The sequence below is a fragment of the Pleurodeles waltl genome, chromosome 5 (genome assembly GCF_031143425.1).
Source record: "Pleurodeles waltl isolate 20211129_DDA chromosome 5, aPleWal1.hap1.20221129, whole genome shotgun sequence".
Taxonomy (NCBI): Eukaryota; Metazoa; Chordata; class Amphibia; order Caudata; family Salamandridae; genus Pleurodeles; species Pleurodeles waltl.
Genome location: NC_090444.1, coordinates 760,103,060 through 760,247,238, shown reverse-complemented (window position 1 = coordinate 760,247,238; position 144,179 = coordinate 760,103,060).

Sequence of the window (144,179 nt, the reverse complement as noted above, 5' to 3'; positions counted from 1 at the left end):
TTTCGCTGACCATGGGGTACGAGGCCTAAGACCAATTGCTGGACACCTGGAAGTCACAGGAGCCTGACTAGGTGTAGATGGCCCTTACCACTGGTGGGGTTCGGGTGCCACATAGCCTGCCTCACAAGGGACCTTGCCTACCAACTTCGCCCTGGCCTAGGGGAACCCACTGCCCACCTCCCCCAACCAGACAATTCGTTATGCGTGCAGAGTCAGCTGAATGAGAGTGTACTCATCCCCTTGTGGCTGCTGTGATGCCGTCAAGCGCCCATCCAACCCTGGATAGGCCACCGCCAAGATCTGGGACATCAGGGGGGTCATGGTGCGATGGGCACCCCTCCCACGTTGGGAGGCCATCCCCAGCTGGGCATCCGCCGTCTTCTTGCTCCAGCGGCACAGGTACTCCCATCTTTTATGGCAGTCGGTGCTCCGTCTGTGGTAGACCCCTAGGGTCCGGATGTCCTTGGCGATGGCACGCCAAATACCCTTCTCCTGGTGGGCGCTGACCTAGAGGAATGGTACAGGGGGAAAGGAAATTACTTATCTGTCCGCACCATCATACTCATTGCCCCCCAGTTCCCACCCTTGCCCTGACTCACCTACACTCACCATCCGCACATGCAGGCCTCAGCCCCCCATGTATCTTCCATCCACACCACTCAAAATAGGCATTGCCCATGCAGCATGCTCACAGTGTACTCACCTGTTTGTCTGGAGGACCCCATCCACTAGTTTCTCCAACTCCACCGAAGTGAAGGCAGGGGCCCTTTCCCCAGACACATGAGCCATCGTCGCTTCCAGACTGAGGTCACAGCAGCACTTGCAGTGTCGGTCCTCTCCTGTTGAAGGTCAGGTATCAAGTGAGTGAACAGACAGAAAATGGCGGTCACGTCCGTGGCGGTGCGTACCATCACCGCTGGTGTACATCGTCATTGGCTCCTGGCATCCATAGGGCCCAATGTTAACCAATGCAGAATTGCGCCGCGGTCTACGACCGCCCACTGCAACAGTGTAGAATGCCAGCGCAGTTACTTCATATCCCCTTGTCCCACCTTACAGGTCAGGCAGCCGCCATTTCAGGAGGTCACATCTATCTAGGCCGGGAATATAGACAGATACCGGCACATTGCGGATTAATAACGTTTCTGAAAATAAGACATTGTGATACCTCAGTGTTGGATGACTCTCTGCTCGCTGTTCTCCTCCATGGGGCACGTCTACTGCGGCAGGTGATGAAATGGCGGCATCCTCCGGTGTACAGACGCCTGATGGACCTGTTGACAATGGAAGAGAGACACATCCTAGTCACATACAGACTTGATCGTGCAACAATCCAGGAACTGTGTGCCCAGTTGGAGCCGGACCTGAAGTCAGCTACCCGCCATCCCACAGGAATTTCCCCTCTAGTGCAGGTCCTGTCTGTACTCCATTTCCTGGCCAGCGGGTCTTTTTAAACAACAGTGGCCATGGCATCAGGGATGTCCCAGTCAATGTTCTCTAACGTGTTGTCCAGAGTGTTGTCTGCCCTGCTGAAACACATGCGCAGCTACATCGTTTTCCCTCAGGTGGAGGATTTGCCCACAGTGAAAGGTGACTTCTGTGCCCTGGGACATATCCCCAACATCATTTGTGCCATTGATGGTACACATGTAGCATTTGTAACCCCCCGCAGAAATGAACAGGTGAACAGAAACCGGAAGAGCTACCATTCTATGAATGTGCAGATGGTATGTTAGGCAGACCAGTACATCTCCCATGTGAATGCCAAGTATCCTGGCTCTGTGCATGACGCTTACATTTTGAGGAATAGCAGCATCCCTTATGTGATGGGCCAACTCAAGAGGCACTGTGTGTGTCTGATAGGTGAGGCCAAGGTCCCAATACAGTTGACATAGGTGTCTGGGTATGGGTCTATCCCTAAAGGTTAGTGTGTGTCTAACAGTTGTCCCTCGACATTTGCAGGTGACTCTGGTTGCCCCAACCTGTCAAGGCTACTGACCCCAGTGAGAAATCCCAAGACAAGGGAAGAGGAACGCTACAATGAGGCACATGGGTGAACTAGGAGGGTGATCGAACGCACCTTCAGCCTCCTGAAGGCCAGATTCCGTTGCCTCCATCTGACAGGTGATTCCCTATCCTACTCACTGAAGAAGGTGTGCCAGATAATCATGGCCTGCTGTATGCTGCACAACCTGGTTTTGCGACGCCGGGTGCCTTTTCTGCAGGAGGCTGGGCCAGATGGCGGTCTTGTGGCACCTGTGGAGCCTGTGGACAGTGAAGAAGAGGAGGCAGAAGAAGAGGATATCGACAACCAAAACAACATCATCATGCAATACTTCCAATACTTCCAGTGAGACACAGGAAAGAAGATGCCACTGCTTTCCACATCTCATTCTATTGTTGGAACTAGCATAAGTGTGTCATTTTCATTTAGTGTATGGACCCTGACTTGTCACTTTGACTTTCCATTTCACAGATGTGGGTCCCACTTTGTGCCATCTGCTATGTTTACTGCTGGCCTACAGCTGTGTCACATGGTATGTGAACAAGTAAATTGACACTGCTATATTCCAGAGTTATTGCAATTACACATTTGTGAAAGCACAGACTGACTCCAGATTGTTTTGTGATTGAAGTGTGTTTATTCCTGTGCTAATAAGTGGAGGGGGTTGTAAAATGGGCTGGGGTGATGGTGTAGGAATGTCCATGGCAGAGTCCAGTCTATTTGTTTCATAGGTGCATTGTCCAAAGGGGCATAGGAAGTGGAGCAATGGCAGTTTAAGGATGGACAGGGTGACATAGTGGGACAGAAGGGTGACATTTAGGGGGGTCTCATTTCCTGGCGGGGGTCTTGGCAATGTTCTCTGTCTTGTTCCTGGATCTCAGGTACTGTTTGCAGGGTGGTTCTCCATCTGTAGGGGGTGGGGTGCTGGTGTCCTGTTGTTCCTGTGGAGGTGCCTCCTGTCCACTAGCGCCGGCGGAGGTGGAGGGCTGTTCATCGTCCAGGCTAGTGTCAGGGGTCCCTTGTTGTGCCACTGTGTCCCTCCTGGTGTTGACAAGGTATGCCAACACCCCTGCAATGGTGACCAAGGTGCTGTTAATGGACGTCAAGTCCTCCCTGATCCCAAGGTAGTGTTCCTCCTGCAGCTGCTGGGTCTCCTGAAACTTGGCCAGTACTGTTGCCATCGTCTCCTGGAAATGATGGTAAGCTCCCATGATGTTTGAGAGTGCCTCATGGAGAGTGGGTTCCCTGGGCCTGTCCTCCCCCTGTCGCACAGCAGTCCTCCCAGTTTCCCTGTTATCCTGTGCCTCTGTCCCCTGAACCATGTACCCACTGCCACTGCCGCCAGGTCCCTGAATTTTTTGGGTTGGTGGGTTTGCCTGGGTTCCCTGTAGTGGTGGACACACTGCTGATTGACGTGTCCTCGGGAAAGAGGGATGAGCCCGCTGGGTGGGTGCTGTGCTGGTGTTTCCTGTGGGGGGAGGCTCTGTGGTGGCTTGTGAAAGTGTCAGCGGAATCAACTGTCCTGAGGTCCCAGATGGGCCGGGCTGGTTATCTTGACCCAGTTGTGCAGAGCTGCTGTCATCACTGTGGGCCTCTTCTGTGGGGGGACTGGATATGTCTGGCACCTCCTGTCCGGTGACGTTGGGTAGGGGTCCTGTTGGGGTGTATATTCATAATTATTGTATCTGTGTGAGCCATTGTGTGCAATGGGTGGTTGTCCCTCTACTCCAGTGCTTGCATTATTGGCTTGATCCTTGTGTGATTGGTGATTTTGGGGCATGAGTGAGTCTCTGTAGTGGACATGCTTGGGTAATGGGTGTCCATGCATTGGTGTTACATGCAGGGCTTGGTTTTGGGATGTGTGATTTGTGTTAGAGGGGTATCTGTGGGTTGTTGGGGTGATGGGTGTGAGGGTAAGGGTGGGAGTATGTGATGGCATGCAGGTGGGGTGGGAGGATAAGGTAGTAAAGATTTGCCTTACCAGAGTCCAGTCCTCCTGCTACTTCTGCGAAGCCCTCAGGATGCAGTATTGCCAAGACTTACTCCTCCCATGTTGTTAGTTGTGGGGGAGGAGGTGGGGGTCCACCGCCAGTCCTCTGTACAGCAATCTGGTGTCTTGCGACCATGGAACGCACCTTCCCCCTCAGGTCGTTCCACCTCTTCCTGATGTCATCCCATGTTCTTGGATGCTGCCCCACAGCGTTGAGCCTGTCGACAAATCTGCACCATAGCTCCATCTTCCTTGCAATGGATGTCTGCTGCACCTGTGATCCAAATAGCTGTGGCTCTACCCAGACAATTTCATCCACCATGACCCTGAGCTCCTCCTCAGAAAACCTGGGGTGTTGTTGAGGTGCCATGATGTGGTGTGTGGGTGATGTGTGAGGTGGTGTCTGTTGTGATGTGTGAGGGGGTGTGTTGGTGTATGTTGTTTGAGGTGCGTGGATGTTGTGTGAGTGATGGAGTTGTGTGTCTGTGGATGCTTGTGTTGTTTTAGGTGGTGTCTCACTCTGGTGTGCTTTCAAAATTATGATATTAAGGGTTTGTGGGTGATGTGGGTGTGTTCTTTATATTGGTTTGGGTGTGTGGGTGTGGTGTGTGAATGTATATCAGATGTGTGTATTTCGAATTGTCCAGTGTGGTTGTGTTTTATAAGTGTGGGTATTTTGAGCACGGCGGTGTGTACCGCAAATGGATTACCGCGGTTGAAAGACCGCCGCATTGATTTGTGGCTCGTGATACTGTGGGCGTATTCCTGTTGGTGTGACGGTTTTGGTTTTGTTATCGCCAGTTATCACTGACCTTTGGTGTGGCGGACTTGTGTTTGTGTCTGTATTGTGGCGGATTCTGGGCTGTGAGTCGTAATACCTGTAGCAGAATTATGCGGCAGCAGCGGTATGTTGGCAGTCTTCTGCACGGCGGTAAGAGGGATTTACCGCCAGGGTTGTAATGAGGGCCTTAGTAGACCTTAGCAACACAGAATGCCTATGCAAAGCATCATGTATTCACAGAGTGTGTTCCCCCATTGGGCTAAAGCTAAAATGATGCAGAGGTATAGAAGAGGTTCCAGTGAATATATTTTATCTGATACTTTTGACATCTGCACAGAGCAAGCATAAAAATGGGGCACACTGTTGCTGTACATGTGGGTCTATGTACTGTGCAGGATGTGCACCATATATTTGGCATTTATCCTACACAGTCCATTAACGATATCCATCATGCTGACACTATTGCACCTACTATGTGCCATAGTGTGCCATTTATTGACTAGGGCACACATATGTTGGGTGTGGGGGTGGGGGCACTAAGTTGCTCAAGTGAGGTAGTACTGCTTTAAATGCTGTCCAACTGTTCTGAGATGTGGCTCTCAGTGCCTTCACTTTAGACCAGCAGAAGAGTGATGTAGTAGATATGTGTTCCTATTTTTGTGTTGTGTGCAATGTAACAGTTCTAGGGCCCTGTGTGTTGCATTTGAATCCCACCCTTTTGCCCTAGGAATACTTCCCTTGCACAAAGTGTTGTTGTTGGGAATTTCTGGCTGGCATATTATGTGCATGAAGTTCATATGCCCAGTGTGGACAGTTATATGGGATGTATGGTGATGTATGAATGATTTATCAGACAGCTGTGGGACAGGACAGAGCATGCTGTCCATTTCAGACATGCCCTGCAGCAGGAGTCCAGACCTGCTGAGTTCCATGTATCCTCATTTATGTGCATTTCTGGCCTCTCCCTGTATCTTGTCAGTAGTACATCTGGGACACTCCATTGTTGGTACCCTTGTATCATGGTATCGAGATGTGTTTGTTGGTGTGCTATTAGGTGTCCATTCCTGCACATGATCTTTCATTGATGGTGATGTTGTATTTCAATTTGTGCTGCACTGTACACCACACATGGGAAAGTTGTGCACAATGAGTATACCTATCACATTTAGGTGATATGTGGATGGTGATGGGACCACTCGGGTAGCAATAGATATCAATGCTGCCTGAGACTTCTACAGCATAGTTAATGTGAAGCTGCGCCAATATATGTGTTGTTTGACATTTAAATGTCCAATGAAAATCACATAGCAGAGTGATTCCTAGGTAAGTGTTTTATGTGTGTAGGATCTGTGTTTTGTCGTATATCTGTGGACATGTGTATTTGTTTGAGATTCATAGGGGACATTGCCCCAGCTGTCCGTCCAGTGATGTGTCAGTCAGGTGGTGCCAGGGACTTGTGGATATGGGCGTATATGAGGGTGTTGTGCATTGCATGCAGTGTTGTGTGTCATGTGGCTTGTGTGTTTATATCTCTGTTTTCGTGTCCATGTATGTTTGATGTTATGTTTGTATTGTTTGTACAACAAGTTTGCCATGTTGTGTGTGTTACAAGTAGGCCATTGCCATATTGTCCATCCTGGAATTGTTGGTTTATAGTGGAGTACCTGAAGATGACATGGACGCTACCGGGATATTTGGCAAGGATGTTTGTGATAATTCCAAAGTGGTCCACGATGGCCTGCACAGTGATGGAGTGAGTATGTTTGCGGTTCATGTAGAGGTGTTCGGTTGCTGCAGCAGGGACAATTTGGACATGTGTGCAGAGCAGGCTTTAAAAGGGGGTTTCCATTATTTATAATGGGCCTCTATGTACTCTGCAGGAGTAGCACCAATATTTTGGCACTGCTCCTGCAGAGTACATCAATAGCGCCATGAAAAATGACGCTATTGCCCCCTACCCTGCGCCAAATTTTAAATACGGTGCACACATGGTGGCATTAGGGGGATGGTAAAAGTGCAAGAAAAGTGGCGCTGCACACACTGCAGTGTCACTTTTCTTAAATATGCCCCTAAGTGTATGGAGTGTTACCCAAGTGATGAAGCATGCCACTAGCAGACACGTGTGGGTGAGGGTTTCTTAAAATATTTGGACACTTCTAATTTACAGTGGCCGTCCTGGGTCCCACTCTCAATTATGTTTAGCAAGTATTAGAAAGGCATTTGACACACATTTTTGTGGCCACATGACAATTAAAACAAATAGAAAACTTGATAAGAATTAAGAAGTATTTTCAACATAAATTCAAAGTGTTTTGAAAAGTCTACCCAAAATTGAATACCTTGCACATTTTGATCTCACAAAGTCATTTTGAAAAAAATATAATTTGGGCATATACTACGCAAAGAGAAGTCCACTGTTAGAAATATTGTGAAGTTGCTCAGTTCTACACACATAGAAACAATGTGACAGAAGATATCAGCAAATGTAAATTTCAAGTAGAAGGTATCAATAGTTATTTATTATGTAAAAGTAAACCTACTCCTATCAATCATTGTAAACTAAGTTCTGACACAGGAGAAAATAAATATTTTACTATTTAAAACTTCTGCAACTGTTTAAACTATGGTGCAAAAAAGAATAACTTTTAGGTCCCTTTAAATGCTATGAAGATGTACTTAGGGCCTGATTACGACTTTGGCGGGGGGGTTAATCCATCCCAAATGTGACGGATATCCTGCCCGCCGTATTACGAGTTCCATAGGATATAATGGCCTCGTAATTCGGTGGGCGGGATATCCATAACATTTAGGACACATTAACCCCCTCCTCCAAGTTGTAATCAGGCCCTTAATGTTTGTAAAAATAAAAATGAATTTGCATTACCTGAATTTCAGACATACTTACAGATTTTCAATCAAGATATAGAAGAAGAATAAATAATAATGTAGAAATTCTACACAATACTCCATTTAACATTAATACTCCCACTTCCACTTTTCCAGGGATGAGGTTCTGAATTCAGTGGACTAAGTCAAAAACGACATACATAATTTAGATAACTTGTATGCCAAATGAATAAGGAACAGCTTGAAATTTAAAAACACATAGAAGAATCTTTACATTATGTACTTCAACACGAAAATAGAAAATGTGAATGTACTACTTATGAACCTACATTACACTATGTGAGTGGACAACCAGGCACAGGGAAAATCTTAGTTATTAAAGTAATTACTGCTTATTTGCATAGAAGTACTAGCTCTGATTTATCTTGTATAATTACTGTTCCTACTGGCTTAGAAGCACATAACATCAATGTAATTACCTTACATCATCTACTATTACTACCTGTAGATCGTAACAAACTGGAATAATTAAAGGTTAATACTGATACATGCCAAAAAGTTGATAGAGTCCTAAAAAATCTAAAAGTTCATGATGACTATCAAGCAATTATCTTGAAATGTAAATGTCCTAAATTATGACATAGTAGTGTAACGGAAATGGTAGTTGTCTGAAAACATACTGAAAGTAAAAGAATGGTGGATTGAGTTGGTGTTATGTTTATTAAGTACAATCAGATATCACTGTAGTAGTCTATTATTAACATACCATTTACTATGAAGCAACCAAAGGCACATGTTTAACTTATCTTACAATTACCATTTGTCTTTACATTAATTACAATTTAGTATTTCTAATACCTGAAAAATGGTTAATATTTTAGGAGGATTTTATCTTTTGAAATATTTGCTCAGTTTTGAAAATAACTTATTTTTCATGTTTTAAAAAAAAAGAAGTTCCGGAATTTCTAGTTTCAAGTTCAACATGTCAAACTAAAACAAAAGTCTCAACAGGAAAAAGGAGGACAACAAAAGCAAAAAAGAAAAATCTAAGACTGGTGATCCACGATGAGTTCATAATGGATGGTCATATTTCCCTCTACCACTACAATGAAAGTATGGCAGAGGAGACATTATGTCACTGTACTACCATATTGTTCTATAATTTCCCAATTTGATCTCAAAAGATGCATTGGAGCCACTGTACCAGGAGCAGGTACAGGTGGAGGAACAGATGCACTTGCTCTTGGTAGAGGTACTGATGGAGCAGAAGAATTAAAAGGTGCAGCAGGAGGGACGGATGCAGCATGTGGTGGTGAAGGTGCGGATAAAGCAGAAGAAATCAAAGGTGTTGCAGTAACCAAAGAAGTGGCTGCTATTGATGTTCCTCTTGTATCTCCTTTTGACACCTTCTTTCTGCATGCACCATATTGGTGGAATAAATTGCCTGGAGGTGTTTGCTCATTCCTTTGGCTCCGAACAAATATTGTTTCATGTTTCCACAGGTAAAAAGTTTATTGCATACATTGCAGGTAACAACTTTTGAATTCACCTTTTTCCCGCCAGGTGGCAATGAAAATAAATTCCATATAATGGATTCCTTTAATTTCTTCCTCCACTCTTTCTCTTCTTCCTCCTCTTGCAACAGGACAGGATCATCTTCTTCTGCCACTGTAGTTCTCCAAAAGTTAAAAGGTGGCTTCAGAACAAAGGATAGTCCCTCCCTCAGCCAAAGATTACACCCTTCTTCTTTGAAGATATCAGATTAAATGGGGTTAACAGTTGCCATGTCTTGCTCTGCCTGTGCTGTTTATGCTGCCTAGTTACATCCCCTTTCACCCAAGATCCAGTCCACCCTCTTCCTCTCGTTATCTTGACCCTCTCACCTGCGCATCCTCCTGTTCCTCATGTACAGTGCTACGTGGCCCCACACTGCCATTGCCTTTTTAATTGTAGACTCATTCCTTCATTCATTGCTCTTTTCATTTTTGCCTCCTTCCTACAGACCCTAGGAACCCTACCTACTCATATGGCCTTGGGGAGTGGGTAACATCAAGGGTGGGGTCTTGTATAACTGCCACACCCTTTCATTTGCCAACTGCTTGGTTTCAGACTTCGCAAGAAGACAGACTGTTTGTCCCAAAGTTCTGTTTGTTTTTTCAAGGCTTGGCACCACTCATCTGATACTGCAGACCGGACTCTGTTGTGGCATCTACCTACCTTCCTAAGTCTGGAGTTGACTTTTTCTGCTCAATGTGTCACCTGCAAGGAAAACAAAAGAGACAGTCACTACTTGCACTGTAAGGCGAATTACCATTCTCTTGTGCTAGCCAGAGAAAGGATCTCAGCAACTGAAAAAAAGCTTGTTGGATGATGGTATGGTTATTTTGAGGTATTTAGGTTTGAACATACTCAAAACAATACATAACACTACACTCACAGTTGTGTTCACCCATGCACAACAGGTGTTGATGGCAGGAACTTGAATGTGGAGAAGTATTTGTTCAAACTCTACACCCACAGCAAAGTGCTGCTTGTGGCAGTTTGCCTAGCACAGCCATAGTGTATTGAATACTTTCTATGCACTTTGCTTTCAGGATTCATGAATCCCACACTGGATTCATGAACCCTGATATCACAGAGAGTCTGTGGGACCACACATGGTCCAGGATACATAAATCCAGCTCAGGATGTGTGAATCCTATGATAAAAGGAGTTCATTTATATTTATATTCATTCCAATACCATGGGTTGTCCATATGAGTTTGGGAGTCAAGGTAGGCTCATCCTACCCTGTTATGACTTTTTTGTTTTTACTTTTCCTGGTATGGAGCTCAATGCGCAGTGCTGGGAAATGGTGGCAGCAACAGAATTGTTTTTGTGAGCCTAGCCAATCTGAGTGCTTCAGATTCAAGAATCTACAGAAGAACTCATGAATCAACACTGACTGAAGAGAGAAAAAGCTCCCTTGTTTGGTGGTGTGCCTTTCTGTTTTTATTTGGATTTGTGAATCCTTCATTAATTAATGGCTCAAATAGCTCTAAAATTTAACTTTGTGCCCAGACAAGAACACATTTAAATGCCTATTTCTCAAACTTACTGAATTGGTTTACATCAAACCAAGCAAAGTAACTTTCTCTGTGACGTTCTATTTACATGTTCAGTTTTTAAGGTTGAGCGCGCAAGTGCTCTGGCCTGTTGTAATCTCTCTGTGGGCTTTACCCACTTGAACTCTTGCTATTCATTCTTCGTTGTGCTTGTCTTAACTGCTTCATTTGAATTGGTGCATTTTGTGAAATATCCCTCTGTTGTGTGCTGACTTCCCTCCCTGGCAATTCCACTAATAGAACATTTTTGTTGCCCATCACACTATGTCACGCTTCCTTCTGTAATAGCATTTGATAGCCACTCCCCCTGTTTCGGTTTGTCTTTCATCCCAGCTACGATCTTTTTCAGACATTCACGCAGGGAGCCAATAATACTCGCACTCACAGCAGCCTTGGCGCTTTGAATCAGTTTACTTCTGTCAAATGTTTTACTTTTCACTTTCAACTTATGTGGCAAGAAAAGTCCATTTAGGAATTGATAATGCTAATAGCTCTAACTCAAGCAAACGCGAGACCCATTACATTACAAATGCTTGTTGTAATTCGATTCAGCTGCCTGCTCCGTATAAAGGAGAAGAGAGCCCTTTTGGAAGTTAAAATGGGAAATTACACTCTTTGGGACACCTGTTTTTTAGGCCTCTACGTGTGTGATCAGTATAAAACCTTGTGAACTCCTCAAAGTATATATACTTTTTTTTTTTTAAATGTATTGACAGTTCATCAATGACTAGGCCTTTGATGTATTTGATTGATATTAACTGTAAAATAATTCTAATAAGGAAATCTGTGAGGTATTAATCATCGTTTTCTCAAGTCAATTATGAGCTACACTGGTAAGAAAATCCACTTTCGCCATTTAATTTTGATAATAAATGTTTGATTATATATTAATTAGCACCTACCTTGCGAATAACATGTTTATTTTGGCTACATTATATATGGGAGACTAAAGACAACTAAGAATACTATCTTTATAACATACAACAGCAGGTATTTTATTCCTTATCAAACATGGAACCACTGCTACCATTCCATCCTAAAACCTTAAATTCTGGGTATCTTGTAATTTTATATGAAAATCTATGGTTGCAAAATGTGAAGCATGGATGTAGAGAATGTAGAGCGATATTAAATAAGCCAGCAAACAGATGGTGATTTATCATTTAATACTCTTTCAAAACTAGTGTTTGCTCATAATCTGTGATAACACTTAGATTCCTGATTTACAGTAATGACCTATAGTTTTCCAAAAAGTAACTAAACTGTAATAAATGTCTTATTTTCTCTTATGCCTGTATACATCGCACAATCTGAAAATATGGTCCTTGTTTCATTATTTAAACAGCACTTAAAACTAATCTGCATGACCAGCCTTACACAGTTTGCGAGCTCTGTCAGGAGAATTTGTGATGTCACAACTCAACTATAATAACTTCTTATATTTGAGCATTTACATCGTTTTCTAATTACAATGGTTTAGCAATAGCACATCTAGACTTCAGTAAGATTGGTTTATAGAGAGATGGCAGGCTCACATCTACTATATATGTCCTTTTTTGAGCAGAAGCTGTTTTGTTCAATGTTTTAATTATTAGTTATCTATAATTTACATTATATTTAAATTTTACAATGACCGCTCTTCTTATGAAATCATCAATATGCCGTCATCGTGATATCTTTAACCAATCAATGTTTATGTGCTGATACAGTGAAGACGCAGCTCTGTGTGCCGGTAAAAAGGCCCTACTTCTGTCCCTGTACAATATGCAGTACTTGTTGAGACTATTTATTGCTGCAAAGCTTGGGGCACTTTTTAAAGTTTTTAGATATCTCTAGATTACACCTTCCGATTTTCTTTACAAACTTTAATGTTTTATCAACATTTGCGTTAAATGAACCATCTGGCTCTGCAAAATTTTCTTGATGGGAGAATACTTCAGAACCGCCTTTTATGTAAATTGGATTTATTCACGTTACTCATTTGTTAAGTCAAAAGTTAGGCCATCATTTACGCCATGCCGCTTTCAAAAGTCACCAGGGTGAATATCCCTTTGAAGAAACTCACTGAAAAGTGTGTTTCTTATGCTTTCTTTCATAGTTACTAACCGTATGTAAATAAAACCTGTCAAAAGTATCACTGTAGTTCGTACTTCAAATTTCACACCAAACGTTAACATGTCAGTGGATTTACTACCCAGCACATTGCCCTTTGAATGCACCTTATCTGTTTATAAAATGATTTATGAACAGTAAAATGTTACAAACCTCTCTAAAAAATATTTGCCATTGCAAGTAGCTGTTTCACGCCTACAGCTGTCTCCTTCAGAATGAACTTTTCTCAGTGTTGAAATCAATAATGTATTTGCCCATATTACACAAAATCTCTGATGCGCCAACAACCTTGTCAAATATGAAAGCTATAAGAATGAACCCAAACATCCTGGGTATTTTTCTGTCAAACTATGGACTTGTTAAAATATTTTTTCTCCTCCTGTACGTTTGAGAGAAAAAAACGTCACAGCAAAAAACATTATCAAAACCCTTAAATGTAGAAATGCCAAGGGACATTTTCTAAAAGGGTAATTGTGTTGGAAAGTTGTATGTTGAGAAATAAACCTTTGAAAAAGAATGCTAGTGTTTTAAAGGGCACAATTGATGCTTTCAACAGACATGAATAATTCATAATCCTAAAAAATACCTTATCTTATTGTATCTGGGCTAAATTACTCAGTACTGTTTGAGATCTTTCTGAGGTACCAGTGGCCTATGCAGGCCCCAGTCGATTTTTATCTTTGTATAAGCGTAAATATGGGTAAATCCCGAATATTAGGTTTTCCACTTCTGCCTAATTATTTGTTTTTGTTTTCACTCGTCCGTGGAAGAGTTGTTGAAGCCGAAAATGTTTTGCTGGAACTGTGAAACTTAAAGTGCATTTGGCCACATGGTGTAAACTGACACTGAATGGTAAATATATTGAGCGAGTATGAGTGCATAGATCAAGTCAGTTTTCATGCAGGCGACCGGAGAAGTCTCATTTGCATAACATGCATAATTTTATGAAAATCACATTTATTACACATATTAAATATACAGCTTCACACACTCCTGTAAACAGGTCTTGGGCGCAACACCTACTAAGAGGTTTGGACTGGGACAGATATAATACCCGAGCCAAAATAAAAGTGGCCTCCATTAGTGCATTTGTGGCCTATATTTGCAAACTGGGGCAGTTTTGAACTTGTAAAGGCATTCCAGATGAATATTTTGCAAGGTAAGGAATAATGCATGCATTTGAGTTTGGTGCCAGCAATATTTCTGGTTGGATCAGGGAAATCAGCAATACAACCAGGCAAGCAGACAATAAAACAGGCCTACAGCCAGAAAACCGGACCCACACTGCCATATTGGGCCATCCTAATTGATTTGTAGGCCTATCTCCTCTTGTGGCTAGTACTGTCACATATTTTGCCCCTCTTTCTGAGTCCATCGGTAAATCCAAATTTAGCGCAATCACAGTCCGAATCCAGATTCCTAACTACAAAATCTTGGTGCCTGATCATGAACATTTTCCATGTTTAAAACTGAATAGAACTAAAGAAGCATTTGTAAAACCAATCCAACTTATTATTCCTCAATCTGAGCTGTAAAAACGCAGACTGAGGTGCTGCAATGAGCTGTAAAATGCAGACTGAGGTCCTGCAATTTCTGCAGGAAAAAATACAAATTGTAGCATCATTCTCAGCCTCTGTACATGTAAATGATCATGCCACACATTGAGCTTGGTATGACATGTCTTTATTCCACAGCTCCCCCTTGTTGAATAAAAAGTACAAATATTACATATATACATCAATACTCTTTGATGAGTCTCCATGGCAAGGCAATTGCCAAGAACATGTCCTATAAGGCTGTGAAGAGATAGGAAAGGTGTCCATGACTGGCTCTGCTGATACAGAAACAGGTGCAGTCAGTGGGCTCTCGGAAGGCTCAAATGAAAGAGCCACATCTGGAATTGGCAAAAGATGAGGCAGATGCTTGAAATGTGAAGAATCTCACCTAATGGATTTTCTAGAATGGTGAGAAGTCACCATGTGTCCTTTACTTACCACAACTTTAAAGGGTTTAGCATCAAAAGGAGCATCAGACTTGTGTTTTCTCCTTTATTTTACTAGGACTCGATCTCCTGTAAACCCTGTTCTTAGCATTTGTCTACATACATTTTCATCTTGTGCTTGTTACACAAATCTGTGTGACAAGGTTTACCATCATTTGTGGATCTTTCATTGGTCCATCATGGCAACTTGGTCATCATGGCTCTCCCAAACATCACAATGCAAGACTTTCACCTGTCATTGAATGAGGAATCAACTGATAGGCACGAAGAGTAGAATGAAGAGCTGATTTGAAATCAAGCTTCTCTAGTGTAGCATGCTGAACTGTCTTCTTGTTTGTGCTCATAAAAAGCTCAACAACGTCATTTGCTTGTGGCCAAACAGGTGTACTTTTCTGATGCTTCATATTGATATGATTAAGAAAGTCTCTGAATTATCGACTTTTGAAAGGGGGGCCATTGTCAGACCTTAGAATTGAAGGAATTGAAGGAATAGCCCATGTTGCAAAAATGCCATCTAACCTTTCAGTAACTTTTTCCTGGGTGATCAATGAGAAGTCTTCTACCAAAGGAAAATAAGAATACTCATCAATGACCACCATCAGGTGATGTCCATTGTTAAGGGGTCCAAAGAAGTCAACATCGATTCTCTTCCACACATGCTTCGGAAGATCGGACATGCTCGACGGATGCTGGGTTGTTTTGGGAGATAAGCAGTTGCACAAATGACTGTCCTTTAATTCCCTTTCAACTCTTTCATCAAGATGAGGAAACCAGACTCGGTCTCGGAGAGCTCATTTAGTGGTGACAATTACAATTCTCACACCTTGTAAGATAATAACTTCCTGAGTAACAGTGAGTCATCTCTCACGTTTTTGAATTTCTGATATTCACTGTAATTTTTAAGAGGTTGAGTGTTCCCCTTTGCCAAATTGATGTGCAATAATGTCTTTAAGTAGCAATATGTCAGTATCTGTGCTCGTGGCATTAATGATTTGTCCCAATGAAGTAGCGGCAGGTGGACTTTACAATGAAGGTAATGTATGCTTCAACCTCTTTGGAAGTGGTACCAGTACACTGTAGTGTCTCTCATAAAAATTAGTCAACAGGGTTTTGATTTTTTCCTGGTCGGTGCACAATAGTGTAGTCATATCTCTGTAGTTCCAAACCCCAATGTTCAGTATGAGGAGGCATCTTGGCTTTAGGATTGCCAAAGATGGTAAGCAATGCTTGATGATCTGTGACAAGAGCGAAATGCTTTCCATATAAAAATACTCGGAAGTGTTCACAAGCCCACACCACTGCTAAGCTTACTTTTTCAGGCTGTGAATAGGCATGTTCAGTTTGTGACCAGTATCTGCTAGCATATGACACTACCTTTGAGCATCTGGGTGTCCACCCAAATTGGCTTCCATCACCAACAACTTCTGTATGAAACTTCAGATCAAAGTAGGCTATTTCTGTGGCATTCTCAATTGCATGGCTGATTTTTTTGAAGGTTTGTTCACACTCATGTGACCATTGAAATGAAGCTTTTCATTTCACTATATCTATTAAGGAAGTACCTACTGTGGCAAAGTTGTGTATGTACCTAGAACAGTGACTGGCCATGCCAAGAAAAGAATGTAACATGGCAACTTATTGTGGGGAGGGGGATCGTTGACAACACCTGTTGAGTTTTGTTTTGTGGAATCCATACTTCTCTGCATTCTAAGTTAGATCTGCATCAGCAAGTAACTGACAGACTTATGTAAGAGCTTTATCATGTTCTTTTCATGTGGCCCCAAAGACCAAAATATCATCACTGTAATTGAAAGCATTTGTTACAGGCTGTATTATACATCAACTGACATGTTGAAACATTTCTATAGCTGATAACACACTAGAACTCAATATTTTATATCTGAACAAAACAATGTGAGTAGAAAAGGTAGTAATTTCCTTCAATTTCCAAATGATGATACTGTTTGTTCAGATCAAGATGGGAGAAGACATTGGCACCAATTAGCTGTGCGATAATGTTGGCAGTGAGTGGACCTGGATGTCATTCTCCTTCAATTGCCTTGTTAGCTTGACAGATATCAACACAGACGCATACAGCTCCTTGGCGGTCCTTTTTGGGCTTAAGCACTCTAGGTGAAACCCAGGGTGTCAGACCAACAGATGGCTGAATGATATGCTTTAGTTCTTTTTTAACAGCTTCCTTTAAATTAAATGGAATTCAATGATGTACTTGAGCAACAGGATGAACGTCCGCATTGATATGCAGTTGCACCTTAATGGTCTTAAGTTTTCCTAATCTAAGAATCAATGATGGAAACTGACTCATTGTTTCATGATGAGCATTTATGTTATACTTTACAGATTCCAGTCCCATTTCAGCAGAAATTCTGAAACTGATCACACAGGCACTTGGCACAGTACCTTGAAGCATGTGAACGGATGCAGGTACTTTTGTCTTTTTATGTTTCATGGTTGCTACAAATGAACCTTGACTTTTTAATGGCATTGATACAGCCCGTTTATACACTTTAGTGGTCGACGGTGTGAGACGGGGCATTGGAGACAGTTCGTGGGACTTCTCCTCAGTCATAATGTTTATTGACGCACCACTATAATAAAATATATGGAGCAACCGTTCACCTTTAGTGTAGTTTTAGGACAATGTGTGAATGACTTTTGTAATTTAACTTGTCAACTTTTCTTTGATTTGTCTTATTCCTTGCATACGGCCTGTCCTACATGCTTACATTTCTCTGAGGTAAGCATCGATATTGCACATCCATCTTCTTCACTGTTGGTCAACAATGACACCGAAAAACTCTTGGATGAAAATTTTGACAACAATTGCCTTCGTATAGTGTTGATTTGCCTTACCTTGGGGGTATAAGTAGAACATCGCTTCTGGAACGTTCAGGTGTCCAGTTTGCTTTCTCAGCCTGACAAAACTTAATTTTTCCTTTTTCTTGCAAACTATAACAAAATGGTTCTCATTCCAGCAGCCCTTGCATAATTGGCCAATGGTGGGACATTTGCCTTCATTTGGAAATGAAAGTCTGCATCCAAAGCAGTTTCTTTTTCTTTGGGACAACACTTTGGCCCTCATTACAACCCTGGCACTAAATCCCGCTTAACGCCGTGCAGAAGATCGCCAACATGCCGCTTTGGCCGCGGAATTCCGCTACAGGTATTACGACCCACAGCCCGGAATCCGCCACAATACAGACACCCACACAAGTCCGCCACACCAAAGTTCAGTGATAAACTGGAGATAACAAAACCGACACCATCACTCCAACAAGAATACGCCCACACTATCACGACCCACAAATCAACGCAGCAGTCTTTCAACAGCAGTAAACCATTGGCGGTACACACCGCCATACTCAAAATACACACACACGAACAAAACACAACCACATTGGACAATTCAAAATACACACACCTGATACACATGCACACATCACACCCACACACCCAATCCAATATAAAACACACACCCATATTACCCACAAACCCTTACTACCAGAAATTTGAAAGTAGGCCAGAGAGAGACACTACCTAAAACAACACCAGCATCCACAGACACACAACACCATCACTTACACAACATCCACGCACCTCAAACAACACATACCAACACATCCCCTCACACATCACAACAGACACCACATCATGGCACCTCAAAGACACCCCAGGTTCTGTGAGGAGGAGATCAGGGTCATGGTGGAGGAAATCGTCCAGGTAGAGCCACAGCTATTCGGATCACAGGTGCAGCAGACATCCATTGCAAGGAAGATGGAGCTATGGCACAGAATTGTCGACAGGGTAAACGCAGTGGGACAGCATCCAAGAACACGGGATGACATCAGGAAGAGGTGGAATGACCTACGGGGGAAGGTGCGTTCCGTGGTCTCCAGACACCAGATTGCTGTTCAGAGGACTGGCGGTGGACCCCCATCTCCTCCCCCACAACTAACAACATGGGAGGAGCAGGTCTTGGCAATTATGCATTCTGAGGGCCTCGCAGGAGTAGCAGGAGGACTGGACTCTGGTAAGACAAATCTTTACTACCTTATCCCCCCACCCCACCTGAATGCCATCACATAATCCCACCCTTACCCTCACACCCATCACCCCAACAACCCACAGATACCCCACCAACACAACCCACACATCCCAAAACCAAGCCCTGCATGTAACACCAATGCATCGACAGCCATCACCCAAGCATGACTAGTACAGAGACTCACTCATGCCCCAAAATCACCAATAACACAAGGACCAAGCCAATAATGCAGGCACAGGAGTAGAGGGTCACTCACCCATTGCACTTGATGGCACACACAGATACAATAACTATGCATTTACACCCCAACAGGACCCCTACCCAACATCACCGGACAGGGGGTGCCAGACATATCCAGTCCCCCCACAGAAGAGGCCCACAGTGATGACAGCAGCTCTGCACGCCAGGATCAAGATGACCAGCCCGGCCCATCTGGGACCTCGGGACAGTCGGTTCCCCTGCCACTGTCACAAGCCACCACAGAGCCTCCCCCCTAAGGAAACACCAGCACAGCACCCACCCAGCGGGCCCATCCCTCTGCCTCCAGGACACGTCAATCAGCAGTGTGTCCACTACTACAGGGAACCCAAGCAACCCCACTAACACAGGACGATCAGGGACTTGGGGGAGTAGGCACAAGGTTCAGGGGACAGAGGCACAGGATAACAGGGAAAATGGGAGGACTGCTGTGTGACAGGGGGGGGACAGGCCCAGGGAACCGACACTCGACGAGGCACTCTCCAAGATCATGGGAGCTTACCATCATTCCCAGGAGACCATGGCAACAGTACTGGCCAAGTTTCAGGAGACCCAGCGGCTGCAGGAGGAACACTACCTTGGTATCAGGGAGGACTTGAAGTCCATTAACACCACCCTGGTCCCAATGCAGGGTTGCTGGCAGACCTTCTCAACACCAGGAGGGACACAGTGGCACACCAAGGGGCCCCTGACACTAGCCTTGACGATGAACAGCCCTCCACTTCCGCTGGCGCCAGTGGACAGGAGGCACCGCCACAGGAACAACAGGACACCAGCACCCCAACCCCTGCAGATGGAGAACCACCCCGCAAACGTTCCCTGAGATCCAGGAACAAGAAAGAGAACATTGCCAAGACCCCCGCCAGGAAATGAGACCCCCCTGGATGTCACCCTTCTGTCCCACTATGTCACCCTGTCCATCCTTAAACTGCCATTGCTCCACTTCCTATGCCCTTTTAGACAATGCACCTGTGAAACAAATAGACTGGACTCTGCCATGGACATTCCTCCACCATCACCCCAGCCCATTTTACAACCCCCTCCACTTATTTGCACAGGAATAAACACACTTCAATCACAAAACAACCTGGAGTCAGTCTCTGCTTTCACAAATGTGTAATTGCAATAACTATGGAATATAGCAATGTCAATTTACTTGTTCACATACCAATGTAACACAGCTGTAGGCAAGAAGTAAACATAGCAGAGGGCACAAAGTGGGACCCAGATCTGTGAAATGGAAAGTCAAAGTGACAAGTCAGGGTCCATACACTGAAAGTAAATGACAGACTTATGCTAGCTCAAACAATAGTATGAGATGTGGGAAGCAGTGACATCTTCTTACCTGTGTCTCACTGGAAGTATTGCATGATGATGTTGTTTCGGTTGTCAATATCCTCTTCTTCTGCCTCCTCTTCTTCACTGTCCACAGGCTCCACAGCTGCCACAAGACCACCATCTGGCCCATCCTCCTGCAGAAAAGGTACCTGCCGTCGCAAAGCCAGTTTGTGCAGCATACAGCAGGCCACGATTATCTGGCATACCTTCTTCGGTGAGTAGTATAGGGAGCCACCTGTCAGATGGAGGCACCGGTTCGATCACCCTCCTCGTTTGCCCATGTGCCTCATTGTAGCATTCCTCTGCCCTTGTCCTGGGATTCCTCACTGGGGACAGTAGCCATGACAGGTTGGGGTAACCAGAGTCACCTGCAAATGTCGAGGGACAACTGTTAGACACACACTAACCCTTAGGGACAGCCCCATACCCAGACACCTATGGCAACTGTATTGGGACCTTGGCCTCACCTATTAGCCACACAAGGTGCCTCTGGAGTTGCCCCATCACATAATGGATGCTGCTATTCCTCAAAATGTAAGCGTCATGCACTGAGCCAGGATACTTGGCATTCACATGGGAGATGTACTGGTCTGCCAAACACACCATCTACACATTCATCGAATGGTAGCTCTTCCAGTTTCCATACACCTGTTCATTCCTGAGGTGGGGTACAAATGCCACATGTGTCCCATCAATGGCACCAATCATGTTGGGGATATGTCCCAGGGCATAGAAATCACCTTTCACTGTGGGCAAATCCTCCACCTGAGGGAAAACGATGTAGCTGCGCATGTGTTTCAGCAGGGCAGACAAAACTCTGGACAACACGTTAGAGAACATTGGCTGGGACATCCCTGATGCCATGGCCACTGTTGTTTGAAAAGATCCACTGGCCAGGAAATGGAGTACAGACAGGACCTGCACTAGAGGTGGGATTCTTGTGGGATGGCGGATAGATGAAATCAGGTCTGGCTCTAAATGGGCACACAGTTCCTATATTGTTGCACGATCAAGTCTGTATGCGACTAGGATGTGTCTCTCTTCCATTTTCGACAGGTCCATCAGCGGTCTGTACAACGGAGGATGCTGCCATCTCATCACCTGCCCCAGCGGATGTGCCCTATGGAGGAGAACAGCGAGCAGAGAGTCATCCAACACTGAGGTATCACAATGTGTTAATTGCAGAAACATTATTAATCCGCAATGTGATGGTATCTGTCTATATTCCCGGCCTAGATAGGTGTGATGCAGTTAACATCCATCCCTTGTGGCCTCCTGAAATGGCGGCTGCCTGACCTGTAAGGTGGGACAAGGGGATATGAGTTAACTGCGCTGGCGTTGTACACCGTCGCGGTCGAAGACCGCGGCGCAATTCTGCATTGGTTAACATTGGGCGTATGGGTCCCAGGAGCCAATGACGATGTTCGCCGGCGGTGACGGTACGCACCGCCGCGGATGTGACTGCCATTTTCTGTCTGTTCACTCACTTGATACCTGACCTTCAACAGGAGAGGACCTACACTGCAAGTGCTGCTGTGACCTGTGTCTGGAAGTGACGATGGCTCATGTGTCTGGGGAAAGGGCCCCTGCCTTCAATTCAGAGGAGTTGGAGAAAATAGTGGATGGGGTCCTCCCCTACTACATGCATCTGTATGGTCCTCCAGACAAACAGGTGAGTACACTGTGAGCATGCTGCATGGGCAATGCCTGTTTTGAGTGGTGTGGATGGAAGATACATGGGGTGCTGAGGCCTGCATGTGCGGACGGCGAATGTATGTGCGTTAGGGCATGGGTGGGAACTGGTGGGCAATGAGTATGATGGTCCGGACAGGTAAGTAATTTCCTTTCCCCCTGTACCATTCCTCTAGGTCAGCGCCCACCAGAAGAAGGGTATTTGGCGTGCAATCGCCAAGGACGTCCGTACCCTGGGGGTCTACCACAGACGGAGCACCCACTGCTGTAAAAGATGGGAGGACCTGTGCCGCTGGAGCAAGAAGACGGTGGAGGCCCAGCTGGGGATGGCCTCCCAACGTGGGAGAGGTGCCCGTCGCACCATGACCCCCCTTGATGTTCCGGTTCCTGGCGGTGGTGTATCCGAAGTTGGATGGGCGCTTGAGGGCATCACAGCAGCCACAAGGGGGTGAGTACACTCTCATTCAGCTGACTCTGCGCGCATTACGAGGTGTCTGGGTTGGGGAGGTGGGCAGTGGGTTCCACTAGGCCAGGGCGAACTTGGTAGGCAAGGTCCCTTGTGAGGCAGGCTATGTGGCACCCCAACCCCACCAGTGGTAACAGCCATCTACACCTAGTCAGGCTCCTGTGACTTCCAGGTGTGCAGTAATTGGTCTTAGGCCTTGTACCCCATTGTCAGGTGAAATTTCTAGGAACTGTCAGTGCATGGCGTAGTGCAGAGGGCTGCTCCCTCTGTGTTGTGTCCGCCAACTGTAGTGGTGTTGCATGCACTGAACATGTCTTTCTTCTGTCTTTTCCCCTCCTTTTTGTGGTCTCCCTGTTCTTGTGTGCAATAGCGTCATCAGGCGGAGGAGCATTGGCACCGGAGCAGGAGGGAGCTGCAACCCACTTGGCCCTGGAGGGTGAAGCAACGGATTCTGAAGCCACCAGTTGGATGGAAGGCCACGGGAGCTCCACGGCGGGGACAGGAGCAGACAGCAGTGACAGCAATTCCTCCTCTGATGGGAGCTCCCTTGCGGTGGCGAGCACCTCTGTGCCCACTGCATCAACAGGTACATCCGCCACCTCCCCTACCAGCCCCGCCCTCCCAGCAGCCCCTCAGCGTGTGTCCCGTGCCCGCTCACCCAAAAGGGTGGGCATCTCCTTCGCCCCAGGCACCTCAGGCCCTGCCCTAGTCAGCCCTGCTGCCCTCAGTGAGGAGGCGATTGACCTCCTGAGATCCCTCACTGTTGGGCAATTTACCATTGTGAATGCCATCCAAGGTGTAGAGAGGCATTTCCAACAAACAAATGCATACCCGGAGGGCATTCATTCTGGGCAGGCAGCCCAACAGAGAGCATTTCAGGCTCTGGCCTCAGCACTGATGGCAGCCATTGTCCCTGTGTCCATCCTCCCCCCTCCAACTTCCTCCACCCAGACCCAATCCCCTGTACCTCAGCCTATCCCAAGCACACTATCAGACCAGCATGCACACTCATCAACGCACAAGAGTGGACATGGCAAACATAATCACCACACATCCCACAGGCACTCAAACAAGCACCATCCCCATGCAGACACAGCAACATCCACTGCCTCCACTGTGTCCCCCTCCTCCATGTCCTCCTCCTCCCTTCCTGTCTCGTCTCCACTTACACCTGCATGCACTACATCCTCAGCCACTACCTCCAGCACCAGCACGCCCATCACCATACACCGCTCACATGCACTCACCACCCCCACTACCATTCACACAACCCCAGTGTCCTCTCCCAGTGTGTCAGTGAGCCCTCCTCCCAAAGTACACAAACGCAGACACACACCCACCCACCCAAAAGCCATCCACCTCACAACAGCCTCCGGCCCATGCACCTTCACCCAAATTCAGCAGACGCACACCTCCTACAACCACTACCTCTACCTCTTCTCCCAAACCCCCTCCATCTTCCCGCCCCAGTGTGTCTAAAAAACTCTTCCTGGCTAACATTGACCTCTTCCCTACACCCCCCGTCCTTCCCCTAGGGCCAGGCTTTCCAGGTCCCAGCCCAGCACCTCAGCCACCACATCCCCAGGCACAGTGGTGCCAGCAACTGCGGGGTCATCGAGTGTGCCACCCATCAGGGCTGCCAGTGTGCCACGTAGCGAAGGCAAGAACATTCCGTCACCTGCCAAGGTGAAAAAGGTGCCCACATTTCGGAGGGAGAAGTCGAAACTACCAGCCACCAAGGGCTCAAAAAAACAAACGGGGATAGTGGCAAGACAACTGTGGCACCATCAAAGCTGGGGAAGGGCCAAAAGCAGAAGCGCAGGTCAGGAGAGGGCATGGTGGCACCGACTGATGGACCAGTGTCACACTTTCTGTCCACGACCACGTCAACTTGTATGGCGGCAAACACCGCTAGCTGCCCCGCCACCACAACCTCCACCTGCACCGCCACCTGCACGGCCCCCGGCACATCTACAGCCTCAACGACAGTCCCCAGCCTCTTCCCCCCGTGGGCAGCCATCCGAGGCTGGAGGAGACGTCCATGCTGACCCAGCACCGCCGGCAGCACCGCTGCCACAGACACCGCCGCAAGCACCGCCGCCACAGACACCGCCGCAAGCACCGCCACCGGTCCCGCGGCGTCCTCGGACACTGGCACCACTGCTGACCTGGGTACCATCCCCAGTGGTCAGTCGTCTGATGCTGGAGGAGAGTTCCTGAACCCTGGGCAGCTTCCATGAGGCATGACTTCCATCACTGTTTGCACCTGCCGGTGGAAGGCGAAGCCGCAGCAGTGTGGGGTATTTCGCTGCCTCCATGATGTATCATGCTACCTGAACCTCGCCAATCTTGTGGCACTCACACCTAGGTGAGGGAATTGTACCGGCCACACTGCACGTGGGCCACTCTGGGCACCATGCCCCCTCCAGAACCAGTGGAGAGATACATCCACTACCTCAGTCCTTGGCAGGATGAAGCACTCTGGGCACCAGGCCCCCTCCAGAGCCAGTGGAGCGATACATCCACTACCTCAGTCCTTGTCAGGATTTAGCACTCTGGGCACCAGGCCCCCTCCAGAACCAGTGGAGAGATACATCCACTACCTCAGTCCTTGGCAGGATGAAGCTCTCTGGGCACCAGGACCCCTCCATAACCAGTGGAGACTGTTATCCACTTGAGAGACTGTGGCTATTCACTCCCCAGGATAAAGCAGTGGGCAAACCACCCACTGGAGAGACTTGAGAGACTGTGGCTTTGCACTTTGCACTCCCCAGGATACAGCAGTGGGCAAACCACCCACTGGAAAGACTTGAGAGACTGTGGCTTTGCACTCCCCTGGATAAAGCAGTGGGCAAACCACCCACTGGAGAGACTTGAGAGACTGTGGCTTTGCACTCCCCAGGATAAAGCAGTGGGCAAACCACCCACTGGAGAGACTTGAGAGACTGTGGCTTTGCACTCCCCAGGATACAGCAGTGGGCAAATGACCCACTGGAAAGACTTGAGAGACTGTGGCTTTGCACTCCCCAGGATACAGCAATGGGCATGGAGCCCCCTTGTGCAGCAGTGGCGTCGTGCGTTCATCAGGCTGAGGTGCCCCCCTCCCCCTCTCCCTGAGGTGCCTGTTTTTTTTTATCTGATGCCCCAGCAGTGTTCTCTCCATTTCATGTCAGGTATAATGTGTGGGCTTCGTCCATGCATTTTGGGCCCAGTGGTCCACGGACAATGATTGGTACACTATCCGGACTTGTGTAGTTGGTGTACATATTTGTATATACTGAATTTTGAGTTTTGACTAATGGATTTTCATGATTACAATTGTTACAATCATTTCCTTTTGTCCTTGCGTTCTTCCAGGGGGTGGGGGGGTGTATATGTAATGTTGATGCATGTATTTGTGTGTATGTTGTATGAGGGTGTGGGTTGGGGTGTTGCGTGTGTGTGTCACTCTCTTCCCACCCTCCCCTGTGTTGTAGGTGCAGTTCTCACCATAGTCGCCCCCGTCGCCGTTCGTACCCCTCGTAGAAGAGGAGGTAAACCAACATAACACCTGAAGTTCGGCTCCATGGCGTCCTGGTTCCTCGTTGGGTGTTGAGAGGTGAGTGGTTTCACTTCTGTGTACTGTTTCCGTCGTGCTTTTGATAGCGTTGGTTCCACCCCGGAAAAGGTGGCGGATAGGCCTCTTGTAATACAGTGGGCAGTACTTTGTCTTCTGCCTGTCTGTTGGCAGTTACCGCCGCGGTGTTTGTTTCTACCGCCGTGGCAGTCGGAGTGTTAAAGTGGCTGTCTATGTTGGCGGTTTCCGCCACGGTCGTAATCCCATTTTTTTTTGCGCCGGGCTGTTTGCGGTATTACCGCCGCTTTAACACCGATCGCCAGGGTTGTAATGAGGGCCTTTGTGTCATCCAGCCTTATGTTTCTGCTTATGTTTCATGTTTATGACTGACCCACTTGGGGCACCTCTGGGCTCAATGTCAGCAGCTTGTCAATGTGCACATTCCTCAGCTCCGACAGCTCCGACAGCCATGAGTACTTGCTCAGCACTAATGGCCTCATTACGTGGCTGGTGGTCCAAGGACCACCAGCCTTGTGGTGACGGTCAGACCACCTAAACTGTGGTGGTATGACCGCCAAATTACAACCCTGGTGGGCGGACACACCAGGGGGCCGCTGCCCCTCCCGGGAACATGGTTTCTGATAGGTCGACGGTAGCCTAAGTTGTAACCAGCCAGGGCGGGGCTGAATTCAGAGCTGCCTGGCTGATTACAACCCCACTTTCCGCCAGCCTTTCTATGCCAGTCACCTCACCATGGAAAGGCTGGTGGAAAGTCAATGCTGCCCTCCCCAAGCACAATTGGAATGCGTACTTTCTGCGTTTGAATGAATCTAACAAACAACCTTATGTAACTCTGAGACGTATGGCTTCTTCATCATTGAATTCATCTAACTTACAATGTTTGATGAGCATATTAAGACTTTCACCAAACTCCTCTATCGGTTCCCCAGCTATCGGTCTTTCTTGGTTGAATATAAACCTTTCATAATCAACATTCAGCATTGGATTGAGTTTGATATTTAGCGCTTCTTTGATTTGACAGTATGAGACTTCATCAGCATGTGGTATTTTCTATATTACTTCCTTTACTCTTTCACCTGCAAGATTCTTAAGATATTCAATCATCTTTTTGCTTTGTGCTTCTTCTAGTGCATCAACAAAATCATCAAAACTTTCTCTCCAGACAGTCCATCTGGCGCCATTGAATGGAAGTGGTGGTTTCAGGAAGGAAGAGCATTATAACCATTTGTGGAACTCACTTACGTTGAATGTGGGGTACTCTCCAGCACTGTCTGCAGGACCTAGTTTATTTATGACATCTCTGAGGCCCTGCAATGTGTTAGCATTAGGGTCATTGCGAGCAATTTGAGGTTGTGTGGCCTCTTTCTTCATGGCCAGTGGAACCCTTCAACTTCTCAAAGACTTGTCTTTTGAGTTGTTCTAATCCCCACTCAACAGCTTTAGTGGTGTGCCACTTCAAGGATTGACCATTCTGAAAGCACAGCCCAAGTGCTTTCACTTGTGTCACTTTGCCCAATTCTGTGATCTGATGACTCACTTTACTCAGGTTTCAGAAAGTACAATGATATATTTTATGTTTGAATATACTTTCTGTTAGTATTTCTTTGTAGTTGGTTATTGCTGCCTTTTGCTTCTTTGCACTCAGCTGTCACTGCCTCTAGTGCTTCTCTGTTCTCAGCTATTGCTGCCTCCAGCACTTTTCTGTACCTGTTTGTCACTGCCTTTTGCACTTTCATTCTGTATATCTTATAGCTCTGTGTTGTGATGTGGTGCAGTACCTCTTTCATGGCCTAACCTGCAGGTTCCCAGCGGCTAATATATACATTTCTCTGTAAGGCCTTCATCTTCTCCAACACTTGGCACTGACTGAAGTGGCTCCTTCACTCCACATACCCCAAACATTGATCTTAACTTCCACTGAGGTGCATGTGACATGCACAAGCAGTTTGATGGATCACGGCAAACTATCTGGGAGAGCACAGTCAGTTCTTCGGGTTACATGTCCTAGTCTCATTGCCAGTTGTATCATCCTCCCCATCCTCGGTACATGTAAATGATTACGCCACACACGGAGCTTGGGATTACAAGTCTTCAATACTCAGCGTGTAACCTCTAAATCCCACAGTCTAAATCATTAATTCTATTAAGCATACCCAAACACTTACATCACAGTTCTACAGAGTCCATTAGGAACCAAAAGGGACCTGTCATCTCTAACTCGCAGGGCACTATAAAAGTTACACTAAACTTTTTTCTACATGCAGTTATTTTGCTGCCCGATAATTCTGAAATGTTCAGAACAAGGCTCATTGTGTGTCTTGTGAAAGGGAAATATGAGCCCTGGGACAAATACTCAAACCAGTCCAACTTCCTTCATCTCCTCGCGCTATTGCTCTCTTTCAATTCTCTCTCACTCTCCTTCTCTTCTCTCTTTATTCTCCCTCTGTGATTGCCTTCTGTCTACTGTTCCCTCTACCAGCCTCCCAAGGCTCCAGCTACTCAGGAAATTCCAGGTGGAATAAAGGGCCTGTCTGGTCCTGTCAAAAGCCCAGGGCAAAAAAAACAAATGCTTTACATCCTCCCAATGTGATGACTTGATAAATAAAAATGTATTGTGTGAACATGAGGGGAGAAGTTATTGACTGATAAATGCCTGGACCACTGTTGTTTAATACTGAGAAAGCTATCTGAACCCATACAGTACTTCCACTCAAGGGTGGATGCTGCTTCTATGATTACAGTTGGTAAAATGTGTGGAATATTGATTTAGGCACTAGCAAATGTTGTGTGAGCACTGTTACTCCACATGATATAATGTGTGAGTTTGGGTCAACAATCCAAATAAATACAAGAGCTACTGTGATTGGAAGTTTATGACTAGCCTTGTTTCAGATCCATTTTTTGGTCTGAAAAATATTTTTCAATCAGTATTTATGGTTTTTGTTTTTTCTTTGTTCTTATCTTTTATTCCCCACTTTACTATGTTCATCAGTGATGTTTAAGATATTCTTGTTAGTTTGAAAACACATAGCTTGTGCTGTCTCAATCAATCAATTTGCAATATAAACATGTGCATGTGCAAGTATGATACTTTGGACTTAAGGACTTTCTGTCAAATGTAGTTGTGATTAGAACACATTCATGTCTCGCTATCTAAATTTTGTGGTACTACATCATACTGTGTATCATTTTACAGGTGTACGTATAGTGACTTTTTTTTATTTATGTTTGTACTTGGTCCACAGCCTCACAAAAATCCTATTAATACAAGGCATGAAACACTTTGTTTGACCAAAAACTTTAAACTTTGTGCATGTGATGGATTAGCTTGAATAAATATGAAGTGAAAAGAAGAAATCAAGGAACAACTTTGATTTCATTGACCCTCAAGCTCCACCTTTGAAGATGCAAATTGATCCCTTGCCAAACAACTGCCACCCTACAGCTTCAGATGAATGAGGTGCCGCTCCCGAAGAAAAAATATGAGGATTTGTGGATTCTAGGAGCATGTGGAGGGATCGGATTAGCAACAGTTCATGATAGATTTGATTGTAATGCTACTGAAAAAGATATCATAGGCGATTCACGTGTAAAGAGTTCATATGGTAGGTCAGAGCCCAAGAGAAGGGTTCAAAAGACCTCAAGATATCCAAATTAAATTTCGTGAATTCTAACAGAAAAAAAGAGTTCTCATGGTTGCCCGGACCTGAACCCGATCAAACATAGAGACTATAAATTTGAACTCTTTCAGAATATAGCACCGGTAACATTAACACACCACCAACAACTCTGGCCCATCATGGATAGGCTGAGAATTGACAAAATAAAATACACATGGCTTTGTGTGTTTGACCTGGCATTCGATCTCTGCAACAAGTCCCATCACATCACAAAACTGGAGGAAGTGGTGACAATCTTGAGCCTTCATTTGGATGAGAATACGGGGCTGCCTCTCTCAGCTCTGTGTAGCAAGTACAGCCCTCAAGTGGGAGACCTCTGTAATTGGGCAACACCAAGACCTCAGCTGTGGAGAGGAGCTAAAACAGCAACCAAAGATTGATTGACCATCTCAGAGGTAGATTGATTGAACATCTCACTATGAAATTCCTTGATGCCTCCTCAGATCACAGAGGACTGCAAGGTAGTGTTTGGTCTTATGCATGTCTTGTGGGCCTGGGATTGTTCTATTGTTAACTCAAGGCCTCCTGCCTCTGGCCACTGTGCAGCAATGTGTTCATCGCCATCCCTGGCATGAATCAGCAACAGGGGAATGAAATGGGGGAAAAGTGATACCTAGTTGCAAAGCCTAGAAGGCACCACTAGGTAAGGAATGCCAACTCCAGTTGGTGCACTTGATCATCCGCTTGTGAGGTGGGGGCAACCTTTGTGGTGAGAGCCCAAATGGGAGATTTTAACCTAACTTGAGATTCTGGCCTAGCTAGATTGACTGCATCTGTGGCACATGTAGACTCCTTTTCCATAAAATAAAAAATAAGTTTGAAAGAACTGGTGCTCCAAGATATATTGAGTGAGCCGTAGGGAAGAACGTTCCTATACTTTTTTTCCCATGTACACCATTCTTATTCACGGATTGACTCTACCTGAGTCAAAAATGTGCTGGTCCCTATTAGCTTGAGGGTAGACATAGGCCAGATTACCCTCTCAGATTGTGCCTGTATCCAGATCTATTTAGATTGGCACTAGCAACTCAAACAACAAGGGAGGTGACCATACATTACCAAGCTCTCCACTCATATCACATACTACTTTAATGATAATGATAACAGTGAAGTGGCAACAGCAATCCTATGGGATGTATTTAAGGCAGTTACCAGGGAAAGCTGCACTGGGGTGCTGACGGAGGTGAAATATGTCCGGAGACGAAGGGGGACTCAACTTGAGTCTGAGCTTCAAATAGCAGAGCGTAACTATTGGCAATCACCTTCCCTACAACTTCTTTGGCTAGTTACAATTATTAGGGGTCAAAATGAGGACCCTAGACATCATAGGACAAAGCACTCCCGTCTTCTGTTGCAAAAAATGGATTGTTCCCAGAGAAATAAAATAGGTACACTTTTAGTGAGACAATCAAGGCCGAAGCAGGAGAGAGGGCATTTTTAAGAAATTAAATCTGAATGGACAAATATTTTCTTTAAAACATTCCATACATTTTAATCTACTTTATATGTCCCTGACCCACTCCTGGCAGACAAACAGACAACCTAACTTGAATTAGCCATTATGCCCAAAGTAACTCCCAAGCAAAGGAACTTCCTAAAATCCCAATCACTAAAGACGAGGTGAAGCTAGTGATTCAACTTTTGAAACAGGAAAGTCTGCAGGCTCTGATGGCTCCATGGCCAACTACTACATAACCTTTGCCTCCTGCTGGTCCCAATTCATACTAAATAGTTTATTTCCTTTGTACAGGAGGACTGGGTCACACAAACCATGGCAGAGGCCACCATAACTTTGATCGACAAACAAGGCAAAGACACAAAACTCTATACTTCGCATAGGCTGATTGCACTACTTACCTCAGACATGAAGTTATTCTCAAAGATTCTGGCCCTAAAATAAGATGCTATTCTCGTAAATCTGGGATTAATGCATCATAGGCAAACCCATGACCGTCTGAGAAGGCTAGTCTACTTGGTTGAAAAGGTGCAAAATAAAAATATACCAGCTATACTAGTCACTTTAGACGCAGAGAAAGCTTTGGACCAAGTTGACTTGCTACTGGATTTGAGCTTCAGTCCATCAAAATGTTATTAGCTATTTATCATTTCCCCAGAGCAAGATATTGTACTCAATGGGATACTCTTGGCCCACGTGCAACTCAACCAAGGCACTTGGTAGTGGTGCCCCTTATTTTCCCTTCTATTCCTACTCACTGCTAAGCCACTAGGGAGACTAGTGAGGAGAGATTTAGAGGACCTTACGTCTGGCCAAGACTTGCACATAGTTCTACTCTTTGCAGATGATATCCTACGTTTTCTTACTAAACCAGTCACAGTCTTGTCCCACTTATACAAACTCTTCAAGGAGTATGAAACAGCATCAGGATTTAAAATTAACATGATGAAATTGTAAATCTTAAACCTGACATTACCAGAACTCGAGGTAGAAAGTCTCCAGAAGTACACCCAGTTTAGTTGGGCAACGAATTCTATTAGATATTTAGGTATTAATAGCACTCCAAAATTCAAAATCTAAATTAAGTCAATTTGCTAGCTATGGTAGCCATGATCAAGGAATAGGTCTGCTGCTGGTATTCACCTATATCTAGGCTAGGCAGTTTAAATGCTATAAAACTGATGTTCCTACCGAAACTACAATTTCGGGCCTTGCCCATAGCCCTTGTAGATTTTGTTCTGACTATCAGATTAATTCTTAAGTTTATATAGGCTGCTCTCAACCTCACATAGCTTATTAAGCACTGTACTGACAAATGGAGGCATGGGTTGGATCTACATTATCTTTAAAAATACTGCAGGGTGGCCCTGCTGCGAGTGATTACAGAGTGGAGCACACAAGAGTGCAAGAGACTATGGGGGTCATTCTGACCTCTGCGGTAAATGGCCCTTACCGCCGGTCAGAAGTCCGCCATTCTACCGCCGCGGCCGCGGTAAACCGCCACGGTCATTCTGACCACCAACTGTGAATCCGCCAAAAATCCGACATCCAAGGAAGGCCGCCTCATCAGCGGGCCGCAGAAAACTGGAGATGACCAAACCTCCACCGTCACGCCAACACAAACACGCCCATACCATTCTGACCCACGAATCCACGCGGCGGTCTTTCAACCGCGGTATTCCATTGGCGGTACACACCGCCGCGCTCAAAATACACACACAGCTCCAAAACACAGCCACATTGGACAATTTGAAATACGCACACCTGAGACACATACAAACAACACTCCCACACATCCAATCAACTATAAAACACACACCCACATCACCCACAAACCCCCACTAGTTGGAAATCGGAGCGAAGGCGAGAGCGAGAGAGATAGAGATAGAGAGAGCGAGCACAGCAATAGAAAACCCCAACACACACAGGAACCCAACTTCATCACCCACACCACATCTACGCACACATCACCACATATCACCACGCACATCACCACAAACACCACCCCACACCTCATCCACACCACCCCATGGCACCCCAAAGACACCCAAGGTTTTCGGACCAAGAACTCCGGGTCATGGTGGAGGAAATCATGAGGGTTGAGCCCCAGCTCTTCGGCACACAGGTGCAGCACACCACCATAGTAAGGAAGGCTGAGCTATGGCAAAGGATCGTAGACAGGGTCAACGCTGTGGGACAGCATCCCAGAAATCGGGAAGATATCAGAAAGCGATGGAACGACCTACGGGGGAAGGTGCGCTCGATGATCTCCAGGCACAACATCGCTGTACAGAAGACTGGGGGCGGACCCCCACCCACTCCACCCCAATTCACAGCATGGGAGCAAGAGGTGGTAAACATCCTGCATCCTGATGGCCTCGCTGGAGTACACGGAGCAATGGACTCTGGTAAGTCGAATCTCAACTACTTCACCCCCCCCAACCACCAGCATGCCAACCCCTCCCCTCACCCCCAATCTCAACCCCCCAGCGCACAACCTCCCTGCCAATGTCTCACCAGCACAACCCACCCTAAACAACACCAACCCCTGAATGCCAACACAAACCATAGACAGCCACCACCAAAGCATGACCATTGCACATACCCATACACCCCCCCCCCAAACCCTCACAACACCTCCCACAAGGGAATGCCAGCACTGGGGGACAAGGGCACTCAAAATGCACGCCATGGCACACACGGAAACAATAACCATACTCCTTTACCCCTGCAGCGCCCGAAAGCCAACACACCGCCACGGAGGGTCCAGATTTGTCCATCCCACCCCCAGAACAGGCCCCCAGCGAGGACAGCAGCTCTGTCGACCTAGAACTTGACGACCAGCCCGGACCATCGGGGACCTCTGGACAGTCGGTTCCCCACACACAGACACAGGCCACAGCAGACCCAAACCCCTCTGGGAACACCAGCACAGCTTCCACCCAGCGGGCCCATGCCTCTGTCTCGCGGACGCATCAATCAGCGGTGTGTCCGCCACTACAGGGCACCCAGGCTGACCCAACACCCCAACAACAACAGGGACCTGGGGGCAGTGGTAGTGGGCACACCGTCCAGGGGACAGAGGCCCGGGGAAACAGGGCAACTGGGAGGGCTGCTGTGCGACAGGGGGGGGAGGACAGGCCCAGGGAACCGACTCTCCAAGAGGCCCTCACCACCATCATGGGAGCATATCATCACTCCCAGGAGACGATGGCGACGGTACTGGCCAGGTTCACCGAGATCCAGGCACAGCAGGAGGAACGGTACATGGGGTTCAGCAATGAACTCAGGAACATCGCTACCGCTATGGGGACCATGGTCCAGGCCCTCAACCGGATAGAAACCACATTGCGGGACCATGTGGCACCGCAAAGGGCCCCTGTCACTAGCCAGGAACAGCCTACCACCTCCGCCGGCGCTAGTGGTCAGGAGGCCCCCACAGAGCGACGGCCCACCAGAACCCCACCTCCTGCTGAAGAACAACCACCCCGCAAGAGGAACCTGAGATCTCAAAGGAAGACAGAGTAGGATGCCAAGACCCCCGCCAGCCTAATATCCCCCCGGATGTCATTCCACTGTCCCACAGTGTCACCCTGTCCAACCTTGAACTGCCCCTGCTCCATCCTTCCACAGGCATATGGACAATGCACCTGTGCGACCGAGAACTGGACTCTGCCATGGACATAACTCCACCCTCACCCATCACCATTTTAATATCATGTACCAATATCTAGCACTAAAAATAAATCACTCATTGCACTGAAATCATTCTGGAGTCAGCCTGTATTATTTACAAATGTATAACACATTACTTATCAATAATGTTCTGTTATTTATGTGATGACAACATACCGATGTCAATAAGCATTAGTCCATGGGCTAACCAAGCAGAAGTCACGCAGTGGGTCATATAGCACTGAAAAGGGAAGGGAAAATCAAACATCAGTTTAAAAGAACTGGGGGGAAATACACAAAGTAAAGATGCAGGGGGCTTTCAGTAAATGTTAAATGGCGTGGGTGATTCCTACCTGTGTGCTACTGAAAATACTGTTGGATAACTCTGTCCCTGTTGTCTGGGTCGTCCTCTTCGTCTTCCTCCTCTTCACTCTCCGCAGGCTCCACAGCTGCTTCAACACCACCATCTGGACCATCCTCCTGCAGGAAAGGCACCTGACGTCGCAATGCCAGATTGTGAAGCATACAGCAGGCCACGATGATCTGGCACACCTTCTTTGGTGAGTACATCAGGGATCCCCCTGTCATATGCAGGCACCTAAACCTGGCCTTCAGGAGGCCAAAGGTTCTTTCAATGATCCTCCTAGTTCGCCCATGGGCCTCATTGTACCGTTCCTCTGCCCTGGTCCGGGGATTCCTCACTGGGGTCAATAGCCAAGGCAGGTTGGGGTAACCAGAGTCACCAATTAGCCACACACGTTGTCTCTGTAGCTGTTCCATCACATAAGGGATGCTGCTATTTCGCATCACATAAGCGTCATGCACTGACCCAGGGAACATGGCATTCACATGGGAGATGTACTGGTCAGCCAAACAGACCACCTTGACGTTCATCGAATGGTAACTTTTCCTGTTTCTGTACACCTGCTCATTGTCTTTTGGGGGTACTAAAGCCACATGGGTCCCATCAATGGCACCAATTATGTTGGGGATATGTCCAAGGGCATAAAAATCACCCTTCACAGTGGCCAAATCAACCTCCTCAGGGAATACAATGCAGCGCCGCATGTGTTTTGTCAGGGCAGACAACACTCTAGACAAGATTTTTGAAAACATAGGCTGAGACATTCCAGATGACATGGCCACTGTTGTCTGGAATGAGCCACTTGCCAAAAAATGGAGGACTGACAGAACATGCACTAGAGGGGGAATTCCTGTGGGTTGGCGGATGGGGGACATCAGGGCTGGCTCCAGCTGGGCACACAGTTCATGTATAGTGGCTCGGTCAAGTCGGTATCGTAGTATGATATGGCGTTCTTCCATTGTCGACAGGTCCACCAGCGGTCGGTACACGCGAGGATTCATCCTTCTCCTCGCAAGTCCCAGCGGACGGTGCCTAGGAAGGACAACATGGCGCACAGAGTCAAGCAAATCACAGGTACGTTCACCACTGCATGCATAGCACACGATTATCTATGTATTGAAAGGCGTGTATGTGTGTCAATGCAAGGCCTAGGCCTGTGTGACGCAGTACAAATTATGCCATGTGGGCCCTTGAAATGGCGGCTGCCTGACCTGTGAAGTGGGACAATGGGATGTGAGGTCAATGCGCTGGCGTGTCACAACGTGGCGGTAGGCGGTCGAAGACCGCTATACGAAGCCGCATTGGCTAACATTGAGGCCTATGGGTTTCAGAAGCCAATGACGAGGTGCGCCGGCGGTCGCGGTACGCACCGCCGCGGGCGTGACCGCCATTTTCTATCTGCTTAATCACTCGAGACCTGATCATCCACAGGAGAGGACCTATACTGCAAGTGCTGCTGTGACCTCGGTCTGGAAGTGACAATGGCTGCTGCGACTGGGGAAAGGGCCCCTGCCTTCACGTCTGAGGAGTTGGAGAAACTTGTGGATGGGGTCCTCCCCCAGTATGCGTTACTCTACGGTCCTCCAGACCAACAGGTAAGTACACTGGGTGCACATTGAATGGGCTATGCCTGTGTGGAGTGGGGTGGATGTAAGTTGGTGGGGTGGGGTGCGAATGAGGAGTGCAACGCACGACAGATGAGAGCATGTGCCATATGGCAAGGTTGGGGAGGGGGGCCAATCGCATCTAACATGCAGAAAATGGATGATTTTTCCTTCCCACCCTGTACATGTCAAATAGGTCAGCGCCCATCAGAAAGTGGACATTTGGCGTGCCATCGCCAAGGAAGACCGGGCCCTGGGGGTCCACATCAGACGGGGCACCCACTGCCGCAAGAGGTGGGAGGACATCCGCCGCGGGACCAGGAAGACCGCCGAGTCACTGCTGGGGATGGCCTCCCAACCTAGGAGGGGTGCCAGTCGTATCCTGACTCCCCTGATGTCCCGGATCCTGGCGGTGGCCTACCCTGATTTGGATGGGCGCTTGAGGACATCACAGCAGACACAAGGGGGTGAGTATCAGCACATTCTGCTATCTCTCTGCGCAGTGGAGGTGTCTGGGTGGGGGAGGAGGGTTGTGGGTGACATTAGGTCAGGGCGCTTTCTGTAGTGTAGTCCTCTCCTTTAGGCATGGCCCTGTGCTCCTGGCCCCCACCTCTGTAGGGTGACAAGTACAGCTATCGATGGTCCAGCATCACACATGTGCGCCTTTGTCGTCGCTAGACCTGTTGTCCTAGTCAGAAGTACTGAGTAGTGTACCCCGAATGCGCGGCTTAGTGCATGAGGCTCCTGTGTCTGTCCTCTCCACCAACGGTGTTGACATTGCATGCACTCAACCTGGTCTTCGTTTTTCTCCCCCCACCCTTCTTCTTCATCTTCTTGTGCATGTGTGCATTAGCATCATCAGGCGGAGGAGAATTGGCATCGGAGCACGAGGGAGCTGCAAGTCACAAGGCCCCGGTGGGACCAGGAACAGACACCGAGGGCACCAGTGATCCGGAGGGCGAGGGGAGCACCACAACGGGGACCGGTGGTGACACCAGCGACAGCGACACGTCCTCGGATGGGAGCTCCCTAGCGGTGGCGGCAACATCCGGCCCCCCGCCTCTACAGGTACAGCCGCCACCTAGCGCACCAGCCCCGCCCTCCCAGCAGCCCCTCAGCCTACGCTCCGTGCCCGCTCGCCCAGGAAGGCGGGCGTCTCCTTCGCCCCAGGCACCTCAGCCCCTGCCCCTGTTACCCCTGCTGCCCTCAGTGAGGAGGTCATTGACCTCCTGAGGACCATCATTGTTGGGCAGACTACCCTTTTGAATGCCATCCAGGGGGTAGAAAGGGAGGTGCATCGGAGCAATGCCTACCTGGAGGGCATTCATTCGGGTCAGGCTACCCATCAACGATCGTTCAATGCTCTGGCCTCAGTACTGACGGCAGCCATTGTCCCTGTTTCCAGCCTCCCTCTTCTGACTGCCTCCAGCCTGTCTCTGTCTCCTGTTCCTCAGCCTATCCCATCCACACCATCAGACCAGCCTGCACATACCTCAACACCCAAGGGCAGCTCATCCAGACACAAGCACCACAGAACCCACAAGCATTCACGCAAGCAACACCCAGATGCAGACATTCCAACAGTCACTACCACCTCTGTGTCCCCCTCCTCCTCGTCTCCCTCCTCCATCCCTGTGACGTCTCCACTCACACCTGCATGCACACCACCATCAGCCAGTGCTTCCATCACCAGCACACCCTCCAGTCCAGTCCGCACACGTGCAGTCACCACCCCCACTACCATTTACACGTCCCCTGTGTCCTCTCCCACTGTGTCTGTCACCCCGTCTTCCAAGACACACAAACGCAGGCAGACACCCACCCAACAGCCATCCACCTCACGACAGCCTCCAGCACAAGCACCTGCACCCAAAGACAGCACACCTGACTCTCCTACAACCACATCCTTTTCCTCCACTCCCATCACCACTTCTTCTACCTTTTACCTTGGTCCTAAGAAAGTTTTCCTTGCTAATCTTGACCTCTTTCCCTCCACTGACCCACCCTCTCCATCTGCAAAGAGTCCCAAGAGCACCTCAGCCACCACCAGCCCAGCTTCGAGTGTCACTGTGGTGCATGGGTTCTGGAGCCCACCCTTTGCCAGCAGTGACACTTCAATCAGCAGCAAGGGGACAGCCAGCCTCACACCAGGCAAGAGGACCAGGAAGCTAAAGGGCCGCCGTGAGAGAACTGACACGGCTGCCCCCAAGGAGCAAAGTTCACCCACTTCACCAGCCACAACATCTAGGGGAGGCAAGGGCCCGAGAGCCCCATCTAAGGAGCGAAAGGGCAGCAGGGCGGAAAAGTCAGCCAGCAGGAGCGCGGAGCAGGAGGGGCCCACAAGCCCCATCCCGGGTGTTAGGAAGAACACCAAAGGGCCCAGGACTCCGTCACCGAAGGGTCCAGCAACAGCACGGTCGGAGGGCGACTGAGCAGGGAGTCCAGGACAGGTCTGGCTCCCTTGACCTACTGGACGAGCACCGCTGAACAGGGCCCCGCCGTGCAGAAGAGCACCGCTGAACAGGGCCCCGTCGTGCAGAAGAGCACCGCTGAACAGGGCCCCGCCGTGCAGAAGAGCACCGCTGAACAGGGCCCGCCGTGCAGAAGAGCACCGCTGAACAGGGCCCCGCCGTGCAGAAGAGCACCGCTGAACAGGGCCCGCCGTGCAGAAGAGCACCGCTGAACAGGGCCCCGCCGTGCAGAAGAGCACCGCTGAACAGGGCCCCGCCGTGCAGAAGAGCACCGCTGAACAGGGCCCCGCCGTGCAGAAGAGCACCGCTGAACAGGGCCCCGCCGTGCAGAAGAGCACCGCTGAAGAGGGCCCCGCCGTGCAGAGGAGCACCGCTCCGCTGGGCCCCGCCGTCTCAAGCACCGCTCCGCTGTGCCCTTCCTGTCAAGCACTGTTCCGCTGGGCCCTGCCGTCTCAAGCACCGCTCCGCTGGGCCCCGCCGTCTCAAGCACCGCTCCGCTGGGCCCGCCGTCTCAAGCACCGCTCCGCTGGACCCTTCCTGTCAAGCACCGCTCCGCTGGGCCCTTCCTGTCAAGCACCGCTCTGCTGGGCCCCGCCGTCTCAAGCACCGCTCCGCAGGGCCCTTCCTGTCAAGCACCGCTCCGCTGGGCCCCGCTGTCTCAAGCACCGCTCCGCTGGGCCCCGCCATCTCAAGCACCGCTCCGCTGGGCCCCGCCGTCTCAAGCACCGCTCCGCTGGGCCCCGCCGTCTCAAGCATTGCTCTGCTGGGCCCTTCCTGTCAAGCACCGCTCCGCTGGGCCCCGCCGTCTCAAGCACCGCTCCGCTGGGCCCTTCCTGTCAAGCACCGCTCTGCTGGGCCCCGCCGTCTCAAGCACCGCTCTGCTGGGCCCTTCCTGTCAAGCACCGCTCCGCTGGGCCCTTCCTGTCAAGCACCGCTCCGCTGGGCCCCGCCGTCTCAAGCACCGCTCCGCTGGGCCCCGCCATCTCAAGCACCGCTCCGCTGGGCCCCGCCGTCTCAAGCACCGCTCCGCTGGGCCCTTCCTGTCAAGCACCGCTCCGCTGGGCCCCGCCGTCTCAAGCACCGCTCCGCTGGGCCCCGCCATCTCAAGCACCGCTCCGCTGGGCCCCGGCGTCTCAAGCACCGCTCCGCTGGGCCCCGCCGTCTCAAGCACCGCTCCGCTGGGCCCTTCCTGTCAAGCACCGCTCCGCTGGGCCCCGCCGTCTCAAGCACCGCTCCGCTGGGCCCCGCCGTCTCAAGCACCGCTCCGCTGGGCCCGCCGTCTCAAGCACCACTGGCACAATGACAGTGCCGGATCTGTCTCGAGCTACTGTTCACGGTTCACTGTGCCCACCATGCCTCCTCCTTGACCGGTGGAGACTGTTATCCACCTGATGGACTGTGGCTTTGCACTCCCCAGGATGGCAGAGTGGGCAAGCCACCCACTGTAGAGACTTGAGAGACTGTGGCTTTGCACTCCCCAGGATGGCAGAGTGGGCAAGCCACCCACTGTAGAGACTTGAGAGACTGTGGCTTTGCACTCCCCAGGATGGCCGAGTGGGCAAGCCACCCACTGTAGAGACTTGAGAGACTGTGGCTTTGCACTCCCCAGGATGGCACAGTGGGCATGGTGGCCCCTTCGTGGATCTGGCGTCGTGGACTCATGTGGCTGTGGTGCCCCCCCCTTCCCTTCCCCCTGAGGTGCCTGTAGTTTTTTCATCAGATGCCCCTGCAGTGTTCTCTCCAAAGGACTCAGGTCTCCTGTGTGGGCTTTGCCCTTGTGTTGATACACTTTGGCCCACGGACACTTGGAATATCGTTAGATGTGCAGGACTTATTGCCTCGGTTGATCGTATGCACTGGATATTGAATTGTTTTTTTTTAATTGTTATTGCTATTTGACCGTGACTTATCAGTGGTTTTTATTTCCCATAAATTTCGAGTCACAATTTAATTATGTCCTTGCTTTTTTTACGGGGGTTTGGGTGGTGTCACTGTGACTTGTTGCTCTGCATTGGTGTGTACATGGTTTGGGGGGGTGGGTGTATCGCGTATGTGTGTGCACGTAACCTTTCGTCCTCCCCCCTCCCCTGTGTCGTAGGTGCAGTACTCACCGTTGTCGTCTGCGCCGGCGTTCGTACTCGTGGTAGATGAGCAGGTAGACAAGAGCAGGTAGGATGTTTAATTCGGGTTCCATGCTGTCCTCCTTCCTCGTGGAGTGCGTAGAGGTGCGCGTTTTCCCGTTCGTAGTCTGTTTCCGCCGTGTTTTTATCGGCGGTGCTCCCGCTCCGGAAAAGGTGGCGGATTGGCCGGTCATAATAGTGTGGGCGGTACATTGTTTGCCGCCTGTCTGTTGGCGGTGACCGCCACGCTGTTTGTCAGTCCCGCCGTGGCGGTCGGAGTGTTAATGTGGCGGGCTGTGTTGGCGGTTCCCGCCAGGATCAGAATTCCATTTTTTGGACCGCCGGCCTGTTGGCGGGTTGGCCGCCGCTTTATCACCGACCGCCAGGGTTAGAATCACCCCCTATAACTTCATGAATAGGTCTATTATGAAGCTCTCATTATTGAACCTACTGTGCATCCTAACTTAAGAGAGGTCACCCGCCCAACGTTTATGAGATCACTCACACTTCCATTACCCTATTGGCCTGGGATGCAGCTACCAAGCACCTGCCTTTGACAAACTTTCCCTTACAACACATTCCCATACACTTCAATCCCTTGTTCACCCCAGCCTTGACTCCAGGCCCTTTTTCTGCTTGGTTTCAGGGAGACTGCTTGATGATAGCAGGCTTATTTGCTCAAGGCAAGATCAAAACATTTGGAGGAGGCAAAAGTGTATTCAAGGGAGGGGAATAGAGAGATTTTGTTACTCTCAGCTTCGAAAGTGGGTATTTCACCCCCACCTACAAGAGGCTGCAAATAGAGATCTCATGCTACTTGTTCAATTTAGAAGACATGGAGGTTCCGAGGACATAAGGCTCTAAGGGAGATCCTTTCACAGATACATGCTCTTTTGACAGAGTCATACCTAGCTGACACACACCCTCACCATGATCAGTGGGAAAGCTGACTTCGAACTCTGCTTATGCAACATCAGAAAATATGGGCAGATCTATACAAATGTGTATTCAGTATCTCAGGCAGGGAAGCTCATTATAAACTATTACTGGGATGTGTGGATATTCTGCAAACTTACATATATACTGTCCTCAGGGGAGCCCTAACTGCTGGAGGTGTTGTGATGTGCTGTGGGATACAAACCATATATGGTAGAATTGCCCCAAGATTGCTCTGTTTAGGGTCACCATCATAGAGGAATTACAAACGATATAGGATTTTAGGCAATCTGATGCCTGTGGCAGTCAAAACAACAGTAGTTTTCCATTAGAGTAAGACATGTCTCCCGCCACTCACAAATTGTAATATGAGACTGTGGAAACTTCTTGTGACTGTGGGGGGGGGAATTTACATCTCTACATGCTTCGTCCTATTGATTCATGATGATGTCAAATCTGTAAGCTGGGCATTTGATTAAAAAATATTTATAATCAATCAAATTTCTTAAGCGCACTACTCACCCGGTATGGTCTCAAGGCGCTGGGGGTGGTTGGGGATTACTGCTCGAAAAGCCATGTTTTGATGTGCTTTCTGAAGGTTAGGAGGTCCTGGGTCTTGCGTAGGTTGGTGGGGAGGGAGTTCCAGGTTTTGGCGGCGAGGTGGGAGAAGGATCTGCTGCCAGAGGTGGTGTGTTGGATGTGGGGGACTGTTGCGAGGGCGAGGTCAGCGGAGCAGAGCTGTCGAGTTGGTTTGTCGAAGTTGATTTGTTCATTGAGGTAGACCGGTGTTGTGGAGGGCTTTGTGAGCGTGGACAAGGATTTTGAAAATAATCCTTTTGTTGATGGGCAGCCAGTGTAGGGATCTGATGTGGGCAGAGATGTGTTCGTGGCGAGGGAGGTTGAGGATGAGACATGCGGCTGCATTCTGGATATGCTGGAGTTTTCTCTGAAGCTTGGCTGTGTTCCCTGCGTAGAGGGCATTGCTGTAGTTCAGTCTGCTGCTTATGAAGGCCTGGGTGACTGTTCTTCTTGTTTCTAAAGGAATACATTTGAAAGTCTTGCGTAGCATGCGGAGGGTGTTGAAGCAGGAGGATGATATGGCATTGATTTGCTGAGCCATGGAGAGAGATGCAGAGATTGTGTGCGTGGGTGGTGGGTGTTGGGGGTGGTCCTAGGGTGGTGGGTCACCAAGTGTCTATCCATGCTGTCTTGTTGGGACCGAAGATGATGATCTCGTTTTTTTCTGAGTTCAATTTGAGGTGGCTTGCTGTCATCCAGTTAGCGATGGTGAGGAGTCCGGCGTGTAGGTTATTCTTGGCGGTAGATGGGTTACTCGTGAGCGAGATGATGAGCTAGGTATCGTCAACGTTTGAAATGATGGTGAGGTCGTGGGGGTGGATGATGCTGGCGAGTGGAGCCATGTAGATATTGACAATTACTGACTCATTTGTCATAAGGTGTGGCGGCAACCACTCTGCCTTCTAGAATGAAAAACATGATTTTACTTCTCTAAAACTGTGCGCCCACAACACTGAGAGATGATAGTAGGCCCTTTGATTTATGGACTGATGGAACAAACGTAAGAGGTAAACAATACATATTCCTTTGATAAAACAATGCCCTCAATTAAGGGACATAAGGCCAAAAAAGAAATCAGTTTGCGATTTCCTAATTATGAATTTTTGCAATTCACAATGAGGAAATCACAAACACCCATGTACCAATGTGTGTTTGACACATTCTGCGAGTTTCATTGGGTTGCAAATAGACCTACTTCATTATTATTCATGAGGAAGGTCTTGCTTTGCGACCAATTGCGAATTGCAAGAACCACAGGGATGGTGGCCTGCTAGGGTCAGCACACCGCCCTGTCTGTGATTGCTTTTTCAATAAATAATTTTTTTTTAAATGCAGCCGGTTTTCCATAAAGCAAAACGGGATGTGTTTCAAGAAGAAAGATGAAAAGTTTTCTTTTCATTTTTTAATAAGAGACAGTGGTCCGTGTGACCACTGTCTGCTCTTAAAAAATGTTTTCGCCCACAGTCACAAAGGGAATACAAATGGGTTACCAACTTCTCCAAAGAGTCGGTAAAATGTGATTCTTTTGTGAGCGCATTTCGGTAACAAAACCTTCACACATACCAGTGCAATTCAGTATGAGGAAGGGATGCCCTGAACATGCTCTTCCTAATACTGAGTTGCACACCCTCTTTGAGATTCAATAATAGGTTAATGAATCGCAAATAGGACCTCGTACATGCCAGAGATCTATTTGGCGGTCACAAATGGCCTGATTCTGCTAATCGGACAGTTTTGGACTGCTAAACATTTTTGTACATCTGGCCCATAGTACTCACAGCATATGAAATTAAACCCAATATGTAGTTGACATGTAGAAATGTTTTTCTGAACATAGTTGATGAAGTTTGGCTGGGGAGCAGGGAGTTATACGTTTTTATACCTTTCAATTATTGCTCATAAATTGTACTGGCCGCACATTAGATGGTGTTGAGAGAACTTTGAATAATGGGCAGAGTATTAGTTGTTTTATACGTATTCTCACATAACAATATATGCTAACAATATACTTTCAAAATGATACAGCAGTTGTGATCAAACTTTACAGCAGAAACTTTTTTTCTGGATTTCGACAACATTAGTGCTTTACCTCCCCGAAGTTCCGCTGCCACTAACACCCCAAACAACTTTTAAATTTGCATAACTCAGAGTATCACTCATTTTAATGAGCCTGAGAACATTGACCAAGAATTTTGCAGTATGGAATTCCCATTGAAAAAATTGACTCAGTATACTACCACATTGGATTTGATCATAACATTGAAAATACAGTATCAGTGCTTATCTCTGGTTTATGCAAATTTAAATGTGATTGATATAATGTGTTGCCTTTCAGGCCTTATTTCTGATTTTCCTTTAAAAATCAATAAAACTGGTTAGAAACAATAGGTAAGTGTGTGGTATAATAACTTTAAAATGTATATTATTTTAACCTTTGAAAATAAAATATTATTACATTTTTAAATAAAATACTTATCAAGCAGAAAAATACACTTATAATGTGTAAAAAGTACAACTTACAAAGTAAAAATATACACTTTAAAGTATATTTAAAAGTAAACGGAATATTTAAAAAATTAAATTAATTTATACATCAATAATAAGAAACATACTATTCAAATTTAATTATAGCTACAAAGACTAGACATTATTTTTTTAATGTATACATTAAGAACATTATACTAAAACTAGAATAAAAAATTAACTGGAAAAATAAATATTAAAAACATTATTTACATTAAACCAACTTTTAAAATTAAAACAAAAATGTATTAGAATAAGTTTTAAAAATCAGATAAAAATAGACTTGTAAGAGTCAAATTGACTACTCCTACTCAAAGCAAACAGCAGTAGGGAAAGTATTTAACTAATTGTTGGACTCTGAATGGGTTTAAATTACTATTCCCACTTACACCTGAGCAACAGTAGGAAAAGTGTTTGGACTTTGAAGCAGTCAAATTTGCAATCCTCACTACAAGGAAAGCAATAGCATGGAAAATGTTAGATTTCGGAGGGGTTAGGTTTACTTTTCTCGTTCCAACGTAAGCAACAGAAGGTAAAGTGGTGGACTTTGGAGGAGTCAGATGTACTATTTCCCACTCTAAAATGAGAACAGTAAGGAAAGTGTTGAACGGTGTTGGGGTCAAATTTACTATTTCTACTCTGGGGTAAGCAAGAGTAGGGACAACTTTCAACTTCAGAAAGCTCTGGTTTAATTTTTCCTACGCTAAATTAATACAGAATAAATACTTTAAATATTTAAATATAAATATATTTCCATAAACATGTACAACATTTTTAAATTGCATATTTTATATATATTAATAACAATTAAAAACATGAAGTTAACTTATAAGGTTGTATTTATATTGCTATGAATTAAAGCATTTTAAAAATACATTTAAAACGCTTCCACTCCATTACCCTGAAATGTCACCATACACTGACAAAAAATTAAATCACTAACTAAAAATAACAATATATATTATTTTAAAAGTTATACTATAAAATTAATTCTCATATTAGATATAAAGTATCCTCTGCTGACATTAGAGGAATATTGCAAGACACTGAGGAGTTCCATAACCACATAGAGGAAGGCATCCAAAACACCAAATTCCTTCATAAGGCCATGGAACTCTGAAGTCCCGGGTTCAAAACAAGCCACTACAATCTTTCTTTTTCAGACAGCAGGGCTTTTCTTCTTCTGAATATTCTACAGGTCCGGGATTGTTCTGATGTGAGGTTCTGAAGGTGTTTCATTTATACCTGTTGCCAGCCTTTCTGAGGGGGAAATCCCTAGCTTTCTCCCAAACTGGTTGTGGTCAGTTCTTTCCCCTCCCTGGGGTCTGGCTCCAAACTGCTTAGGCTGAAAAAGGCAGCGCTGGTGTCATGTTACTTTGTGGGTGCTGCATGCAGGCTCCTATGAAGTATAATCAGGGCAGGGCACGACCCCTCGCTAGCCATCCTATCAGGAAGATCCACTCCCTCTACACTAAAACATGCCACAGGAGAGCCATTCACAGTCATGTGACGCAGGGCACTGGCAGAAGGCACATTTGGCTTAGGCAGAAAAATTAAAACTTTCCAAAAGTGGCATTTTTAGCATAGTAACTGAACATCCGACTGTGCCATTATAGAGCCTTTCCACAGTGAAAAACACATTTTTCACTGTCAGGATCTGTACATTTTAAGTACTCATGTCCTACTTTTTAACTATTATGCACCCTGCCCTATAAACCTTTAGGGCCTGCTTTAGGGGTGTCTTATATGTATTAAACATGAAGGTTTAGGTCCAGCTAAAGCTTTATGCTGCCAGGTCCGATTGGCAGTTTAAACCTGCAGTACAGGCTGCAGTATCAGGCCTGAGACATGTTTTACAGTACTACTTTAGTGGGTTGCCCATTGAGTACTGCAGCTAACTTGTAGCATTTAATTCTCTTGTCCTGGGTACATGTAGCACAGTTTACTTGGGACTTATAAGTAAATTAAATATGCCATTTGTGAATATGCTAATTTTACCATGTGTAAGGGAGTGAGCACGAGCAATTTACTATGGATTATAAGGAGTAAAGTGTACAAAGTCCTAAACGCCTACACAAACAGGTTCAGCAAAGTAAAGTAAAACTCTGGGGTGACTTTGCAGAAAGGACCCGGTCCAACAGTAGAGTTGTAAAAAATGAATTGTGTATGGGCTTAATTAAAGTATCACATATACAGTCTGATCACAACTTGCAGTGGGCACAAATGCAGTACTGGATGATCTGAGACTGTGGCAGGAGGCAAATATTGCTCATACTGACTCTGTTGCCATCTGTGTGAATGCAGATCATTGGATGATCTGCAGAACAGATGAGGGATCACCAGTTTACAACATAACAGAGCTGAATGTAGATGGATTTATCAATGAGCATTAAAATATGTAGCCCATCAGCTCACTTTTCTTTCCCTGTGCATGCAGTAAGTCAGCTCATCAGATCTTCAAAACTGGCTCCTGTCATACTCCTCACTATCCTCACCACTTCCCATCCTGGGCCATTACATTGTGGCCAATATAGAAGGCATCAACATTGTTCTCTTTCACATTGAGCCAGATATCCTTATCCTTCTGTGGCCCTCAATCCTGTCTAACCTTCAACATGTATATCACATGATGTTCATTATTACACTATTGAGGAACCAAACTTTATTTATTCCATGTGTTGCTGTGACCCTGCATTTGGCACCTATTCATCATCGCATCACAGACTTTGTCTCAGTCAAAACTACCCATCATGAATATACCATTTTTGAGCGGCGAAAACCCATCTATTAAGTCTGAAGGAATTGGGTGTCCCAAAATATATTACAAGAGATTGTGAGACCATGCAATAAAATTGAAGCCAAGAAGGCACTGCTGACAGAATGGGTGAGGCAAGTGTGACGATGATGAATATACTGGAGGACATCCTCATGCTTTTTTGAATGTCGCAATGGAGGAGATGCTTATTTCATGTCATCAGATGGCACAGTCAAGGTGCAGGATGCAAACCACAGTAGATATCTATTAAGAGTTTTTACTAAGGGCATCATAACCTGAAATAAGTGTCAGTAGAGGCAGGACATAAAAGAGATCTCAGACTCTGATTTGCAAAGAAAGCTCTATTTGAATATTTATTGGTTACCTGCTTGTGTGTCATTATACTATTCCAAGGGAACTTGTCAGCATTTTTTTATAACGAATTGTATTGATTTTGCATGTGTTACAATCTCAGTGGCCGATTACTCACTATAAAGCTTAATCATTTCTATCTTGTCAAATCAAACAACACTACAACTTAAGAACCTCCCACCCGCTTTCCCTCTCTGACCCAGGTTGCCATAGTATCTCTTCAGTCCCTTCTGGTACAGTCGTGGGCAGTGTGCTGCCTCTCTTGGTAGCTTGACGACTACCAGTAGTTCCTCTCTGGCTTTGGTGCAGTCCTTCATCCCATCTAGCCCACCATTGGTGTTCTACCTCCTTGGTGGGCTGGGCTGGGCTAGTCATCCTCCACTTCCCAGCTATCCCACATTTTCCCAAACCATTTGAGACATCCTCTGCCTTTGTATTCCAGTTTTTCTATCGCTTGGCACCTATTCATTTCTGTCACCCAGTCTTGGACTCATGACTGGCCTGCCCTCCCCCACTTTCACACAGCTTCCCTTTTGGCCAAGAGAAGCCCCATCTTGACCAGTAATTTCTAGTATGATATAATATCTTAGTCCCTCCACACTCCCAGTAGTACTAGGGGTGCCTGCCCATCTATTTGTGTGCCTACTGCAACCTCCAATTCAGTCTACAACCCATCCAGAACTGCACCGCCACTGGGCAGCCCAATAGCATTTGAAGGAAGGACCACTGCTGGCCACAGCCATGCAGACACTTAGCATGCTTCACTCATCCTGCTAGCACTCCCTTTGTTTGCTCAAGTCTCCCTGTGTGTTCTCCATTACTGTGCGGTAAGGTTAAAGGGATTGTCTTGGAGGTGTTGTGGGTGTCCAGCAGCTATCTTTCCAGGGACAACTGTTTCATAGTCTCTTCAACGGGGAAGGGGGATCTGGAAGTGTAGTGAGTAGTTGAGCCTCAGGTATAGATCATGTCATATTTCTGTCTCAGGTGTTCAAAGGTGTTATACTACTCACATCCCATATGTCTTAGAGGGGGATAGACTGATCAAGTCCCATTTCCTGAATCCCGATAGGGTATTGACTGGTACCAGTTTGGTCTCCCACCATAGAGGGGTCTTTGGTATTAGTTGCTTTCCCACCCTATTTCTTCTATTAATTTATGTCAAGTGGCAACTACCATGATTATCACAGGCAGTGCATTATTCACCAATTTACCACATAGAGGGTGTGGAAATAACCCTTCTAGCTAATAGACGCATGGTCTAATCGGTCTGCTAGGTCATCTAGGGGTGCATTTGCCCAATCAATTACAATGCTGAACTTGTGCTGCCTTGTAGTATTTCCGGTCATTTGGGAGTGGTATGCCACCTTGGTATGTCCAGCGTTGGAGCGTAGCAAGTGCTACGTGTGGCAACCTGTCCTGCCACAGCAGGGCCCTCAGTAGTCTGTTAAATAGCTCGAAGAACATGTGTAGTATTTTGTATGAGCTGTAGTATATATGAAAATCTGGGCAATGCAATCTTTTTTTAAAGAGGGCCATCTGACCCATTTGGGAGAGTGGCAAGATCTTCTAGTGTTTTATGTCTGTGTCCAATTTATGGAGTAGGGGGTTAAGGTTGTCTATATAATGTGTTTTATCCCCCATGGATGTATTTTAGGTGGTCTGTCACCATCTTCAGGGGTATGGGCAGAGAGCTTGGTGGTCTCTAGCTGTCCACCGGGAAAAGTAAGGATTTTTTCCAGTTTATGATTAAGCCTGAGTATTCCATGTATATTTGGAAAATCTTGCCCACCTGCACCCTGGGAGTGTTCCAGTTCTGCCAGGTTAAATAGGATCTCACCCCCATACAGTGATATCCACTCCTCCCATGTGGATTCCCATCTCCATCCCCAGATCTGGGCATCACACTTATCAGTTCTGTTAGTCCCTCCTTCACTACTGTGGATAGCATTGACAATAGGGGTGAGCCCTGTCTTGTACCCCTGTAAGAAATTGGGTCTCAAGATGGCAGAGAGAAGCACCCTGTCCAAGTAGGGACCTCAATCCTAGTAAGGGTATGTCTGATACACACCCTAAATTAACCTGTTCTCACCCTCTGGCACATTGGAACAGAGCAGTCAGGCTTAACTTAAGAGGCAAGGTGTAAATTATTTGTGCAACACACACACACCGTAACACAATGAAAACACCACAAAAAATTAGAATTTTTATATCAGTAAAACAAGACCAAAAAAACAAAAATCCAATCAGTAAAAGTCGTGATATGAATGTTTGAAGATTAATCTTAAAATAGTGCTTAGCAGTCACTAGTGGCCAAAAGGTTATTTGAGGTCGTGAGTGACCGTTCCAAATCCAAAGTGCAGGCCTATCATGATGGAGGGTAGGCCGACTCCAGAACCCATGCAGTGTCCGCTGTTAGGCAGATGCATCGTCGTCGAGCCTCGCAGTAAGGCCCTGCATCAACATTCAATTGATTGCAATGCGTCGTCATTAAGCTGCACAGAGTGACATCATTGGGCCGCCAGGCTGTGAATGAGCTTTTCACTGGCATTGAAGGGGCGATGTACTGGTTCCGAATAGTGGAGTCATGATGATCCATCGATTCATCCGAAAGCAGCTTCAGAACCCACTTCTGAGGCACAGGACTGGAGGGGCCACCTCAGGCAAGGGTAGGACTCACAGATGGCAGAATCCAGAGCCCCCGGAGACTTACAGGTAGTCTTTGATTTCCTTGAGACTGCAGAAGAACAGGGGCCAAGCCAGCAAGCCCTTGGAGTCACTCTGGGTTCAAACAAGATGAGTTCAGTCCTTGTCCTCTGCAGGGCAGAGCTCAGCATGCCGTAGGGCAGCTCAGCAAAGCAGATCCTTAGAAGAGTCAATCCAGCCAGAGTCCTTACAGCACAGCAGTCTTTTCCCCAGCAGAGTTCTTCCCAGGTCCAGTAGTGATCTGATTTTAGAGGGTCAGAGACGCAGTACTTATAACCAACTGTGCCTTTGATATAGGGGGTGACTTTAAAGGAACTCTCTAACCTGCACAAGGATCCATTTCAATCCAGCCATGTCTGCCAGGCTATCTGTGGGGGTCAATCAGTCCTTTGTGTGGACAGGGTCAGGCCACTACCCTTTGAAGTGTAAGTGTGAGCCCCTTCCATCCTTCCTGTCCAGGAAGACCCATCAGTATGCAGATGCATGCAGATGAAGTTGAGTGTCCTGTACTGTGGCTGTCTAGAGGGAATGTACAAATATAGCTGTCACCTAGCCCAGACATGTATTGGAGACAGGTTGTTAGGCACACAGAGCAGTAAGAGCAGAGTAATGCCCAGTTTCTAAAATAGGCATTTCTAAAATAGCAATGTTAAATTCGACTTTAGCAGTAAAGAGGATTCATCATTATTGGTATGAAACATGATGTAGCTTCTCCTTCTGATCAGGCATTACAGCTTCAATATATATTAAGGAATTCCCAGTGTTGGCCTAGGAGAGGAGTAGGCCTCACAGTAGTGAAAATGACTTTGGGAGTTTTTCACTACCAGGACACGTTCAACTTAGTAGTACATGTCCTGCCTTTTACTTACAGAGCACCCAACCCTATGAGCTACCTAGGACCTACCTTAGGGGTGAATTATATGTAATAAAAGGGGAGTTAAAGGCATGCCATGTTGGGGTGGCAGTGGAACTGCACACACAGGCTCTGTAATTGCAGACCTGAGACATGTTTAAGGGCTACAGATGTGGGTGGCACGATCAGTGCTGCAGGCCCACGGGTATCATTTAATTTGCAGGACCTGCTTCTATGGTAGGTCACTTTACAAGGGACTTACAAGTAAATTAAATATGCCAATTGTGTATACACCAATGTTACCATGTTTAGGGGAGAAGCATGTGCACTTTAGCACTGGTTAGCAGCAGTAAAGTACTCTTAGTCCAAAAGCCAACAAAAACAAGGTCAGAAAAAGAAGAGAAGGAATGCAAAACGATTAGGGTAACCCTTCCAGAAGGGCCAATCCCAACAAGTACATTATATCTGGAACCCTGTGAGAGGATGCCATTCACCTTAATGTGGCCCCTGGGGTTTGTGAACATTTGATGGAGTGGCACCACTACATTACTGGCTATTCTTTTGAGACTTTCCACTCAGGGTCCTGAGAGCCTGTTGGATTTCCTCTTGTATTATGTCCTCCTCTAATATCCTGCTGTTGTGGCATACTAGTTTCCTGCCAGGGCATCTGCTCATGAATTCCCCTCTAGCCTCCTCTCTCTGAGTGGATTCCGTGCAGTAAACGTCTGCAAGTAATCTGCCATACCATCAGCAATTGCTGCGCTGCCTCACTGCCGAGGTATTAGTAGCAGTGTATGGTTCATTTCTCTCTCACTCTGGGACCAAGCCAGGCTAAGATCATTCCTGCCTTGGCTTCTGCCTCATTGATGTGATCTTGTTGTGTTGTGTGGGTTTGTGCATTTGACCACCTCTGTGGCCAGCATGCAGAGTTCCTCCTGTTTCACTACTAGGCGAGTCGTCAATGGCTGCAGGAAGTGTCAAATGTCAAGCTCTGTCTTCAGGGGGAGCTTGGTGTTTTTACCTTTCTTTCTCTGACTTCAAAGTGAGAGGATTTATTTGACAATCTGGGAGTGGAAAAGGAAAGGTTTATTTCTATCACACAACAAAATTTTAATTTCTGTCAATGAACTGTACAAATAATTCGGAATATATCAGAATCAGAAACGCATAAACAAAGCTAATTTTTTGTAATTCTGAAGTGTGGTGAAAACAAATATTTTAATATGATCAAAATAAATCAATGCACTAGGAGATGCAGTTTCCACACATTATTGTTTGTGCGCTGTATAGGTTTATCAGTAAAACTGTATGTGGAAATGCACTTGTCATTTTAACTGCAAATGTATTTTCTGCAATGGCAGTGCACTACCACATCATGTATACACCATTTGATGACACGCCACTCAATGCACTCCACTCTATGCCACTTCACTCCACTCTATGACACTCTACCCAACAACACTTTACTCTATGAAACTCCATGACTCTCTACTCTACACCACTAACTTTTAACCATGATATGCTGGTGAAAAATATGGCTGTGATAATTGCCACAATTAATAGTTACTGCATAGGCGAGACCTATCGGCTTTGCTAATGCTTCTTGTTTTTTAGGCAGAGATGGAAGTTGTGATTTACCTACAATCACTGGATGTCATGCTAATGCCTGAATCAAACCTGGCTCTCCATTTTCAAAGTCGGCATCTCTGGCCATTAAGCCACATCGTCTCCCCATATAATCGTTGCTTCCAACACACTGATATTGTGAAAGTTGCCTGGCATACCCTTGCCTTAGTAGTTGTAATAATGTGGCTGAAGGGCAGTCCATGGTTTTGTTATCTGTTGTTGGGCATTTAACAAGGAATGACAAAGAAATATACTCTGCCTTCTCTGGGTGAACATAGTCCTGTAGATCTCTTGATATAGAAACATTAAGGGGGTCATTCTGACCCTGGCGGTGGGTGATAAAGCGGCGGCCAACCCGCCAACAGGCAGGCGGTCAAAAAAATGGAATTCTGACCCTGGCGGGAACCGCCAACACAGGCCGCCACTTTAACACTCCGACCGCCACAGTGGGACATACAAACAGCGCGGCGGTCACCGCCAACAGGCAGGCGGCAGACAATGTACCGCCCACAGTATCACAACTCACCAATCCGCCACCTTTTCCGGGGCGGGAGCCCCGCCGATAAAAACACGGCGGAAACAGACTACGAACGAGAAAACGCTCACCTCTATACACTCCACGAGGACGGAGGACAGCATGGAACCCGAATTAAACATCCTACCAGCTCTTGTCTACCTGCTCATCTACCATGAGTACGAACTCCGGCGCAGAAGACAACGGTGAGTACTGCACCTACGACACAGGGGAGGGGGGAGGACGAAAGGTTACGGGCACACACATACGCCCCCCCCCAACTATCAACATACCAATGCAGAGCAACAACTGAGTGACACCCCCAAGCCCCCCAGAAAAATGCAAAGACACAATAAAATTGTAACGTAAATTTATGTATAAATTAGGTTCATTGAAGTCATGGAAAATTATCGTCATGAAATATCAAATCAAAAATCATGAACAGTGCGAAAGCTATGTACATAGTCAATAAGTCCTGCTCAGTGTGTCAAATATCCACAGTCCGTGGGCCAATGTCTACCAAACACATGGGCAAAGCCCACACAGGAGACCTGAGTCCGTTGGAGAGAACACTGCTGGGGCATCAGATGACAAAACTACAGGCACCTCAGGGGGAAGGGAAGGGGGGGCACCTCAGCCACAGGAGTCCACGACGGGGCCACCATGCCCACTGTGCCATCCTGGGGAGTGCAAAGCCACAGTCCATCAGGTGGATTACAGACTCCACTGGTCATGGAGGAGGCAGGGTGCCCAGAGTGCAGCGTGAACAGTAGCTCGACACAGAACCAGCACTGTCAATGGGCCAGCGGAGCGGTGCTTGAGATGAAGGGCCCAGCGGAGCGGTGCTTGAGATGAAGGGCCCAGCGGAGCGGTGCTTGAGATGAAGGGCCCAGCGGTGCGGTGCTTGAGAGGAAGGGCCCAGTGGAGCGGTGCTTGAGATGAAGGGCCCAGCGGAGCGGTGCCTGAGAGGAAGGGCCCAGCGGAGCGGTGCTTGAGATGAAGGGCCCAGCGGAGTGGTGCTTGACAGGAAGGGCCCAGCGGAGCGGTGCTTGAGACGGCGGGGCCCAGCGGAGCGGTGCTTGAGACGGCGGGGCCCAGCGGAGCGGTGCTTGAGACGGCGGGGCCCAGCGGAGCGGTGCTTGAGAGGAAGGGCCCAGCGGAGCGGTGCTTGAGATGAAGGGCCCAGCGGAGCGGTGCTTGACAGGAAGGGCCCAGCGGAGTGGTGCTTGACAGGAAGGGCCCAGCGGAGCGGTGCCTGAGATGAAGGGCCCATCGGAGCGGTGGTTGAGAGGAAGGGCCCAGCGGAGCGGTGCTTGAGAGGAAGGGCCCAGCGGAGCGGTGCTTGAGATGAAGGGCCCAGCGGAGCGGTGCTTGAGATGAAGGGCCCAGCGGAGCGGTGCTTGACAGGAAGGGCCCAGCAGAGCGGTGCCTGAGATGAAGGGCCCAGCGGAGCGGTGCTTGAGAGGAAGGGCCCAGCGGAGCGGTGCTTGAGATGAAGGGCCCAGCGGAGCGGTGCTTGACAGGAAGGGCCCAGAGGAGCGGGGCTTGAGATGAAGGGCCCAGCGGAGCAGTGCTTGAGACGGCGGGGCCCAGCGGAGCGGTGCTTGAGACGGCGGGGCCCAGCGGAGCGGTGCTTGAGACGGCGGGGCCTTGTTCAGCGGTGCCTGTCTTCACGGCGGGGCCCTGTTCAGCTGTGCCTTTCTTCACGGCGGGGCCCTGTTCAGCGGTGCCTTTCTTCTCGGCGGGGCCCTGTTCAGCGGTGCCTGTCTTCACGGCGGGGCCCTGTTCAGCGGTGCCTTTCTTCACGGCGGGGCCCTGTTCAGCGGTGCCTTTCTTCACGGCGGGGCCCTGTTCAGCGGTGCCTTTCTTCACGGCGGGGCCCTGTTCAGCGGTGCCTTTCTTCACGGCGGGGCCCTGTTCAGCGGTGCCTTTCTTCTCGGCGGGGCCCTGTTCAGCAGTGCCTGTCTTGACGGCGGGGCCCTGTTCAGCGGTGCCGTTCTTCACGGCGGGGCCCTGTTCAGCGGTGCCTTTCTTCACGGCGGGGCCCTGTTCAGCGGTGCCTTTCTTCACGGCAGGGCCCTGTTCAGCGGTGCCTTTCTTCACGACGGGGCCCTGTTCAGCGGTGCCTTTCTTCTCGGCGGGGCCCTGTTCAGCGGTGCCTTTCTTCTCGGCGGGTCCCTGTTCAGCGGTGCCTGTCTTCACGGCGGGGCCCTGTTCAGTGGTGCCTTTCTTCACGGCGGGGCCCTGTTCAGCGGTGCCTTTCTTCTCGGCGGGGCCCTGTTCAGCGGTGCCTTTCTTCTCGGCGGGGCCCTGTTCAGCGGTGCCTGTCTTCACGGCGGGGCCCTGTTCAGCGGTGCCTTTCTTGTCTATCAAGGGAGCCAGACCTGGCCAGGACTCCCTGCTTAGTCGCCCTCCGACCGTGCAGTTGCTGGACCCTCCTGTGACGGAGTCCTGGGCCCGTGGGTGTCCTCGTCACACCCGGGATGGGGCTTGTGGGGCCCTCCTGGTCTGCGCCCCTGCTGGCTGACTTCTCCGCCCTGCTGCCCTTGCCCTCCTTCGATGAGGCTCTCTGGCCCTTGCCTGCCCTTGATGTTGTGGCAGGTGACGGGCCACGACTTTGCTCCTTAGGGGCAGCCTTCTCACGGCGGGCCCTGGTTTTACGGGTTCTCTTTCCAGGGGGGGGCTGGCTGTTCCCTTGCTGCTGGCCGATGTATCTGTGCTGGGAAAGGGTGGACTCCAAAACCCATGCACAATGGTCAGACTTGATGCAGGGCTGGTGGTGGCTGAGGTGCTCTTCGGACTCTTACCAGATGGAGGGGGTGGGTCAGGTGGTGCAAAGAGGTCAAGTTTGGAGAGGAAAAGTTTTTTAGGAGCAATGGGAAGGGTAGGTGCAGTGGGTATGGGAGTGGAGGGAGAGGATGTGGTTGTAGGAGAGACAGGTGTGCTGTCTATGGGTGCAGGTGCTTGTGAGGTAGGCTGTCGTGTGGTGGATGGCTGTTGTGTGGGTGGCTGCCTGCGTTTGTGTGTTTTGGAAGAGGGGGTGACAGACACAGTGGGAGAGGACACAGGGGACGTGTAAATGGCAGTGGGGGTGGTGACTGCACGTGTGCGGACTGTACTGGAGGGTGTGGTGGTGATGGAAGTACTGGCTGATGGTGGTGTGCATGCAGGTATGAGTGGAGACGTCACAGGGAGGGGGGAGGGAGACGAGGAGGAGGGGGACACAGAGGTGGTAGTGACTGTTGCCATGGCTGCATCTGGATGTTGCTTGGGTGAATGCTTGTGGGATCTGTGGTGCTTATGTCTGGATGAGCTGCCCTTGGGTGTTGAGGTGTGTGCAGGCTGGTCTGATGGTGTGGATGGGATAGGCTGAGGAACAGGAGACTGGGAGACGGTGGAGGCAGTTAGAAGAGGGAGGCTGGAAACAGGGACAATGGCTGCCGTCAGTGCTGAGGCCAGAGCATTGAACGATTGTTGATGGGCAGCCTGACCCGAATGAATGCCCTCCAGGTATGCATTGCTCCGATGCACGTCCCTCTCTACCCCCTGGATGGCATTCAAAAGGGTAGACTGCCCAACAATGATGGTCTGTAGGAGGTCAATGACCTCCTCACTGAGGGCAGCAGGGGTAACTGGGGCAGGGCCTGAGGTGCCTGGGGCGAAGGAGATGCCCGCCTTCTTGGGCGAGCGGGCACGGAGCGAAGGCTGAGGGGCTGCTGGGAGGGCCGAGCTGGTGCGCTGGGTGGCGGCTGTACCTGTTGAGGCGGGGGTCACGGATGTTGCCGCCACCGCTAGGGAGCTCCCTTCCGAGGACGTGTCAGTGTCGCTGGTGTCACCACGGGTCCCCGTTGTGGAGCTCCCCTCGCCCTCCGTATCACTGGTGACCTCGGTGTCTGTAGCATGGCCCACCGGGGCCTTGTGAGTTGCAGCTCCCTCGTGCTCCGATGCCAATTCTCCTCCGCCTGATGATGCTAATGCACACATGCACAAGAAGATAAAGAAAAAGGGTGGGGGGAGAAATAAAGACAGGTTGAGTGCATGCATTGTCAACACCGTTGTCGGAGAGGACAGACACAGGAGCCTCCAGCACTACGCCGCGCAATCTGGGTACACTACTCAGTACTTGTGACTAGGCCTACAGGTCTATGGACAACAAATGCACACATGGGTGATTGTGGACCATGGATTGCTGTACTTGGCACCCTACAGAGGTGGGGGGCGGGGGCACAGGGCCATGCCTAAAGGAGGGGACTACACTACAGAAAGCGCCCTGGCCTAATATCACCCACAGCCCTCCTCCCCCACCCAGGCACCTCCACTGCGCGTAAAGATAGCAGAATGTGCTGGTACTCACCCCCTTGTGTCTGCTGTGATGTCCTCACGCGCCCATCCAAATCGGGGTAGGCCACCGCCAGGATCCGGGACATCAGGGGGGTCAAGGTACGACTGGCACCCCTCCTAGGTTGGGAGGCCATCCCCAGCAGTGACTCGGCGGTGTTCCTGGTCCCGCGGCGGATGTCCTCCCACCTCTTTCGGCAGTGGGTGCCCCGTCTGTTGTGGACCCCCAGGTTCCGGACTTCTTTGGCGATGGCACACCAAATGTCGACTTTCTGATGGGCGCTGACCTATTTGACATGTACAGGGTGGGAAAGGAAATTTCAACATTTTTCTGCATGTTAGATGTGATTGCCCCCCCTCCCCAACCCTGCCATGTGGCACATGCTCTCATCTGTCGTGCCTTGCACTCCTCATTCACTCCCCACCCCACCATCTTACATCCACCATACACAACCCAGGCATAGCCCATTCAACGTGCACCCAGTGTACTTACCTGTTGGTCTGGAGGACCGTAGAGTAGCGCATACTGGGGCAGGACCCCATCCACAAGTTTCTCCAACTCTTCTGAAGTGAAGGCAGGGGCCCTTTCCCCAGTCGCAGCAGCCATTGTCTCTTCCAGACCGAGGTCACAGCAGCACTTGTAGTATAGGTCCTCTCCTGTGGATGATCAGGTCTCGAGTGATTAAGCAGATAGAAAATGGCAGTCACGCCCGCGGCGGTGCGTACCGGCGCAGTGCGTACCGCGACCGCCGGCGCACATCGTCATTGGCTCCTGAGACCCATAGGGTGCAATGTTAACCAATGCGCCTTCGCGCTGCGGTCTTCGACCGCCTACCGCCACGGTGTGCCACGCCAGCGCGTTGACCTCACATCCCACTGTCACACTTCTCAGGTCAGGCAGCTGCCATTACAAGGGCCCACATGGCTTAATTGCTACTGCGTCACACAGGCCCAGGCCTTGCATTGCCACTCATACAAGCCTTTCAATGCATAGCGATTCGTGTACTGTGCAAGCTGGGTGAACGTACCTGTGGGTTGCTTGACTCTGTGCTCCATGTTGTCCTTCCTAGGCACCGTCCGCTGGGACTTGCGAGGAGAAGGATGAATCCTCCAGTGTACCGACCGCTGGTGGACCTGTCGACAATGGAAGAACGACATATTATACTTCGATACCGACTTGACCGAGCCACTATACATGAACTGTGTGCCCAGCTGGAGCCAGACCTGATGTCCCCCATCCGCCAACCCACAGGGATTCCCCCTCTGGTGCAGGTTCTGTCAGTACTCCATTTTTTGGCAAGTGGGTCTTTTCAGACAACAGTGGCCATGTCATCACGGATGTCTCAGCCTATGTTTTCTAAGGTTTTGTCCAGAGTGTTGTCTGCCCTGATGAAATACATGCGGAGATACATTGTTTTCCCTGAGGAGGGTGATTTGGCCACTGTGAAGGGTGATTTCTATGCCCTTGGACATATCGCCAACATCATTGGTGCCATTGATGGGACCCATGTGGCTTTAGTACCCCCAAAAGACAATGAGCAGGTGTACAGAAATAGAAAAAATGACCATTCGATGAATGTCCAGGCGGTCTGTTTGGCTGACCAGTACATCTCCCATGTAAATGCCAAGTTCCCTGGGTCAGTGCATGACGCGTATGTCATGCGAAATAGCAGCATCCCTTATGTGATGGAACAGCTACAGAGACACCGTGTGTGGCTAATAGGTGACTCTGGTTACCCCAACCTGCCTTGGCTACTGACCCCAGTTCGGAATCCCCGGACCAGGGCAGAGGAACGGTACAATGAGGCACATGGGCGAACTAGGAGGATTATAGAACGGACCTTCGGGGTCCTGAAGGCCAGGTTTAGGTGCCTGCATATGACAGGTGGATCCCTAATGTACTCACCAAAGAAGGTGTGTCATATCATCGTGGCCTGCTGTATGCTTCACAATCTTGCATTGCGACGCCAGGTGCCTTTCCTGCAGGAGGATGGTCCAGATGGTGGTGTTGTAGCAGCTGTGGAGCCTGTGGAGAGTGAAGAGGAGGAAGACGACGGGGACGACACGGACAAGAGGGACACAGTTATACAACAGTATTTTCAGTAGCACACAGGTAAGAATCACCCACGCCATTTTGCATTTACTTCAGGCCTCCTGCATCTCTACTTTCTGTGTTTCCCCCCAGTTCCTTTTAACTGATTTTTGACTTTCCCTTCCCTTTTCAGAGCTGTATGACCCACAGCGTGACTTCTGCTATGTTTGCCCATGGACTAATGCTTATTGACATTGGTGTGTCGTCATCACAATGTAACTGAACATTATTGCACCGTTATGTGTAATACATTTGTAAAGAATACAAGCAGACTCCTGAAATTGGAAGTGCAATTGGTGATTTATTTTAAGTGCTGCATATAGGTCCATGATAGTAAAACGGTGATGGGTGGGGGTGGAGTAATGTCCATGGCAGAGTCCAGTTATCAGTAGCACAGGTGCATTGTCCATATGCCTGTGGAAGGATGGAGCAGGGGCTGTTTGAGGTTTGACAGGGTGACACTGTGGGACAGTGGGATGACATCATGGGGTATCTTATGCTGGAGGGGGTCTTGGCATCCTACTCTGTCTTCTTGTGTGATCTCAGGTTCCGCTTGCGGGGTGGTTGATCTTCAGCAGGAGGTGGGGTTCTGGTGGCCTGTCGTTGTCTGGGGGCCTCCTGTCCACTAGCGCCGGCGGAGGTGGTAGGCTGTTCGTCGTCCGGGCTAGTGGAAGGGGCCCTTTGGGGTGCCACATGGTCCCGCAATGTGGTGACTATCTGGTTGAGGGCCAGGACGATGGTCCCCATTGCGGTACCAATGTTCCTGAGTTCGTCTCTGAACCCCATGTACCGTTCCTCCTGCTGTGCCTGGATCTCCTGGAACCTGGCCAGTACCGTCGCCATCGTCTCCTGGGAGTGGTGGTATGCTCCCATGATGGTGGTGAGAGCCTCTTGGAGAGTGGGTTCCCTGGGCCGGTCAACCCCCTCTCGCACAGCAGCCCTCCCAGTTCCCCTGTTTCCCCGGGCCTCTGTCCCCTGGACGGTGTGCCCACTACCACTGCCCCCAGGTCCCTGTTGTTGTTGGGGTGGTGGATCAGCCTGGGTGCCCTGTAGTGGCGGACACACCGCTGATTGACGCGTCCTGGAGACAGAGGCATGGGCCCGCTGGGTGGGAGCTGTGCTGGTATTCCCAGAGGGGGTTGGGTCTGCTGTGGCCTGTGTCTGTGTGTGGGGAACCGACTGTCCAAAGGTCCCCGATGGTCCGGGCTGGTCATCAGGTTCTAGGTCGACAGAGCTGCTGTCATCACTGGGGGCCTGTTCTGGGGGCGGGATGGACAAATCTGGACCCTCCTGGCCGGTGTGTTGGCGTTCGGGCCCTGCAGGGGTAAAAGAGTATGGTTATTGCTTCTGTGTGTGCCATGGCGTGCGATTTGTGGGTGCCCTTGTCCCCCAGTGCTGGCATTCCCTTGTGGGAGGAGTTGTGAGGGTGGTTTGTTGGGGGGGATGGGTATGTGCAGTGGTCATGCTTAGGTGATGGGTGTCCATGGTTTGTGTTGGCGTTGTGTTGGGTGGGTTGTGCTGGTGAGACATTGGCAGGGAGGATGTGTGCTGGGGGGTTGGGGGTGAGGGTGGGGGTGTGGGTTGGCATGCTGGTGGTTGGGGGGGGTGAAGTAGTTGAGATTAGACTTACCAGAGTCCATTCCTCCGCCTATTCCAGCGAGGCCCTCAGGATGCAGGATGTTCAAGACCTCTTGCTCCCATGCTGTGAATTCGGGTGGAGTGGGTGGGGGTCCGCCGCCAGTCTTCTGCACAGCGATGTTGTATCTTGACACCATCGACCGCACCTTCTCCCGTAGGTCGTTCCAGCGCTTTCGGATGTCCTCCCGGTTTCTGGGATGCTGTCCCACAGCGTTGACCCTGTCGACGATCCTTTGCCATAGCTCCGCCTTCCTGGCTATTGTGGTGTGCTGCACCTGTGTGCCGAAGAGCTGGGGCTCTACCTTAATTATTTCCTCCACCATGACCCTGAGTTCTTGGTCCGAGAACCTGGGGTGTCTTTAGGGTGCCTTGGGGTGGTGTGGGGTGGTGTTTGTGGTGATGAGTGTGGTGTGTGTGGTGGTGTGTGGTGTTTTGTGCGTGGATGTAGTGTGGGTGATGATGTTGTGTTCCTCTGTATGTTGGGGTTTTCGATAGCTGTGCTCTCTCTCTCTCTCTCGCCTTCTCTCCGAATTTCTAGTAGTGGGGGTTTGTGGGTGATGTGGGTGTGTGTTTTATAGTTGATTGGATGTGTGGGAGTGGTGTTTGTATGTGTATCAGGTGTGTGTATTTCAAATTGTCCAATGTGGCTGTGTTTTGGAGCTGGGTGTGTATTTTGACCGCGGCGGTGTGTAACGCCAATGGAATACCGCGGTTAAATGACCGCCGCGTGGATTCGTTGGTCGTAATGGCATGGGCGTGTTTGTGTTGGCGTGACGGTGGAGGTTTGGTCATCTCCAGTTTATCGCTGACCGCTGATGAGGCGGCCTTCCGTGGATGTCGGGTTTTTGGCGGTTTGGCAGTTGTGGGTCAGAATGACCGTGGCGGTTTACCGCGGCCGCGGCGGTAGAATGGCGGTCTTCTGACCGGCGGTAAGAGCCTTTTACCGCCGAGGTCAGAATGACCCCCTAAGTGTTTTTGAGGACTACAATGTATTTGTGAGTGTTACATCATGTCTTGATGTAAGTTCAGCTGAACTTCCTCTGTTTCCTATCAGTTGTTTAGTAGTAGGGTGTCATCAACCATATATTTTGTAGATATTCACTTCTTTTCTGGGATAAATAGGGACCAATGTGTGTGTAAAGTATGTCTATATGGTGCAGTGTGTGCACAGAACTAGCGTCACCTAGCACGGTCACAAATTTTTGAATTCACTAAATGGGCATTACTTAATTTAACTCAAGCAGTGTTTAGTGTCATTATAAATTCCCCCTCCCTGGAGGTAATAGTGTTTATACTGCAGAGAAACAGTGTCAGCTGTTTTTTTTCACTTGAAGAAATAACATACACTCATTTTAATGTTTAAACAACAAACTAAAGTTGTTCTGCACTAATGACACCAAACTCATCCTCTCCCTGACGAATAAGAAAATCACTACCAGGACCAACTTCATCAACTGCATGACCATGGTATCAGACTGGATGCAAACCAACTGCCTGCAGCTCATCTCCAACACAAAGGAAGTACTGGTCTTTGGCAACAAGATCTCCCCATGGGATTCTACTTGGTGGGCCACCTGAGATAGGACCAACACCCACAGGCCATGCAAGAATGCTGGGGACCATCCTAGACAACAAGCTCAACATGACGGCTCAAGTAAATGCAGTGTACTTCTCCTGCTAACACATCCTACGCATGCTACAAAAGATCTTCAAATGGTTGCTTCAGAACACCAGATACACTGCCACACAAGCACTCATTACAGGCAGTCTGTACCATGGCAACACTCTATGCTGGAATCGCTAAACATCTCCTACACAGACTCCAGACCATCCAGCATGCTTCTGCAAGACTCATACTCGACCTCCCTCACTTCAGCCACATCACACCACACCTAAATGAGCTTCACTGACTCCCCGATCACAAATGCCGCTAATTCAAATTTCTCACACATACAAAGCCATGTCAAAACACAGTACCAGAATATCTGAACATCCGCTTTAACTTTCACCAACCTATCAGATACCCATGTTTTGCCTCACTTAAACACATTCCCCACATCAACAAAAACAAAACTAGAAGTTGCTCATACTCCTACTTTGCTGCCAAGACATGGAACAACCTCCCTCAATGCATCAGAGCCTCCTCCTCACTTCTTGAGTTATGCAAGAAGCTGAAGACCAGACTCTTCATATAAGCACCTTGGAGGACCACACACCTACACTCTTGCAACAAGCGCTTGTACAACCTTTGGGGTGATTAGTGTGCTATACAAATCAATATAGCATAACACAACATAACATAATATAACATAGGATGACAAGTATCATGCGTTATAGGGTTTGAATACATCTGTTGCCTGCCACAATGCCTTGTAGATGATCAAGTGTTGAATTTCAAGTGCGTCTCTGGTGACTTTCTGTGTGCAATCCATGAAAAAGTATTGTAGTGCACATAGGGCTATTGCATAAAACTTATTTTTGAGTTTGATGAGGGTTTCACTACATATAACATGTTGCTGATATGTCACACTCTTTGTAACGTTTCTTAGTACAGTAACAACAGATTGTTCCTTTTCTGGAATCTACACTGCCAATGGTTCCCGTTATCTATTAGATGCCGTACATAAAATTGTCTCTCAGTGGTGTGCATATCTATGGGCTGCAGCTCTTCTGCTGTCATTTTCTTATTAACACATAGAGTATGACTTCCTCGCTATTTGTTTTGCGGGCTAAGATTGTTCCAGTAAACCTCACTAAAGGTCTGCAGGTGTGGTGTGGTTGTTCACTGGTGTGCAATATGATGTTGTTATTGAGAACTCTCAGGTCTTTTTTAATTATGCAATTTAATGGTACTAATTCATTAAGTTGTAATTAGTGTCATTTTACCATCCAAATATAGAAATGAACAAATGAAAGATTGCCAGGTATCCCTTGTGGAGGCCCTTCCACTGCACTCAAATGTTTTTGGTAACTTTAGATCCATTTGAGCTAGAAACATTTTTTTGTTAAAATCTGCAGATTATCGATTATGTGGCAAATGTGCCAAATCCATAATTATGCAAAAAAACACCAGCCACAGAATCTCATTGTTCTGGTAGCCCTGATGAAGGCTGCACTGTTCCTTCTGCTTGTTTATTTCTGTTAACATATATTTCTAGGGATGTTTGCCTTATACTTTGCACAAAACAAACAGTGTTCTTTGTCCATGTTTGAGTATTTGAGTTTTCCCTTTGGAAGTGTCAAAGGATAGTTGGGTATTCATCCTCGTGGTGTTATTTAATGCTAACATGCATTCATAATGGTGTTCCATCCATCCTAATCTCCCTACATATGCCCATCATTACTCTTAGATGGTAGCCTTTTTTCCATCTCACTTACTCTGGTGTGACGCAGTGTTTCCTGCAGTTGTTTGCTGCTCTGTGGTTCCACTCCCTCCAAGCCACCCTGTTATCTATTGCTCCACCTCATTCTCCACTCCAGCCCTCAGCACTCCCCATTTTCTTGGTGCTCTCTGCTTCTCCCAGCATCCACCCTATCCCTGGCCTACCCTGTGTTTCTCCATCCTCTGTGACCATCTGCTGTCCATCTTACAGTCTTTCAGTGCTGCTTTTGCTTGCCTGCAGCCTCACCACAGCACTCTTTTGTTCCTTTTCCCTCCTCAGCTGTTCTGCACAAAATTTAAGATGTTTCTTGTGTACTGTGTGGCATTATAATGCACTTTTTAGTCGTGTTTGACGTCGTAGACGAGAATGGTAGACTACACATACAGACACTACCTATGAAGAAGATTGATTACTGCTCCTCAGACACACTGTCTGGAGTAACCTTTTGTGTTTCATCAAGAATGGATCAGTATTTTTCAATACTCTGATATAGATATGTTTTCAATGGCATCAATGCATACTGCATATACAAGTAGCAATTTAGCACACTCCAATTCTTGCTGTTTGTGAATGCTTCTGTGATGCCACACCAATTAGCAAACACAGCACATAATGACAGAGATATCGGGAGCAAGCCAGAAACGGTTCTTTAGTTCAGGACCATTACCAGGGTACCGGTGGGTGGTATACTTGTACTTGTCTTTTGTGTCAACTGTCCCATGAACTCCCCATATTTGGATTGCCCTTGAGGACAACCTGGGGGTAGACAAAGATGTTGAACATTGAAGTGCACACAATATAGAATTGCACACGGTACAGTATTAACAAGGAGAAGTTTCCTACCTTGGTTTTCTGAGCGACAGAACATCTATTCCTTCCACTTAGTGTCACAGTGTTGGATAAAGAATATGCTGCTAATAAGTCTATACTTTGGCCGATGTTTTGCTGCAAGTTTCATAACTCAGTTAATAGCCATGACCCTTTCATCATACATTAACTATTTAGCCAATGCATTATCCTTTCATTATATTCACAACATTTACAATAGATAATTCATACCTCTCCTCAAATTGCATGATGTGCATGTTTTTGTGTTAGTTTTAAAGCCCTCATCTGTGCTGGTGTGGGTGCAGCTTCATTGGCTGTTTGCCTGTTACTTTAAACCACCACATTTACAGGTCCTCCAGAAAGATGAACTCCCAAGGCTGAAAACAACTTGGGCTCATGGACAACATCTGCAACTAGGCAACTCTCCTCTAAGAACTCCTCCCTAGATAAAATTAGTAAAACTACATTAAAGAAGCACTCAGAATATCCCTTCAAAAGTGCAACTACTCACCCGTTAGGGTCTCAAGGCGCTGGCGGTTTGGAGGAGTAGCGTATACCTTCTTTGCCTACTGGCCTGTTTGGTGGCAGGATTAGCAAAGTGTCGATGTCTACTCTTTTAGGTGCTCAGTTATATACAATAGATAAAGTATCAATCTGAATTTATGTTACTTTTAATTTTTAATTAGTGAAATATGCCCATCGTCATGCCATGTGCACTTACTTAGATATTTTATCTCTGGCAAGATCAGCCCATCCACAACTTTGAGGCCCCTTACAGTTTCAAAATATTCCTGGTAAAATATGCAAAGTATTTATTGTTTATAAATTTGTTTAACTGTGAGTTTTGGTTCCACATAGTCCTGCCTTAGTCGGATGAACTAGCATCAGAAAATGTAAAATATTTAAATAACACTGGTAATTAAACCTTCAGTGATGTGTATTACTGCTGGGAACAACATCTATTCCTGACATCACTATTGAGTGCTATCTAGATCTCCCTCAGTCTCAATTCAATGGGAAAATGTGGTAACAATTAGATGTGTTTGCTCCCCCAGTGCTATGTTGAGGATGAGTCATCCCAATACCCGCAGTTCAGAAAGGATAATTAAACTAATGACCCCAGCCATTTTGATGATAATGGTTGTTCCTGTGAAGTTAAAGGTGACATATAGTAAAAGATCCAGAGGCTTGCGGCTCATGGCCAGATACTAGAATATGTAATGTGTGTGTGATTCATTTCAGTGTGCCATGCAGCCTCTGCAAAAGGGCCCCATTCGCACACATCAAAACAAATTGGCGATGAGGGTGGTGTTCGAGCCTCATGTCACCTACATGCAGCATATTGTCCTGGCCTGCCGTCGAAACCAGACTCCTACTCCAATGGCTGGCTGACATCTTCTGCAGCTCCCAGCTGTTTCCTGCCTGCTTCACTGAGTCGCTGATGCAGGACAACCATGTGTGCTGCCTTGTTCCTCCCTGTTCCTCAGTGAGTGTGTGTCTGACGTCTACCCCACCACTACAGAAGGCAGAGTCGTTGGGTTTGGCTGCAGTGTTCTGTGCCCAGGAGTGCCAGCCCTTCTTTTGACTGTTTTCCTGCCTGCATTCAGTTATGGGTGTGGCACACACCAACTACCTCACAGAAAGTCTACATGGCCACATGGCACACCGTGCAGATCAGACATGTGGTTACATGCAGTGTGCGGGCCGCGCTTATGGTGTTAAGGCCTGCGTATTCCTGCTCAGAAGGGTTTCTACTATTTCTGATCTGAGAAAGTGGCTCATGCAACATACTCTATATGTCCTGCCCTCCGGTTGGTGAACACCTTTCAGCACATCTGTGTTGTCCACGGGGTCCTGTGCTGTTGGTGAATCCTGTTCTAAGTCATTTTGACACTCTGGTGCAATATAGACTACACCCACAATGGCGTTCATGCCCCGGCTTACCCCGTTTGTGTTTGATCGACCCCCGTCTGCTCAAGCTGCACGTTGGAAAGAGTGGGTTGAGCTTTTGGAGATATATTTTGCTGCTGTGGCTCTGGAGAATGACAGACAGCATCTCATCCTGTTACATTTTGGAGGTAATTCATAACCTGGGTACATCTGTCATAGAAGCTGGCCTGACGTTAACATACACTACGTTGATACAGGCACTCACTGCACATTTTGAGCCTTTGGCCAATCACGATGATGAGTGTTTTTTTCTACGACAAGCCAGACAACTCCCAGAAAACTCGGTGGACACTTTTATTGTTTGTTTGAAAGATTTAGACAGTACCTGCACGTTGCTAGATGCTGATGATGAGATTAGAGTACAGTTCATTCAAGGCTGATTTTCTGTTAAGCTAAGGCAGAGCATCCTACAAGTCCCATGGATGTCTATGGCTGACCTGCTAACAATCAGACTTTTCAAGTGCACACTGCACCATGGAAGCATCAGATAAAAACTGAGCCTGTCAATATGGTGGCAGCAGGGGCGGCAGAAAAGAAAAAGAATCGTGCCAAGATTGCCGCAGCTACAAAAGTGTGCTATGGGTGTGGAGGACCATATCCACATCAAGGACCCTGCACTTCACAAGGGAAGAGATGTTCGGACATGCAGTAAATGTGATTACTTTGACAAGGTGTATCGCTCTTCTGCACCTCCAACAGTGCAGAATCCCAGGTCAGTGAACATTATGCAGACACCTAGGTTCCCCGAGGATGAAGGGGACATGGACGATGATAATGTGGAGAGCGCTGTCCATGTTATACATGCCATACAGCCTGGTGATTATCCCAAGAGACGCATCCCAAAGTGCACGATTCTCCTTAAAGGTCATGCGCTCCCAGCACTCATTAACACTGGAGCATCAATTAATATCTTGACTCAATCCGCCCTATTGACTCTTCCTATACATCTTGCTTTGACACATCACAGGGTGGCTTTCCATCTGTGCCCTAAATTTGAAGAAGAACCGAAGAAAATTTGAACAGGTGGATTTCATCGAACAGGTGGATGGCCTGACACCTGGGCATCTCCTATTGTGGTGGTTCGTAATCCCAAGCAGCCAGGAGAAGTCAGAATTTGTGTTGACATGCACTTACCCAATCTGTCACTTTGGCGTGAATTACATATAACGTCCATTGTCAATGATATTGTAGCAGAACTCAGTGACTCAAGCCAAGATGGTTTTCAAAGATTAACCTATGGTCAGGGTATCATCAGCTCATGTTGGATCCAGAATCACTAGTGATCACTATATTCTTCATACATGTGGGTTTAAGAAGGTTCAACCGCCTCAATTTTAGGGTGTCAAGCGCGGCTGAAGTTTGTCAGGACACAATCAGAGAAGTGTTAGCTGTCCTTGCAGGGGCCATCAGCATCAGTGATGCCAGTCTTGTATACACTGCCACTCTCGCAGGACACCTTGACAGACTGAGGGTGACCTTTCAAAGATTGAAAAAGAGTGGTCTCACTCTCCACAGAGAAAAGTGTGCATTCCTCCAGACGGAAATGGCTTTCTTTGGATACTGATTCTCTGCGGATGGTGTCATGCCTGATCCTGCAAAAGTCTGGGACACTCAATCTGCACCAGCCCCCTCCACCATCACAGGTGTCGGCTGTTTCTTGGGAATGGTCACTTATTGTGGCCGTTTCATTCAAAACTTGACCACCCTCACTGCTCCACTTTGAGAACTGACAAAATCCAATGTAGTGTGGATTTGGGAAACCCACACAGAAAGAAGCATTTCAGGCAGCAAAGCAAGCGCTGCCAGGCAACACTACTTTAGTGTTTTTTGACCCCGCCATGAATCTGAACTTTCAGTGTATGCGAGCCCCACTGGCCTTTGGTCTGTCCTATCACAGAAACAAGGAAATAGTGACTGGGACCCATGGCATATGCCAGTCTTGCTTTAACAGAAATGGAGCAGCAGCACTCTCATATTGAGAAAGAGACCATTTCTGTATTCTGGGTATGTCGCCATTTTCACATATATCTCTATGAACAACCATTTGTTGTCCACACTGACCACAAACCTTTGGTTCCATTATTCACCGGTTCATCTTCAAAACGTCCCCCGCAGAATGAAAAATTGATCCTCCAGCTGCAGGAATGCCATTTGTTGGAGGTGTATCGATCAGGCACTCAAAATCCTACCAATTATCTTTCTAGACATGCCAGGCCTGCCACAGCAGGTAAAGAATCAGATGCTGACAAAGTAGAGGAATATGTGCGGCTGGTTGTTGAACAATCTAGACCACTTCCCATCTCCCTGGCTGAGATCATCACGGCCACCCAATCGGGCAAGTGTTTGCAGCTGGCAATCTTAGGAGTGGCACGAGGGAACTAGTCCACCCTCACTCAGAACGCATTCTACTGCACTTAAAAGCAAGGCAGACATTGACATCGCTGCATAATGTCCATTTTGAGCTGGCTGTCTCACAGGACGGGTGTTTGATGAGAAGTCCCCATTTGGTAATTCTGAGAGCACTGCAACAATAGTTGGTTCAATAATTTTTTTGTTTAAAATGTCCGTTAACCTTTGTTTTGAAGCATCTGTGGGTGAGAGCAGCCTTGCAAATTACAGACCAGATTTAATAAAAAGTAACAAAGTTGCTGCACTGCCTAATGTGAAAGGAAGAGAGGAGAACAGAGCTATATCTACTAAGTTCTGCCACTGTTTTCCTCTTTCCCTGTGCTTGTGCATTTTAGGCTGCCATGCACCAATGCACACACCCTTTTGCTTAGTGCAAGGGTGTGTGCATCCTGTAAGGAATAGTCTTGTGAAGGGTAACCTTCCAGTACAAAAATTGCTTTATATGTTTGCTGTTCAAAGCAGTACACAAGCAAAGTAGGAAAAACGAGTAGAAATGAAAACATTTATCCTCCATGCACCTGTCTCAAGGAGACGTAGGTTTTTGGTGCAAATCCCTGTCTATAATTGTGTGTAGATAGGAGTTTGTCCCAAAACTCATAGGTGGCTGCAAGATAACGCCCATTCACCACCCATGAAATGCCACCCATTGATGCATTGTAATGCAAAACGGTACACTGCATGATTTTAGTTTACTTTGGGAAACTATTCAATGCAAATCCTGATTTGCGTTATATAGTAAATTCAAACAAAACACTCTGGGGCATATTTATACTCCGTTTGCGCTGGAATTGCATCGTTTTTTTTGACGCAATTTCGACGCAAAACTAACTCCATATTTATACTTTGGCGTTAGACGCGTCTAGCGCCAAAGTCCATGGAGTTTGCGTAATTTTTTAGCGTGGACACCTACTTTGCGTTAATGAGATGCAAGGTAGGCGTTCACGTCTAAAAAATCGACTTCGAGGCATGTGCGTCGGATTTATACTCCCGGGCAAAATTCACGCCCGGGAGTGGGCGGGTCAAAAAAAATGACGTACGGCCGCTTTTGCGCCGTTTTTTAGCGCCTGCAAAAGGCAGGCGTTAAGGGACCTGTGGGCTCTGAAGGAGCCCAGAGGTGCCCTCCCATGCCCCCAGGGACACCCCCTGTCACCCTTGCCCACCCCAGGAGGACACCCAAGGCTGGAGGGACCCATCCCAGGGACATTAAGGTAAGTTCAGGTAAGTGTTTTTTTTTTTTTTTGTGGCATAGGGGGGCCTGATTTGTGCCCCCCTACATGCCACTATGCCCAATGACCATGCCCAGGGGACAGAAGTCCCCTGGGCATGGCCATTGGGCAAGGGGGCATGACTCCTGTCTTTGCTAAGACAGGAGTCATTTCTATGGGGGTTGGGAGTGAAAAAAAATGGCGCAAATCGGGTTGAGGCGAAAAAATTGCCTCAACCTGACTTGCCCCATTTCATGATGCCCAAACTCCATTTTCCCCTATGCCGGCGCTGCCTGGTGTACGTCGTTTTTTTTAACGCACACCAGACGGCGCCGGCGGCTAACGCCGGCTAACGTCATTTAATAAATACGGCGCCCGCATGGCACTTCAGAATGGCGTTAGCCGGCACTGATTTTTTTGACCGAACACCTTTGCGGCCAGATTTAAGGAAAAGTGGTGCAGCGCCAAAATTGGCAGCCTGCGCGACGTCACTTTAGAAACGCAGGGATGTGCTGTATTTAAGTGAATATGGCGCACCCCTGTGTTTCCCCCTGCGCTGATGCTAATTTTAGCAGCCAGCGCCAACGCAGGCATCACTGCACCACCGTGCAAGGATGTCTGCCTTGAGGGGTGTGATTGTGCCAAAGCGTCATTTTCAAATGATTGTATATGTGCAAGAAGGGACACCTTCTCGCACATAAACAATAATTTCTGGCATTGTGCTCCTTATATGCCTGCTGCCGAATGCAGCACGCATAGAAAAAGCAAAAAACAAGGAGGAATAGAAGTATTCCTCCTCGTTGCACCCTGCTAACGCCACCCCTGGCGCTGCCTCAGGTTTACAAAATTTCATAAATCTGAGGCAGCGTCAAAATGCAATGGGTGTTGCTGTGGCATGCCCACAGCACCATCCATTGCACGCCCCTTCCACACACAGTGCTGCATGGGAAGGGGCCATATTTACAAGGTGACATTAAGCCACAAAAAGTGGCTTAACGCCACTTTGTAAATACAATACAGTTCTTAGCGCCACAGGAGCGTCACAAAAAGTGACGCTCCTCTGGCATGAGGGGCCTATAGATACGGACCTTGGTTTCTCAGAACCTTGTCGAGGTGGGCGAACTCAAGCCAGTATATGACAATGTTTGGCATGTAAATCGCCCTACAAACATCATGTCAACAGATGTTAAACATATGATAAAGCCTCTTCAACATTTAAAAAAGAGTATTTATTCAACATGAGGAAGTGTTTCACCATAGCACACCTTATTATATCACTAAGTTTTGAGCCATTTGAGTAGTGATAGTTTCATTTTTAATCATGAACTTAGGAACGTGCATGCTACCCCGAGGGGGAAAATGTGATTAATGAACTAAGGGGCCTATTTACAAGAAAGTGGCATATTGGTCCAGATGCCCCACTTTTCTTGCGTCACCCATGCCCCATGTAATGACACCATGGTTGCACCATATTTACAATACGGTGCACCATGACGGTCATTAGGACAGTAGCGTCAACATTTTTTATGCTATTCTGGCACTTTGCTGCACTAGCATCAACAATTTTGACGCTAGTGCAGCAAAGCACAGGGAGGCGCATTGATTCAAATTGGTGTGTTATTGTAATGCCTGCTCTGAGCAGGCGTTAAAAATGACGAAAATAGTGGCACAGTGGAATGGAGTAAATTTCACTGCTCCATTTCGCAAGGAAGCGCAAGGAAGTCATAATGGTCAAACATTCATTGTACACAGTGACTCCTGTCATGCCATGGTAGAATGAAGGTCTAGGCCTCGGCAGCTGATCAAGCCATTCCAAGAAGTTGGGGCAGTAGCATTTCGAATGGCCCCTGCTCGATTGAAAACTAGTTTCAAAGGAAGAATTAGAACTTGTACTTCCAAAATCTTGGCTAAGGAATATTTGGGTGGCCTGAGATTTGTCCTCATCACGTGCACCCGCTTTAACAGACTGGGATTCCTGGATTGCTAATGAAGGAAATGATAATGAATAGGTTTCTTACTGTATTGGAATAATTGAATGCTTGATTCCACACAAAGGGGCACAGGGTGAGCCGGTGGTCAGTGCTACACAGGTGTCATCATCCAGGCCATACTAGGCCTGATTGCTCATTGTGGTGGAGGGAAACGTTAAGGGCAGGGGTCACGTTTGGGGTGGATGACAGGGCTCTGTCCTGGGCATGGGTAGGGGTTTAGTGGGAACTGGGTAGGGGGGGTGGGCACTGGTGGGGCTTGGGCGATATGGAGGATGAAGGAGGGCCACAGTGGAGATTGTTATGAGGACTGGAAGCTGATAAAAATGGTCAGTTTAAGGCTGGCCTGGCTGGGTAGGCCTTGGGAAGGGAAGAATAAGGCATCTGAGTAACCAGAGAAAGCAGTTGGGGGTCTGAGGAGAGAGGAGTGATTTCCTGGGTCAACGACAGGAGATGTTTGCTGGTGTGAAAAATAGCATGTTAGCACTATGGCAAAACATGTATAGCTACAGTAAAAATTGTTGGCCTGAACGACAGAGCAAAGATAAGAAGGATGGCAGAAGGCCTGAGAGCATTAAAAGCAGATCTTTACTGTCTTAAAAAAACCAAACACAGATCGCGCCAATAAGAATTTGTTAGAAACACGTGATCAAGCATTGATTACATGTACTACCCAGGACACCAAAATCAAGAGGTGTCTATATTAGCCTGGGGTATGGTACGCAACTTCAGATGCTGCTCTGCCAACAAGTTTGGGAGATGGGCCATAACAGAATGTTTTTATGGTGGGGTCTTTTCTTTATGTACACTGTATGGCTCAGGTTTTGATGATCCGGAAGTATTTGGCTCTCTTTCTATAGAGCTAACAGGCTGACCTGCACCATTCGTGGGATGTGGGGATGTCAACTTTAATTGGTCTAGGTTGGGGCTGAGGGATAAAAATGACTCTATTGCTAGCCGGAAGCGGCAAGTGCAGAAAGATCTTTGTAACTTCCAAAAAGGGATCAGCCTGGTTGGTGCCTGGCTTGAGCCGAAAGAGTCTGGCCCCAGCTTTACGTGCTTCTCCACCCCACACTGATCACTGGCTCCTGCTGGATTATTGTTTCTTGACGCTGGAGTTTATAACCCGAGCTCATGTAGAGCTATTCGCCTGTGTTATGACTGATCATAATCCACTTGTGATAGAGTTGTTTTTAGATGGGTTAAGTAAGAAGGGGTGGTACTGGTCGTTTCAGAGAGGGTTTCTATACAAATGTTGAGTGTATCCAAAGAATGAATACATAGATTTCTGAAATTAAACATCAGGAGTACCTCTCTGCAAGTATTCTGGGATGCTTTCAAAGAGGGAGTGGGGGGAACCTTGAGGTATTATCTAACTGTCAGAGGCAGAATCATTGAAGGAACTCTATTTAAAGCTGAGCAAGGCCGAAGTTCTTTAGGTCAATGCTATTAGGGATGGAGCACACCCTGTCGCAGCGCAGCAACAAATTACTTTGGCTAGGACTGTAATAAATACAAAAACGGCAAAAAAAATAGTGGAGAAGTTTCTAGCTAGGCAACAAGAATGTTATGAGTATAGTGAACTGGTCGGTCACTTGCTTACAGTTCACACGCAGCAGAAGGTTGCAGCAGTATATGTTTGGGAAGTTAAAGGTATGAAAGGCAATCTCCTTTTGGCCCTGAAGCTATAAGGGACGTTTTTAAGGGCTATTATGAGAGTCTCTATCAGGCTCAGGCTCCAGGGGGAGAACAGGCCATGGAGGGATTTTTGGGTAGCATGGCTCTGGCCAGAACCATGCATGAGAAGCAGGACTTTTTCAGGGCTGGGTTTACAGCAGAAGAGCTACAGGTAGCTCTTCATGAATTGCCCTCAGGGAAGGCTGAAGGGACTGACCAAATCCTGTTGGAACTCTACAAGACTTTTAGGACACTGCTACTACTGGTTATGCTTGAACTTTTCATGCAGGTGCAGAAGGGCCGTGGACCCCCAAAGTCCTGATCAAATGCCAACGTTGTGTTTTTTCTTAAAAATGGAAGGTTCCATCTGATCTGGGATCATATCTTCCTATAACACTAATTAGCAGTGATTTAAAGATCTACTCAAAAATGTTGGCTGTCAGATTAAGTTGTATAGTTACCAAATTGGTGTCAATTTACCAACATGGCTTTGTCCCAGACGGAATACTACGGCCCTGGACCTGTTGGATGCAGAAAAAGCATTCAGGAGGGTCACTTGGCAATATCTCTGGCGTGGACTTTTTTGGCTTAGGGTCGTGCTTCATCAAGGCAGTTCAAGCTATATATTATAAAGTGGTTATCGATGATGGGTGGGCAGTCTGAGAATATTCAGATAGGAAGAGGAACTCGGCAGGAACAAACCAAGGAGGTTGCCGGGGGAACAGGACGCTTTCCCCAGCCCTCCCACCTGCCTCGGCCAGCATATAAGAGGCGAGCCCCTCGCGGGACGCGGAACAAACCAAGGAAGTTGCCGGGGGAACAGGACGCTTTCCCCAGCCCGCCCACCTGCCTCTGCCAGCATATAATAGGCGCGCCCCTCACGGGACGCGGGACGTGCCCAGGCGTGCACCAGGGCGAAGACCGGGCCGAGCTGGGCCTGTCTACACCCGCCTTCGCCCGACTAAGGCCGGGCCGGGCCGGGCCCCATCTCTTCATTGCTGCATCCTGTAATTAAGAAGCCCTTGAACACGCTACAACAAGGCCGGGGATTACGCCGTCAACACCTGGAGGAGGCCGGGCAGGGCTTACCATCTCAGCTGTGCTGAAACCTAAGTAAGGCCTTTTTACTTATATTCTAGCCCCGCTATTACTGAGACTTCATGGGGAAGAGGAAGGCCGTAGATTTGCCAGCTCCACCCAAGGGAACCAAGAAAGCCAAGAAACGTCCTGGCAAACATGTTAATCAAGCTCCCCTGAGTGGCCAAAATGCGTTAGACGCTATCGACCTCCTTTTTGAGGAGGTCGAGTCCATATTAGGCTCCCATTCGACAGGTCAAAGGCTTCTTAAGGGGGGCAAACAAGGGCTAGGAAAATCCCAGATATATTCAATATGAAGGGCAAAAGTCATTCTCTAGACATTATCCCTGAGACTGATGGTGGCAAAAGTAGCGATATCTATAGATCTCCCCCAGTGACCCCTTTGCGGACTTCCATTGACAATGTACTTAGTTCTATGGAGCTACAGAAGGAGTCTCTCTTTGAGGCTGGCAAGCATATTCCGCCTCCTTTGAGTCCTGTGATCAAGGTGGTTACCCAATATATTGTGTTCCAATTGCTTTGAACTATTGCAGGGGAACAATGAAACGCCGTGTTTGTCTGGATCTAATATTTCAGCTGTGAGGTCACATAGCCCCCATTTTGACTCAGAAATTCGAGAACCCCATAATAACAGAACTGATCTGGCCTCAATTTTTCAGAGAGTTAATGAACTCAAGGATCTGGTTCTGGCCTTAACAAATTTAGTTAAAGGGAAATTAACTTGTCACTGTAGTTGTCTATGTCCAGGAGACAGTAGGAAGATCCAAGGGAATGGACTACCCGCAGCGACTAATTCAGTTATGGGGGATATGTCGAAAGGGATGCTTCTGCCTACAGCCTGTGAACCTCTGCTTATTCCAGACAGGAATGGGGGCTATTCTTCATACATCTCTGGAGAACCAAGTTATAAAGAAATGCCTGTTAGAACAATTAGTTATAACAATAGTTCAAAGTCCAGGACACATAATAAATCTTACCTTGATGGTGATGTAGAGGAGGGGACAGGGTTTATGACCCATTGCTCCTAGCCAGAACAGAGGCTCCAGCTACCTTCTTATATACCAGACCTCCTAAACCCCCCTCAATCATAACTCTTCCTTGTGTATAGGAAAAAATGAAGTAGCAAATACGCCTCAGGCCCAGGATACGGGTAAGGGTGATAATGTTATCCACTCGGTAGCTGTTCCTAAATTAGCATTGGGCACAATGGAGAATCAGGATTCTTTGATCAACAAAGTGACACACTGGTTGCGCATTCGACGAAATTGACTCTCTATTATCCGTTCGGACATTTTGGCAACAGACAGAAGGAGTGTTCCAGGTACCAATTTGGATAGGATCACTATTTACCAGGCAAACAAGTTTCTGGTAACCCAGCTCATGGATTTCGATCTGCGGACTAGATCGCATGAGGTGAAGAAAGGGGGGGCTAGGCTTATGATAGATCCCTGTAGTTCTCCTACTATAGTAAATCCTGATACACTAAGCAACTTATGCAGAGATGGCACATCTATGAGAAACTTCAATTGTCCCTCGCAGCTAATCCCTGCGTGACTGCCTATAGCCACGAAGGCATCTAACATGATTAACCATGAGATACTTAATTTTGAGGAGAGCGATAGGGGACTGATGAGGAACATAGGTAATTCTGATATGGATCAGAGGGTCTTTGACGGGCTGACTTGTAACATAGACCAAATTAATAACCAACTCATTTTATTGTCTTGGAATCTAGCAGGTCTCAACAAGAAGTTTGATGACCCCGATTGGGGCGCCTTTATCAAACATATAGATATATGTCTTTTTCAGGAAACATGGGCAGAGACATATAAGGTCATAGACGGATTTTCCTCCTTCTCTGTCCTTGCGACTCCTTCGGGGAAGGGGAAGGGCCGTGCAAAGGGTGGGCTCTTGCTATGTATAAATAAGGATGTACAATATGATTTCCAGCTATTAGATATAGATTCTGCAGATTTAATGGGTATTCGAATCAAATTCAAACAAGATTTAACTATAGTTATCATTAACGTGTACAATCGATCTGTTTTGCGGAATACTGAATCCCGAATTTTAGTCACACTAATTAGCTACTTGGAGACCATGCATCCCTCTACCCTACTGATGATAGGCAGGGATATGAACTGTACCTTTGAGCCTTCCCCCTTGCTCAGTGGTCTAACAGATGAGGAAGATGAGCTTTGGGGGATACCCAATTAAACAGTTCTCGGCTTGGCACACTTTTTTTGTGTGGCCACACAGCTTGCCTCCCTTTGCTTAAAATTTGGATTAAGTGCTTGCAATGGTAGGACACTATCTGATTTAAATCTTGCCCTGACTTTTAAACGGGGCACGTCTATAAGTACCATTGATTATTTTCTGGTGGATGTTAGGTTATGGCCACATTTAAGGGATATGAAAGTGGAAGCCAGAAGTGAGAGTGATCATTTCCCCCATCTACTCACATTGTCGGGGAGATGTTTAGGAGAACTTCTAATATCCTAAAAACCGAGGCTCTCCCACCCCGATGGACCAGTCATTTTACTAAGGTCACATGGCCCAAAGTGATGAACAACCCCCCTGTGATTGGAGGAATCTACCAGGCCTTTATAGATAATTTGGCAGTATACGAGAATCAGGCTGTAGATAACATTCCGATTCTTGACATCCATGTTAATCTGACCAAACAACTACAGAAGTTCTTTTACAAAGAAAGGAGATTTGGGTCGCATGGAAAGGACAAGGGACGCTGTTGTTGGTTTGATGAATCTTGTTCAAGAGCCAAGATTGTGTTAAAAGTTGCACTTGTTAGAGGTTCTCAGGGGGAGATTCAGCAAGCAAGATGTAATTATAAAGGAATCACAGCCCAGGCAAAAAAAAAGTGGGAAGATTTTATGTGGCAGGAACTCTTAGAATCCACAAGAGCAAATGACAACAAGCTCTTCTGGGAACTCCTTGCCAAAAGGCAGCCAGGAGGCAGGTTATCTCCTGCCATTCATATCCAACCAGAAATATGGGTGGAGCATTTTACTAGTCTTTATGCTCTTCCAGTAGATTCCATGGAAGTTTCTGGGTTATATTCCCGCTCGACAAGTTTAGATCCTAGTCTAAGCCTGCCCCTATTCAGGGGGGGGCGACTGTGATTCAAATAACTGTATTTTTTTCTCTCTGAAAGAGACCCTTGAAGCTGTGAATTCTCTAAAACCAGGTAAAGCACCAGGTCCCGATAAGCTTCCAGGAGATCTCTATAGATCAGACCCAGAGCTATGGTCATGGTACATAAACACAATTTCAAATAGTATAGCTGCAGGGGGACCAATTCCTGAGACCTGGAAGGGAGCAGAAATCATACCTATCAACAAAAAGGGCAATGTAAACCTCCCGATCAATTATAGGCCTATTAGCCTCATAGACAACTTGCAAAAGATTTTTGCAAAACAACTTCTGCAGAGGTTAATCAACTGGGTCGAGGATCACCAGATTCTTTCCCCACTCCAGGCAGGTTTCCGACAAAAAAACAGTACAGTGGACCAGGTCTTTAGGTTGGCAGTACTGTATTGGAAATATGTTGTCCTTGCCAAGCTGCGTTTATATGTAGTATTTATTGATTTGAGATCTGCATTTGACCTGGTCCCTAGAGCTAAGCTGTGGGAAGTGTTGGAAAATTGGTGGTCCCAGTTGAATTATTGCACTTGTTAATAAGACTCCATGAAAATACCTATGCGCAAGTGAGATGGGGGCACCATGGCGAACTGATAGAGCAGATTCCAACTGAGAGGGGAGTTTGCCAAGGTTGTGTGCTAGGTCCGTTACTTTTTACTCTATTTATTATGAGGTAGTGAAGTCCATGACACTTTGCCAAAATGATGCTCCCTCTCTTGATGCTCCAAAATTTCCCATTCTTCTATTTGCAGATGATTTGTTGCTTATCTCAAAATTCCCAATGGGGCTACAAACTTTGGTAGATAGATTTAATATTTTCTGAAGAGAACATGGACTGGAGATCAATGTTAACAAAACTAAACTAATGGTGTTTCATACTGGGCATAGTAAAAGCTGCTCCATTACTATTGATGAAGTCCTGTTAAATAAGGTTAATTCTATAGATTATCTGGGCATTAGACTATCCAGTAAATTATCTTGGGAGGATCAGATTTCGAAGAGTTCGGGGCTCTTGCAACATAGAGCTGCCTCTATTCTTCGCTTCAATCAAAGTTCTAGCACTAAAGCAGTCCTTCCAGCAACTCAAATTTATATAGCTAAGGCTCAGGGGCAGCTCTATATTGTGCAGAAATATGGGGATCTAGTACTTGCACCAAAATAACAGTGGGACAGAATGCATTTGCTATGGCTCTGATAGCGTGCCCGCGCAGCATACCTTTGACACCTCTCTTTTTAGATTTAGGGCTGAAAAGCAGACGTAATTATTTTGAGACCCCTAATTTATTGGATAAGGATATGGACCACCCCTGAACTGATCTCTTATTAAGCATCACTAGTCGATCTGTTAAAAAGACAGAATGTTAAAACAATTCCTTGGATTAGACATGTTTCCTATTGGTTTGGATTACTGGGTTTGGCTGATTACTGGGAAAACCCTCATAATTTAGAAAGACGTCACAAAAATGTCCTGAAGACAACTTATTGGTCCTATATTGGGGCCACTTATATAACTTGTAATTCTTATGGTCGGTTGACGGATTGCTTTCTTAATTTTAAGTAGTTCCCGCAGTATGAGCAATATCTAGATATTATACCAAACCTATTGGGCAAAAGCCTATATGCAAGATTTCGATTTGGAGCATTGCCCTTATTATCCTTGACGAGTAAATGGGGAGAGTCCACTAAAACTGATATGTGTCCTGCGTGCGATTGCGCGACAGAGTCTATTGAGCACTTTATGTTTTTTTGCCCTGCCTATTCTATCCCGCGGTCAAAGTGGATCCGCAAAACCTGTTTAGAACTGGGCTTAACTAACTGCAGTCACTCACTAAGGATTTTAAAAACCTATAAATCTAATGATTTAGTAATAGCAGTTAGCACATTTTTAGTTGCAGCCTGGCATGTACGACATTGTATTTTAACCAAAAATAGTTGAATTTTAACTGCAATTTGATGTTGTTTAGGATTTTATGTATTTATGTTTTTATCATATTTTTATATATATATATTGATGTTGTATTTAATTAAGGATTATGTAATGCTGTGTATTGCTTTGAAGGTCAATGGACCGAATAAAGCTTGTTTTCAACTGAACTCGGCAGGGGTATCCGTGTTCCCCTTTGCTTTTTGCATTATATATTAATCCCTTTATTTGTAAAATCAAGGCTAATCCATCAATTTCTCCAGTGCTTCAACATGGGATTAACACATAAATATTATCATGTGCTGAAGATGTAGCAGTCATCACCACTGACCAAGACTCAGCTCTGCGAGCAATTGAGCTTGAAGCTCCTAGATTTGGCGAGTTCTCAGGAAACTCTCTGAATAGTAATAAAACCCAGCTTGTGGTGAACCGCCGAGTTGATACTCAAGTTGGTTGAGCATGCGTTGTACCTTCGGATCCAAATTTGTTCCAACCTAGATCAGATGGTTAGACTAAATCTAGCCCCCATAGTTGGGAAACCCAAAAAAGATTTTGGGAGGTGGAATATTTTGCCCATGTCGATTGTGGGTCAATGCAACCTGATTAAAATGCTATTGCTGCCGAAAGTGCTCTATCATTTTCATGCCTGGAGTTTGAGAGTTCTTGGTTTAAGGTGATGGACACCATGATTTCCAGATTTATATGGGTATATCTGAAAACAAGAAGAGCAAATAAATTCTTATCGCTGCTCAGGGAAAGGAGTTGCTGATCACTCCTGAAACCTTAGGCGGTACCAGGTGGCCGCCGCCCTTCAATAGATGAGACCTATTGTGGATAGCACAGCCGACACAGCCATCAGTTACATGCCTGGCTTTTATCAGCTCCTTATTGGGCCAGAAGCTAATGGATGTCTTTTGAAGGTGGTGGATGAAGTCCAAATGAATAAGGTACACTTTTCCACAGGAAACAAGCACAGGTCAAAAGGGCACTCTAAAAGCAGAAGACAGGGCCCTCACACACCCAACGGGTGTCATGCTTCATCATAGGGCCTGCTTCTCGTTGAGCTGGTGCTGCAATGTCTGACGGGCCCCTCGAGGGGGCTCTTTGCCAGTGATATTTTTGAATGTATGCCGGGGTTGAGCATAGGGGTAGATTCAGACCTACAAGAAGTGGGAAGCTGGAGAGGGTGGGTTAAAATTGGCTCTCGACTCCACCAACTGTATGTTTATTTTACGCATGGGGTCTAGGTCAAGGTTAAAAGCAAGGGGAGTGAGAAAGGACATAAAGTTCATCCACTCTTCCAAAAAAGAAATTGCAAAAAAGGAAAAAATAATTCTTCATCCCTAGAAAATAGTCAACATGTTTCATGCCTTTATTGTCCATGCGGATCAGCTGGCGTTTATTCAGGACCAAAAAATAAAAAACTTCCCACACACCGAAGTATACGCCGTTATGACACCCACGGGAATGCCAGGACTCGGACATCGCAGAGAGTTGGTCACTGGCAGCATGTCGATAATGGGAATGTAACCAGGTAACAAGGCTTAGAATGTAATCAAAAAAGACTTTGAAAAAGCGATCCCGCTTATTCACTGGGATCAGGAATAGAAAAAAACAGGGCTTACCCTTGGGCACAAGAGCACGGCAGGCCAGGTCCCGCTAAACGAGCAAAGCAAAGTTTTAGGAAAAGGAAGAGACATTCTACTCACAATTGCCTGCTGAAGTCCCTGCGCTGAGACCTACCCAGTGGCCGCAAATCTGTAAGTGAAGGGTTAGGTGAGCTGCCGGATATAACAGTAGTTTGCGGTCTCTGTAGCACGGAAGCAACAATAGTGCTGGGAGATCACAGGAAGGAGAAGTAGAGCTGCCCATTACTTGAAGTGGAAAGGGGACTTGTTGTTACATCTATATGCATGTCCAAGGCTCACCAGAGCCAAAACAGAGAAAGTAGTAAAGTCGCCATTTGATAAAAACAAAAAATTGACTTGTAAATATGTCCCATCAGAGTGCTTGCACTTTAATGGCACCTAAGAGCCAGAGCGGAGTGAGAGACATGGTTCTCTTCACTACACTGGCTGAAATTCTGCTATGTGCCAAAAATTGAATTGAGGTGAAAAAATCCCTGCAACTCATGAGTTTTGAAAAAGGAAAAAGAGTGTAATAGTAATTCATGATATGGTGGTGTAGAGACAAGTACTAATGCAACCGAATGTGACTTGGCTGAAATGCTGCTATGATGTAATTAGCTATTACTGACATGTTCTAGGTAAAGAATATAATAAAGAGGTAGAATCTCACATATTAGTGAAACATTAATGTCATGATAAGGTACATGTCTGATCAGGGAAATTCTCTAAGTAAATAAATGGAACACCCATAGGTCTTCATGTGCTGCAAGGCTGGAAATTCATCCATTGTATGTCATCATTTACTCCAGTGATGTGAGTCTTAAGTTTAAACACCCAATGTTGTTCCCTCTCTAGTAGGTTTTTTCAGTTTATCATCAAATGATTGGGTGCCTCAAGGGCTACCCACCATAAGTTGTCAGGGGTGTGTCTTCTTTCAATAAAATGCACTCTCAATTTGGTTGTGGATCGTGCACATCTGATGTTGCTACGGTGTTCATTAATCCTAGTTTTTACAGGTCTTGTTGTCATCCCTATGTAGTGTAAGTTACACGGTCATCTAATCATATAGATACAGTTGCGAGTGTTACAATTGGTATGTTTTTTAACTATTCACCTCCCCATTGGTCTGGTCAGTGGAAATACATTACAGTTGCCATAGGGATGGTAACCTTGTATCAGTGGAAGTTGCCATAATGTGGTTTGTCTAGGTTCAGAACAGATGGTCTTAGGCCAGGTGTGAACCACCAGATCCTTTATATTCTCTGTGCGCTTAGAGGCAAACAAGGGTTTGGATACTTCCTCTCCACCATGCCTAAGAATAGACAATTGTTTGTTGATGATCTTTTTTAGTGTAAACCGGACCTTCCTATTGAAAACCAATGCCCATATTTATATTTTTTTTGCACCGCATTTGGGTCACTTTTTGACACAAAGCGGAGCAAACTTACAAAATGCAATTACCGAAATGTGGTGCAAAAAAGTGTAAAAATGGGCCCAAGAACCTACAGCAGCTCCTCATCAGACGGTTGGAGCACAGATGAGGGAATGCCCCAACCATATTACAATTTACCCGATTTCCAGATGCACCAGCCTCCACCATGGCAACCCCATTACCCTTTTTTTGCAACCATGACCAATGATGTCCTACGTGCCTTTTTCAGGCAGAGGCTGGGGCAGAGGAAGAAGTCGACACGTCTATTGGGCCAAAGAGGAACCACAGATGGTGACCAGGAGCCGGGGCAAGAATCAGACATGGACAACTTTGTGGTCAATCTGTCATAAAGGCCCCTTTCTACAGATGAGGTACAGGTCCTTAAGAAAGGGCTGGGCCTTGTACCCACCCCTAGGGAAGACTTTTTCCATCTCCTTTGTGAACTGACCCAATTCTTCAGGATGATTCGCTTACACTTTTTCTTCAAGGATAGGCCCACAGAGTCTTTAAGGGAGAATACTGGACTGAGGAATCCTTCAACTTTTACCCACCAAACTGCTGCCATGCCATGCGAACTACTCGCATTTGAGAATGCGGTCCTCTCTGATATGGGCAAACTGAGCCTAGAGCACCCCTTTATGAATACTTCATCAAGGGAGAATGACACACTCAAGACTCTGGCTCTAGATTCCAACATAGTAATTAAGCCAGTGGCCTTCTGAGCGACACATCCTATTATGACCCAATATCACAGAATCCTACAGAGAGGTTACAATGTATAATATGTACCATGATCATTGAAACTGAGACTAACGCATGGATAACCCATAAAGGGGATCCAAATTCTTGAATAGCCACCATCCTCGCACTTCTATTGCCTCCCTAAAACCTACAAGGGCATTACGCCACCCCAGGCCAAACCATTATCTCAGGGATAGGCTGTATCCTTGAACCCCTCTCCATCTTCTGTGATCATTTCCTTCAACCCATAGTGAGGGAGACTCCTATATTCTTGCAAGATATGAAAGATGTTCTCAACCTCATTAGTTCTATCAATGCAACTGAACAAGTGGATGCTCTGATAAGTCTCGATATTGAAGCCCTGTATACCAATATACCTCAGGAAGCCATACTTAGGGTTGTTGAAGACATGTTTACGGCCAGCAATTGGTCTTCCCCTACCACCATTCATTTCATCATGCAGTGTGCTTCCTTAGCCCTTACCGAACGTTTCTTCCAGTTTGAGGATCAACTCTACCACCAAATACATGGGACATCTATTGGAAGTACCTTTGCCCCCAGCTTAGCTCATCTGTACATGTTTCATTTTGAGCAACAATTTATCTTGAATAGCTCCAATCTGTTTGCCAATAACATTAAACTATGGCGCCGCGATCTTGATGACATCCTGATCACATGGCGCATACATTTTCAGAGGTCAGAACCTTCACTACTTGGATTAACAGTCTAGACCCCTTCCTTAGGTATACCTCGACCACCTCAGATAAACAAATTTAGTTTCTGGACCTTATGATCTCCATTAACCAGTGCAAACTCGAGACCAGCACTTACCACAAGATGACGGACCATAACAGCCTACTCTTATATGAAAGCCATCATCCTTGTGTGTTACGGGATACCCTACCTTATGGTCAATTTCTCAGACTACGTCAGAATTGTAGCAACCTTTCCACTTTTGAGGTCCAAGGAGATAATCTCACACAGAGATTACGTGACTGACATTATCCATGACAGATCATTAACTCGCCTCACAAGTGGGCACGGAATAACCACCAAGAGATACTACTGGCCATCCAGCCCAAACAAACTGACACACGTTTGTAATGTGTCTCAACCTACACACCTCTTTGCAATACACTCAAAAAGATCATTAACAAACTATTGTATATTCTTAGGAGTGGTGGAGAGGAGGTATCCAAACCCCTGTTTGCCTTCAATCGCACAAAAAAATAAAAAAGATCAGGCGGTTCACACCCGCCCTAAGACCATCTGTTCTGAACCTAGAAAAATGCATTATGGCAATTCCCAAAGCTAAAAGGTCACGATCCTTGTGGCGACTGCAATGTATGTCCGCTGACCAGACAAGTCGATTCCCTAAATCTAGAACCATTAGGGAGGTGGATACTTAAAAGACATACCAATTGTAACACTCGCAACTGTATCTAAATGATTACATGCTTGTGTAACTTACACTACACAGGGATGACAACAAGACCTGAGAAAACTAGGATTAATGAACACCGCAAAAACATCAGATGTGAATGATCCACAATAAAATTGAGTGTACATTTTATTGAGAGAAGACACACCCCAGATGACTTTTAGTGACTAATCCTTGAGGCACCTAATCATTTGATGATAAACCCAAAAAACCTACTAGAGGGGGTATAACGTTGGGTGTTTTAACTTAAGACTCACATAACTGGACTAAGTGATGACATACAATGGATGAACTTCCAGCCTTGCAGCACATGAAGACCTGTGGGTGTTCCAGTTATTTATTTAGCAAATTTCCCTGATCACATATGTACCTTCTCCCAGCATGACTGTTTTACTAATATGTGAGATTCTATCTCTTTATTATATTCTTTACATAGAACATGTTGGTAATCACTTTCCCTAGCACTAGTATGTGTCTCTATACCACCATATCATTAATTACTATTACTCTCTTTATTCTTTTTCGAAATTGATGAGTTACAGGGATTTTTTTGACCTCAGTTCAATTTTTGGCACATTACAGAATTTCACCCAGTGTAGCAAAGGGAACCATGTCTCTCACTCCGCTCTGGCTCTAAGGTGCCATTAAAGAGCAAGCGCTCTAATGGACATAATTACAAGTCCCTTTTGGTTTTTATCACATGGTGACTTGACTACTCTCTTTACTTTGGCTCTGGTGAGCCTTGGATATGCATATGAATGAAACAACAAGTCCCATTTCCACTTCAAATAATGGGGGGCTCTTCCTCTCCCTCCCACAATCTCCCAGCACTATTGTTGCTTCCTGATAGGCTACCACATCTGCGAGCTACTCTTGTAGCCAGCAGCTCACCTAACCTTTCACTTCCGGGTTTGTGGCCACCGGGTAGGTCTCGATGCAAGGACGTCAGCAGGCAATTGTGAGTAGAAAGTATCTTCCTTTTCCTAAAACTTTGCTTTGCCTGATTAGAGGGGAACTGGCCTGCCAGGCTATTGTGCCAGTGTGTAAGCCCTGTTTGTTTCTTTCCTGATCCCGACGAATAAGTGGGATCACTTTTTCAAAGCCCTTTTTGATTACATTCTAAGCCTTAATACCTGGTTACTTTCCCATTATTGGCATGCTGCCCCTGACCAACTCTCGGCGATGTCCAAGACCCGGCATTCCCGGGGGTGTCATTACCGGGTATACTTCGGTGTGTGAGTTTGTTACCAGCGTTGGTTATCTTCCCATTGCTGTTCCATGCCAAGTGTTTTTGACTGGTTTTCTCATGTGAACCCACTGATTTGTGAGCTCCCTATTTATTCTTTATTTATACTTATGGTGGTCTCTTTTTGCAGTACTACCCGCTGTCTTCTACGTGCCACTGACTATGTGAAACAAGCTCTCCCAGGCTAATATGCATTCCATTGAGTTCCCTACCCTAATTTCCCCTGCCTAACGGTGTGTCACCCATACCACACCATCTATCCACCATATAGGGTCTCCAGTGCGGATGGCAGCCTACATGACACTCTACACGTGTATACCATGCACTCTGATACCATTGTTACCAGTGGGTTCTGAATAGCGGCTACAATTATGATTTTTTTTAACATTCACCGCATGTTGACACTATAGATTATTAATCTTGTTGATGCCCCCAGTGTGTTTTTCTCTTTAATACAGCGGTTTGTGCTTGATCCCTCACACATATAGGGAGGCAACCATATATCCCCCATGTGACTTGTCATTTGTAGCAATTTTGCCACCCAACATTATTTTTTCATGTTTTAGTTTTTGTGTATTTCAGAGCCATTGTTGTCCCTCGGCTTGCATTTTCTGAAGGGGCTCATCCCCTAATGTAGGTGGGTAAGAAATCTAGCTTATTGTGCTCAGTCTTTCATGGTGAATTACACATGGAATTGGCGGGTTCACAATGAGTCAGGCTGATATTGTGACTCATAGCATGCATGCATGTTTTCACAGAGTGTCTTTGCACTATTTGAATACTGATTTTATGATACAAGTAACTGTATAATTTTCCCTCTTCTTTTGTTCCCCCAGGTCCAAACATATTTAGTTTTTTTTTGCGTAGCTCTTTATGTAAGTTGTTTTCCTTTCGCATACCTCACACTTTTAAGTTCTTCAGTGAAGCTTAGGAGTTTTTTTTGTTTTTTGATCCTGAAGAAACACCAGCTGATCCGCATGGACAATATGGGTGTGAAACATGTCGACTATTTTCTAGGGATGAAGGATTAATTTTTTCTTTTTCGCCACTTCTTTTTTGGTAGAGTGAATGAACTTTATGTCCTTTCCCACTCCCCTTGCTTTTAAACTTGACCTAGACCACATGCATAAAATAAACATACAGTTGGTAGGGTCTAAAGCCAATTTGAATCCACCCCTCCAGCTTCCCACTTCTCCTCGTAGGTCTGAATCTACCCCTATGCTCAACCACAGCATACATTCAAAAAGATCTATGGGTAAAAACCCTCTTGAGGGGCCCATTGGACATTGCAGTGCCAGGCCAATGAGGAGCAGGCCCTATGATGAAGCATGACACCTGTTGGGTGTGTGAGGGCCCTGTCTTCTGCTTTTAGAGTACCCTTTCAACCTGTGGTTCTCTCCTGTGGAACAGTGCACCTTACTCATTTGGACTTTACTCTGGGAGGATGTGAACTGGGCCAATTTGAAATCTTGTTGTCCCTTTAGTATGTTATGGTGGTGGAAGAAGGTCAGTTTTGAGGTGCTAATTGCAGCCTACAAGAACTGGGCTAATTGTTGGAAAAGAACTGGTTTAGGTACACTCAACTGGTACACTCGAGTCTATATGAACCCGCAGCTGCAAAGTATCTTTCATGATACTTGCCTTTATTGGGGGATGGAGGCAGGGAGTGTCCATTACTAAAAATTTTAATGAAGGATCTAGTCTGGTATCATTTGAGGAATTTCTGGAAATATTTAATTTGAATAGCAGGCACTTTTTAAAATATCTGCAAATTTGGTTTTTTTGAGTAAGAAAAATGGTGGGGCTGCTGAATTTTCAACGTCTCAGCTTATTGAAATGCTGCTGGGCTCTGAGAAATGCTCAGTTCGCCAGATTTATCAAGCCCTTAATTCAGAAATGCCTGATGATCTCGAGAAGCACAAAAATAAGTGGCAGAAGAAATTAGGCACATAGAATCTCTGTTTTCATGACTCTTTGGACACTTGATCGCACTATATTGTGCCCATCTGGTCTGCAGGTGTAGAACTATAAAAGATCTTTGGTTTGTATGTGACCCCTGCAAGAATAGCCAAGTGGGGTGGTAGAGGGGGAATTTGTTGTCTGCGATGTCATGTAAGGGAAGCTGACTTGATACATATGTTTTCTGCTTGTCCCAGATTGGAGCCGCTTAAGCTGGAAATTTCCAAATTTGTGGGTGGCATCTTCAACGTAGATGTGGATCTGACCCCTCAAGTTATGCTTTTGGGGGTCGTTGAGGGAAACAAGACTAAATGAGGGCAGCTTCTAATATTTATTGCTATGGCAGTCTAACGGATTTGTATCGCAGCTGCATGGCTTGATCCTCAGCCTCCCACTTTCCACCAATGGCAAGGGCAATTTCTCTCTGTATTTAACATGGAAATGACATTTTATGCCCACAGGAGAAAGAAGGCTTGACGGAATGAAAAAAATAATCTGGGGACCACTTTTAGATTGGGTACAACATCAAGCTGGATAATCCATGATCACTCAGATGTTTTTTCTTAGTTAGATCACTGTTGAAGGAACACAGGGCTGGCATCTGGGCTTTTAGACCGTAGTTTCCAACACTCAAAGCTCGCTATGCACTTTAACATTGTGGATTGTTATTATACTAAAGAAATGTGGGTTGGTAACTGGGTAAAGCACAGTATTTTTGATAAATGGCGGTTATAGCAGGATGAGGGCTTAAGTTTGTTGTCTGCTTTAACTCGCTAATTCAAACTGGACTACTTCAAAGGAAGTTAACAAGTTAAGTATTAATTCAAATACATATAGAGTGTATTATGATAGTTTTGTATCTCTTTGTACGACCTGTCTGGTCCCTTTTGTAATGGATTTATCACTTTGGCATGATTATGTCTTCTTAAGGGGACAAACACATTAATAAAACTGATTTTTTTTTAAAGAATGCAGTTGCTGCAATACATATATTGAAACTTATCCTGTGCTCTTTGTCTGCCTTTGCATGTGTGAGACTTGTGCACATGAGAGAAAGGGGTAAGACCTGTTCCACCACAACTTCCCTGATGAGTCAGAGTGTTTTTAGGCTGCCACAAATCTCCTTTACTTTCTAGGTTTGGGTGAGGTGCTGCTCGCTAGCCGAGAAGGTGAGGCTGACAGCTTCCAGTCGGTGTGGGACTGACTCAGTCACCCACACAAGGTGGTGCTGCCACCCTAACCCAAGCAGTCTTCCCCATGTTAAGAGTCCTACAACACTACTTTGATGTAACTGCTGCCTCTCAGTTTCCCTACTTTACTAGTGGAATGCATCTTCTTGGGGACGGCAGCTTTCAACTACGCCCATAGTGCTGAGAAGCCAAGAAAGAGCAGAATTTTGAAACAAATAGTTTCAAAGACATTTTGGGGGTGATTCTAACCCTGGCGGTTGGTGATAAAGCGGCGGCCAACCCGCCAACAGGCCGGCGGTCCAAAAAATGGAATTCTGACCCTGCCGGGAACCGCCAACACAGCCCGCCACATTAACACTCCGACCGCCACGGCGGTACAAACAAACAGCGCGGCGGTCACCGCCAACAGACAGGCGGCAGACAATGTACCGCCCACACTATTATGACAGGCCAATCCGCCACCTTTTCCGGGGCGGGAGCACCGCCAATAAAAACACGGCGGAAACAGACTACGAACGGGAAAACGCTAACACGCAACCCAAATTAAACATCCTACCTGCTCTCGTCTACCTGCTCATCTACCACGAGTACGAACGCCAGCGCAGACGACAACGGTGAGTACTGCACCTACGACACACGGGAGGGGGGAGGAGGAAAGCTTACGGCACACACATATGCGACCCCCACCCCCCCAAACTATGTACACACCAATGCAGAGCAACAAGTCACAGTGACACCACCCAAACCCCCCAGAAAAATGCAAAGACATAATTAAATTGTGAATAAAAATTTATGTACAAAATAGGCTCTGAAAAGTAATGGTCAACTAGCCAAATAATCAATATCAAAATAATTCCATATACAGTGCAATGGATAACCGAGGCAATTAGTCCTGCACATCAAAAGAAAATCGAAGTGTCCGTGGGCCAAAGTGTAACAACACAAGGGCAAAGCCCACACAGGAGACCTGAGTCCTCTGGAGAGAACACTGCAGGGGCATCTGATGAAAAAACTACAGGCACCTCAGGGGGAAGGGAAGGGGGGGGCACCACAGCCACATGAGTCCACGACGCCAGATCCACGAAGGGGCCACCATGCCTACTGTGCCATCCTGGGCAGTGCAAAGCCACAGTCTCTCAAATCTCTACAGTTGGTGGGTTTCCCACTGTTCCATCCTGGGGAGTGCAAAGCCACAGTCCATCAGGTGGATTACAGTCTCCACTGGTCAAGGAGGAGGCATGGTGGGCACAGTGAACCGTTAACAGTGCATGCAGGAAGGGCCCAGTGGAGCGGTGCTTGAGACGGCGGGGCCCAGCGGAGCGGTGCTTGACAGGAAGGGCCCAGCGGAGCGGTGCTTGAGACGGCGGGGCCCAGCGGAGCGGTGCTTGAGACGGCGGGGCCCAGCGGAGCGGTGCTTGAGACGGCGGGGCCCAGCGGAGCGGTGCTTAACAGGAAGGGCCCAGCGGAGCGGTGCTTGAGACGGCGGGGCCCAGCGGAGCAGTGCTTGACAGGAAGGGCCCAGCGGAGCGGTGCTTGACAGGAAGGGCCCAGCGGAGCAGTGCTTGACAGGAAGGGCCCAGCGGAGCGGTGCTTGACAGGAAGGGCCCAGAGGAGCGGTGCTTGAGACGGCGGGGCCCTGCGGAGCGGTGCTTGACAGGAAGGGCCCAGCGGAGCGGTGCTTGAGACGGCGGGGCCCAGCGGAGCGGTGCTTGACAGGAAGGGCCCAGCGGAGCGGTGCTTGAGACGGCGGGGCCCAGCAGAGCGGTGCTCCTCTGCACGGCGGGGCCCTGTTCAGCGGTGCTCTTCTGCACGGCGGGGCCCTTTTCAGCGGTGCTCTTCTGCACGGTGGGGCCCTCTTCAGCGGTGCTCTTCTGCTCGGCGGGGTCCTGTTCAGCGGTGCTCTTCTGCACGGCGGGGCCCTGTTCAGCGGTGCTCTTCTGCACGGCGGGGCCCTCTTCAGCGGTGCTCTTCTGCACGGCGGGGCCCTGTTCAGCGGTGCTCTTCTGCACGGCGGGGCCCTCTTCAGTGGTGCTCTTCTGCACGGCGGGGCCCTGTTCAGCGGTGCTCTTCTGCACTGCGGGGCCCTGTTCAGCGGTGCTCTTCTGCACGGCGGGGCCCTCTTCAGCGGTGCTCTTCTGCACGGCGGGGCCCTCTTCAGCGGTGCTCTTCTGCACGGCGGGGCCCTGTTCAGCGGTGCTCTTCTGAACGGCGGGGCCCTCTTCAGCGGTGCTCGTCCAGTAAGTCAAGGGAGCCAGACCTGGCCTGGACTCCCTGCTCAGTCGCCCTCCGACTGTGCTGTTGCTGGACCCTTCGGTGACGGAGTCCTGGGCCCTTTGGTGTCCTCCCTAACACCCGGGATGGGGCTTGTGGGCCCCTCCTGCTCCGCGCTCCTGCTGGCTGACTTCTCCGCCCTGCTGCCCTTTTGCTCCTTAGATGGGGCTCTCGGGCCCTTGCCTCCCCTAGATGTTGTGGCTGGTGAAGTGGGCGAACTTTGCTCCTTGGGGGCAGCCGTGTCAGTCCCCTCACGGTGGCCCTTTAGTTTCCTGGTCCTCTTGCCTGGGGGGGGGGGCTGGCTGTCCCCTTGCTGCTGATTGAAGTGTCACTGCTGGCAAAGGGTGGACTCCAGAACCCATGCACCACAGTGACACTCGAAGCTGGGCTGGTGGTGGCTGAGGTGCTCTTGGGACTCTTTGCAGATGGAGGGGGTGGGTCAGTGGAGGGAAAGAGGTCAAGATTAGCCAGGAAAACTTTTTTACGACCAAGGTAAAAGGTAGGAGAAGTGGTGATGGGAGTGGAGGAAGAGGATGTGGTTGTAGGAGAGTCAGGTGTGCTGTCTTTGGGTGCAGGTGCTTGTGCTGGAGGCTGTCGTGAGGTGGATGGCTGTTGGGTGGGTGTCTGCCTGCGTTTGTGTGTCTTGGAAGAGGGGGTGACAGACACAGTGGGAGAGGACACAGGGGACGTGTAAATGGTAGTGGGGGTGGTGACTGCACGTGTGCGGGCTGTACTGGAGGGTGTGCTGGTGATGGAAGCACTGGCTGATGGTGGTGTGCATGGAGGTGTGAGTGTAGACGTCACAGGGAGGGAGGAGGGAGACGAGGAGGAGGGGGACACAGAGGTGGTAGTGACTGTTGGAATGTCTGCATCTGGGTGTTGCTTGCGTGAATGCTTGTGGGTTCTGTGGTGCTTGTGTCTGGATGAGCTGCCCTTGGGTGTTGAGGTGTGTGCAGGCTGGTCTGATGGTGTGGATGGGATAGGCTGAGGAACAGGAGACAGAGACAGGGTGGAGGCAGTCATAAGAGGGAGGCTGGAAACAGGGACAATGGCTGCCGTCAGTGCGGAGGCCAGAGCATTGAACGATCGTTGATGGGCAGCCTGACCCGAATGAATGCCCTCCAGGTAGGCATTGCTCCGATGCACCTCCCTTTCTACCCCCTGGATGGCATTCAAAAGGGTAGTCTGCCCAACAATGATGGTCTGAAGGAGGTCAATGACCTCCTCACTGAGGGCAGCAGGGGTAACAGGGGCAGGGGCTGAGGTGCCTGGGATGAAGGAGACGCCCGCCTTCCTGGGCGAGCGGGCACGGAGCGTAGGCTGAGGGGCTGCTGGGAGGGCGGGGCTGGTGCGCTGGGTGGCGGCTGTACCTGTAGAGGCGGGGGGCCCGGATGTTGCCGCCACCGCAAGGGAGCTCCCATCCGAGGACGTGACGGTGTCACTGGTGTCACCACCGGTCCCCGTTGTGGTGCTCCCCTCGCCCTCCGGATCACTGGTGCCCTTGGTCTCTGTTCCTGGTCCCACCGGGGCCTTGTGACTTGCAGCTCCCTCGTGCTCCGATGCCAATTCTCCTCCGCCTGATGATGCTAATGCACACATGCACCAGAAGATGAAGAAGAAGGGTGAGGGGAGAAAAACGAAGACCAGGTTGAGTGCATGCAATGTCAACACCGTTGGCGGAGAGGACAGACACAGGAGCCTCATGCACTAAGCCGCGCATTCGGGGTACACTACTCAGTACTTCTGACTAGGACAACAGGTCTAGAGACGACAAACGCGCACATGTGTGATGCTGGACCATCGATAGCTGTACTTGTCACCCTACAGAGGTGGGGGCCGGGAGCACAGGGCCATGCCTAAAGGAGAGGACTACACTACAGAAAGCGCCCTGGCCTAATGTCACCCACAACCCTCCTCCCCCACCCAGACGCCTCCACTGCACAGAGAGATAGCAGAATGTGCTGATACTCACCCCCTTGTGTCTGCTGTGATGTCCTCAAGCGCCCATCCAAATCAGGGTAGGCCACCGCCAGGATCTGGGACATCAGGGGGGGTCAGGGTACGACTGGCACCCCTCCTAGGTTGGGAGGCCATCCCCAGCAGTGACTCGGCGGTCTTCCTGGTCCCGCGGCGGATGTCCTCCCACCTCTTGCGGCAGTGGGTGCCCCGTCTGACGTGGACCCCCAGGGCCCGGACTTCCTTGGCGATGGCACGCCAAATGTCCACTTTCTGATGGGCACTGACCTATTTGACATGTACAGGGTGGGAAGGAAAAATTCATCAATTTTCTGCATGTTAGATGCGATTAGCCCCCCCTCCCCAACCTTGCCATATGGCACATGCTCTCATCTGTCGTGCGTTGCACTCCTCATTCGCCCCCCACCCCACCAACTTACATCCACCCCACTCCACACAGGCATAGCCCATTCAATGTGCACCCAGTGTACTTACCTGTTGGTCTGGAGGACCGTAGAGTAACGCATACTGGGGGAGGACCCCATCGACAAGTTTCTCCAACTCCTCAGACGTGAAGGCAGGGGCCCTTTCCCCAGTCGCAGCAGCCATTGTCACTTCCAGACCGAGGTCACAGCAGCACTTGCAGTATAGGTCCTCTCCTGTGGATGATCAGGTCTCGAGTGATTAAGCAGATAGAAAATGGCGGTCACGCCCGCGGCGGTGCATACGGCGGCGGTGCGTCCCGCGACCGCCGGCGCACCTCGTCATTGGCTCCTGAAACCCATAGGCTTCAATGTTAGCCAATGCGGATTCGTATAGCGGTCTTCGACCGCCTACCGCCACGGTGGGCCACGCCAGCGCATTGACCTCACATCCCATTGTCCCACTTCACAGGTCAGGCAGCCGCCATTTCAAGGGCCCACATGGCATAATTTGTATTGCGTCACACAGGCCTAGGCCTTGCATTGCCACACATACACGCCTTTCAATACATAGATAATCGTGTGCTATGCATGCTGTGGTGAACGTACCTGTGATTTGCTTGACTCTGTGCTCTATGTTGTCCTTCCTAGGCACCGTCCACTGGGACTTGCGAGGAGAAGGATGAATCCTCGCGTGTACCGACCGCTGGTGGACCTGTCGACAATGGAAGAACGCCATATCATACTACGATACCGACTTGACCGGGCCTGTTCTGGGGGTGGGATTGACAAATCTGGACCCTCCGTGGCGGTGTGTTGGCGTTCGGGCCCTGCAGGGGTAAAGGAGTATGGTTATTGTTTCTGTGTGTGCCATGGCGTGCATTTTGAGTGCCCTTGTCCCCCAGTGCTGGCATTCCCTTGTGGGAGGTGTTGTGAGGGTGGTGGGGGGGGAGTGTATCGGTATGTGCAATGGTCATGCTTTGGTGGTGGCTGTCTATGGTTTGTGTTGGCATTCAGGGGTTGGTGTTGTTTAGCGTGGGTTGTGCTGGTGAGACATTGGCAGGGAGGTTGTGTGCTGGGGGGTTGAGATTGGGGGTCAGGGGGGGTGGCATGCTGGTGGTTGGGGAGGGGGTGAAGTAGTTGAGATTCGACTTACCAGAGTCCATTCCTCCGTGTACTCCAGCGAGGCCATCAGGATGCAGGATGTTTACCACCTCTTGCTCCCATGCTGTGAATTGGGGTGGAGTGGGTGGGGGTCCGCCGCCAGTCTTCTGCACAGCGATGTTGTGCCTTGAGATCATCGAGCCCACCTTCCCCCGGAGGTCGTTCCATCGCTTTCTGATATCTTCCCGATTTCTGGGATGCTGTCCCACAGCGTTGACCCTGTCTACGATCCTTTGCCATAGCTCAGCCTTCCTTGCTATATTGGTGTGCTGCACCTGTGTGCCGAAGAGCTGGGGCTCAACCCTTATAATTTCCTCCACCATGACCCTGAGTTCTTGGTCCGAGAACCTGGGGTGTCTTTGGGGTGCCATGGGGTGGTGTGGATGAGGTGTGGGGTGGTGTTTGTGGTGATGTGCGTGGTGATATATGGTGATGTGTGCGTAGATGTGGTGTGGGTGATGAAGTTGGGTTCCTTTGTGTGTTGGGGTTTTCGATTGCTGTGCTCACTCTCTCTATCTCTATTGCCTTCTCTCCGATTTCCAACTAGTGGGGGTTTGTGGGTGATGTGGGTGTGTGTTTTATAGTTGATTGGATGTGTGGGAGTGTTGTTTGTATGTGTGTCAGGTGTGTGTATTTCAAATTGTCCAATGTGGCTGTGTTTTGGAGCTGTGTGTGTATTTTGAGGGCGGCGGTGTGTACCGCCAATGGAATACCGCGGTTGAAAGACCGCCGCGTGGATTCGTGGGTCAGAATGGCATGGGCGTGTTTGTGTTGGCGTGACGGTGGAGGTTTGGTCATCTCCAGTTTTCTGCGGCCCGCTGATGAGGCGGCCTTCCTTGGATGTCGAATTGTTGGCGGTTTCACAGTTGGTGGTCAGAATGACCGTGGCGGTTTACCGCGGCGGTAGAATGGCGGACTTCTGACCGGCGGTAAGGGCCTTTTACCGCCGAGGTCAGAATGACCCCCTTTGCGTTTGAAACCTTCAATATAAAACTCTTTTGGATTGAAATCATCAATGTTAAAAACTGTTAGAATATGTTATTTGGCATTAGCATATAATATTATGTTTTAGTTAGTGAATGTGTTTTTCTATCCTTCAAGAATGAGGTCGGACAAGAGATGGGAGGTAGTGGTAATGTATTTGATTTTTCTGCAAGTATTGGAACATGAGAAAAGGTGGGTGTTGGGGTACTCTCATTTCTAGCGGTAAATATATTTAGGATGTTTTCAGAGCAGACGTTTTAAGGGAGAGTTTCCTTCATCTGCCAGTTCCTCTTGTTTGCAGCAGAAATTCCAGGCTAGGATGAAAAGTTTACAGAATTGGAGTACATCAATAACAACTAACTTCTTCTTTAAAACTACTTCCAAACTGAGGGCATCATTACAACCTTGGCGGATGGCATACTCAGCCACAAACATGATGAATATCCTGTCCGCCGTTTTCAAGCTCCATAAGATATAATTGAACTTGTAATACCCTGAATGACAATTCAATTGTTCGCTTTGAATTTCAGTGTGATATGCTGTTAATTTTAGTTTAAAAAGTTGAACTATCCAAAATTTAAATTTTGATTTGTCGTTTGAACTTTCTGAAGTATCTGTCTGCACTCTGGAGCAATCGCTTATGGGTGGAATTTAGCTAACACTCTTCAGTAACCAAAATAGAAATCCCATCACAGATCTACCACATTAGTTCGTATTGAAAGGGTTCCAATATGCAGTGGTTTGTGGAACTTTTGCAGACTTTGGTAGTCTCAGCACATTTATCTTTCTTCATTTATTTTGACACATTGCCCTGCTTCAAACTCCAGTGCGCATATTTGTGTGCATGACCTCTGGTCAATCATTACAGCAAAGCGAAGAGAGGTTAAATATGCAATACATCAGGATCCTTTGTAGCTTAATCAGTGGCGGGTGCCACAAATCTCAAGGGGGAGGTGGGGAGTGGAGGTAGGGAAGGGGGGAAAACAAATGAAAAATACATTTAAAAAATAAACTTACCTGTTCGTGCTGCCGCCGTTCACCTCACGGTCCTCTTCCAATGGTGTTGGAGTCACAGCAGTCCCTGGGACACGAGCAGAAACTAACCACGCAATCCTGATGCTTCATCAGGATTGGTCTGAGCAGCTTGGTCTGCCCCTCAGACACTGCGTGGGAGTCTGTGCAGCTTCTCCAACCTGGCTATGTAACACAGATGGGTTGGAGAAACCTAAGTGCACAAGTCAGTTTGGCTGGCCAAAGACGGACAGCGAAACTGACCTGCGCGCTTAGGGCCAGATTTACAAGGCCCTAGGACCTCTGAGCACCACATTAGAATCATTTGTTTTCCGCTAATGTGGCATTAAGGAGACCATTCAGGTTCGCCATTTTTACAAAGTGGTGCAATGCTTTTATTGCACTAATTTGTGTCCCCTTGCGCCACATTATGCCTGCACCAGGCATAATGTATACGGGGGGGAATTCCCCCTTAGGGAGGCCTGTAAAGGTGGCGCAGTGAAATTTACAACGTTTCATAGTGCCGTTTTTGCATCATTTTCAACGCTTCTTCAGAGCAGGCATTAAAATGACACACCTTTTAGTTTGCACAATTAGCGCCACAATTTATGGTGTTAATCCTGCAAAGTACCACAATATCATCATACATTTTGATGCTATTGTCCCAACATTTACCATTGTGTGGCATATTGTAAATACGGCGCACACATGATATCGTTAGGGGGCGCAAGAAAAGTGGCGCACCACAGCTGATGTGCCATTTTCTTGTAAATCTGTCCCTCAGTGCACTCACTCCACTCCTCCTCCCCACTCCCCCTCCCATGGCCCAGCCCCTCCCTTCATACACTGGCTGAGTCAGCAGTTGAAAAATAAAACAGTAGTAAACTCATTTTATTTTTCAGCTGCTGGCTTTTAGAGAGGGGGGCGATGCTCCTTTGCCATTGCGAAGGACCCACCCCTGAGCTTAATGCAGAGAACCCATGGTTCTGTCTTTTACAATGCAAAGTGCCCCAAGGCTCTTTCACAATGGAGAGTACCCCAAGCCTCAATCATAGCTCAATACAGAGTACTCAGAGCCTCGTTACAATCTCAATGCAGAGTATTCCTTGATGTCCTATCTCACTAGAGTATCTTGAGGCTATGTACTGTTTGAAGACAGAGGAGCAAATAAATATATCAAAGCGTGGAGTCACTGAAGCCCATAATGTATCTCTGTACATAGGTTCCAAAGTCAAGATGAATGCTTAAAACATATGGTTCTTTCCTGTTTCAACTTAGAGCATCCTAAGTCCATTTCCATTTCAATGCAGAGTAGTTAAAGTTTCTGTTGACAAAATAAAGGAAGCACTATAGAGCCCTACCTTGGTACCGTATGGAGTACCCAGTAACTATATCCTGTCCCCGGAGAGTACCCTGAAGTTTGATTCCAACAACATGATGACTACGCCCACAGTATATCAACTCATAGTATCATGTACCCCAAAGGTCTTGTTGTATAGCTATTTTAGCCATGTTTTAGACACATTGTTTTAAGCTAACTAGGCCTGCCACTATGCACCTTAACTCTGTTACATTTTATTCAGCATTGCTTTATTTTATTTTATTTATCTCATTGTACTTTCACTTAGGAAAGCATCAGATTCTTAACAGGACATTCATTTTATTTTGTGATTTCTCCAAGGCTACAGTCAGATAGGGTTGCCGACAAACATGGTATGCTGTGTCTCCAACATTAACAGAAACACACACACTCATATGTGGGGACCATTTCTTAGAATGTCAGCTGTTTTATTATAAAAACACCCCTTTGTCCGAGACACGTTAGAGGGAGATTCCAGCCAGATGACCATGACTGTGTGATGATAGCTGATTGCTTCACTGCAGCTACATACTTAGACGGCCAGACCCCTAATCCACATGGGAACAGTGTCTCTCTAGACTACTGGCTTTGTCCTCCAGGTATGAGAGATGATGTACCCCAAGGGGGAAACCTGAAGGGCAGATTAGGCTTGTTACGCTGTGCTCAAACAAAGTATAGGTAGGAGAAATATATATCACTCCTAGTGACAGTATGGTAGGACTGTTCTTGTGTTTTACTCTGTTAGTCACCTGCTTGTTTTTATCATGTTTTATCATCCTAGTTATTGCAATACATGTCTTTATTTATCTAAGATGCAGTCACTTCAATAAATCCTTTTTGAACTATATTCTGCCTCTGTTGTCTTTGCCTATATGAGACTTTTGGTAACTGAGAGAAAGGGATGGGATCTGATTGACTACTATCCCCCTGAGGAGTCTTTCTTGTCATGCGCCTGGTTGCAACAATCATCTCAGCTAGAGATGAGGCGTTGCTAGTTTGCCGGGGAACCCGGATTAGGCCGACCGGCGTCCTGTGGTATGGAATTATACTTAGTTGCCACAATCCATGTGATCTTGTCTCCCAAATCCAGTAGCCTCATTAGCATAATAAGAACCTACACAACATGGCACCACCAACGTTTAGTCAGGCCCTAATGTCCGGATCCTCCTAAGCATCTCTGTCTCATTTAAGGCTAAAGACACTTCAATGCTATATACGGACACGTCCGTGGTATTGAGGATTTCCTCCTCAGCTAAATAGGTAATACCTATCTTGAGCTGTAGGTTGTTCAAGCTTGAACCTGAAAAGCACTATTCACACCTTGGTGTCCTTATCTCTAAACATACATCTACCATTAAAATGGCAAACTCACAAGGGATAGGAATTGCAGTAAATATGCGACCTCCCCTTACTGCACATTTATTGCCAAATGGCCTAACGGCCCTTGGAGGTCCAGTCACATTTGTTGTTGAGGCTCATCCAGCCTATAGAACAGAATTTATTTTATTCTTGGGTCACTTCTCCAGCAGTAGATGGGAACAAAAATACATTTCACCACTAGAAGCCTGCAATTATACCTGCACAATACAGAGGATATGCATATTTAGAAATACCTTTATCTTATCAGGACCATAATAACTGGCTTGTGTGGCGCACTACCACATACAATATTACATGTTAGGTTAGGTCCTGCAAGCAACGATGGCCGGACCTGGCCTTTATTGGCCACATATACACCACATCCTAATTCAGCAACCTCAGCGGTAGCTGAAGTTCGCCACTTATATATACAGCTCATGACAATCTACAGACTATTAGTACAGTTTGTTATACAAACATTAAATACTAACCCAGCATGTGCTATTCCAGGTCAACAACATGCAGTTATGCCAGGCATTAACCCTGTGACTGTACATTTGATCATGGTTAAAATACCCACCAAGCCGGAGGAAATTCTTTTTTGGTTTGCTCAAAAAATAAATGTGCTGGAAGCAGTTTTCCTCATTTGGGGTCTCAGGAAAAACATATCATTCTCACTATGTACTCGTCTCACAGTTGATAGCTGCAATACATGGGGCACAGTATTTGCCATACTCTATACTATCGCACACGGTACACCAACACTTGCTAATCTTCCGAATATGGTAAAACAAATTCAAGATTAATACGGGGCTGCTCTGTCCTTGGATTTGGGGATGCAACTAATGGACAATTTTGCCACAGCATCTTCAATCATATTAAGTAACCTTAATGGGGAAGCAGTCGTACTCACAGTGTGCATGAGGCTACGGGACGTTCCTGCACAGGATCAGGAATGTGAGCTACCAATGATTATCGCAGATACCTATTCTAGAATTGGTTGAGATACTCTGGGAGGCAGATCGATTAAACAACAATTTCAAGGCAAATCTAATAAAGATACTACCTAGCAAGTGCCTGAAGGTTCCATAAAAACTTTAGGATAAAAAACAAAAAACACCTCCCCAAAAAAGGGGAGAATCTCCGCACATGGAGACCCCACAAAACAGGTATAACCTTAGAAATAGGGATAATATAAAAATGCCTGACAGATATTAATATACTGATAAACGGCAATCTCGTTCCTTTCAGGACTGACAGGAAAAACACAGTGAGAGAGGTGGGCAGTCAGAGCAGTGATCTGAGTATGTGAAACAGAGAAAGGACTCACAATGCTTTTCTGAAGTTTCAGTTAAAAAACAAGGGAAACTTCCCCAACAAAAACCCCAATTTAAATAGAAAAAAATGACAACAGTTACAATCCGACATGCCAATCAAGAAGAGGACTTTACTGAAGAACAAGAAGTGGGCACTGGCACTGCTCGACAGTGCAGCAGAGGTCACAATATTTCGCCAGGATCTTCAAGAGCATCTGGAGGTAAAAGCAACTGATGACTTCTTACAAGTTGAGACCCGATAGGGTGTACAGAGTAACAATTCAGTTAGAAGGAGACATTGGACGTAGGATAGTCGCCATTTTTTGGGACCGTGTCATTTCTATTCATGATATTTTGCTGGCTAAAAAAGATTGCCCGCCAAAATTCATCCAAAATCTCTCTTATGGAGAGGATGTAATCTACAAATCATTCTTGACCCTTGTTTCCAGAAAGCTTGTCAAAATGCACGCCATTGATTGGGCAGTGGTGCAAGCACCTGTGTTATATCGAAATCATGTAGGGTGGGACAAAGATTCCCTCTACCACATAGTACCAATAAAATCCCAACCCCAACCTCAACTTCAATACCTAATAAAATATGATGCAAAAGCACCTGTGAGAGAAATCCTCAATCAATTGAAGTACCAGGGTGTCATTGAACACTCTGACTCATCTATGAATAATCCTTAAAAAAATACATGCAACTACAACCTCTAAACACAATAAAAAAGCTCCAGTCTGTGTTGGGCTTTTTAAACTTTGGCAGAACATATAGGGGGTCATTCCGACCCTGGCGGTCATGGACCGCCAGGGCCGGGGACGGAGGAAGCACCGCCAACAGGCTGGCGGTGCTTCAGGGGCAATTCTGACTGTGGCGGTAAAGCCGCGGTCAGAAAAAGGAAACCGGCGGTTTCCCGCCGGTTTTCCCCTGCCCCAGGGAATCCTCCACGGCGGCGCTGCAAGCAGCGCCGCCATGGGGATTCCGACCCCCTTCCCGCCAGCCTGTTCCTGGCTTACACCGCCAGGAAGAGGCTGGCGGGAACGGGTGTCGTGGGGCCCCTGGGGGCCCCTGCAGTGCCCATGCCACTGGCATGGGCACTGCAGGGGCCCCCTAACAGGGCCCCATTAAGATTTTCAGTGTCCGTCATTCGGAGCCGGCTTCATCGTTGCTGGGGCTTTCCCGCTGGGAGGGCGGCCTTTTGGCGGTCGCCCGCCTGCCCAGCGGGAAAGTCAAAAAGACCGCTGCGGTCAATTGACCGCGGTACGGTCTTTTAGCGGTCTCCGCCCGGCGCCCGCCGGGGTCGGAATGACCCCCATAGTCCAGATTATGCACAACGCAACAAACCATTGTATGACTTAATATGTCCTGACTTTACCAGCAAATTCTGGACAGTCGAACATACACACATTCTAAAAGCTTTGCAAAAAGACATGCCTGAAGCAAAACACTTACATACAAGGGACAATAAAAAACATTTGGTCATCAGAGTAATCGCTGGTGCCATTGGTTTCACCTATGTGACATTTGATGAGGGTGAGACCGTCCCAATTGCATATAAATCACACTTATATTCCACAGCTGAAAAATGCTTTGCTCCCACTGAGAAAATCCTCACTGCTGTCCAGATGGTGGTCCTTAAAGAGAGACCTCTTGCCCAGGGGAAGCGCATTATTGTCATGTCCCACATTCCAGCCCTAGAGGCTGGTACTAAAGAGAGCATTCCTAACGCTAAAGCATTACATCCACGTTGGATCCAATGGGCAACGTCTCTGACAACCACTGATATTGATTATGTTTTTGACTCTAAATTACAGACCCAAGAATACTTACAAACTGAACTTGAGTATCCCGTTCCAGCGAATACATTGCCGTTTGAATAATATCATATAATTTTGCACACTGATGGTTCAGCCCAACCAGCAATAGGCACCAAACCTCAATACTCCTCTTGTTCTGCAGTCGTGAGTGGTTACATGAAGGATGGCAAATTCCATCCACAAAATACTTACACGCGGACTCTAGGAGATTGCTCTGCACAACTTGCAGAGCTCAAGGCTCTGGTGATGGCACTGGAACATATGGATCCTGAGCGGATGACTTTGATTGTCTGTGATTCGTACTATTGTGTGCAGTCCTTCAATAAATATCTGCATTACTGACACCTAAATGGCTTCAGAGATTCAAAAGGTAACACCATTAAACACAGACTTCTGTGGGGGAACGTAGCAGAGCTGGAAGAAACCCTACCTAATGTCCATGTTGTGCATACACTAGGACACCAGCGTGTTGGAATGCACATTGAAGGCAACACTTTGGCTGATGAAGCAGCCAAATCAGCAGTAGCACTGGCTTCTGTTGATCTAAGCTAAAAGTGGATAATGAAACACTGGCAGCTGTGAGAGCTTTGGCTGATGGCACACCCCTACCTTAAGCATATCCTGCTAAATATTCCTACCGGATGGCAGGCTTATTTGATGCACAAGTAACGATACCAGGTGTGGGAGTTGGAGTGATTCCCAATAAAGACCTAAGATCTGAATTAATGAATGCAGTGCATGAGGGAGTTGCTTCTGCTCATGCTGGTGTGGCGGCTACAATTTCAATATTACAATCACGCTATTGGTGGACAGGTCTCTATAAACAGACCAAGCAGTATGTCCTTTGTTGTGACATCTGCCAGCAAATAAAAGGGTCCACCGTGAAATGCCCACCACATACACCCCTCCTAATTTCCAACAAATCTTTACAATGTCTGTACTTGGACCATTGTGATCCCTTGACCCAAGGTAGGGCATCTAAATACATCCTAGTCACTCTTGACTCATGCTCCAAATTTTTATGGGTTTGGCCACAACGCTCGGCTGACACTAAAACTGTTATAAAAGATTTGCAAGTCTTTATCGGCACATATCCTGTTGCGGCTTTCCTCTCGGACCGGGGCCCTGCTTTTGCCTCAAGGGCTTACAGGGCCACCATGGCTTTGTTAGGGGTCCAACTGCATTACTCGTCTCCATTTCATCCTGAGGGAAATAGAGTTGTGGAGCGACGAAACCAAGATTTAAAGCAACCCATACAGATAGAGTATTAGGCATGGGTCGTAGTTGGCTTACACACCTATATGGAGTCCAGAGAGCACTTAACAATCTGCCCAGAAGGTCCCTGGGGGGGAGTACATCATACGAATACCTCTTTGGAACTCAAATGTATGTTCCCGATCTTGATGGTCCTGGCATGGACGCAGCAGATACACACTTTGACATAAATGAACGTGACACTGTCTTTCAGGACTTCCAACAGTTCCGGGATGACAATGCATCTGTCAATGCTGCCTCCTTTGGAATCAGGGATGTACCAGTAACATCTACCAGCTGGATTCCAAAACTTGGGGATCTAATGCGTGAAAAGATTGCTGTGAAAAAGGAGTTCAGTCCTTCTTATCGTGTGCTGGTTCCGGTCATGGGAATACATAGTACCAGAACTGTGATTTACTACCACTGCCTGGCTCTAAAGAAAATCGTTTTGTTTCTATCGACAATGTCAAGTTACACCACGTGGCTGATCCTGCACAGCAGACCTAGCGGACTTCTGGGTAATACATGAATCCCTCCCTCTATGGACCAGGATGTTCCCCTGCAAGACTTCAACATCAGCGTTGGCACCTCTCCAAACTTGTGGAGGGTGGAAGATGAGCTTTCATTAGTTCCACTAACAACTACTTCTACAATTAGTAATGATGATAATGATCAATTTCTTATAAATTCTACACAAACGGATAGTATAGTCTACTATTAACCACCGAGGGAGACTTCTGCAAGTTCTCCTCATCAAAACACAGCTCCGGTTTTGCATGAACAGATTCTGCTTATTTTGTGGACGTTAATGACTCTTTTAGTGACTCATCTGCCTCTACTGCAACAGAACTGTCAAGAGGACATAAGCTGATAAATTGGCTTCAAATTAACTATTTCGTTCTTCCACTGATTCATCTATGGTTCTTATTGACTGTACTTGCCTTCCTCCTATGGATTGGGTTTGTTATTGTTTTCTTTGTACTTATGCATGGTCATTTTCTTGCTGAACGCTCTACAGTTAAACTGGTGGATGAGGTCCTAAAACCACATTTTTGATCACACAAAATTCGCAGAGACTTGTCCCTAGTGAACATTACAGCAATACCAATACATGATGGGATTGTATGGGATGAAATATTACTCAATATATATGGGCCTACTGAGGTCATTCAAATACCATATGAATTCAAACTCTCTATGACTGATGTAATAACACCCAGAGTTTCTGATGTTTGGGAAGAGAAAACTGTTGATGTTTTGATGTCTGATCTATGGTATTATACAGTGTATGAAAATGAAGATGTGTACTATTTTAAAGGAAATTATGGAGATATGTTCTGTTATAATTATTATGGACATTATTTCATTCATAGAGCAAGTACCCCAAAGACTATTTTGAAATATACACACTGAGAACACTGCCAGACTCCACCAGTAGGCTCTTCTAAAATGTAAGCTGGAATATTTGCATATTTTTCTGGGCACAATGTTAAGAATGCTGAGTCATGTTATTTTAAATTGACCGAAATGGAAAGTCAACATGTTTTATTGACAGATACAAAATTGATTTACTCTCATTCCCTTGCTTCTCGATTGGCTATAGAAGGCTATGAGTACTGGTTGAAGTCAATTGACTTAAAGAGTGTGAGGGGAACAAAAAATTGGCAAATAAGAGGAAAATAAGCTTTCATCATCATCATATACTTTATTCGACCATAGGTCATAAAAGTTACATATTAAATTGTACAAAAAAGGTACGTTTTCTTCATTATACTTTTACACTGGCTGAAAATAGTAAGGTTTAGAATAGGAAAAGCTTCTATAGGCAATGGCCTACTATAATCCACCATTGATCCCGATACATAACTTAACATTTAGATACCAGGGTTTCTGAGACAATTACTTCATAACGTTAAAATAGTACAAATATTTAAAACTCTTAAAACAATATGGGGTGATTTCAAAATACATATTTCCCAGATGGTATCATCATCAAGATAAATACAAACTATCCGACCCAAGATGTAAAAATTTAAAGTGCTGATTTGATGTTACATAATAATATAATTCCTTAATAATTTAGATGGCATACTTTGACAAAGAGAGCCTACTACCGGCACAATCATTTGGCAAATTTAAGCACTGTCAAGTCGTTAAGGCACAGTGATAAAAAGCTTATATATTAACTTAAAATAGTTATCGGATTCATGTTAAAATGGCACGAGTGCCAGACAGATGCATAAAAAAATAGCTCTTTATGGCTAAAACTAGTGTTAAAATGGCAGAAACACATAATGATTACCTACATAATGTCTGAAAAATCTATTCCGAGCCCTATCCAACCCACTTCATCCAGATCATCTTCATCATCAACTTAGTTCATCAATGACCATAAGAGCACATAAAACAGAATATAATAATTCTTAGGTAAATAAATAAATACATGTCTGTAAATAGGTGTAAAATATTTAAAAAATAACTTGATTTGCACATATGGCTCTAAATCTTACCTATATAGAGATAAGACCTTAAATAACTTTTTGAAGATGGCAACGTATGCGCCAAGCTGTTGCTAAATACTTACTTACTGAAAGAATTACGTCAGCTGAATTATGGCTTTTTAGAACCCGTAGAGCCAAGGAGCAATTCTTGAATCCCATGTCCCTGCAAATCTTGCGGATCCATTTTGTTCGCGGGATCGCATAGGCTGGGCAGAAGAACATAAAATGCTCAATGGTTTCAAAAATACTGCCACAGGCAGGGCATGTATCGGGAAGATTAATCGACCCCCACCTATGAATCAATGACATCAGGGGCAGTGAGCCAAAACGAAACCTTGCGTATAAGCTCTTGCCTTGCAAGTCCGGTATCACATCCAAGTAGGATTCAAACTTTGGGGACCATTTAGTATCAGTAAAGGAATTAGTTAAGCGACCATGGGATTTATGGATTATGTAGTTGTCCTTAACATAAGACCAATAGGTTAACTTTAAAACATTTTTGTGCCGTCTCTCTAATTTGTGGGGATTTTCCCAATAGTCGCCCAAGCCCAAAAGCCTAAGCCAATGGGCCACATGGCGAATCCAGGGAAGAGTATTAGCATTTTGGCATTTCAGTAAATCGAGTAATGCGGTCTTATATATATCTAGTTCGGGGGTTGTCCATAATCTAATCCAATAAAGGAGAGGTCTTAGAGTAGCTAGATCTGCTACTCGGCTTAGCCCCAGATCTAGAAATATTGGAAGCAAGGGTGTAGTGCGTGGACATGCAATTAAAGCCCTTGCAAAGTTGTTTTCCCCCACACTGATCTTATTGCAGTTAGCGTGACCCCATACCTCCGCTCCGTACAGGGCTGCACTTTGAGCCTTAGCCGTGTAAATTTTTATTGCTGGGGAAACAACCTTTGTAAAGGAGCTTTGGTAAAAACGCAATATGGATGAGGCTCTATGTTGAAGGGGCCCTGCACTTTTCGTAATCTGCTCTTCCCATAGTAGTTTACTGGTTAACCTAACTCCCAAGTAATCTATGGAGCTTACTTCCTTCAGCGGTACTCCCTCAATGTGGATGGAACATCTTTTCCTAGGTCCCTTGGATAAGACCATCAATTTTGTTTTGTTAATGTTAACCTCCAGCCCATAATCGCTACAGAATTGGTTAAACCGGTCAACAAGGGTCTGCAATCCCATTGGTGTCTTAGAAATGAGGAGTGAATCATCGGCAAAGAGCAAGATAGGGATTTTTTGTGTATTCAGGGAAGGGGCATCATTCTGGCCTGTGGACACAGCCTTTACTACTTCGTTGATAAATATAGTAAACAGTAGGGGGGCTAACACGCAGCCTTGGCGAACTCCTCTTCTGATTGGAATCCGTTCTGTCAGTTCGCCTTGTTCACCCCACCTCACTTGGGCATAAGTGTTCTCATGCAATCGTTTTAACAGGAGTAATAGATCCTCTGGGATTCCCAATCTACCCAGCACTTCCCACAGTTTGGCTCTTGGGACCAAATCAAAAGCCGATCGCAGGTCTATAAATACCACATACAGGCATTGTTTGGCCACAAGTACATATTTCCAATGCAATATGGCCAATCGAAAAACTTGGTCTATCGTGCTTGTTTTTGCACGAAACCCTGCCTGTAGATGGGAAAGGATTTGGTACTCCTCAACCCAATTGATTAACCTCTGTAAAATTTGTTTTGCAAAGATTTTTTGTAGGTTGTCTATAAGGCTAATTGGCCTGTAGTTGGCTGGGAGATTAGCATTCCCTTTTTTATAAATGGGTATGATCTCTGCCCCCTTCCATGTACCTGGAATTTGCCCCCCTGCCGCTATACTATTTGAAATGGCATTTATATACCAGGACCAGATATGTGGTTCTGATCTATAAAGATCTCCAGGGAGCTTATCTGGTCCAGGTGCTTTGCCAGGTTTTAGGCTATTTATAGCCTCAAGGGTCTCTTCTATTTTAAAAATGAGGCAACGCTCAGGGACACTCTGAGACTCCACTTGGGGGGCCATACGGGAATTTGGTTCCAACAATTCTGTTGGAGAGTGGGCCACATTGGTGTCCATTGGGCCCTCTGGTAGGGCATAGAGAGTAGTAAAATGCTCTACCCAGCTTTCTGGTTGGATATGGTTGCTGGGACAACTCCTACCTCCATTTTCTCTTTTAGACAGAAGCTCCCAGAAACGCTTATTGTTCTTCTCTCTGGAAGCATCTAATAATTCCTGCCACAGGGAATCCTCCCACTGCTTTTGAGCATTAGACAAGGTTGCTTTGTATAGGGACCTGGCTTGTTTAATTTCCCCCTGGGAACCAGACATTACTGCAACTCTTAACCCAGACTTAGCCTTTGAGCACCTCTCATCAAACCATCCCTTGCTTGCCCCTTTCCCTTCATGTGTCTTTGACCGCCTTGTTTTATAAAAAAAAGACCGTAGTTGGGTATACATGTTGTCATGTATTTTGAGAATCGGAATATTCCCCACTGCCTGGTCTTCATACTCTGCCAAATTATTTAAAAAAATCTGATATATTGCTCTGATATGATGAGGGTTGGACACCACTTTTGGCCATGTAATCTTGGTGAATTTGTTGTTCCAACAAGATGGCGGAATGATTGTGACATGGTTATTAAGTGTTCTCCTGAACGTTTCTCCAGAAAGAGTAAGGAGCAAGGGGAAATGGTCACTGTCACATCTTACTTCTATTTTCATATCTACCAATTGAGGCCACAACCTAACATCTACCAAGAAGTAATCAATAGTGCTTGTCGACATGCCCCTTTTAAAAGTAGGTGCGCTGTTCATATCAGATGGAGTTCTACCGTTACAGGCCCTAAGGCCATGATTTAAACATAATGTGGCTAATTGCATGGCCACCCGAGATTTTTTGCAAGGCTGGGTAATAGATAGTTGTGGGATCCCCCACTGCTCATCTTCTTCATCAGTTAAACCACTTGTGAGAATAGAAGGCTCGAAGGTACAGTTAAAATCTCCAGCTATGATTAGAATAGTTGAGGGGTGGAGGCTGCCTACAAATTCAGACAGAATAGCCAGGGTATGGGACTCGGAGCCATTTGGGACCGATCGTATATAAGCATTAACAATAACAATTGATAATCTTCTGTTAAACGTAATACACATGGCTTTTAGATCTACAGAATCAATTCCCAAAAGCTTGTAGTCACACTGCAAATTCTTGTTAACATGTAATAGGAGCCCACCTTTTGCCCGGCCCCTCCCCTTCTCTGGAGGTATAGCAGGTGCACTAAATGAGAGAAATCCATCTATATTGGTGGCATCCTCCGCCCAAGTTTCCTGAAACAAACATATGTCTGTTTTTTTAATAAAAGAGGCCCATTCACCATCATCTAGTTTCTTTGCCAGGCCGGCAACATTCCATGACATAAGTTCTAATATACATTTATCTTGGTTTGTCACCACGGGTGTGCATCCAGCGTCTACCACACTCGAGTCAGTACTACAAGTGTTTGGTGATAATGTTTTGTCATCCCCCGTAAAATGTAAGGCCTTGGAGCAGGCCGTCACATTAGTTACTAGTTCAGTAGTCAGTCATACAGGATTGGGCAACAGCCTGGGATTAACTTCCTTTCGTGCAGCATCTCCGCGGGAATTAGTTAAACCATCAGATCCTGCCAGTCCCATGGCTTGTCCAGTATTTTGTGGGTGTAACATGAGTCTAATTCCCTCCCTGGTTGTTGCATGTTCCAAGTGGGTACGACGATCAAAATCCATTAATTGTGTCACCATATACTTGTCTTCAAAATAGATAGTTATTATGTCAAGATTGGTCCCTGTGATGCTGCTTCTCTTGGCCGATATTATGTCAGAACGAATAACAGAGAGACAACTTCGTCGGGTACGTATCCAATGTATGACTTTGTTGATCAAGGAAGCTTGATTCTCAGCTAACCCTGGCGATAGTTTTGGAACATTAGTCAAATAGATTTTATTTGTTCCCTGACTTATAAACAGGTCCTGTTCTTTATTAACTATACTCTCAGTATTGTATCGGGAGAGAGTGATGTTGTTAGAGGGAGTCTTATGTGACTTGTTGGGGGGTTGTGTAAGGCTGGAGTCTTGGACAGTTTCCGGTGGGTCGGATTTGCTAGTCCTACCTCTGGCCCTGTCACTAGTAAGATTACTTGACCAACTACCTTGACGGTCTCTGTGCCTAGGTACATTTGTAGACCTCCTGGGTCTCATGTTGTCGATATTGGGATCACAACGGTAGTCTTCCCTCCCTAGAAGAGCTGTCCCCCTTCTAGTGGGGAGACAACAATTGTCCCTTAGCTCCGTCCCCATTGGTGGGGCAGATAATGGGAAGACTTCTTCCCCCCTGACCTCCCCACAGACTTTACAAGGTCCAGCACAAGCACGATTGCTCTTCATAAGATCTATTAATACTAAAACCAGTCCCTTAACTTCATCAACTCTCTGGAGAACTGTAGCCAGGTTGTCTCTACTAGCTGCTGGTTCTTTGCCTTATGGCTCGAGCTGGGGGATCGGTGAAATAACACTAGGGTTGGGTTTTCCAGCTACTGACTTGCACTTGGGCACACTCGTGGGCACGGGCGAGTCCTCTATTACCAATAGAGTTTCAAAACGATTAGTACAGAATAGGCTAGGGACCACCTTGATCACCGGAGTCAATGGTGGAAGGGTTGGTGTATGTGGTACGTGTGGGAGACCCAGCTGGGATACTGGAGAACTCGCTATGTTATAAGTGATTAACGGTAGGGGGCCCTTGCAATTATGCGGGCCCCCGTCTCCATCTACCCCTATTATAGTATCTGTAGGATCCCTTGACCCCTTCTTTTTAAATAACTCTGGGATTTTCCTATTGTTAGGGGGGCCTCTCTTTAAATTAGTTGCCCCTAGAGTTGTTTGTGTACCTAACATAGACTCAACTTCTTTAACTAGGAGATCTATTTCATCCAATGGGTTTAACCCATTGGGTATAGCTGGATTCAAAGGTCTACTTGGGCGATTTTTTGCGATTTTAGTACCCTTGGATTGTGCTGGTAAATCTATAGCCTTCCTTTTCCCCATATTGGGAAGATGCCCGCAATGGGGTAGCTTAGAGGAGGAATTAATGGGGGAAGGGCTGAGTGAAGAATAGGCTTCTCAATTTAGGAATACTAGGATGGTGCTATAATCTGTACTCTCTTAAACAACTCTTAGATAACAAGTAATTCTCTTACTACAGGTGAAAGAGATGGGGCCCAGCCCAGCCTCCTCCGGTCTCTGACGGGCTAAGGACGGGCCCGCCCTTGGCCCGGGCTTCGCCCGGGCGCCGCCCGCGCGCGTCCCGCGCTGCGGGAGCGCGAAGATAATTTAAAGGGCTCCTGCCCTATTGCTTGACTCTCCTCCCGGCCTCCCGGCTGTGACAGCGCTACCCGCGACGGCGGGAGCGCGAAGATAATTTAAAGGGCTCCTGCCCTATTGCTTGACTCTCCTCCCGGCCTCCCGGCTGTGACAGCGCTACCCGCGACGGCGGGAGCGCGAAGATAATTTAAAGGGCTCCTGCCCTATTGCTTGACTCTCCTCCCGGCCTCCCGGCTGTGACAGCGCTACCCGCGACGGCGGGAGCGCGAAGATAATTTAAAGGGCTCCTGCCCTATTGCTTGACTCTCCTCCCGGCCTCCCGGCTGTGACAGCGCTACCCGCGACGGCGGGAGCGCGAAGATAATTTAAAGGGCTCCTGCCCTATTGCTTGACTCTCCTCCCGGCCTCCCGGCTGTGACAGCGCTACCCGCGACGGCGGGAGCGCGAAGATAATTTAAAGGGCTCCTGCCCTATTGCTTGACTCTCCTCCCGGCCTCCCGGCTGTGACAGCGCTACCCTAAATAAGCTTTATTTAGATCACTTATGATTCCTGTTCAAATTATATTTTTAAATTAAACGACAACAAACAAGCTGTTTAGGCTTAGCAAACATTAAGGAATGAAATACGCACAGTATTCCCACCCCTGCTAAATTTTACAAATTTATATAAATGCGTCTGAAGATCAGCTCAATGAATGGGCCCAGAATGGTACATTTAACCCATCATTTTCGCATCCTGGGGGGTGGTTATTGTGGCCTATAGACACCAATGGGTGCCCCATCCATTTTGTTTACTCCTCTGGGGGTTTTAGAATAAATAGGCCGGACCCTTGCTATGTGTCCTCGGAACAATCTGTTATAGTGACAACATATAATGTAGGGAAACTATGCCAGCAATGGTTCCTCGCTTAATGCTGTCAAAGAACACTTAGGGCCTGATTACAACTTTGGAGGAGGTGTTAATCTGTCCCAAATGTGACGGATACACCACCAGCCGTATTACGAGTTCCATAGGATTTAATGGACTCGTAATACGGCTGGTGGTATATCCGTCACTTTACCGTCACTTTTGGGACGGATTAACACCTCCTCCAAAGTTGTAATCAGGCCCCTAGTCTCCTGTCCAATAACACAGATTTACAGGATTTCCTGTTAAGCCCCAGAAGACAATGCAGAAAACACTTCTTATATGCTGCATATAATGAAATATGGAAGCTTTCCCAACTAGAAGTGGCCGCCCGGTTAAGGCAAATAGATCAGGAAAATTTAATGAAAGCATTAGACGTTGTAGATAATGAGATTAACGCCTTGTCCAACCGAATATATACCTTAAATAGTATTGTATCCTCTGTAATAGACATTGCACAGAGTGATCTATCATTTTTACAACATGGACAAAGTCAGCTAAGATCCATTATGCAGTTAGGTTGGACACTACAAACATTGAAAGCAGGTCGTGTTCCGTGGCAACACGTGAGTGCAAGGGAGATTTTTTCAACATTTAATTTATTGCGACAACAACAAATAATGGCTAAGAAAGAAGCAACATATGGCATGCTGAATATTGAAAAGTTAGAAAAGTTGGCTTTTACTGTGGCTGAAATACCATCTACTGCATGACTAATACATGGGGTCATAAATATGCCCAATTCAACACTTCAATTTAAATCCTGTGTTTGAAACACATTCCAGTGGGTAGCTATGAAAGGCTTGGAGATAGTTACATACACGAGGTGTGGGAGCTGCCTTTCTCATACAAATGTTTCAATGGCATGAAAGAGGTCTTTCTTAGCGGTAATGAATGGGAGACTTCTGTGAGCCATTCAATGGGTGGTAAACAGCTGTCCTTGCACGGGGCATGTAATGCCTCTGCGGCAAATTTGGCTTCTTATCTGAAGGGAGTCCCAGTCCCCTTGCTTAGACCTGCATTGCAGGTGCTCTCAAATGAAAGCTATGTGTTCCTTAACAGTGAGAGCTGTTGTGGAATGCAAGCCGGAATAGCTTACGTAATTTCGGTCTCTCAAATTGTTAAGTGTTGCGGGAATGTCCTTTTTCCCCCTACGCAGCTTCAAGGAGTAGCAGACGTTTGGCCTCATACTGCTACTTCTGATATGAATTTTGACAAGTGGAGCAGACTAAAGGCTTTATTGTTTCAAAAACATGTGGCACTTACATCTGCACAAGAGACCTATGCGCTTCAGGTTGCGAGGTCATCGGCAGTGACTTAGTCCCTTCTAAGTACAAACTTTCCGAGACGCTTCGGTGAACTCATAGGATGAATATTTAATTCGTCCAGTACTACTGGAATCACCCACTTCTTTGAGGCTGCTGGTCCCGGTTTTGTTCACACCTTCTCCTCTATATTCAGTTTAATACCATCAGCCATATATTCAATATTTTTTAGTATTTTGGGGGGGATTTCTGATTACTTTGGCTTTAATAGGTGGCATTTTGCTGTTGCTACTTTTTCTGCGCAATGGCTGTCCTATCACTGCAAGGAGTACTGAAAGCGCTACCGCCAGCACAACTGTGTTGTGAACGCATGATGCAGTATTTCGGAGCACCACCTCCTGGAACAACTGGAGTGTGACTGGTCTTTGCCATTCCGACTGGTTTTGGATTGTGTGCAGCCCGTGTTTCGATGCCTCTGTTGCATCTTTGAATGTGCACTGAAAATTTGTCTTTCTACTTTGTGCTTATTTTCATTGGACGCTGATCTGTTGATGTTCTCAATGAAGGTTCATTATCAGACATGCGCGTCGAGGGTGTGTTTGCTACTGGAAGCCATTTATGAGTTGCCTTTTGTGCCCTATGGTGGGCACAACATGGTATGCTGCTGCCTCAGCTAGAGCTCAGGTTTTGGAAAATGAGTTCTTTGTGGCTTTCCTTGGATATGATCTGAATGTTTTACCACCAGCCGAAATAGAACTTCTCCTGGCTTCAAATGACCCGGATGTAATTGGCGATTTCCAAAGAGACAGTGACTATTGAATTTGGGTTTTTTAACCACTTGTTCAAATTGTCCTTTTCTGCTTCTGTGTCTCTTAACTTGTCACTGTTGACATATATGTTTTTTTAGTGTAAGAGTTGCATTACATTTCTTTTACCTTGAGCTTTTAAACCACCTTTGTTTAGCTATTTTAGCCATGCTCTAGACACTTTGTTTTAAGCTAACTAGGCCTGCTGCTGTGCACTTTAACCCTGTTACATTTTATTCAGCATTGCTTTATTTTTCTAGCAATAGCTACATTTGTGGTGCTGTTATGTTTTCTTTATCTCATTGTACTTTCGCCTAGGAAAGCATCACGTCCTTAGTAGGACATTTATTTCACTTTGTGCTTTCTCCAAGGTTACAGTCAAATAGGGATGCTGACAAACGTGGTATGTTGTGTCTCCAACATTCACAGAAACACATACACTTCTACTAGGGGACCATTTCTTAGAATGTCAGCTGTTTTATTATAAAAACACCCCTTTGTCCCAGACACTTTAGAGGGAGAATCCAGCCAGAAGACCACGACTGTCTGCTGATTGCTGATTGTTTCGCTGCAGCTACTTGCTTAGACGGCCGGGCCCCTGATCTACATGGGGACGGTGTCTCTCTAGACAACAGGCTTCTTCCTCCAGGTATGAGGAATGATGTACCCCCAGGGGGGGACCCTGAAGGGCATATTAGGCTTATTACGCTGTGCTCAAACATAGTACAGGTAGGAGAAATATATATCACTCCTAGTGACAGTATGGGAGGACTGTTCTTTTGCTTTACTCTGTTAGACACCTGCTTGTTTTTATCATGTTTTATCATCCTAGTTATTGCAATACATGCCTTTTTATCTAAGAGGCAATTACTTCAATAAATCCTTATTTAACTATATTCTGTCTCTGTTGTCTTTGCCTATATGTGACTTTTAGTAACTGAGAGAAAGGGATGGGATCTGACTGACCACGATTCCCCGGAGGAGTCTTTCTTGTCATGCGCCTGGTTGCCACAATCATCTTGGCTAGAGATTAGGTGCTATTAGTTAGCCGGAGAACCCGGATTAGGCCAACAGGCATCATGTAGTGTGGAATCATGCTTAGTAGCCACAATCCATATGATCCTGTCTCCCAAATCCAGTAGCCTCATTAGCATAATGAGAACCTACGTGACAGTCTAACTCATTTTATGTGAAATACTCACATCCCTAACCTGTCAGTACACCTCATCATCTTTGGGACATGCCAAGTCATGTGCCCATTACTGTACACGGTTATCTTTGGCTCCTTCCCATCACCATCCACAGCTCATATAGTTATTATTCAGAGATAGGACCTGCTCAACAAAGATAGCCTAACACTTGAGCCCCATACACATGTTATTTGCTTATACTGGAGGGTGACTCAGACATAGACACATTATTCAGGCCTCTATCATACTCTTGATTGGGCAGCCGCAGATGTATGTACAGTGTACTGTCCTCGCATATATATGTAATAATGTAAGTCAGAGGAAGAAAAAAAGATTCTTCCAAATCCACATGTATTGATGGTCAATCATAGAATCAAGAAAGACCAGAACTGCACTGCCTCACCTTTGTCTGTAAGTTCCATTATATTAATGTTTGATAAACATGCTTTAAAATGCAACAATTTGCACACATTTCACAAAACCTGTTTGAGGGATGAAATCATAAAATCTCAAAATACATCAAAATACACCATTTGTGTTTAAATGTAGCCACCAAGGCCGCAGAATTTTCTAGACTACCCCTCCATGGGAGAAAAATATTAAACTAAAACAATACACAAAATGCATGCTAGCTTAAAACCAATCAAATTTAGTTCCATATTTTTTTCATCTATCCTTGCATGCAGATAACTCTAACCACATGACCCAGAGCCAGGATTTCCATGAACCTTCACAAGCATATTTATGTGTTTGCGGCACAGTTCAGCATCACCTAACTGCGGTGCATCACAGGGAAAGGGCAGGAATGTGCGCTTTTGGCAGCCTTTTGCACAAATGCAGGCTCACCTGCAACACGGTGTAAGGATGCCTCGGTTGTAAGGAGGATTGTTTTGGTGCAGAAAGTGATACCTTCCTGCACAGAAACAATCCCCTGAGGCATTCCCCTCTTTCTAAGTGTGCTGCAGAATGCTGCACACATAGATAGAGGAAAAACGAGAAGAAATAATTATATTTCTCCTTGTTAAGCCTCAACTGCGAAGGCATAACTTTTTTGGTGCATTCCCAGGTCTACCACTTTTGGTAAATCTGGAAATGTGTCAAAATCCACGGATGTTGCATTTGAACACTCACTAAACACGCATGGAACACCTCCCGGGGACAGAGTAACGCAATGCAGTGATTTGCGCTGCGTTGCTTTACTCAACATTTATGAAGCTACTCACGGACACACAAGGTTGTCTAGTGTGGCTTTGTAAATCTCATTTTGGGCTTGTGTTGTGCTTGCACCACGATGCATGGTGCAAGAGCAATGCAACTCCCCCTATAAATATGCCCTCCAGTTTACTTCCTTTATATTGTTGTCACCATTGAGGACCAGTCCCAATGAATCCTAGGTTCCTGGATACTGCCCTGGTTCTTCAGTGGTGGAAACCTCAATCCTCATCTGCTAAGTTTTCCTGTAGGTAACAAATCCAAAGCTATAATTTACAAGCCTCTCCCTCCTCTTTGTGCCACTCTAGTGTCATTTTTTTCACGCAAATGTGACATTAAGGAGGCAATTTCCCCGTGCCATATTGGACAGTGCCACAATGCAGGCATTACGCCACTTTGTAACCATTTCGCTACATTATGTCTGCACCAGGCATAATGTATGCAAAGGGGGCGTTCCCACGCAGGGAGGGCACAAAAATGTTGCAGTAAAATCTACAAGCTCTCACTACAACATTTTTTCCAACATTTTTAACGCCTGCTCGGGGCAAGCGTTAAAGTGACTGGCCCATAGTAACCCATGGGCCTCCCTTATGCTTTGCTGCAATAGTGGCATAATTTATGGCACTAACCCAGCAAAGCACTACAATAGCATCATGAATTATGACGCATTGTGGAAACGACTGCCATGGTATGCGTATTGTAAATAGGGCACAAATATGGTGTCATTAGGTGGGGCAGGACAATGCAAGAATAGGTCCTGATGCGCCACTTTCTTGTGAATCTGGCCCATTATGCCTTTGCAAGATGCTGCTGATTTGTTGGTCAAATATTTTACTCAATGGGTTGTCAAAATCAAGGCCTACATTAAAGCGAACATTAATCTCAACTGGCTTCAGTCAGTGCACCTCAAGAAAAATAAAGCCATTTACACATTGTTCAGCTCGTCATTTATGCACATTATTAAGAGTCAATGGTCCTTATTACGAGTTGAGCCAGTTTTTAATGAAGTAAATATTGCTCTGATAAATTCTAACACAGAGGTTTTTAAGAATTTATTAGATGTAATAATCATCACTTATTGCAATTTTTGCACCTAGAACGAGGCATAACTACTAAAAACTGTGTATTTTTCTCCCTTTTATGTCTGTCAAGTTTGCCTTACCGAAATTTAATGGTGAATGTGTGTAACAGCTGTTACCTCTCATATTGATAATTGTTCTGCCACTCATAATGAAGTCCGAAAAGGCATACATCCTTTGTTCTAGACAAACTATCCCGATATTTACCTAAATTTACATAGAATGGTGAATGCATCCTTGTATTTAAGTATAGTCTGAAGACTGATGTCCAAAGAGTAATTGATTTCATGTTTGCCTATTGTGAGCAGCATACAGAGAAGGTCATGGAGTTGATCTTGATATGCTGTTAAAAAAGTATAAATGGCTTGAGGGTCAGAGTTGGAGTTTGGCAGGTAGGGTACTCTGTCACAAATCCTTCGGTCCCACAGCCTCATTTAGAGATGGCCAAGCCATTAGGTTTCTTTCTTTGGCTCCATCCATGAAGTGCTTCCTTTGACGGTCCAACAGAGTAGGGGCTGTCGGAGGAAGAGCATTACATGGTCTACCTTATTTAGGGTGAAAGGTTTGGTGTTCCTTTTTTCTGTCCATTGCTGCCAGGGACAGATCAAAACTAATATGAACCCCCCACTCCCAGGGAAAAAAATCCCTGAGTGTAGAAGTGTAGAGGTCTTTAGTTTTGTGTTTTTCAAAAACAAACTCCCCCTGTGAGTGTTTGTGTTTGTAAAACAAAAACTTTGGTTAAAGTTTTGCCAATTGGCATCAAAACTGACGGTGATCACCCACCAAAGTTTTGTACTTGTCAGGAACTGCTATGATGGTGGATCCTTTCAAGGTAGAGGGATCACCACTGGCCCAGTGGTGATCTATACATTTTGCAGATGGTAGTCTATCAGGGGAATACATTTAATGTTCTCCACCAATCGGATGAACTGTACTCCATTGGTATTAGAAATTAGATCTCTAGTTGGCAGAGGTATGCACCCAGTCCAAGTAGGGACAGCAGTACTAGTCAAATACACAACCTAAATTAACCTCTGGTAGCTGGGCGCAGAGCATGCAGGCTTAACTTTGAAGGCAATCTGTAAATCTTTGTGCAACACACATAGTAATCACAATGGGTATACCCCACAAAGACTCCACACAGTTGAAGAAAAATAAAGCTTGTTTATCTATATAAATCAAGACCAATACGGTAGAAATCCCATTAGTAAATTACAAAATATTCACTTTTTAGAGTCATCACAACAATGTTGTTAGCAAAATATGTGGCTCAACATAATGTGAAGAAGACTGCAATGTAAATGTGTTTCTCTAAGAGAAAGTACGGCAATCACTCCAGTTGCGCTCTTCTCTGTCGAGTTGCCAGGACTTGCAGTTAGGAAAAGTCTTGGTACTGCAAGTTGGATATGTCTGGGGTCACAGGGAGCAAACGTAAGTGTGAGTAAAGCATTGCATAGTCTTGAAGACTGGAGGGCAGAGAGGGGCGTGCAGTGTCCAGGGCCCGCGGTCATGGGCAACTGTAATTCCCTCTGAAGTAGCTCGACCCCTGTCCCACTGCACCTGTTGAGACATTGTTTATGGTTGTGCACTGTAAGGTGCTACAACTCATGTCCGGGGAGCCCTCTTTCTGATGGGAGACTGAGGTGGTCATTATGAGTATGGCGGAGTTAGACCGCCCCGCCAGCGGTGGTGGTGCGGACCGCTGACAGGGTGGCGGTGCGGACTGCCATAATATGAGTGCGGATGTGAACTGTAAGCAATACAGCCACCTCACGGCCCATACCGCCAGTGCGGTATGAATGCTGACAACTGCGGAGGCCATCTTCATGCCAGCGGGAAGGCCCATCCCACCCGCCATATTACGATTCACCACACCATCCACGATTTTGGGGGAGGAACCACCGCCACTCAAAGCCTGTCGGAAAGGAGCAGTTTAAAAGGACTCACCATAGGGACACCGAGGAGGCTGACAGTGACATGGAGCGTGAACTCGAGATCTTCCCAGCGATAATCCATGCGATTCATCTTCAGGACTTTGACCGCCGATGAAGAAGGCAATTGTGAATACAGGAGCCTAGCACACAAGGGAGGAAAGGGGACAATTACACACCCACATGCCACACGCATTCCACACACCGACTGCCATGCCTACATACAGACACACCAACACCCATACACACACACCCTCCCTACCAATACCCAAATGCACACACACATACACAGGCCAAACAAGGTATTCACTCAGCACAAATACATAAATGCCTGACAAATGCAGATAAATATATAAGTGGATGCACAAACTTGTGTACACAACATGGAATCTCTGTTGAAACTATGAGACCCAGGAAGACTGTCATCCTAGATATAATTTGATTTTCCTCTGTCTGTTGGGCCAGTTTTACACAGGCAATATCTAGATTTTGGTGGATCTCCACCGGAGCAAGTAGGATCAGAAAGTATTAGTGACCTGGTCTGAAAACCTGATGTGACAGTACAGTACCGAAATACTGTGGATGAACTTTCATTAAACAAAAATATTGTGAAGGTAAATATATGAAGGTAACTTTAGGCCCACTATGTGTAGCCCCACAAACACACACTTTCACAATCAGTCTATCTATCTATCTATCTATCTATCTATCTATCTATCTATCTATCTATCTATCTATCTATCTATCTATCTATCTGATACATGGGTGTGGGGTTAAGAATAGTAAGTACATATTTACCTACAAATCAGTTACATAGATTTACCTACATATCAGTCAAATTCACAATATATTGGTTCTTGATGGTTAGTTCACAATATGTTTGTAGGAGGTCATACCTGTCCTGAAATTCAATCATGCAGCTGAGATGACCTGCTCGGATTTCAGCCTCATACTTCACAAGGATGCAAAGTTTTTTTTGTCTGCTGCATTATGCATCTAGATTCACTATTGACGCTGTTTACTTAGCTCACTGGCTGGGTATTTCACCATAAACTCAGGAAAGATGAGTTATATGGGGTAATCTTTGGACTGACAGTGTTTGTGCTAACTAAAAAAAGCCACTGCAGTATCACAAACGTCCCAGTTCCAATTTTGTCATACAAAGTCAGTTTGAGTTTCTTTTACAGATTGAGTATAAGTGTTTGCATGGGGTGCCTGAATAATTAAACTACAAACTGCAAATATTCACATATGTGCCATTTTAGGGCAAACTTGATGTTAAATTGGATTTGCTTTTCCTCTGGCAACCAATTTAAACCACTGTAAGAAACTGAGGTATACGTTGAGTGCCTGAGTACTCACCTCAAGTAATAACCACAACCCTTTTCTGGGAGAACGTATAAGACCAATGAATTAACCTGAGCTCATCAACTGGTAGTTACGAGACAGAGCTAATATGTTTAGCTTAGAGGCAATGTGTAAAGTATTAATGTAGTATCAAAACCATAATAAGGTCAAAAACAACACAAGAAAAATCCTACACCAATTTGAAAAAGCTAGCACATTCTAATTAATAAAATGACATGAAATCAATGAAAATCCAAAGGTTGAAACCAAACTTATCAATTTATAAACTTTAAAGGTCAAAGTAGCAACAAAAAGTGTAAAGCGCCAAGCACAGTCATCTAGTTGCTCTTTACCAGTACCTAGGCGCAGGTTAAGGACAACTATGATGGAGCGCATGTCGGATACAGACACTAGACGAGACCTGGTAAGAGGTTTTACCTTCAGACTTAGTGGCATATTTATAAGACCCTATTGCCACCTCAAGTAATAACCACAACCCTTTTCTGGGAGAACGTATAAGGCCAATGAATTAACTTGAGCTCATCAACTGGTAGTTACGAGACAGAGCAAATATGTTTAGCTTAGAGGCAATGTGTAAAGTATTAATGTAGTATCAAAACCATAATAAGGTCAAAAACAACACAAGTAAAATCCTACACCAATTTGAAAAAGCTAGCACATTCTAATTAATAAAATGACATGAAATCAATGAAAATCCAAAGGTTGAAACCAAAGTTATCAATTTATAAACTTTAAAGGTCAAAGTAGCAACAAAAAGTGTAAAGCGCCAAGCACAGTCATCTAGTTGCTCTTTACCAGTACCTAGGCGCAGGTTAAGGACAACTATGATGGAGCGCATGTCGGATACAGACACTAGACGAGACCTGGTAAGAGGTTTTACCTTCAGACTTAGGGGCATATTTATAAGACCCTATTGCCACCTTGTGCCACATTAGCATATTTTTTTTAATGCTAATGTGGCCCAACAAGGCCAAAATCCTCACGCCACATTTACAAAGTGGCGCAATGCATGCATTGTGCCACTTTGTAACCATTTGCGCTACATTATATCTGTGCCAGGCATAATGTATGCAAAGCGGGCATTCACCACTGAGGGGGGCTGAAAAACATGGCGCAAGGAAATCTAACAGATGCTCAAAGCAGGTGTTAAAAGGGGGCTTCCAATTTTTTTATAATCCGCCCCTAAGTACTCCTGCAGAGAACATCAACAGCGTCAATAAAAATGATGCTATTGCCCCCTATTCTGTGCCATGATGCACCGTTTCCTAGATACGGTGCACACAGGGTGGTGGTAGGAGGGCCTAAGGGGCAAAAGGAAAGTGGTGCAGCACTAGGCTTTACTTAAATATGCCTCTTAGTTTTTTAAATGGAAGTTAGAAATCCTCAGAAGGGCAAAGAAGCAAACTGTGGCTGAAGAGTGCTCCAGGTCATCCGATTGCTGTTGGGCAAAGTCTTTGTGAAGCCGTAGACTTTTGATGGGAAAGCTCTGAGCAAGACAAATTTACATTTTGCAAGCAGAGAAGTTCCCTTGCTGTCCCGCTACTTTTCACGCCTTCGCCAAGTGGTGATATCTATTGTCATACTTGCTCGCCTTTTTGGTGCTCAGATTTCCCCATTGGGGCAAGGCTGCAGGCTGTGATGAAGAGGGCTCCACGAGGCCACCTATCTTCTCTGTGAGATCCAACTGATCAAATTTGCTGCTGGGGAAAATCAAAGAGTGGGAGCAACCTGAATCTTTGGCCTAGCGGAAATGCACCGTCATGAGATTGGCTTGCAAGTTGGTCCCAGTTCTCCTGAGGTCTTTGAAGCCAAAAAGTTTCTAAATCCCGGGTTTCAGGAAAGTTAGAAGGAGTTCACTATGATACAAGTTAAGGGTCTAGGACATTGGTCACAGCACTTAGGGGTCAAAATTCACTCCAGCATAGGCCAGAAGGAGGGTCAAAGGCAGGTTCAGATAGAACTGTTCAGATGGGCCATTGCAGGTAAGGCTTCTTGTAGCTTGTTGTGTTCCTGTAGCTTGAACATAAGGCCAGCCTTATTACCCTTGGAGTCATCTTCTTTGTTCTGTGTTCAAGAGGGAAAGCAGGTCCAGTATTCTAGGGTCTTCTTGGGTCTCAGGCAGCAGGTCCAGTTCTATTCTGTTTATCCACAAGCCCAGAAAGAATTCCACATTTACGCATGGCACCAGGCTGTGGGATGGTTGCGACCCCTGTCCCATCCCTAACCAATAGGGTAAAAGTTACAAGGGACAACCCTATTCACTTTTGCAGAGCTCCCTGTGTGCCCTTCTGCAAACAATCCCACAAAGCCCTCCAAGATGGTGCCTCAATCCAAGATGGTGAAACTCTTCTCCCCTTCTGCATAGTTTGTGTTACCACCCCAGAGGTGTGGTCAGGGAAATGAGCAGCCTATCCTCTGTGGTCACTCTAAACCAGTTTTTGGGACACCTCCTCTCAATCTGGAAATGAAGCCATAGTGTCTGGAGGGACAAAAGTGGGCACTGCAGAGATGTCAGCTGACACTTACCTGCAAGAGAATAGGCTTCTTTGAAGTTAAATAAGGTCCTGGGCACTGCCCAGATGTTCAGGCTGCCAGAGGAGCAGACCAACACCTCCCCACCCATAAGGCCTTAGTCTCAGCTCAAGTAGCAAGTTCACACATCATCAAGAGAGCTATTCAGCAACCATGTGACACCTGGGTTCATGTAAATGTCTATCCAGAGGCTTAAGGAAGGGAAAAAAGTAACTTTCTAAAACACCTTTTATAAAATGTTTATTACAAATCTGACTTCATCAGTGAATTGGGCTTGTAATAAATATTTCAAAAAGTACAAAATGACTTTTATCGCTGTTTCTTAGCTGGAGATAACATTATTAAATGTAATATTGTAGCCCTCTGTCTTCCTAAGGAACAGCTAACCCTGCCACTGTGACAAGAGCTTTTAAAACATTTTCACTGTAAGTGCATGTTTAATATTAAACTTTACATGGTCTACTTTTAAATCCAATTCATCCTGCCTTATTGGCAGTAAAGCCTTCCTAAGGTGACTTGTTGATATTTAAAAAGAAGGGTTAGGCCAATCAAAAGAGGATATTTTGACAGGTCCAGTTTACAGTTTACAACTGCAGAGCAAGTCTACAATTGACAGACATGCAGTCATGGTTACACTGTGACTTTTGCATTAGAGGTCATGGGCCCATGTAGATATCACATACTAGGGACTTATAGATAAGTTAAATATGTCAGTTAGGAATATCCCAATGTCATCATATTGAAAATGGGAACACAGGCACTGTACCTCTGGTTAGCAGGGATCACGTGCACAGAGTTATACAGCCAAGTCAAAAACCTTTGGGGAGTGGCAGGGGGGTGGGGGTGTGGGGGGAGGACTTGGGGGTGGGGAAGACCCCTATCAGTGCCAGGGAAGGAATTCCCTGGCACTGATAGTGCTTACCGCCATGGATTTCATGGCAGTCCCCAACCCCATGAAATCCATGGCGGTCAGCCAGGTCATGATACCGCTGACGGTCTTGTGACGGGCGCAGGGGTCTCCAGCCCAGCGGTCGTTTCCACCCTGGCGGTCGGAATGGAGAAGTGGCGGATGACCATGGCGGTAACCACCATGGTAAGAATTCCATTTTGTTTTCCGCCAGCCTGTTGGCGGTAATACTGCCACTTCTCCACCGACCGCCAGGGTCATAATGAGGGCCATAGTGTAGGAGGTTGGCCTGGTGTGTGGTGAGTACCTATGGTACTTAAACCTCATACCAGGTCCAGGTATCCCTTATTACTGTAGTGTAGTCAGTGCCTAGAAGCCAGGCTCATTAGGTAGCTATGGATGAGCAGCCAAGGATTATCTAGGAGACCTGCAAAGCTCATGCAATACCACTGTAGTCACACAGTACTTACACACATGAAAGAAAATACTCAGGCCCTCATTATGACACTGGTGGTAATTGATAAAGTGGTGGAAATACAGTCGACAGGCCGGCAATAATCACCGTCAAATTATGACCATGGCGGTGAGAACCCCATAGACAGCCAATGTACCACACCAACTGCCAGGGCGTTAACACCACGGCGGTCTCCATCAACAGCCAGGAGGAAGACAAAGTACCACCCACTATACTATGACACAGGAAACTGCCAGGATTTCCGGGACGGTGCCAACGCATCAAAAGCCTGGCGGAAACAGAATACAGAAAAAGAAAGACTCACCAACCAGTACACAGAGGACTCCGCTGCTGCCAAGGAACCAGAACTTCAAGTCTTCCCGATGCTCATCTACGCCTTGCTCCACCTGGAACACCAACGTTGACAAAGACGACAACAGTGAGTGCAGTCGCCTAGCACACAAGGGAGGGAGGGAGGAAAATGAGAGTGACACACATAAATGCATAACACACACCAGTCACACACACACCATACACGCAACCAGCTGCAGACATAAACAAATCGCACACGTCACACGGCACAACAAAACATGGACCAGATTTCAAAAGTAGTAAAAATGTATTAGCAAGGGAAAAGCCACCACATGAACCTGATATGTACAATTGTCCACAAAGGGCCAATGCCCAGTCCAAAGTACAAAGGACCCACATGACCACAAGGCAAAGTCCAAGGCTGAACTTGTCTCCTGACATCAACTGCACAGAACTCTGCAGGGGCATCATTTTGTAAGTGGGCAGGCACCTCAGGGGGGTGGGGGGTGGGTGGCACCTCAGTCGAAATTGGGAACTTTCCCACTAGTTCTGAAGGGGGCTCAGGAGGGTGACTTTCCAACTGGTTCTGGAGGGGGCCACTGGATCTGGAGAGGGCTCCATGCCCATTTCTCTGTGCTGGGGAGTGCAAGACCACAGTCTCTCATGTGGGTGACTTGCCCACTGGTTCTGGAGGGGGCTCCATGCCCATTTCTCTGTGCTGGGGAGTGCAAGACCACAGTCTCTTAGGTGGGTGACTTGCCCACTGTTTCTGGAGGGGGCTCCATGTACAGCATTCCCAGGAGGGAAGGTGAGGGCTGCACTGTCTCATCTGAAGGTGAAGGCTGCACTATGTCAGCAGGTGAAGGTGCCTCCTGGGCAGCCTCTGCTGGAGATGAGGGCTCCGTGACTACTGGTGGTGGTGGTGGTGTCATCCTGCCAGCCCCTGCTGGAAGTGAGGGCTGCACTGTGTCAGCTGGTGAAGTAACCTCCTGGGCAGCCTCTGCTGGAGGTGAGGGCTGCACTGTCTCAGCGGGTGAGGGGGACCTCTGCAGGTGGAGTGCGCTGCACTACCTCAGTTGGAGGTGAGGGCTCCATGACCACTGGTGGTGGTGGTGTCATCCTGCCAGCCTCTGCTGTAGTTGAGGGCTTCTTCCCCTTCATGGCAGACGTCAGGGGCTTCTTCCCCTTCATGGCAGGAGACAAGGGCTTCTTCCCCTTCATGCCAGGAGTCGAGGGCTTCTTCCCCTTCATGGCAGGTGGTGCGTCCTCCTGGTGGTGGATGTTGAAGCAGTGCATGCAGATGTGAGCGTGGATGTGACTGTGATGGAGGTGGAGGAGGAAGAGGGGGAGACACTGCAGGCAGTAGATGTGGTTGTGTCTGCAACTGTCTGGTGTTTGCGTGAGTGCTTGTTTATTGAAGTGAGGTGCCTGTATTTGACTGTGCTACTCTTGTTTGTTGTCTTGTGTGCATGCTCGTCTGTCTGTGTGCATGGGATGAGTGGGGGTTGAGGAGAGTGGGACTAGGAAGTGGTAGTTGGAGGGGGGACAGTAGGGACAGGGACAATGGCTGCCATCAGAGAGGAGGCCAGAGCCTGAATAGATCTCTGTTGGGCTGCCAATCCACTGTGGATGTCCTCCAGGAATGCATTGCATATCTGCATCTGGGATGCCAGCCCCTGGATGGCATTCATAGTGGTTGACTGCCCTACAGAGATGGATCTCAGGAGGTCAATAACCTTCTCACTCAGGGCAGCAGGGCTCACTGGGGCAGGGCCTGAGGTGCCTGGGGCAAAGGAAATGCCCACCCTCCTGGGTGAGCGGGCACGGGGAAACTCGTTGAGGGTCGACTGGGAAGGTGGTGCTGGTACGAGGTGGCGGGGGTACCTGCTACTGGGGTGGTCACAGAGGTGTCTGCCATCACCAGGGAGCTTCCATTGGAGGAGGTATATGAATCCGTGTTGTCACCTCCTGTCTCCGCCATAGTGCTCCCCTCACCCTCCATCCCACTGGTACCCTCGGCGTCCGTGGACTCTGCCTCCTGAGCCCTCTGTCGCTGGTGCCCCTGCTCCTCCGCCAGATTAAGCTAATGCACACATGGACAGTATGACAGAAGATAAAGGGGCAGAGAGAGAAAGAGAACACTGGGTCAATTACTGCACCAACACCACTGTTGGCATACACAGCACCGTCACATACAGGGATCAGGATTGAGCACTATGCATTGCACTGCCATTGATTTGGCTAGATGCCACAGCAAGATGAGGGCCAAACACCGCCAACTGCATGCCTCCTGGGACCCACTAAGCCCTGTCTTACATGGAACGCAACCCAGCTAGGTTACCTTGTTTTCCCTTTCATCCATTACCCTGGAGCTGGATCACGCTGCATTGTCTGGCCTGGCATTAAGGGGCACCTACTAACTGACATCCACCACCCGGAACCCATGCCACCTACCAATTATTGTAATAATGCCCACTGTACTCTCCCCCTTGTGGCTGCTGTGATGCCCTCAAGCATCCATCCAGCTCTGGGCAGGCCACCGCCAGGTTGCGAGCCATCGGGGGGGTCAGGTTCCGACGGGCACCCCTTCCTCTTTGGGAGGCCATCCCCAGCTGGACCTCTGCCGTCTTCGGGGCCCAGTGTCTCAGGTCCTCCCACCTTTTCTGACAGTGGGTGCTCTGCCTGCCATAGACCTCCAGGGTATGCACATCCTTGGCGATGGCACGCCACAATCCCTTCTTTTGATGGGCTCTGACCTGCAGAGGCGATACAGACAAAAGGACACCATTCCACATACAATCCAGCCTGCCACAGATTTGGCCCACCAATCCCGTTTCTGTCACCTTTGGCACACACATCCGCCGGCACACACCATGTACACCACCACATGACATCACCCCCCCTGATGTTGCTTGCACACACCTCTCCATGCTTCTTTCCCACATGCATCATACCGAAGGTGTACTCACCTGCAGGTCTGGAGGCCCATACAGCAATCCGTATTGGGGTAGGGCCCCATCCATCAATCCCTCCAACTCTCTGAAGTGAGGGGAGGGGCCCTTTCACTGGTCACACGGGCCATGGTAGGTTCCAGACCCAGGTCACAGCAGCACACACAGTGTAGGTGTTCTCTTGCTGAAGGTCAGGAATCGAGTGAGGAATCAGATAGAAAATGGTGGTCACGTCCACGGCGGTGTTCACCGTCACCGCCTGCACAGATACCCATTGGCCACTGTAGTCCATAGAGCCCCATATTATCCAATGAGGAAATGCACGGCGGTTCAAGACCACCTTCCGCCACGACGCCCAACATTGGCGGAGTTACCTCACTTCCAGCTGTCCCTACATACAGGACAGGCGGTTGCCATGTCATGGTGATGGACAACCATCAGATTAACCTTTACTGCGTCACTGCCTAGATTTGCACACAACTGTCATTCCCACTGTCCCATCACATAAATGCAACATGTACACTGAGGTTGTGGTTCCATTGTTCAAATCCTGACAGCCTTCTCACACTTGTGTCCCTTACATACCTACCACTGAGGATGAATAGGAGGAGAAGATGAACCCAGTGTACAGACCCCTTGTGGACTTGGCTATACTGGAGGACAGGCATATTATACTCACCTATAGACTGGACAGGGCCACAATCACAGATCTGTGTGCCCAATTGGAACCTGACCTGATATCATCTATTTGTCATCCCACTGGAATCCCCCCTCTTGTGCAAGTGCTATCAGTTTTCCATTTCCTGGCAATTGGTTCTTTCCAAGTGACAGTGGGCTTGACAACTGTATGTCACAGACAATGTTTTCTATTAGGCTGGCAAGGGTCTTGTCTGCCCTGGTGAAACATGTGTGCAGCTACATTGCTATCCCAAAGGTGGAAGATTTAGCCACTGTAAAGGCAGGATTCTATGCAATGGGCCATATCTCCAATATAATTGGTGTGATTGATGGTACACATATTGCGTTAGCCCCCCGCCAGAATGAACAGGTGTTCAGGGATCCTAGGAGTTTCCACTCACTAAATGTGCAAATGGTTTGCCTGGGAGACCAGTACATCTCCCACGTCACTGCCAAGTATCCAATGACAAACAGGTCAGACAGTGGAACTGAACATTACTCTGACTATTGATTTATCTGTGTGCCTGTGGCATGATGGCATTCACTTACTTTGCATCTCAACTTAATTTCACCTATGGATACTCATTTTCCAGATGTTGGTGATATAACAACATTGTCCTGATCTGATCACTGCAGACAGTTCCAGGTCATTATTTGTTAGCTATCACAGTGTTCATATCATTTGCACTCGATGTGACTGTTCCCACAAATGCACATTTAAGACACAAAAAATAGTGTTACTCAAATTGTATTCAAGGGTGTTTATTGTAGTGCTAATAAATTGAGGGGAAAGTGCAATGGAATGGGGTGATGGTGGAGGAAAGTCCTGGTTATTGTTCCAGTCAGTTTGTAGCATCGGTCTAGTGTCCAAGGGGCCATAGGGAGGGGAGCAATGGCAGTTCAAAGTTGACAAGTGACAGGGTGGGACACCAGGGGGACAATCAGGAGAGTCTCATTTCCTGGCAGTGGTCTTGGTCTTGGCAAGTGTCTCTGGCTTCTGTCCGGTTCACAGAGAATGTTTGCGGGGTGGTTCACCTTCTGCAGGGGGAGCAGTGCTGGTCGCCTGTGGGTCCTGTGGCAGGCGTCCTGTCCACTAGCTGCAACGAAAGTAGAGGGATGGTCAATAGACTGGCTAGTGGTAGGGACCCGCTGCTGTGCAGTCCATTCCCTCATGATGTTGACCATGTCTGCCAGCACCCCTGCTATGGAGATCATGGTGGTGTTGAGGGCCTGCAAGTTGTCCCTAATCTCCTGATGGTTCTCCTCCTGGAGGCGCTTGTTCTCCTGCATGTTGTTCAGGATCTGGCCCATCGTGTCCTGGGATTGTTGGTAGGCACCCAGGACATTGGTGAGTACCTCCTGGAGAGTCGGTTCCCTGGGCCTGTCCTCCCTCTGGCGCACGGTGGTCCTCCCAGTGTCCCTGTTGCCCTGTGCCCCTGTACCCTGAATGGTGTGCCCACTGCCACATGAGCCCAGGTCCCTGATCGTCTTGGGTATATGGTGTGTGAACTGGGGTCCCTGTACAGGTGGGCACACTGTTGATTGACGTGTCCTGTGGACAGAGGTATGGGTACCCTGGGTGGGTGCTGTGGTGTTGGAAACTGATGGGGGAGGCTCTGTGGTGGACTGTTAGTGGGCTGGGGTGACCGACTGTCCAGTGGTTCCTGATGAGCCAGGTTGTTGATCCAGATCCTGGAGTCCAGAGTTACTTTCATCACTGGGGGCATCTTCTGTTGGGGGACTGGATAGTCGTGGCACCTCCTCTCCACTGAGATTGGCTCGGGTACATGTGGGGATGTAAGTTATGTATTATGCTTCATGCCTGTGACATGTTGTTCATCCCTATTTTCCCCTCTATGGTCACTTTTGCCCTGCCACCTTTGATTGTGTATGGTGATGTATTGTGGGATTGTTAGTTCCCTTACGCTGTGCATGCTTTGGTGATGGGTGTCCATGCAGGGGTGGGAGGGCTGTCCATGCATTGGTATGTCATGCGGGTCTGGGCATTGGAGTTAGTCATTTGTGTAGGTGCAGTGTGTGGGATGCAGTTAAGTGATAGGAGTGAGGGTGAGGGTGTGTGATTGCATGCAGGTATAGGGGGGTGATAAGTGGTAAATGTTGACTTACCAGTGTCCAGTCTTCCGGCTACTCCAGCGAGTCTCTCAGGATGCAGTAATGCCAAGACTTGCTTCTCCCATGCTATGAGCTGTGGGGGAGGAGGTGGGGGTCCACTGCCAGTCCTCTGTATGGCGAGCTGGTGCCTTGCTGCCACGGAATGCACCTTCCTCCGTAGGTCGGTCCACCTCTTCCTGATGTTGTCCTTTGTTCTTGGATGCTGTCACCCGGTGTTCACCCTGTCCACAATTCTCCGCCATAGCTTCATCTTCCTTGCAATGGATATCTGCTTTACCTGTTCTCTAAACAGCTGTGGCTCTACCCTGACTACTTCCTCCACCATGACCCGCAACTCCTCATTTGTGAAACAGGGGTGCCTTTGTGGGGTTATGGTTGTTGTGTGATGTTTATAAGTGTGTGGGTGTTGGGTGATGTGATTGGGTGTGCGTAGTGGAGTGTGTGAGGTTTGTATGGATGTGTGTGTATTTGTCGCAGTTGTTTTGATGTCTGTCTGGTGGCAATGATTTGTATTCGTAAAGGGTTGTGGGTAATGTGTGTGTGTGTTTTATAGTGGTGTGAGTGGGTGTGTGTGGTGTGTGTATGGGTGTCAGGAGTTTGTTGGTTGAATTGGCCAATGTTGTGTAGTTTAGTATTTGGGTGTCCATTCTGAGCACAGCGGTGTGTACCGCCAATGGTTTACCACCGTTGAATGTCCGCCATAGTGATTCGTGGGTCATGATGTGGTAGGGGTGTAGGAGGCTGGCCTGGTTTGTAGTGGGTACCTTAGGCACTTACACCTTATACCAGGTCCAGTTATCCCTTATTAGTGAAATGTAGTAGTGTTCTAGCAGCTTAGGCTGATAGAGGTAGCTGCAGAAAAGCAGCTTAGGCTGAACTAGAGACAAGCAAAGCTCCTGCAATACCACCATAGTTACACAGCATGTATACACAAGTGAAGACAATACTCAGTGTTACCAAAAATAAAGGTTGTTTCTTTTAGTGACACAAGGTCAAAAATATCTTAGAGGCAATACTCTTTCTGGAGGTAAGTATTATACACTTGACAACAAAATAAGGTAAGTAATTAGACATGGGATATTACAAACAATTGAAAATACCATAGAATGCAATAGGAGAAAATAGGTCTAGGGGCAACACAAACCATATACTAAGAAAGTGGAATGCGAATCACAAATTCCCCCCTAGGCAAGTGTAGTGTGTAGAGAATCGTTGGGAGAGTAAGAATACCACAAAGGTGAGAAAAATACCCCACCCCAGAGGCCAGGAAAGTAGGAGTAAAGTACTGCAAGATTCCCTAGGGCACTACAAGTCATGATTAGAGTTATTGCAAGAACCAAACAAGACTGCAAGGCACACATGGTAGATTCCTGGACCTGAAGACCTGCAAAGAGAGGAGACCAAGTCCAGAAGTCAGAGGGAGTTCCAGGAAGGGCAGGAGCCCCTGCCAACCTAGAAGAGGGTTGTTAGACCTGACAGCCTTAGGGTGGTCACCCCTAACTTTTTGCCTGTCTCCCTCCACTTTTTGGACACTGTTTTTGCTGGGTTTTATACTCTGCACACTTTACCAATGCTAACCAGTTCTAAAGTGCATATGCTCTCTCCCTTTAAACATGGTAACCTTGGTTCACACCAAATTGGACTATTTGATTTACTTATAAGTCCCTAGTAGAGTTCACTATATGTGCCCAGGGTCTGTAGATTAAATGCTACTAGTGGGCCTGCAGCACTGGTTGTGCCACCCACTTTAGTAGCCTCTTTACCTTGTCTCAGGCCTGCCATTGCAAGGCCTGTGTGTGCAGTTTCACTGTCACTTCCACTTGGCATTTAAAAGTACTTGCCAAGCCTAAAACTCCCCTTTTTCTACATATAAGTCACCCCTAAGGTGTGCCCTGGGTAACCCACAGGGCAGGGTGCTGTGTAGGCAAATGGCAGGACATGTACCTATGTAGTTTACATTTACTGGTAGTGTAAAACTCCTAAATTCGTTTTTACACTGCTTTGAGGCCTGCTCCCTTCATAGGCTAACATTGGGGCTACACTCATACATTGTTTGAGTGGTAGCTGCTGATCTGAAGGGAGTAGGAAAGTCATATTGAGTATGGCCAGAATGGTAATACACAATCCTGCTGACTGGTGAAGTTGGATTTAATATTACTATTTTGGAAATGCCACTTTTAGAAAGTGAGCATTTCTCGGCACTAAATCTTCCTGTGCCTTACAATCCACATCTGGCTGGTCCTTGTTGACAGCTCCCTTGTGCAATCACTCAGACACACCCCAAACACAGGATACTCAGCCTTACTTGCATACATCTGCATTTTGAATGGGTCTTCCTGGGTTGGGAGGATGGGGGGGCCTGACACTTGCATGTCAAAGGACAGTAGCCTGCCCTCACACAAAGGACTGCCACACCCCCTACTGGGACCCTGGCAGACAGGATTGAATTGAAAGTGTCCTTGTGCACTTCTAAGCCACTCTTTGAAGTCTCCCCCACTTCAAAGGCACATTTGGGTATTTAAACAGGGCCTCTGCCCCTACCAACTCAGACACTTCCTGGAGAAAAGAACCTGAACCAGAACCTGCATCCTGCCAAGACGTTAAGCCTGACTGCTCAGTGCTGAGCTACCAGGGGGTGGGCACAGGATAATTTGGTTTGTATGTGACATACCCTGACTAGAGTGAGGGTCCTTGCTTGGACAGGAGTTAACCTGACTTCCAACCAAAGACCCCATATCTAACATTGGTGGCAGAGGTGGGGTGGGACTTGTATTTGTGCAGTGACATACACCTCTCCATTTTCATCCTAAGCTTCTCCAACTCCATCTGGCAAACCCTCTGTGCCTGTCTGTCCTGCAACTCTTCAGGAGTCTGACCCTTGGATGACACACTGCTGTCTGCCCCCGAGACACTCTCCCCCAGGCACAACAGGTACGTCCACTACACTATTGTGAATAGTCTGCCCCTAATGTGTGCCCTAGGTAACCCCTAGAGCAGGGTGCTGTGTGGGTAAAAGGCAGGACATGTACCTGTGTAGTTTACATGTCCTGGTAGTGTAAAACTCCTAAATTAGTTTTTTCACTACTGGGAGGCCTGCTCCCTTCATAGGCTAGCACTGGGGCTGCCCTCATACATTGTTGAAGTGGTAGCTGCTGATCTCAAAGGAGTAGGAAGGTCATATTTAGTATAGCCAGAATGGTAATACAAAATCCTGCTGACTGGTGAAGTTGGATTTAATATTACTATTTTGGAAATGCCACTTTTAGAAAGTGAGCATTTCTCTGCACTAAATCTTCCTGTGCCTTACAATCCACATCTGGCTGGTCCTTGTTGACAGCTCCTTTGTGCAATCACTCAGACACACCCCAAACACAGGATACTCATCCTCACTTGCATACATCTGCATTTTGAATGGGTCTTCCTGGGTTGGGAGGGTGGGGGGCCTGACACTTGCATGTCAAAGGACAGTAGCCTGCCCTCACACAAAGGACTGCCACACCCCCTACTGGGACCCTGGCAGACAGGATTGAATTGTAAGGGTCCTTGTGCACTTCTAAGCCACTCTTTGAAGTCTCCCCCACTTCAAAGGCACATTTGGGTATTTAAACAGGGCCTCTGCCCCTACCAACTCAGACACTTCCTGGGGAAGAGAACCTGAACCAGAACCTGCATCCTGCCAAGACGTTAAGCCTGACTGCTCAGTGCTAAGCTACCAGGGGGTGGGCACAGGATAATTTGGTTTGTATATGACATACCCTGACTAGAGTGAGGGTCCTTGCTTGGACAGGAGTTAACCTGACTTCCAACCAAAGACCCCGGGCCATATTTATACTTTTTGACGCAAAACTGCGCTAACGCAGTTTTGCGGCAAAAACATTTGCGCTGGCTAACGCCATTCTGAAGCACCATGCGGGCGCCGTATTTATTGAATGACGTTAGCTGGCGTTAGCCGACCGGCGCTGCCTGGTGTGCGTGAAAAAAAACCACGTACACCAGGCAGCGCCGGCGTAGGGAAAAATGGCGTTTGGGCGTCCAAAAATGGGGCAAGTCAGGCTGAGGCAAAAAAATCGTCTTAACCCGATTTGCGCCATTTGTTTTTGGCGCCTAGACGCCATTAATATGACTCCTGTCTTAGCAAAGACAGGAGTCATGCCCCCTTGCCCAATGGCCATGCCCAGGGGACTTCTGTCCCCTGGGCATGGTCATTGGGCATAGTGGTATGTAGGAGGGCACAAATCAGGCCCCCCTATGCCCCCAAAGAAAATTAAAAAAAATACTTACCACAACTTACCTTTTCTTCCCTGGGATGGGTCCCTCCAGCCTTGGCTGTCCTCCTGGGGTGGGCAAGGGTGGCAGGGGGTGTCCCTGGGGGCTTGGGAGGGCACCTCTGGGCTCATTCTGAGCCCACAGGTCCCTTAACGCCTGCCCTGACCCAGGCGCTAAAATCCGGCGCAAATGCGGGTTTTTTAGTCCCGCCCACTCCCGGGCGTCATTTTTGCCCGGGAGTATAAATACGACGCATATGCATCGCAGTCATTTTTTAAGACGGGAACGCCTACCTTGCATATCATTAACGCAAGGAAGGTGTTCACGCAAACAAATGACGCTAATTCCAGGAACTTTGGCGCTAGACGCGTCTTTCGCCAAAGTATAAATATGGAGTTCGTTTTGCGTCGAATTTGCGTTGAGAAAAATGACGCAAATTCGGCGCAAACGGAGTATAAATATGCCCCCCCATATCTAACATTGGTGGCAGAGGTGGGGTGGGACTTGCATTTGTGCAGTGACATACACCTCTCCATTTTCATCCTAAGCTTCTCCAACTCCATCTGGCAAACCCTCTCTGCCTGTCTGTCCTGCAACTCTTCAGGAGTCTGACCCTTGGATGACATACTGCTGCCTGCCCCGGAGATGCTCCCCCCCAGGCACAACAGGTACGTCCACTACACTATTGTGAATAGTCTGCCCCTAATGTGTGCCCTAGGTAACCCCTAGAGCAGGGTGCTGTGCGGGTAAAAGGCAGGACATGTACCTGTGTAGTTTACATGTCCTGGTAGTGTAAAACTCCTAAATTAGTTTTTACACTACTGGGAGGCCTGCTCCCTTCATAGGCTAGCATTGGGGATGCCCTCATACATTGTTGAAGTGGTAGCTGCTGATCTCAAAGGAGTAGGAAGGTCATATTTAGTATAGCCAGAATGGTAATACAAAATCCTGCTGACTGGTGAAGTTGGATTTAATATTACTATTTTTAAAATGCCACTTCTAGAAAGTGAGCATTTCTCTGCACTTAAATCTTTCTGTGCCTTACAATCCACCTCTGGTTGGGTTTAGTTGACAGCTCCTTGTGCATTCACTCATACACACTCCAAACACAGGGTACTCAGCCTCACTTGCATACATCTTCATTTTGAATGGGTATTCCTGGGCTGGGAGGGTGGAGGGCCTGCTCTCACACAAAGGACTGCCACACCTCCTACTGGGACTCTGGCAGACAGGATTGAACTGAAAGAGGACCTGGTGCACTTCTAAGCCACTCTTTGAAGTCTCATTCACTTCAAGGGCACATTTGGGTATAAAACAGGGCCTCTGCCGTACCACCTCAGACACTTCCTGGAGAAGAAACCTGAACCAGAAACTGCACCCTAACAAGAAGAACTGCCTGGCTGCCTAAAGGACTCACCTGACTGCTTTCTACAGAAGACTGCTGCCTACCTGTTGCCCTGTTGTCTTGCTGCTCTCTTGCTTTGCTGCAGAAGTGCTCTCCAAGGGCTTGGATAGAGCTTGCCTCCTGTTCCCTGAAGTCTCAGGACCAAAAAGACTTCTCTCTTGCAACTGGACTCCTTGTCGGCGAAAAATTCAACGCACAGCTGGTGCTGCGGTGAAAAATGTGCCACTCGCCGAACCGGAACAATGCCAATCGACTTCGGGAGGAAAAGATCGACGCGGCACCTGCGGTGCGACCGGAACTTTGACGCACGGCACACCTGAACAACGCCGCCCGACTTCCAGAGGGGAAATCGACGCAGCGCCTGCCGTGAGGGAGATATTTCCCCGCATAGGCCACCGGAACGATGCAGAGCTGGTCAACAAGCCCAGGATTCCACGCACAGACCCCGGGCGTCTGAAAACCTCGCGACCCAAAGAGGAGAACAGTCCGCGTGCCGGAAATCAAGGCAAAGTCTTCCCCGTGTGGAAAATAACAACGCAAGTCCGTGTGTGAAGGGGCGAAACCGACGCGCAAACCATTTTCCACACATCTCCTCCTCTGCGGCCATTTGCGGAGATTTTTCACTCAAACCAGGTACTTTGTGCTTGAAAGAGACTTTATTTGTTTTTAAAAGACTTAAGACACTCTATATCACTGTCCAGTGATATCTTTACAATTTCTTATTCCATCTTTTATTGTTTTGACCAGCAAATATCAAGATAAATATTATATATTTTTCTAAACACTGTGTGGTGTATTTTTGTGGTGCTATATTGTGTTAGTGTATGATTTATTGCACAAATACTTTACACCTTCTAAGTTAAGCCTGACTGCTCAGTGCCAAGCTACCAGAGGTTGGGCACAGGATAATTTGGATTGTGTGTGACTTACCCTGACTAGAGTAAGGGTCCTTGCTTGGACAGGGGGTAACCTGACTGCCAACCAAAGACCCCATTTCTAACATTGGTGATCAGCGGTGAGCATAGGACTTGTATTTGTGCAGTGACATACAGTAGCTAAGTATTTCACTACCTACCCACAGTTGAAGGTCAACTTGATTTTTATCTCTTTTTGCAAATTAGTTTTTTCTGACAATTTTCTAAACCTAAATCCTCACTCAACATGTCTCAGGCTGGGTCTCAAGCAGGAGATTTTGACCTAGCCCTGTTGGAGACATATATTGTCAAACAGCTAAAAGGGTTCTGCAGGGAGATGAGTGTACCCAACCAAGGGGCCTCCAGAAAGGAGGACTGTCAAGTGCGCTGAGGGCCTGGGCAGAAGCCCATTTAGAGGAGGATGCTGAGGAGGAGGAGCCAGAAGATGGCCCCCCCAGAGGATTTTTTGCCATCAGTGGGTTATGTTACCACTGCAATTGTGCCCCCTTCCAGACCAGGGAGCAGTGTCTCTGATCAAGGCCTGACCGCAGAGGAAAGGAGAGAGGAGAGGGAGTTCCAATTGCAAATGGCAAGACTGCAAATTGAGGCTCAACAGGAGGAAAGAAGGGCAGAGAGAGAAGCTCAAGCAGCTGAGAGAGCCTTGGCTGAAAATAAACTTTTGTTGGCTCATGAACTGAGTCTCAAGGAGCTGGATCTCAAGACAAAGCAGTCTGAATCCAGCAGTAATGGTGGCAGCATACAAACAGAACCTGCCGGAGAAAAGAAGGTTCGTATACCCAAAAATGTGGTGCCCAGTTTTGTGGTGGGAGATGACATAGATAAATGGCTAGCTGCTTATGAAGTTGCACTAAGGGCTCATGAGGTTTCTGAAGGGCAATGGGGTACAGCTATGTGGAGTTATGTGCCACCATTGGGGAGGGACACACTTCTCACATTGGACAAAAAGGATCAAAACACATACCCACTTCAGAAAGCCACTCTACTTGCCAAGTTTGGGCTGACCCCTGAGAAATACCGCTAGAGGTTCAGGGACAGCACCAAACTGTCCACACAAACATGGGTAGATTTCTTTGACTTTTCCAGTAAGTCACTGAATGGATGGGTGCAGGGCTGCAAAGTAGATGATTACAAAAGATTGTATAATTTGATTCTGAGAGAGCATATGCTCAGTATTTGTTTTACAGAGTTGCGCCAGCACCTAGTAGACAGTTGGCTAGTGACTGATCCCAGGAAGCTTGCTGAGGAAGCAGACCTCTGGACTACTACCAGAGTGTCCAGAAAGGTATCTGGGGGACACACCCACAAAGGTGGTCAGGATTCCCATCAGAAGAAAGAGGGGGAAAAAAACTTAAAAACAAGGAGTTCTCAAAAGGCCCCCAAAATAGTTCCCATGGGAGTAGTGGTAACCAGTCCCGGTCTAATTCTCAAAGGAGAGGTTTTACTGACCATAAGACAGGGAGGTTTGTACCCCACTGTGCAGAGTGCAATAAGTATGGGCACTCTGAGGGTGACTCCAAGTGTCCCAAGAGGGCACAGCCCCCCAAAGGAGGGCAGACACCTGGGTTGGCTAGCAGAGCGCTCGGGGAGGAGATGGTCCCAGTCAGTTTTGGGGAACAGACAGAGGTAACCCCAGTGTCCCTGGGGGATGCAGAGATGGTGCCAAAAACCCACATGCCTGCCAATACTTCCAAGTAAAGGCAGTGGGTCACCATCAATGGGCAAAGGGTGGAGGCTCTGCTTGACACAGGAGCCAGCATGACTACTGTCAAGGGTCAGCTGGTGTCAGCAGAGCAGGTCATCCCAAATACATTCCACCAAGTCATAGTCGCCGACTATTGTGAGAGCCACCTACTGGTAGCTCTGGTTCCCTTTGAGTGGGGGGGTCTCTGGTACTCTAAAAGTAGCTGTGAGTCCTGCCATGCCTTTAGATTGTCTGTTAGGCAACGACCTTGAGCACACAACCTGGAAGGAGGTAGAGCTAAGGTCTCACTTGGAGATGTTAGGATTGCCTGAGTGGGTCTGCATGACCACATGGTCCATGGTGGCCCGAGAGGGAAGTCAAGGGTGTCTTGAGCCTGGAACGATGGCCCAGACAACTGCTAAGAGGAGTTCCCAGAAGTTCCCGCAGTGGTTGATGGGGTTCCTGAGGAGGAGGCCCCCAAGCCAACTGGGTAAGACATTGCCGCCCTAGGTGACCTACCTGAGCTTGCTAGCTGGCAAGTTGAGGGTGGGCCCACCAGGGAGGAATTCTGCAAGGCGCAGAAAGAATGCCCCACTCTAGAGGGCATGAGTCAGCAAGCCTCAGCCCAGGCAGCAGGTGAAGCCTCTGGCAGTCACCACGTATATTGGGAGAATGATCTCCTCTACAGTGAGCCTAAGGTTACGGCCAGTGGGGCAGCGCGTGCGCTGGTGGTCCCCCGGTGGTACCGGACATTCCTACTGGGACTGGCTCACGACATTCCCCTGGCAGGACATTTGGGGCAAGACAAGACCTTTGCCAGGCTTGTCACCCACTTCTATTGGCCCAGAATGCGGACAAACTCAGATACGTTCTGTAGGTCCTGTCCTACCTGCCAAGCAAGTAGTAAAACAGGAAAAAGGGTTAAGGCCCCCCTGATTCCACTTCCTGTCGTTGGCACCCCCTTTGAAAAGATGGGCATCAACATTGTTGGTTCATTGGACCCCAAAACTGCCCTAGGCAACAGGTTCATCCTGGTTTTGGTGGACCATGCCACCCATTACCCAGAGTCAATCCCACTGAGGACCGTAACTGCACCAGTGGTGACCAGAACTCTGATGGGGATATTTACCCGTGTGGGATTCCCAAAGGAGATAGTGTCTGACAGAGGCACTAACTTCATGTCTGCATACATGAAGTCTATGTGGGATGCGTGTGGTGTAACCTACAAGTTCACCACACCCTATCACCCCCAATCAAATGGTCTTGTGGAGAGATTGAACAAGACCTTGAAAAGCATGATCACAGGCCTCCCTGAGGCCCTGAGGCATAAGTGGGACATCCTTTTACCATGCCTTCTCTTTGCTTACAGAGAGGTACCCCAGAAGGGGGTAGGGTTCAGTCCCTTTGAGCTCCTCTATGGGGACCCTGCCAGGGGACCCTTAAGCATTGTCAAGGAGGGTTTGGAGAAAGCTCCAAAGGCACCCCCTCAGGATGTGGTCAGCTACATGCTGGCCCTCCGCAACCAGATGCACCGCTTCTGGAAAGTGGCCAAAAGTAACCTTGAGGCCAGTCAAGCGGTAATGAAATGCTGGTATGACCAGAAGGCC